The sequence below is a fragment of the Scomber japonicus genome, chromosome 7, assembly GCF_027409825.1.
Source record: "Scomber japonicus isolate fScoJap1 chromosome 7, fScoJap1.pri, whole genome shotgun sequence".
Taxonomy (NCBI): Eukaryota; Metazoa; Chordata; class Actinopteri; order Scombriformes; family Scombridae; genus Scomber; species Scomber japonicus.
In genome coordinates, this window is record NC_070584.1 from 35242471 (window position 1) to 35386649 (window position 144179).

At 40.6% G+C, this 144179-nt stretch overlaps 6 protein-coding genes across 6 annotated transcripts in view; 1 reads left to right on the forward strand and 5 right to left on the reverse strand.

The window, feature by feature from the left end:
- apc2 (APC regulator of WNT signaling pathway 2) overlaps positions 1-2410 on the reverse strand; it is a 28590-nt gene extending 26180 nt beyond the window's left edge. The window contains exons 1-2 of the mRNA XM_053322679.1: positions 2270-2410; positions 1300-1390 (exon numbers count right to left, since the gene is read on the reverse strand). Of these exons, the coding sequence (XP_053178654.1) occupies positions 1300-1390; positions 2270-2410 (232 nt within the window). The remainder of the gene's footprint in view (positions 1-1299; positions 1391-2269) is intronic.
- Positions 2411-40218: 37808 nt separating this feature from the next.
- Positions 40219-41724, forward strand: diras1a (DIRAS family, GTP-binding RAS-like 1a). The gene is made up of 3 exons (XM_053322712.1): positions 40219-40356; positions 40447-40617; positions 41434-41724. The coding sequence occupies exons 1-3, from the start codon at positions 40219-40221 to the stop codon at positions 41722-41724; spliced, it is 600 nt and encodes a 199-aa protein (XP_053178687.1).
- A 5960-nt stretch (positions 41725-47684) lies between these two features.
- LOC128362359 (NLR family CARD domain-containing protein 3-like) lies at positions 47685-65173 on the reverse strand (the record flags this gene model as incomplete). Its single annotated transcript, XM_053323099.1, has 12 exons — positions 65139-65173; positions 64619-64723; positions 63531-63635; positions 62991-63069; positions 62602-62830; positions 60651-62436; positions 59734-59907; positions 56739-56912; positions 55346-55519; positions 54981-55027; positions 52726-53259; positions 47685-47695 (listed from the first exon to the last, which is right to left on the reverse strand). Coding segments are annotated over exons 1-12 (3453 nt in total), but the record flags the coding sequence as incomplete, so codon positions are not given.
- A 6961-nt stretch (positions 65174-72134) lies between these two features.
- LOC128362360 (NLR family CARD domain-containing protein 3-like) lies at positions 72135-82250 on the reverse strand. The gene is made up of 9 exons (XM_053323100.1): positions 82201-82250; positions 82051-82114; positions 81661-81726; positions 81271-81499; positions 79345-81115; positions 78863-79036; positions 78424-78597; positions 76659-76705; positions 72135-73274 (listed from the first exon to the last, which is right to left on the reverse strand). Exons 1-9 carry the CDS (start codon positions 82248-82250, stop codon positions 72697-72699), a joined length of 3153 nt encoding a protein of 1050 aa, XP_053179075.1. The 3' UTR covers positions 72135-72696.
- Positions 82251-94896: 12646 nt separating this feature from the next.
- Positions 94897-126695, reverse strand: LOC128362361 (NACHT, LRR and PYD domains-containing protein 12-like; the record flags this gene model as incomplete). The annotated part of the gene is made up of 14 exons (XM_053323102.1): positions 124615-126695; positions 123970-124140; positions 123308-123481; positions 122681-122854; positions 121896-122069; positions 113716-113820; positions 113176-113254; positions 112786-113014; positions 110889-112644; positions 110406-110579; positions 109970-110143; positions 105673-105846; positions 97602-97775; positions 94897-95056 (listed from the first exon to the last, which is right to left on the reverse strand). Coding segments are annotated over exons 1-14 (5799 nt in total), but the record flags the coding sequence as incomplete, so codon positions are not given.
- A 16207-nt stretch (positions 126696-142902) lies between these two features.
- Positions 142903-144179, reverse strand: part of LOC128362063 (NLR family CARD domain-containing protein 3-like) — a gene marked incomplete at its 5' end in the record, with an annotated part of 2000 nt that continues 723 nt past the window's right edge. Inside the window, one exon of the mRNA XM_053322702.1 lies at positions 142903-144179. This exon is cut by the window's right edge and continues 483 nt beyond it. Within this exon, the coding sequence (XP_053178677.1) occupies positions 142903-144179 (1277 nt within the window).

Genomic DNA, 144179 nt, shown 5'->3' on the forward strand with positions numbered 1-144179 from the left:
TATAATAATAAGAGTAGTTTTAGTGTAACAGTGGAGCTGTGAATGTTCCTGCTGTTAGAATCATTTTAACTTCATTTCATTTCAGACCAGACGATCAAATTAATTAACGTGTTTGTGATTGGATTAGACTCATAACGAGGCTCGGCCGCCTGCAGCCAATCAGGTTAGCCGATTGAGCCCGTTTATGGTGATTGGTCCCAGCAGACCGTCTGATTGGTCTGTTTCTACTCAGCCAGCTCATAAAGGAACATTACAACAGTTTAAAGCTTCGTCACCTTAGAGCAGGAGAGTTAAACTCATCTTCATTCAAGGGTCACAAACAGACCAATCTGATCTCATGTGGGCCGGATCATTAAAAAGATGGAAGGAAGGAAGGAAGGAAGGAAATATGAAGGGAAGGAAGGAAGGAAGGAAAGAAGGAAGGAAATATGAAGGGAAGGAAGGAAGGAAAGAAAGACAGGCAAAAGGAAGGAGGGAAGAAAGGTAGGAAAGACAGATGGAAGGAATGAAGGAAGGAAGAAAGGTAGGAAGGACAGATGGAAGGAAGGACAGAAGGAAGAAAGGGAGGAAGGACAGATGGATGGAAGGACAGAAGGAAGAAAGGTAGGAAGGACGGATGGAAGGAAAGATGGAAGGAAGAAAGGTAGGAAGGACAGATGGATGGAAGGACAGAAGGAAGAAAGGGAGGAAGGACAGAAGGAAGGAAGAAAGGGAGGCAGGACAGATGGAAGAAAGGGAGGAAGGACAGATGGAAGGAAAGAAGGAAGGAAGAAAGAGAGGAAGGACAGATGGATGGAAGGACAGAAGGAAGAAAGGGAGGAAGGACAGATGGAAGGAAAGAAGGAAGGAAGAAAGAGAGGAAGAACAGATGGATGGAAGGACAGATGGAAGAAAGGTAGGAAGGACAGATGGAAGGAAGAAAGGTAGGAAGGACAGATGGAAGAAAGGTAGGAAGGACAGATGGAAGGAAGAAAGGGAGGAAGGACAGATGGAAGAAAGGTAGGAAGGACAGATGGAAGGAAGAAAGGTAGGAAGGACAGATGGAAGAAAGGTAGGAAGGAAGGAAGGAAGGAAGAAAGGAAAATAGGAAGGTAGGAAGGACAGAAGGAAGAAAGGGAGGAAGGACAGATGGAAGAAAGGAAGGAACAAAGAAAGGATAAAGGAAGGTAGGAAGGAAAAGAACACAGGAAGGAAAGTGGGCCAGATTGGACCCCTTGGCGGGCCGGATCTGGCCCACGGGCCGCATGTTTGACCCCCTCTGCCTTAAAGGAGCATTACAACAGTTTAAAGCTACGTCACCTTTGAGCTGGTGCAGCACGTCGCTCCGGCCGGATGACGCCAGCGTTCCCGCCTCCTGCTCCAGTTTACTCTGCAGCTGCTTCAGCACCTCCTGCATCACACACACAGGAAGTAGGAGCACCGCCACAATAAGAGAAGAAAACTCAAACAACTCTCCAGCTTCTGTCACAAAAACACCAAAGAGTGAAAAGAAGAGTCTGAAGATGAGCTCTGAAATCCACCAGCTGACGACCCTAACCTAGCCCTAACCCTTCCTCCTGATGCTCCGACTCTGTGGACGCTGAAGATGAAGATGATGAAGACGATGAAGATGATGATGAAGAGGACTGCAGACTCACCTGCTGCAGGAGGAACATGTCTCTCTCTGTCTCGCTCTCTGTCTCTCTCTCTGTGTCTGTGTATCGAGGACGAGTGAACGTCCTGATTCTGATGAAACCAGCTGAGCTCTGCCTGATAATCCAGCTGCACTCAGCATCTGGACACGTGTGTGTGTGTGTGTGTGTGTGTGTGTGTGTGTGTGTGTGTGTGTGTGTGTGTGTGTGTGTGTGTGTGTGTGTGGTCACGTGTGTGTGTGTGTGTGAACCGCTGATAGGATTAATGTGCTGCAGCTTTGGGTCTTAACCTGATTTTTCAGCTTCAGAGTATTTATTGATTATTTATAGAGAAGATTTCACAGTTTGAGGTTTTTACTTAAAACTCTCTCTTTATTCTGTATTTACTCTAAAATAATGAAATTGAATGTTCCCGTCAGCTGAAGGAGGGGAGAGAGAGGACATCCGCTTCTACACTATAATATACTACACTACACTACTATATAATACAACACTGTAATATCATACTATACTATTTTATATTATACTATTATATACTAGAACCCTAGGAGAACCCTAACCCACACTATACTATAATAGTATATGGACTTGAAGGGAACATTAGAGGAACGTGAGGAGAACGTGGAGGTGGAACGTACCTTCATGCCGGTGGTCTCCGTCTCCAGCTTGGACAGGTGGTTGGAGTTGTCCTCCAGTTCCCTCCTCAGGTGCGAGTTCTCCTTGCGGAGCGCCTCCACCTGGTGGGCCAGCTGGTCGTAGGAAGCCACAGCGTTGGCCATCTTCACACTCTGCAGCGCCCCCTGCAGGAGGAAGAGGAGGAGGAGGGAGAGGAAGAGGAGGAGGAGGGAGAAGAGGAAGAGGAGGAGGAGGAGGAGGAGGGAGAGGAAGAGGAAGAGGAAGAGAAGGAGGAAGAGGAAGAGTCATTTTATTAACTTTACATTCATGAAAGGTTCAAACCATAGACTGTATAGAAGAAACAGACGTAACATCCGTGACGTCACCCATTGGTTTGTGGACTGCTGCTCGGAAGCCAATAGTTTCTAATCTAGGCAGCGCCATCTTGAAAATGTCAGGTGCATGCTGGGAAAAATAAAACCACGGATTCTACATGAGGCGGAGCTAACGGCGGAGCGGAGAAGCTGCGATTGGTTGCGAGGGCTGGATCTCGAGGACATTGGTCAATCAACCTGTCAATCAGGACGTAGCCACGCCCTAATGCATACCCTGCTTTATCGTCACATATAAAATCAGGGAGGCCAAAATGTCCCAAATGAACATCATACTGCATTGAAGAAGGCTTTAAACTAGCGATTGAGACCATAAACACATTTTGAAAACGTTTACTGAGGTTAGAAATCAAGTGAGAAGTTGGTGAATTCTCCATTGACTTGTATAGAGACGGTCGCCCCCTGGTGGCCTTTTGATAGAATGCAGCTCTAAGTTACTTCTCCATTGACTTGTATAGAGACGGTCGCCCCCTGGTGGCCTTTTGATAGAATGCAGCTCTAAGTTACTTCCTGGTTGGCCTCATTTCAGAGGACCGGAACTCCCCACCTGGTTCAAACGTCTGAAGCAACATCGACCTCCATCTTTGTTTCTGAGAGGAAACAGTCGACTAATCTCATCAATAAAATACTTCAAAATAAAGTACCAAACTCTTCAAAATAAAAGGACCAAACTCTTCAAAATAAAGGAACAAACGCTTCAAAGTAAAAAGGACCAAACTTTTCAAAATAAAGGACCAAACTCTTCAAAGTAAAAAGGACCAAACTCTTCAAAATAAAGGACCAAACTCTTTTATACAACAGGCATGCTGGAGTTAACTCTTCTAGTTTTACTCTCTCTTGCATGCTCATTTATTTCCTGCTCGTCAGTGTTCAGGAGGCGAACTTTGACTTTCAGATGTCACCACCTGTCTCTCACATTACCCAATAACCCAACGACACACTTCCATCGTTATCCTCATCATCATCATCATCATCTTCATCATCATTATCATCTGGTCTCAGTCTTTTAAAAAAAACATTAAATACCAAATAAAAACCATCGTCATGGAGTTCAAGCCAAAACACTTTGTCCTATCTCATTGTATTTATTTCTTATTCTCTCGTCTGTTCTGATTGAAATAAACAGGAAACAGGTGTTAACTAAAAAATGAGGTAGAGTTTCTTTAAATGAGGCCTATTGACCATAATTTCCAAAACAGTAAAACCTGAGGCAACAAGTTGGAAAGAAGTTGGCTAAAAAGGTCAAACTGAATTAAAGTTATGTTTTATAAACAGTCAAACCAAAGCAGTGATCGATGGGAAGACAACAGGAAGGTTAATAAACTAAAGTCAGGTGTGATGTTTGTCTTTGTTTCTAATCTCTGATCATTAACAGTAACTTCCCGGCAGCAGAAGGATCAGACTGACTCCGGCTCCTCTGATCAGACTGACTCCAGCTCCTCTGATCAGACTGACTCCAGCTCCTCTGATCAGACTGACTCCAGCTCCTCTGATCAGACTGACTCCAGCTCTTCTGGGTCGATGTGACAGGAAGCTGTGTGTCAGTCTGTTAGATAACATGTTATCTAAGTTTGTCCCCCGGCTGTTTCCGTCCTCGACTCGCTCTGATCCTGAATCACAGCGACACTCGTTTACGGCTCTTTTCATGTTTTCATTTCCTCGGCAGGCAAAAAAACTCTAAAGTGAATCTTAATGACCGATATATTCAGACTGTTAACCCTTTAAACCAGAGGAGTCAAACTCAGCTTCATTCAAGGGACACATACAGACCAATGTGATCTCATGTGGGCCGGATCATTAAAAAGATGGAGGGGAGGAAGGAAGGAAGGAAAAGAAGGGTAGATGGAAGGAAGGACAGAAAAGAAGGGTAGATGGAAGGAAGGAAGGAAGAGAAGAAAATAAGGAGGAGAAGGAAAAGAATGAAGGAAGGAAGGAAGGAAAAGAAGGGTAGATGGAAGGAAGGACGGAAAAGAAGGGTAGATGGAAGGAAGGAAGGGAAGAAAATAAGGAGGAGAAGGAAAAGAATGAAGGAAGGAAGGAAGGAAAAGAAGGGTAGATGGAAGCAAGGACGGAAAAGAAGGGTAGATGGAAGGAAGGAAGGGAAGAAAATAAGGAGGAGAAGGAAAAGAATGAAGGAAGGAAGGAAGGAAAAGAAGGGTAGATGGAAGGAAGGAAGGGAAGAAAATAAGGAGGAGAAGGAAAAGAATGAAGGAAGGAAGGAAGGAAAAGAAGGGTAGATGGAAGGAAGGACGGAAAAGAAGGGTAGATGGAAGGAAGGAAGGGAAGAAAATAAGGAGGAGAAGGAAAAGAATGAAGGAAGGAAGGAAGGAAAAGAAGGGTAGATGGAAGCAAGGACGGAAAAGAAGGGTAGATGGAAGGAAGGACGGAAAAGAAGGGTAGATGGAAGGAAGGAAGGGAAGAAAATAAGGAGGAGAAGGAAAAGAATGAAGGAAGGAAGGAAGGAAGGAAAAGAAGGGTAGATAGAAGGAAGGACGGAAAAGAAGGGTAGATGGAAGGAAGGAAGGGAAGAAAATAAGGAGGAGAAGGAAAAGAATGAAGGAAGGAAGGAAGGAAAAGAAGGGTAGATGGAAGGAAGGACAGAAAAGAAGGGTAGATGGAAGGAAGGAAGGAAGGGAAGAAAATAAGGAGGAGAAGGAAAAGAATGAAGGAAGGAAGGAAGGAAAAGAAGGGTAGATGGAAGGAAGGAAGGAAGGGAAGAAAATAAGGAGGAGAAGGAAAAGAATGAAGGAAGGAAGGAAGGAAAAGAAGGGTAGATGGAAGGAAGGACGGGAAGAATAAATAAAACAGAAATATGATAAAATACTAGAGAGAGACAGTAAACTGGATCTCTGAGACTATAAGAGAATAAAGCTTCATACAGATAATAATAAATGTGAAATGTTCCTGAGGTTAATGAACAGACTCATTCATACTGTTGAACATGTGTGTAAATGTGACACTGACACATTTCTCTCCTCTGTGGTTGAACAGTAAAGCTTCACTGAGCTCATCGTTATAATTCATAGCCTCACAGTCTGTTCATAAAGTTATAGTTACATCACATCGAGTCTGTTCATAACGAGCTGCGTTACATAAATAAAAGAGCAGATCTCAGACGGAGCGTGAGGATGGTGATGACTCGGCGAGGTCGTTGGTTTGGGGTCAGTTCTGCACATGCTCAGTGTGATCCGCTGCTGCTGCTCAATCAGTGAGTGACCTTCACTGCAGAGACGCAGGAAGCCCGAGCTGCAGCAGCAATCACATCAGCCGTTAGCTTAGCATAGCTTAGCCTAGCTTAGCTTAGCTTAGCAGTGACTGTGACTGTGACTGTGTGTGTTCAGTGTGTTTGTCTCTGTGTGTGTGTGTGTGTGTGTGTGTGTGTGTGTGTTCAGTGTGTTTGCCTCTGTGTGTGTGTGTGTGTGTGTGTGTGTGTGTGTGTTCAGTGTGTTTGTCTCTGTGTGTGTGTGTGTGTGTGTGTGTGTGTGTGTGTGTGTGTTCAGTGTGTGTGTGTTTGTCTCTGTGTGTGTTCAGTGTGTTTGTCTGTGTGTGTCTGTGTGTGTGTGTGTGTGTGTGTGTGTGTGTGTGTGTGTGTGTGTGTGTGTGTGTGTGTGTGTGTGTTCAGTGTGTGTGTGTGTGTGTGTGTGTGTGTGTGTGTTCAGTGTGTTTGTCTGTGTGTGTGTGTGTGTGTGTGTGTTCAGTGTGTGTGTGTGTGTGTGTTCAGTGTGTTTGTCTGTGTGTGTGTGTGTGTGTGTGTTCAGTGTGTTTGTCTCTGTGTGTGTGTGTGTGTGTGTGTGTGTGTGTTCAGTGTGTTTGTCTCTCTCTGTGTGTGTGTGTGTGTGTATGTGTGTGTGTGTGTGTGTGTGTGTGTGTGTGTGTGTGTGTTCAGTGTGTTTGTCTCTGCAGCAGATGAAGCATCAGACTGCTGCATTCATGATGAGGCTCTGAGCCCTGAGGGGATTGTAGGTCAGATCAGCTTCAGACTGCAGAGCTGTGACTCACTGCTCTGAACCAGCTGACCCTAACCCAGCTGATCCTAACCCTAACCCAGCTGACCCTAACCCTAACCCAGCTGACCCTAACCCAGCTGACCCTAACCCAGCTGATCCTAACCCTAACCCAGCTGACCCTAACCCAGCTGACCCTAACCCTAACCCAGCTGACCCTAACCCAGCTGATCCTAACCCTAACCCAGCTGACCCTAACCCAGCTGATCCTAACCCTAACCCAGCTGACCCTAACCCTAACCCAGCTGACCCTAACCCAGCTGATCCTAACCCTAACCCAGCTGACCCTAACCCTAACCCAGCTGACTCTAACCCAGCTGACCCTAACCCTAACCCAGCTGACCCTAACCCTAACCCAGCTGATCCTAACCCAGCTGACCCTAACCCTAACCCAGCTGACCCTAACCCAGCTGATCCTAACCCTAACCCAGCTGACCCTAACCCAGCTGATCCTAACCCTAACCCAGCTGACCTTAACCCTAACCCAGCTGACCCTAACCCAGCTGACCCTAACCCAGCTGACCCTAACCCAGCTGACCCTAACCCTAACCCAGCTGACCCTAACCCAGCTGACCCTAACCCTAACCCAGCTGACCCTAACCCTAACCCAGCTGACCCTAACCCTAACCCAGCTGACCCTAACCCAGCTGACCCTAACCCAGCTGATGTGAAGAGAGAGGAAAACAAACAGCCCATCAGAGGAAATCAGTTTGTTACGAAACAGCCGGAAAAATCAATTTAAACTGAGAAAAACCCGATGTGACCACAATCAATACACACACACACACACACACACACACACAGACACAGACACAGACACACACACACATACACTCACACAGACAGACACACATATACACACACACACAGACACAGACACACACACACACACACAGACAGACACACACACACACAGACACAGACACAGACACACACACACACACACAGACAGACACACATATATACACACACACACAGACACACACACACACACACACAGACACACACACATACACTCACACAGACAGACACACATATACACACACACACAGACACAGACACACACACACACACACACACACACACACACACACACACACACACACACACACACACACACACACACACACACACACATACACACACACACACACAGAGAGAGAGAGAGCTGCTGTGGATATACCAGATTCAGTTGCTGCTGTAATATTTACTGTTTAATGTTAATGTTAAAGATGTAGAAGAAGGTTTGTCACTTTCATATAAATGAATATAACTTTCATTAGATGATATATATTGTCTCAGAATATAAACTATAAATTATATTTTTGTCTCAAATTAGGAAAAAAAATCCTTCAAAAAGAGCTTTGAGAGAGAAGAATGGAAGACAGTGAAGATAATTTTATATCTAAGCTATAAAATGCATCAGATAAAAATACTGATGGTGACTCACTGAACCTCCGTAGATGAAACTGTAGCTGAGATGTGATATGATACAGTATGAGGCCTGAGTTTAAACAGCAGAGCATCATCTTCATCATCTTCATCACCTCCTCTGCTGCCCAAACCCTGATTCATGCTTTTATAACATCCAGACTAGACTACTGCAACAGCATCTTATACGGCTCATCATCCAAACTCCTCAATAAACTGCAATACATTCAGAACTCCGCTGCCAGCCTGCTCACCCACTACACCCCCCCCCCCCCCCCACACCCACTCCCACTCCCCAGAACACATCACCCCTGTCCTCCAAAAACTGCACTGGTTCCCCATCTCACACCGTCCTCCTGCTGACCCACAAATCACTTAACAACCTCCATTACAACCCCTCCCGTGCCCCCACCTACCTCACAGACCTGCTCCACCATTACATTACAACCCCTCCCGTGCCCCCACCTACCTCACAGACCTGCTCCGCCATTACAACCCCCCCCGGCCCCCACCTACCTCACAGACCTGCTCCACCATTACAACCCCTCCCGTGCCCTCACCTACCTCACAGACCTGCTCCACCATTACAACCCCTCCCGTGCCCCCACCTACCTCACAGACCTGCTCCACCATTACAACCCCTCCCGTGCCCTCTGATCCTCACAGACCTGCTCCACCATTACAACCCCTCCCGTGCCGCCACCTACCTCACGGACCTGCTCCACCATTACAACCCCTCCCGTGTCCCCAACTACCTCACAGACCTGCTCCACCATTACAACCCCTCCCGTGCCCCCACCTACCTCACAGACCTGCTCCACCATTACAACCCCTCCCGTGCCCCCACCTACCTCACAGACCTGCTCCACCATTACATTACAACCCCTCCCGTGCCCCCACCTACCTCACAGACCTGCTCCGCCATTACAACCCCCCCCGGCCCCCACCTACCTCACAGACCTGCTCCACCATTACAACCCCTCCCGTGCCCTCACCTACCTCACAGACCTGCTCCACCATTACAACCCCTCCCGTGCCCCCACCTACCTCACAGACCTGCTCCACCATTACAACCCCTCCCGTGCCCTCTGATCCTCACAGACCTGCTCCACCATTACAACCCCTCCCGTGCCGCCACCTACCTCACGGACCTGCTCCACCATTACAACCCCTCCCGTGTCCCCAACTACCTCACAGACCTGCTCCACCATTACAACCCCTCCCGTGCCCCCACCTACCTCACAGACCTGCTCCACCATTACAACCCCTCCCTTGCCGCCACCTACCTCACGGACCTGCTCCACCATTACAACCCCTCCCGTGTCCCCAACTACCTCACGGACCTGCTCCACCATTACAACCCCTCCCGTGTCCCCAACTACCTCACAGACCTGCTCCACCATTACAATCCCCCCCCCTCCCTGGCCCCCACCTACCTCACAGACCTGCTCCACCATTACACCCCCCCCCTGGCCCCCACCTACCTCACAGACCTGCTCCACCATGCACACCCCATCCCTCCGGCCCCCACCTACCTCACAGACCTGCTCCACCATGCACACCCCCTCCCTCCGGCCCCCACCTACCTCACAGACCTGCTCCACCATGCACACCCCCTCCCTCCGGCCCCCACCTACCTCACAGACCTGCTCCACCATGCACACCCCCTCCCTCCGGCCCCCACCTACCTCACAGACCTGCTCCACCATTACACCCCCCCCCCGGCCCCACCTACCTCACAGACCTGCCCCACCACTACAACGCCCCCCCCTTCCGTGCCCCCACCTACCTCACAGACCTGCTCCACCATTACAACCCCTCCCATGCCCCCACCTACCTCACAGACCTGCTCCACCATTACATTACAACCCCTCCCGTGCCCCCACCTACCTCACAGACCTGCTCCACCATTACACCCCCCCTCCCGGCCCCCACCTACCTCACAGACCTGCTCCACCATTACATTACAACCCCTCCCGTGCCCCCAACTACCTCACAGACCTGCTCCACCATTACATTACAACCCCCCCCCCCGGCCCCCACCTACCTCACAGACCTGCTCCACCATTACAACCCCTCCCTTGCCCCCACCTACCTCACAGACCTGCTCCACCATTACAACCCCTCCCTTGCCCCCACCTACCTCACAGACCTGCTCCACCACTACAACGCCCCCCCCTCCCGTGCCCCCACCTACCTCACAGACCTGCTCCACCATTACAACCCCCCCCCTCCCGTGCCCCCACCTACCTCACAGACCTGCTCCACCATTACGCCCCCCCGGCCCCCACCTACCTCACAGACCTGCTCCACCATTACATTACAACCCCTTCCGTGCCCTCCTCCTTGCCCTACCCCCTCGGACCAAGCACCAAACTTTGGGGGACAGAGCCTTGTCCACTGCCGCCCCCCCCCCCCCCCCATCCCCCCCACCCTCTGGAATTCACTCCCCAAACCCATCAGAGACTGTACAGACCCCCATACCTTCAAATCACTCTTAAAAACACCTTTTTAAACTGGCTTTTAACCTGTAAACTGTTTTTTATCCTCTTTCTATTTTATGTCTTTTTAACCTTCTACATTGTTTGTTCTTTTCATTTTATGTTTTTACTTGTAAGCGTCTTTGAACACCTGTAAAAGCGCGTTATAAATAAAATGTATTATTATTATTATTATTATCATATCATGTCTCTGTTCATGTCTGGATGATGTTAATGTTCCTCTTAACTCTCAGCAGGACAATAATAAAGTTCCTGTCCTGTGAGTTTGGGGACAGATGGACCATGAACCCTAACGTCTGCTATCAGTAATAAATGATACAGAAAAGGAAAAGCTGTTTATGTGTCTGATCCTCCTGAGGAACAGTTTTTATATCACATGATGTTTCAGATTAGATTTATTTTAGGTTCAAACGTCCTCACAATACACAAGGACAAGAACGTGTGTGTGAAGGTCCTCAGATACTGCAGACCTCAGCTGGTGTGTGTGTGTGTGTGTGTGTTTTATTATCGGTGTGACTCCATCAAAGACATCTAACATATTGATGTTCTCCGTTGCCATGGTGACACACTTCCCCCACCGTCACCGTGGCACTGAGACATTTACATCCGAGTGATGTCTCTCTCTCTCTCTGTGTGCCTCGCTTGTCATCTGATACACACACACACACACACACACACACACACACACACACACACACACACACACACACACACACACATACACACACACACACACACGCAGAGTGAGCCAACTGCTGCAGCCGCTGCAAGGCATGCTGGGAAGGAAATGTGCAGCTTCCCAAGAGGATAACGAATCAGACGGAGCCTTAACAAGCGACAACGGAGCCAGTTAACGGTGCAGTTGCCATGGAAACGACCGATCGGATGCCTGTGACCCCGATATGAGACGACGGCATGAAGAGAAACAGAGTGAATCTTAAAGAGGACATTACCTGCTCACATTCATACTGCTAACCCTAACCCGGCCTCTGACTCTGGAAGACTGCTATAAGATTATTTGGTTACACCACTTAGACATTTTTGCCATAATCCTTTAATATATTCTCCTTCCTTCCTTCCTTCCTTCCTTCCTTCCTTCCTCCCTCCCTCCCTTCCTTCCTTCCAAAGTGTTTATGGTTACACCACTTAGACATTTTTGCCATAATCCTCTAATATATTCTCCTTCCTTCCTTCCTTCCTCCTTCCTTCCAACGTTTTTATGGTTACACCACTTAGACATTTTTACCATAATCCTCTAATATATTCTCTCTAAATGGATTAAAAGCAGAAATTTGATGCTGAATGTGTGAACACATGATGTCATATTGTGTTGTAGAAAAAGTTGAACGATGAGTTTGAGGTGATGATGATGATGATGTTTTTGTTTTTTTAATGACGTCATTGTGTTTCTTCTTCTGCAACTTTATCAACTGATCTTCACACTACGCTGAGCTTCATGATGCTGTGTGTATTTGAGTGTTTTAAAGTATATTTTTTGTAGAGGTTAGTAGAGAGAGACAGGAAACAGGAGGGGGGAATGACATGCAGCATAGGACCGCTTGGTGCAGGATTCGAACCGGGGTCACCTACACATGGGGCGGGTGCTTAACCCACTGAGCTATGCTCAACTGTTTATAAAAAGTAGTTTACTAGTTTAAGTTTCTGTTCTGATCTCATTAAAACGTCAGCTGGTCGAGTAAAGATCATAGTTTCAGTCTCCAGTTTGATTCAGAGTTCATGTTCACATACTAAACTGTTGTGTGTCTGAACAAAGAGAAGGTCGATCATCCTCCCTCCTCTCTCTCTCTCTTTACTCCTCTGAGACTGCTGTCTGGTTACCGCGGCAACCGCATCCTCCAGGCAAAGAAGGAGGAGGAGGAGGAGGAGGAGGAGAAAATGGCGGTCGGCGAGAATCAACTGTCTCATCAAACACGAGGAAACGTTTATGAAACTAGTTTTAATCCTTAAATCAGGGGGGTCAAACATGCGGCCCGTGGGCCAGAACCGGCCCACCAAGAGGTCCAATCTGGCCCAGTTTCCTATCCTTCCTTTCTGCCTGTCTTCTTTTCCTTCCTTACTTCCTTCTGGTCTTCTCTTCTCTTTCTTCAATCTGTCTTCTCTTCCTTCCTTCCTTCCTTCCTTCCGGGCCTTCTCTTCCTTCCTTCCTTCCGGTCTTCTCTTTCTTCCATCTGTCTTCTCTTCCCTCCCTTCCTTCCTTCCTTCCTTCCTTCCCTCCTGTCTTCTCTTCCGTTCCTTCCTTCCTTCCGGTCTTCCCTTCTTTCCTTCCATCTGTCTTCTCTTCCTTTCTTCTTTCCTTCCTTCCGGTCTTCTCTTCCTTCTATCTTTCCTTCCTGTATTCTCTTCCTTCTCATCCCTCTTTTCCTTCTTTCTCTCCTTCTTTTTAATGATCCGGCCCACATGAGATTAAATTGGTCTGTATGTGGCCCTTGAATGAAAGAGTTCAATTTGACTCATTTTTATATTCGATAGCTTTAAAATCAGCTGGTCTGACCCTGAATATACAAACATGGAAATAAAATGCATCTGTTATTAAATTATTGTGCAGCTGGATTAAATCAACATGTATTAATAACTGATGGGAGAGTTTATGAATGTGAGTTAACCCTTTATTGGGCAAATAATTATATTTGGTAACTTCTGTAAATATCCCAAAATATCCTTCCTTCTTTCCTTCCTTCCTTCCTCCCTCCCTCCCTGCCGTCTTTCTTCCCTTCCTCTTTTCCTTTCTCCCTCCCTCGTTCCTTATTTCCTCCCTTCCTCTTTTCCTTTCTCCCTCCCTCGTTCCTTATTTCCTCCGTCCTTCCTTCCTTTCCTTCCTTCCATCTGTCCTTCCTCCCTCCCTCCTTCTCTCCTCCCTTCCTTCTTTCCTTCCTCCCTTTCCTTACTTCCATCTGTCCTTCCTCCCTCCCTCCTTCTCTCCTCCCTTCCTTCTTTCCTTCCTCCATCCCCCTTTCTTCTTCCTTCCTTCCTTCTTTCTTCCCTTCCTCCCTCCCTACTTCTCTCTTTCTTTCCTCCCCCTAACTTCCTTCCTTCCTTCCTCCCCTTCCTCCCTCCTTCCTTCCCTTCCTTCCTTCCATCCTTCCTTCCTTCCTTCCTTCCATCCTTCCTTCCTTCCTTCCTTACTCCCTTCCTTTCAATGAGTGTCCTATAAAGGGTTAATGTAGAGACTAATTATGAGTCAGAATATGATCAGCATGTAAAGGGTTAAAACTTGACTGATGATTTAAGAGATGATTTGATGACAGCAGATTAAAACTTGATCTTTTTAGTTTCCTCAGAGAATAAATGAGCTGCTGACTCTGTTACAGATTGTAGATTATTTGATTTCTGTTGTAATATTTCTTCCAGGAGAGAATAATGATAAAACACAGGAGACAGTGAACGCCTCGTAGAGATAACTCTACAGGTGAAAGCTCTGGAACAAGATCATCAATGGACCACCTGGACTTATATTTACAAAGTCAGCAACTAAAAGAACTAAAACTAAAAAAACTTAAATTCAACACTTCATCTTTAAACTGACATAATCAAGTGTCTTTATCAGAAACAATCCATGAACTCAACTCTGACATATCATCATCATCATCATCATCATCATCATCATCATCATCATCATATTTAAGTTACTAAGCAACATTATCATTGATTTATAATGTCATTAATCAGTCCCTCCAGGAATTCACGATGTCGCGATCGCAACAATTAACGCAAATTCAACCAATCCACGCGATTATGTGCAGGCTTTGCAATTTTGTCCAATCACCGAAACTTTACCGCAAATTGGAGGCAAAAAATACCGTCTGCCGCGACGGTAAACTCAACTAATTCTGTGTGTCTGTGAGGGAGATAAATATTGTCAAATAAAATGTTAACGGTGTGAAAACTATCGTCAAAATATAAAGTTGAATGTGTAATGAGATCAGAGATGGTGTGTGTGTCTCCCGCATTTTAATTGCAACTAAAGTGTTTAAAACATCGCAACATTTACCGCATTTTTTTTAAAATGCTGCCGCAAAATCAGACATTTTAGGCAACAATCAGAAAAAAATCCTGTGAAATCCTGGAGGGCCTGATTAAATTACTCGTGACAGCTAAAAAATCAGCTGAAGCTCACTCTGAAACTATAAAGCTCCGTACAGCAGAGGAGGAGTTTTATAGTTGAGCTTCAGAAGCATCTGAGCAGCTGGTTCTGATTCTTTCATCAGTTCTTAAAAACAGTCACAGATTATTATTATTATTTCTCTTGTTTTTTACTTTAGGAACGACCCGCAGGAGGAAGCTCAGAGGTCAGAGGTCAGAGGTGAAAGCTCTGACATCACAGAGACTCTAAAAAAGATGCAGATTGAGACGATCAGCTGTTTGTCTCGTTACGTAACGTTACATCACAGACGCCGCTAGCTGTTTCCTGTTCAGAGAAGAACTGAGTCATACAAACCCTCATCTGATCATAAAGACTCATTTATTCTACTTTATGGATCCTTGTGGGGAATCTGATCCTTCCTCCACACAGAGCTCCAACATTAACCCTCACATACGTATCACATGCAAACACAGACAACATGAAACCTCTCAGACCTAAGAAAGGCTCTGAACTCAGTTTAACATAGCTGGCTCACAGGTCAGATGTCTATGAGTTGTTAACAGCTCCACCAAATACTGATTCTTCCCTCTAAACTTCTCACATGCTTTCATTTCAATAAATGTTCAAATGATCCAATATTTCAGCAAAAATCAAAGATTAGAGAAAAAGTCCAAACACTGAAAACACATTTGTGAATCAGAACTTTGTTTTTTCTTCTTTCCCGTTAATCATCTCAGCAGCCCTCACATTTATCTGCTGACCCTTTGGAGGGGCCCCACCCCTAGGTTGGGAACCACTGGACTCATATTACTGCAGTACTTTTACTGTAATACTGCATACTACATCACTATAATACTGCAGTACTTTACTGTAATACTGCATACTACATCACTATAATACTGCAGTACTTTACTGTAATACTGCATACTACATCACTATAATACTGCAGTACTCTTACTGTAATACTGCATACTACATCACTATAATACTGCAGTAACAAACATTTTAAGGTGAATTTTGTTTTCTTGAACAAAAGAACAGGAAGTTTCACGTCTCTGCAGATTGATTTTCAAAATAAAACACGTCTCCTGTCTGTCTCTGTAATAAAATCTCTTCCTGTGTGATTTCTGGATGTTTCCTTCATGTAGAGACGGTGAGCTCAGACAGCAGCTGCAGCCACACCCAGCAGGACTCTCTGCTTCTTATTCATACTCTCACTTTATATTTGATCTGTTTCCTCTCAGGCTCCTTAAAAAATAAAAACACCCAGGAGCCAAAACAAAGGATCCTCTCTACAGCAGGATTGAGTTTCTGGTTTCTCTCTGGCTTTGGGTCGTCTGTATTTTACCTTTTTGTTCCACCTGCTGTCCTGATCTGCCCCAAAACCAACACAACTGAACCTCAACCTGCAGATTCACCAGTAAAATGACAAATATGGGTAAAAGTAGAACGTGTGTGCATCTTTTATTTTATTGCATATCTCACTTATTGATGACTTCTAATGTTTTTTTATGTCTTAAACTGTTTTTAATTGTCTTAAATGTATTTATGCTTCATGGAGAGATTTCTAAATGTCATTATATTGTTGTCTGAGCCTCAATATAATGATAATATTACTACTATGTATGCTGCATTAATGAGACTCAACATGTTTATTTAAGAAACTGCTGAATAATAAAAGTTCAGATTTAACACAGAACAACCAAAAAACACCAGATTATATATTTAAACCAGGCGGGGAGTTCTGGTCCTCTGAAATGAGGCCAACCAGGAAGTAACTTAGAGCTGCATTCTATCAAAAGGCCACCAGGGGGCGACCGTCTCTATACAAGTCAATGGAGAAGTAACTTAGAGCTGCATTCTATCAAAAGGCCACCAGGGGGCGACCGTCTCTATACAAGTCAATGGAGAAGTAACTTAGAGCTGCATTCTATCAAAAGGCCACCAGGGGGCGACCGTCTCTATACAAGTCAATGGAGAATTCACCAACTTCTCACTTGATTTCTAACCTCAGTAAACGTTTTCAAAATGTGTTTATGGTCTCAATCGCTAGTTTAAAGCCTTCTTCAATGCAGTATGATGTTCATTTGGGACATTTTGGCCTCCCTGATTTTATATGTGACGATAAAGCAGGGTATGCATTAGGGCGGGGCTACGTCCTGATTGACAGGTTGATTGACCAATGTCCTCGAGATCCAGCCCTCGTAACCATAGCAACCTCCCAGCTCCGCCCACGGCCCCGCCTCATGCTCATATAAGTAGAATTTGTGTTTTTATTTTTCCCAGCATGCACCTGAAATTTTCAAGATGGCGCTGCCTAGATTAGAAACTATTGGCTTCCGAGCAGCAGTCCACAAACCAATGGGTGACGTCACGGATGTTACGTCCATTTCTTTTATACGGTCTGTGATTTAAACATATTAAAGTCTGCTCACATCATCGCTTCCTAACCTCACCTCCACCTTCAGGTCTGAGGTTTGATCATGTGACTCGTTCTCTAGTTTCTGAAATGTGAATATTTTGTTTCTTTCGTCTCTGTGAAGATAAACTGAAGATCTTTGAGACGTTTGAGGAACACTCATCCAGATTTCTCCTTATTTTAAATCATTATCTGACTTTTTATAATAATAACTAGTTATGTCATTTGCTAAAAGTAAGGAAGGAAGGAAGGAAAGAAGGGAGGAAGGAAGGAAGGGAAGGAGGGAAGAAGGAAGGAAAGGAGGAAGGAAGGGAAGCAAGGGAGGAAGAAGGAAGGAAAGGAAGGAAGGAAGGTAGGAAGGAAAGGAGGGAAGAAGGAAGGAAAGGAGGAAGGAAGGGAGGAAGGAGAGAGGAAAGGGAGGAGGGAGGAAGGGAGGAAGGAAGGAAGAAAGAAAGGAAGGACAGAGGAAGAAAGGAAGGACAGATGAAGGAAGGAAGAAAGGACAGAAGTAGGGAACATTTACCCTAACAGCTGAACTTAGATCTGAAGAAGGAAGGAAGGAAGGAAGGACGGACAGATGAAGGAAGGAAGGAAGGAAGGAAGGAAGGATGGAAGGAAGGACAAAGGAAGGAAGGAAGGACAACACGAAGCTTAAAGAGTCTGTATCTCCTGGTGCACGTCGTCTGTTTAAGGGTTAATAGACGATGTAATGAATCATCGCTGCAGCTCAGTTTACTGTCAAAGACTAAAGGAACATCAACCAGACGCTGTTTGCTTCTTATTAACATTAAACTGAAATTAGCTGCAGTTCACCTAGGGGGCGCTGTGATGCTCGTAGTCATTAATGAATGTGAGTGAAAGGAGCTTAAACACTAAAATACTGATTTAAAACACTTTAAGACTAAAAAAGGACACATTTTATTTCAGTTTTTGCAAATTTAGTTTAGATTTTATATCAGAAGTGAAATGAAACAATGAAGTCTGGAGAAGTTCATGTAACTGGCTAAGGTAACGTAACAGCTGCTAACTTTCCTTCTTTCCTTCCTCCCTTCCTTCTTTCCTTCCTCCGTTTCTTCCATCTGTCCTTCCTACCTTCCTTTCTTCATTCGTTCATTCCTTCCTTCCTTCCTTCCTTCCTCTGTTTCTTCCATCTGTCCTTCCTTCTTTCCTTCCTCCCTTCCATCTGTCCTTCCTTCCTTCCTTCCATCTGTCCTTCCTTCCTTCCTTCCATCTGTCCTTCCTTTCTTCAATCTGTCCTTCTTTCTGTCCTTCCTTCTTTCCTTCCTCCCTTCCTTCTGTCCTTCCTTCTTTCCTTCCTCCATTTCTTCCATCTGTCCTTCCTTCTTTTCTTCCTTCCTACCCTCTTTCTTTTTGTCTGTCTGTCTTTCCTTCATTCCTTCCTTCCTTCCTTCCATCTTTTTAATGATCCGGCCCACATGAGATCATATTGGTGTGTATGTGGCCCTTGAATGAAGATGAGTTTGACTCCTCTGGTTTAAGGTGACGCCACAAACTCACAGGAAGGTTTTTATCTACAAGAAAAACTGTAAAACCTCATTTAATGGAACTAACTCGTGTCTCTGCTCACTGCTAACTCACACTGGAAACCAAACATCATTCAAACTGGAAGATTTTTACATTTTGGGGAAACAGCTGATCATTCTGGTTCCTCATGAGTCTGGATACTTCACGCAGAGCTTCTCCTGAAACCGTCTTCCTTCTCTGAGCTCATTAAAAACCAGCTGATTAATATAAAGATCATGTTTAACCCTTTATAGGACACTCATTGAAAGGAAGGGAGGGAGGAAGGAAGGAAGGATGGAAGGAAGGAGGGAGGATGGAAGGAAGGAAGGAAGGGAAGGAAGGAGGGAGGATGGAAGGAAGGAAGGAGGGAGGAAGGGAAGGAAGGAGGGAGGGAGGGAGGGAAGAAAGAAGGAAGGAAGGAAAAAGAAAGGGGGATGGAGGAAGGAAAGAAGGAAGGGAGGAGAGAAGGAGAGAGGGAGGAAGGACAGATGGAAGTAAGGAAAGGAAGGAAGGAAGGACGGAGGAAGGAAAGAAGGAAGGGAGGAGAGAAGGAGGGAGGGAGGAAGGACAGATGGAAGGAAGGAAAGGAAGGAAGGACGGAGGAAATAAGGAACGAGAGAGGTAGAAAGGAAAAGAGGAAGGGAAGAAAGAAGGCAGGGAGGAAGGAAAGGAAGGAAGGAAGGAAGGAAAGGAAGGAAGGAAGGATATTTTGGGATATTTACAGAAGTTACCAAATATAATTATTTGCCCAATAAAGGGTTAATACGGGACTATTTCCAGCAGCGGATGAATCCACGTTTAGTGCTGGACTATAAAAGCAGCATTTCTGTGACTGAGTAATAATACTACTAATAATAATAAACTGAGTAATCAAACATACAGACGAGGCATGGGATGATAACCGTGTTCGAGGTTCACCGCGATTTGAAAAAGTCACGATAACCGAAACCGCCAAATGTTCTGTTATACCGTTCCTGAGGTATGAGACCTTTCTAGTCTAGTCTAGTCATATAAATCCTTCCTTCCTTCCTTCCTTTTGTCTGTCCTTCCCTCCTTCCTTCCCTTCATTCCTTCCTTTCTTCCTTCCTTTTGTCTGTCTTTCCCTCCTTCCTTCCTTCCTTCCGTCTTTACTTCCTTTTGTCTGTCCTTCCCTCCTTCCTTCCTTTTGTCTTTCCTTCCTTTTGTCTGTCCTTCCTTTCTTCCTTCCTTCCTTCCTTCCTTTTGTCTTCCCTTCCCTCCCTTCTTTCCTTCCTCCTACCGTTCCTAAGGTATGAGCTGTTTTTAGTCTGGTCAAAGACAGGAAGTGCTGGTCAAAGACAGGAAGTGCTGGTCAAAGACAGGAAGTGCTGGTCAAAGACAGGAAGTGCTGAGGTATGAGACCTTTTTAGTCTGGTCTAGTCATATAAATCCTTCCTTCCTTTTGTCTTTCCTTCCTTTTGTCTGTCCTTCCCTCCTTCCTTCCTTCCTTCCTTCCTTTTGTCTTTCCTTCCTTTTGTCTGTCCTTCCTTCCTTCCTTCCTTCCTTTTGTCTTTCCTTCCCCCCTTCCTTTCCTTCCTCCTACCGTTCCTAAGGTATGAGCTGTTTTTAGTCTGGTCAAAGACAGGAAGTGCTGGTCAAAGACAGGAAGTGCTAGTCAAAGACAGGAAGTGCTGGTCAAAGACAGGAAGTGCTGGTCAAAGACAGGAAGTGCTGGTCAAAGACAGGAAGTGCTGGTCAAAGACAGGAAGTGCTGGTCAAAGACAGGAAGTGCTGGTCAAAGACAGGAAGTGCTGGTCAAAGACAGGAAGTGCTGGTCAGAAACCCCTCAGGTGGAGCAGCTGCAGCGTAGAGTATCAGGACCTCTCACACTGTCATTACAGATTCAGGTTAAATTAACATGTTCGTCTTTATTTTTCTTCCTTTTAGGAACATTTTAGATCTGGAATCACAATACCGCCATACCATGAAACTATGAAACCATGAAACCATGATATTGTTGCTTATGGTTATCAAACCACCAGAATCTCATACCGACCCATGGCTAATACAGAATAAGATCAGAGTTCAGCTTTAAACACATCAACAGACTCTACAGCATCTTTATATTATTATATCTCATAAATATATATTCATGCTTTAAATCCAACAAAGCATCAATAAGCAGCAGCAGAATCTATAATATCTGATTAAACCAAATTAAATCTGATTTAACGTTTGACTTCCAGCTCAGAGACAAACAGGCTGGAATATAAAAACAGGTCAAACTGAAAATATGAATATTTAAACACCAGCAAAGATTCTTCATGCAGAAGAATCAAGAGTTCAATGAACCAGTGAAACCAGCACACACTGGGAGGGACTGGGATAGACTGGGACAGACTGGGACAGACCAGGATAGACTAAAACAGACTGGAACTGGGAGAGACTGGGACAGACTGGTACAGACTGGGACAGACTGGGACAGACTGGGACAGACTGGGACAGACTGGAACAGACTGGGACAGACTGGTACAGACTGGAACAGACTGGGAGAGACTGGGAAACAGGAACAGACTGGGAGAGACTGGGAAACAGGAACAGACTGGGAGAGACTGGGACAGACTGGGAGAGACCAGGATAGACTGGTACAGACTGGGAGAGACTGGGACAGACTGGGAGAGACTGGAACAGACCAGGATAGACTGGGAGAGACTGCAGGGCTCTCAGGGCTGAACATCAACCAACCGGAAACAAACCAACAAATGTTCACATGTTTGATCCACTGTATGAACAATACACACCAACCAGCTCAGACCTCCTTAAAAAAACAACAAAAAAACACCCAGCTGATATGATGCATTCCGCACATGCATGCGCACACGCACGAGCGCACAGATTCCCCCATTTTAAACCAGAAACCTGGATTTTATATCTGACTTCTGATTATTTGATGTTTTAGCTGCTGTTTTTTTTTTCTGACGACATTTATGATTCATCAGCTCCATCCTGCATCCATCAGCCTGCATGGAGGAGGAGGAGGAGGAAGAGGAGGAAGAGGAGAGGGAGAGGGGGGGTGCATCCTCCCATCCCCCCAAAACCCGCATGAAGGATGAGATGAACACGCACCTTTATGACGCCAATTAAAACAAATCTGAATTAAATCTTAAAAATCTGACCTGCAGACTCACATCAGTCTCCTCCCGTCTGATCCTCCATCAATCACTCCCTTTGTTTCTGGGTTTAATGTCAGAACCGAGCCGAGCCGGGCCGAACCGGACCGAGCCGAGCCGAGCCGGGCTCACCGAGGTCGGGTTATTTAATCCGGGTTTAAATGAAGTATTAAAAATAAATAAAAATGATGTGAATGTGTGTTTAGAGGCAGAGGAGAGAAGGAGAGAAGGAGAGAAGGAGCGGTCCTTACCTCATGACTCCGCGCAGAGCTGCAGATCTGTGAGGGAGGGAGACGCAGGGAGGGGGGGGGGGGGGGCATCTAACGCCCTTTATCTGCTGCAGCCAATCAGCATCCAGCTCACACACCCAACCAGCTCACTGCTCATTTAACCCTCCTGTTGTTCTCTAGGAAAGGAAGGAAGGGAGGGAAGGCGGGAAGGGAGGAAAGGAGGGAGGAAAAAGGAAGGAAAGCAGGGAGGAAGAAAATAAGGAAAGGAGGAAAGAAGTAAGGGAGGAAGAAAGGAAGGACGGATGGAGGAAAGAAGGAAGGAAGGAAGGTAGGAGGGAAGGAAGGGAGGAAAGGAGGGAGGAAGATGGAAGGAAAGGGGAAGGAACGAAGGAAGGAAGGAAGGAAGGGAGGGAAGGAAGCAAGAAGGAAGGGAGGAAAGGAGGGAGGAAGAAGGAAGGAAGGGGGGGGGGGAAGGAAGGAAAGGAGGGAGGAAGATGGAAGGAAAGGGGAAGGAAGGAAGGGAGGGAAGGAAGCAAGAAGGAAGGGAGGAAAGGAGGGAGGAAGAAGGAAGGAAGGAGGGGGGAAAGAAAGGAAAGGAAAGGAAGGTAGGAGGGAAGGAGGGAGGAAGGACGGAAGGAAGGAAGGAAGGAAGGAAGGGAGAGGAAAAGAAGGAAGGAAGGAGGGAGGAAAGGAAAAAAGGAGGGAGGAAGGAAAGGAAAGGAAAGGAAAGGAAAGGAAGGTAGGAGGGAAGGAAGGGAGGAAAGGAAGGAAGCAAGGAGGGAGGAAGAAAGGAAGGAAAGGAGGGAGGAAGAAGGAAGGAAGGAAGGAAGGAAGGAAGGAACAGTAAAAACAGACGGGGTCAGTTTGACCCGGGAGGACGACAGGAAGTTAAACATCTTTCTATTAATATATAAAAACTGCTGCTCGAATAAATTAAGTTTAATTAATTCAAAATGAAATGACTCCTCGTCTTCATCATCATCATCATCATCATCATCATCATCATCATCATCATCATCCTCAGTGTTAATGGATCCTTTACTCTGATATAAACTGTAATGACTAAACTGAATATAATTTATTAGATTCTGTAAATTATATATAAGATCAGATATTTCTTTATTAGTCCCACAATGGGGACATTTATATTATTACAACAGGAAGTGGACAATAAAAAAATAGAATATAAAAATAGAATAAAATAAAATTAAATATAATAAAATAAGAACTTAAGAACATCAATAAGAAAAAGAATAAAGAACAATAATAGGAAAAATATATATAATGAAAAATTAAACTTGTTTTTATGTTAACCTGTTAATCCTGTTGTGTTCGAGTCAAGGAAGGAAGGGAGGAAGAAGGAAGGAAAGGATGGAGGGAGGGAGGGAGGAAGGAAGGAAGGAAGGAAGGGAGTAATTGAAAGAAGGCAGGGAGGAAGGAAGGATGGAGGAAAGAAGGAAAGAACAAAGAGAGGAATGTAGGGGGGAGGAAGGACAGAAGGAAGGAAGAAAAGGGGATGGAGGAAGGAAAGAAGGAAGGGAGGAAAGAGAGAAGAAGGAAAGAAAGAGAGAAGGAGAGAGGAAGAACAGATGGAAGGAAGGATCTATATAACCTTAACCCTAAACTTCTGCGTAATATACCTTTAAATGCTTTAATCTGAAACTCCAACTTGACTTCCTGGATCGTCAGTAAGACTCACAAACAGCAGCTGTGGAAATAAAATTAAAGTATTTATTCACTACTTCATTTCTACTTAACTAATTAACTAATTACCTTTTCAAAATAAAAGCATAAGGACATGAGGGAAACGTCCTTTCAAAATAAAGTCCTTTAACTTAAATGTAGGTCAGCTAAACAAACCGAACAAGCTGAACTGAACAAACTGACCCAATAACACAGACGGAGGATTTACACACACACACACACAGACACACACACACACACACACACACACACACACACACACACACACAGACACACACACACACACACACACACACACACACACACACACACACACAGACACACACACACACACACACACACACACACAGACACACACACACACACACACACACACACACACACACACACACACACACACAGACACACAGACACAGACACACACACACACACACACACACACACACACACACACACACTAACCTTAATATCAACAGAGATTTAAATCCATTCAATCTTTTAACAACCAAAGAAGTGTCAAATGTCAGGGGGGTCAAACATGCGGCCCGTGGGCCAGAACGGGCCCGCCGAGGGGTCCAATCTGGCCCACTTTCCTTTCTGTGTTCTTTTCCTTCCTTCCTTCTGTCCATCCTTCCTACCTTCCTTTTTTCCTTTCTTCTTTCCTTCATTCCTTTCTTCCTTCCATCTGTCCTTCCTCTCTTTCTTCCTTCTGTCCTTCCTTCCTTCCTTTTTTCCTTTCTTCGTTCCTTTCTTCCTTTTATCTGTCCTTCCTCCATTTCTTCCATCTGTCCTTCCTTCTTTCATTCCTTCCTGGCATCTGTCCTTCCTACCTTCCTGTTTTCCTTTCTTCCTTCCTTCCTTCCTTCCTTCCTTCCTTCCTTCCTTCCTTCCTTCCTTCATTTCTTCCATCTGTCCTTCTGTCTCTCTTTCCTACCTTTCGTCCCTCTTTCCTTTTGACTGTCTTTCCTTACTTCCTTCCCTTCTTTCTTCCTTCCTTCCTTCCTTCCTTCCATAGAGATTTAATAAGAGTTCACTGACAGTCTGTTCTGTGTAAGTTTTCTTTTTCATGATTATTTTTCTCTTTCAAACATTAAAAATACAATTTTCAAATCAAATGAAATCACCTGCTTGTCTCCTCCATGTACTTCCTGTCCCAGTATAGAGACATCTTTACTGGTCCTGATCCATGAAACACTAAAATGAGCTCAATATAATATTAATGTTAACTAAGATGTGTCAAATTAACACACTGTCAGTAATAAAGTGATGTATGTATGAACACTAAAGCTTATGTTTGCTGTTCTTACTTCAAATGTTTTTCAAAATAAAAGTCCTCTGCTGAACAAACACACACAATGTTAACTTCAGTATGTGAGTTAATCATATAAAATAACAGTAAACAGTAAAGTGTGTAACTGCTGTTTGTTATTCACACACATCAGATTTAAAACCTCTCTGAAAAACCGGAAATCCGTCTGCACACGTCACTGATGACGCTGACTGGAAATCTGTGTGATCAACAGTCCACCAATCAGAGAGCAGCCTCAGATCACCTGCTTACCGGATGTTAAAGGACAGACACTCAGCTGGTGGTTTACTGCTCATCTGCTCCAGTTAATAAAGCACATGTTTAATATCTGCTGGCATAACTGAGCTTTACTTCATAGTTAATATTTATATTGAACATGTTTAAACAGCCTGCATATATATATATATTTATATATTTATATATTGAGTCCAGTCTTTTGTTCTCTTGGTATCAGGTCAGGTTTGGTCCAGCAGGGGGCGCCAGAGGACTCGCTTTGTCTGCTGCTGCTCAGCTCTGTGACGTTTATAGAGAAACAGGAAACATTTCAGTCAGGTTGTTTTTTTTATTGTAAAAGAATCATACATACAGTATACAATGAACAGTATACAAGAAAGACATAAGATAACAGATGAGCCAGGGGTAGTTACATTAAATATAAAGGTTGTAATAGGTTCAGATATTTAGCGTTTTAAAGCCTTTTGATGAGTCAAATTATCAAGTAACTTAAAATAATGCTCAATTTCTTTCTAAAAAACAACAAAACAAGGTTCTTTCTTATTAAATTTACTCTTATGGATATAAAACTTTGCCAGAAATAAAATCAAATTTATTAAGAAATAACATTTTTCTTCCTGCTTGGGATAATTATGGAAGCCAAACACAACATTTTCCCAGAGTAGAAGGAAATCTTTGAAGAGATGATCACTAACAAATCTGCTGAGGTCTGCCCATAATCAGTCAGGTTGTTTTTATCCACACTTACCTGAAGCATAAAATGAAAGAAGTATCTTTTAAGATAATTCACAGATTTTACCCATCAAAAGTTTTAATTTTTTTTTATTACAACGATTCAAAAAGGATATAAATGTAAGTTGCTCCTTTTGTGAAGTTGTTTTTAATTTATCTTTGTCTTGCCCCTCTTCTACCAAATTATGGAAAGATATTTGCTACTTGATTTCTTTTTATATTGAACCACAGTTCTCCTTCTGTTCTGAACATATATTGTTTGACTTCATCAATTATCCATCTGCAAAATAAAACAAACTATTTTATATCATTAATCTTATTATACATTTAGCCAAATGGCATATCCACAAATGTTGATACACTGATCAGAAACCTCTCTTTTCCATCTTTGAAAATGAAGCCAAACAATATATTAAAACTATTAAACATAATAAACACTAATATAAAAACCATTAAGACTTTTAATGTATGTTCTCTCTTTAACCTTCCTGTCGTCCTCCCAGGTCAAACTGACCCCGTCTGTTTTGACTGTTCCTTCTTTCCTCCCTTCCTTCGTTCCTTCTCTCCTTCTTCCTCCTTTCCTTCCTGCTTCTTTCCTTCCTTCCCTCCTCCCTTCCTTCCTCATTCCTTTCCTCCCTTCCCTCCCTCCTTCTTTCCTTCCTTCCTCCCTCCCTCCTTTCTTCTTTCCTCCCTCCCTCGTCCCTTTCTTCCTTTCTCCCTCCTTCCTTCCTCCCTTCCTTCCTCCCTCCCTCCTTCCTTCCTTCTTCCTCCCTTCCTCAATCCCTCCTTTCCTTCCTTCTTCCTCCCTTCCTCCCTCCCTCCCTCCTTTCCTTCCTTCTTCCTCCCTCCTTTCCTTCCTTGACTTGAGGACAACAGAAGGGTTAATGTATTTGTATAATTGTAATATGATATTCTGAAATATTGCCTTTGAATGTATCCCCTTGTCGTTGCACTGCATTGTATTACTTAATAAAGTTTATTTTAAAAATTAAAAAATCTTACCTGAAGCATCACGTGATCAACAATCAATCAGTTATCGATCAGTCAGTCCTGTTACAGATTCCTCCACTGATCCAGAGAAGACTTGAACCTGCAGTCAATGAGCAGCAGGTGGCGCTGAAACACAGTCTGACTCTCAAACTACTGGAAGGTTTTCTGGTTTCTGGAAGTCTGCTGTTTGCTTTAGATACCAAACAAACTCAGTATTCATAAATAAATAAATATAAAAAGCAGAAATAATGAGATTTTAAGAGAAATGTGGGCTTGAAGTTTTTCTACCTCTTACTTTGGTGTTAATAATAATAATACATTTTATTAACAACGCGCTTTTACAGGTGCTCAAAGACTCTTACAAGTAGAAACATAAAATGAATAGAACAAATATTGTTGAAGGTTAAAAAGACATGAAATAGAAAGAGGATAAAAAACAGTTTACAGGTTAAAAGCCAGTTTAAAGAAGGTGTTTTTAAGAGTGATTTGAAGGTATGGGAGTCTGTACAGTCTCTGATGGGTTTGGGGAGTGGATTCCAGAGGGTGGGGAGGGGGGAGCCGCAGCGGAGAAGGCTCTGTCCCCCCAAGTTCGGTGCTTGGTCCGAGGGGGTAGGGCAAGGAGATTTCCCTCTGAGGATCGGAGGGCACGGGAGGGGTTGTAATGTAATGGTGGAGCAGGTCTGTGAGGTAGGTGGGACCGGGGGGGGGGGGGGGGTTGTAATGGTGGAGCAGGTGTGTGAGGTAGGTGGGGGCCGGGGGGGGGGGGTTGTAATGGTGGAGCAGGTCTGTGAGGTAGGTGGGGGCACGGGAGGGGTTGTAATGGTGGAGCAGGTCTCTGAGGTAGGTGGGGGCCGGAGGGAGGGGGGTTGTAATGGTGGAGCAGGTCTGTATGGTAGGTGGGGGCCGGGAGGGGTTGTAATGGTGGAGCAGGTCTGTGAGGTAGGTGGGGGCACGGGAGGGGTTGTAATGGTGGAGCAGGTCTGTGAGGTAGGTGGGGGCACGGGAGGGGGTTGTAATGGTGGAGCAGGTCTGTGAGGTAGGTGGGGGCACGGGAGGGGTTGTAATGGTGGAGCAGGTCTGTGAGGTAGGTGGGGGCCGGGGAGGGGGTTGTAATGGTGGAGCAGTTGTAGTGGTGGGGGTGTAGTGGTGGAGCAGGTCTGTGAGGTAGGTGGGGGCACGGGAGGGGTTGTAGTGGTGAAGCAGGTCTGTGAGGTAGGTGGGGGCCGGGGAGGGGGTTGTAATGGTGGAGAAGGTCTGTGAGGTAGGTGGGGGCCGGGGAGGGGGTTGTAATGGTGGAGAAGGTCTGTGAGGTAGGTGGGGGCACGGGAGGGGGTTGTAATGGTGGAGCAGGTCTGTGAGGTAGGTGGGGGCACGGGAGGGGTTGTAATGGTGGAGCAGGTCTGTGAGGTAGGTGGGGGCCGGGGAGGGGGTTGTAATGGTGGAGAAGGTCTGTGAGGTAGGTGGGGGCACGGGGGGGTGTAATGGTGGAGCAGGTCTGTGAGGTAGGTGGGGGCACGGGAGGGGTTGTAATGGTGGAGCAGGTCTGTGAGGTAGGTGGGGGCCGGGGAGGGGGTTGTAATGGTGGAGAAGGTCTGTGAGGTAGGTGGGGGCACGGGGGGGTGTAATGGTGGAGCAGGTCTGTGAGGTAGGTGGGGGCACGGGAGGGGTTGTAATGGTGGAGCAGGTCTGTGAGGTAGGTGGGGGCCGGGGGGGGTGTAATGGTGGAGCACGTCTGTGAGGTAGGTGGGGGCCGGGGGGGTGTAATGGTGGAGCAGGTCTGTGAGGTAGGTGGGGGCACGGGAGGGGTTGTAATGGTGGAGCAGGTCTGTGAGGTAGGTGGGGGCACGGGAGGGGTTGTAATGGTGGAGCAGGTCTGTGAGGTAGGTGGGGGCACGGGAGGGGTTGTAATGGTGAAGCAGGTCTGTGAGGTAGGTGGGGGCACGGGAGGGGTTATGGTGGAGCAGGTCTGTGAGGTAGGTGGGGGCAAGGGAGGGGTTGTAACGGTGGAACAGGTCTGTGAGGTAGGTGGGGGCACGGGAGGGGTTGTAATGGTGGAGCAGGTCTGTGAGGTAGGTGGAGGTGGGGGGGGGTGTAATGGTGGAGCAGGTCTGTGAGGTAGGTGAGGGCACGGGAGGGGTTGTAATGGTGGAGCAGGTCTGTGAGGTAGGTGGGGGCCAGGGGGTGGGAGGGTGTAATGGTGGAGCAGGTCTGTGAGGTAGGTGGGGGCACGGGAGGGGTTGTAATGGTGGAGCAGGTCTGTGAGGTAGGTGGGGGCACGGGAGGGGTTGTAGCGGTGGAGCAGTTCTGTGAGGTAGGTGGGGGCACGGGAGGGGTTGTAATGTAATGGTGGAGCAGGTCTGTGAGGTAGGTGGGGGCACGGGAGGGGTTGTAATGGTGGAGCAGGTCTGTGAGGTAGGTGGGGGCACGGGAGGGGTTGTAATGGAGGTTATTAAGTGATTTGTGTTGTTTAAATGCTACTAGTGGTACCTCTGTCTCACACTATGTATTCATATTCATATTATTTTATTAATCTGTTCTCAAATTATATGAACTTCCACGTTAATGTTTGCTGATTTTATTATGTGTGATGTACTGTTGTTGTTGTTTTATGTGTCTTGTAAAACGTCCGTCAGTGCTTTAAAATGCTTATTACTATAATTGTTGTTGTTACTCATCACATACCTTTTGATCCTGCAGAAATGGTTGTACACTGGTCATGCATCAATAATTAAACATGAAGCTAAAACAAACAGTAGGTTACATTAATAGATGTGATGCTCCTCTGTGCATTATTTCACCAGAAGACAAGTTTATAACATCATGGCACAAAATGAGGATGTTTTATTTAGAAGATGTTCAGCTTTAAACAGACAGACAGACAGCAGTAATAATAATAATAATAAAAACTAGGGCTGTCAGCGTTAATCGCGATTAGATTAATGCAATCCATAACACGTTAATTTTTTAATCACATTTTAATGTTGCAAGCCTTTTTGTCCCTTCTACTCCCCCGTAGACGGCTCCTCTAGCTGTAGCGCTATGCTTTGAAGTGGCCTCCTGCAGTAAACCTACCGCGCTGATGGAAAGTAAGAGAGCTACTGGACTTTTGAACGGCTTGTTTAACTTTAAAACACTTCCAGACGCTTCAGTTGACAAGTCAAAAGTAAAATGCAACCTGTGTCAAACGGAGTTTAACTACCACCGGAGTACGTGGAGTTTGAGTTAGCACCTCCACGCTAAACACCCAGGTGCAGCCAAGCCAGCCTCAGCTCCACCAAAGGACCATTTTGGAGTGTGGGAGTCGCAGCAGAGCCGTGATTGATTCCCAGTTAAGACACTCTGGTAAGAAATGCTTTACATTATGGGCTTAAAACTGCCTTCAAATGGAAAATAACAGGATTTTAAAACATGCAATTCAAAACGCCATTAATCATGATTAACTATGGAAACTCTGCGATTAATCTCGATTAAAAAAATGAATCGTTTGACAGCCCTAATAGCAATAAAAAGATATTTCCTGTCTTCTCTGTAACTTCAAGTCAAACTAGAACATGAGGAGTTCTTCAGGGAAGCATTTCAGCTCCTCGGATGGTTTTCATTCATTCATGAAGGACTCAACGATCAGAAGTGATGCTCTGTGGTGACGGAGGTGATGACGTCATCATAGTCATCATCCAATCCCTGCTCAGCCTGGGTGGGATGGGGCATTGCCATGGAGACAGGTGGGTCATTTCCTGCAGTCAGAGGAAGTCAGAAAGAAAATGTAGATGATTAATCACCTGTTAGAGACAACTGTCAATCATCCACAGCAGAATGAACCTGATTGATTGATTGATTGATAGTTGCTGAGTGTCTGTAAGGTGAGTGAATGATGTTACCTGTGGGTCTGTGTCGATATAAAGACAGCATGAGGAGAGTGGAGATGACGTACGGACAGAACACCACTAGGTGGCGGACCAGTGTGAAACCAAGATGGGGGGCTTCACGGCCAGGGGGCGGGGCCTCTGGGTCAGGGGGAGGTTTACATGCAGAGAGAATCTCACCTGGTCAGGTAAACATGTGGATGAAATAAGTGGTGAAATCAAAGGTAACTTCCTCACCTGTGACAGAGATCCAGCTGGATGGAGACTCTCCATGACTGCTGCTGTGACACTTGTAGAGGCCTTCATCAGACTTGGAAACCTGGTGGATGGTCATGTGACCTGCAGACTCAGTCCTGATGAGGGAGCCATCTTTATAGAAACCAGCTGGGAGGTTGGAGGTCTCACAGTGCAGAGTGACATCATCTCCCTCCATCACAGGGAGGACAGGACTCTGCAGGATCACTGGTCCACCTCAACACAGAGACAAACTACAGCATTTCATCATTTACACTCAGCTTCATCAATACTAACTCCACAGTCTGATCTTACCAGGGACAGTGATGTTGATGCTGTTACTGGTTGCTCCCTCTCTGGACTCACACCAGTAAACTCCACTGTCCCAGAAGACGATGAAGCTGATGTTACAGGAGGAATCGGTTAATTCTCCCCAGTCTTCACACTCAGTCCTGGTTCCTCTGGTTGTGTTCCTCCTCAGCTTCCATCCAGCAGAGCTGTCGTCCTCCTCGCAGCTCAGAGAGACAGACTTTCCTTTAAACATCTGAGATCTGCTGGGACTCACAGTCAGAGAGGCTGAGAGGAGGAAACAACATGAGGATTTAATGTAACAGAGAAACATTGGGACAGAGGCAAGAAACTCTCCTTAACTCATATGTATGAGTTATTTACAAAACGTCTAAGTGGGGCAGACCTGTCGTACCATCACGTCCAACCAACCTGCCGTTCTACAAAGTAATAAAACATGACTTGTTGCTGTCTTACTGTCTAATGGCAGTCTGTGAACGGTATCAGATATATCAGTCATTTAAATTGAGAACTGTATATAATGCAAACTTATAATATAAATATAATTAGCAGCTACAAAGTGACTTGTCCACAGCTACTTCTCAACAATGCAAACTGACTATTTATTAATTACTTTTAATCATTTAATTGAAATATTGATGATTGAAGTCATGATTTGGTTTTTTGGCATCTAATTTATGTCAAATCATTAATTTTCCTGTGATATAAATGTTTGGGGAATCCATTGTAAAGGTCCACCTCACAAAAAAAATATGAACATGTTCTTGCATCGGCCCAATCACAGTTATAGAGTTAATGTTTGTCAGTGCTGCAGCCAGAAGGTGTCACCAAATTTACATTTGACTACTTTATGTGTCAGATAGTTGTTTAATGTTAATGAATAAAGATTAAAATCCTCCATGAAGACTTTAAGATGGAGATAAAAAATTAACACAGTTTTCCAGATATTGAAGAAATTAGTATTTATAACCTTTACTCAACAACCACTGATCAGTGAGAACATTAATGGATGCGGATCATTGACACCTTTTACTTCCAGATCTTTCTACACATAAAAGACATTACCCAGCTGTTTCCACAGGAAGGAGGACTAATAACTGTTATTCATCAGCTTGAGATCATCACACGTGAAGTTTACTAACCTTGGTTTGTTGTGCAGAACAGCAGAGAGCTCACAACTAAAGAGAAACACATCATCACTATACTTACACAGATGTCATATATTCATAGATCATTAAATAATATAGTCAATAAACAGTAAGATAAATTAATATCAATAATAGTTCAGTTTGAGTTCAGCTTCATCTACAAAATGTTCATATTAATGTCATTAAACAAATGTTTCTTGTTGCATGTTAAATATTAAAGATGGTTTCTAGTTGACTGACAGCTGATGCTCTGCTCGGAGGGAAAAATCAGCATTTAAACATCTGCAATAATCCTCCTTAAACCAACAGGAGCAGATCATCTCTATAATCTGAAGGTTTTAGTACAAACTGTGACTGTCTCTTCCTGTCTGCTGCGTCATGCTAATTAATAACTTATTATTTTAAATAGAGAAGATGTTTAAATGAATTTAAAACCATATATCAGCATGTATATATAACTCTGCTGACATGCTGTGAGACTAATTACTGTAATTTATAAAATATTATAATAAAGACTCACAGAGCAGTAGAGGTGTTTGCACCATTCTTTGTTAACAGCAGTGAAACTTCACTTATTTCCTTTCTGCGTATGTAGGTGTGAACAGGAAACTCTCCACTGCTATATATTATTTTTAGTCACATGCAGTTTTACTTCACTTTTTATATATGAAACCAAGATGCTGAATTAGAGAAGAGAAACACATCAACTTACACAGATGTCATATATTCATAGATCATTATATAGACCAACACCAGTCAATAAACAGTAAGATACATTAATATATCAATAATAGTTCAGATAGTAATAATCTAGGAATCGCTGCTTTACAGGCTTTTATTCTGAAAATAAACACACACAAAAACAGAGCGGAAGTCTTGTTCGGAGCAGAGTAAGGAGGTGATGGTGATGGAGAGAGGAGGAGGAAGAGGAGGAGGAAGAGGAGGGCTGATGCGTGCTGATCAGCTGTAGGTCTGATGATGATGATGATGATGATGGTGATGATGATGGTGATGCTGTGAGTCAGAGAGCGGAGGGTTCAGGATGTTCACAGCCGCTCCGGAGTAGACAAACCCGGCACACTGAGACTGAGAGGATCCGCGGAGACACGGTGAGTCCACACCGGCACATCACCGACACACACGCCGACATTCAGGCTCCATCAGCGGGGAGCAGAGAGGCAGCTGTCCGGCCTCTGCCCCTCCACCGGCGGTCCGATCTGTGGGAACGGCTCGGGCTATTTCCATCAGTGTGTGTGTGTATGTGTGTGTGTGTGTGTGTGTGTGCGTGTGTGCATTCTTTTATTTATGCTTCTGATAGCGCGTGCCCGTCTGTGCGCGTGCTCGCCCCATCCTTACTATGAAGCGGAGTCAGACAGATTAACATGATGTGAGGAGGTAATGAGTCTGCAGCTGATTGAAAGAAGAACAAAGCAGCAGGTCAGCTGAGTGTGTGTGTGTGTGTGTGTGTGTGTGTGTGTGTGTGTGTGTGTGTGTGTGTTGTGTATTAGGATGTTGAGTGTCGTGACGCCAAAGAGCACGACAGTCTGTTACTGCCGTCAGATTTCATCATCATCTCAGAATACGGGAAGATTATTATAAAGATTTTTAGAAATGAGAGTAAAATACATAAAGTCATAATATTATAGTAATATTAATTTATATTTATCTACAATAAGAAATAAGAAAAAGCTATAATATAAAAGGAAAATACAAAAAACAGTCAGTATAAAAGCTTTATAATAAAGAAAGGAACATTTATTATGTTTACTGGTGAAGAGAAGCATTAACCCTTCTGTTGTGTTCGAGTCAAGGAAGGAAGGGAGGGAGAGGAGGAGGAGGGAAAGGAAGGAAGGAAGGAAGGAAGGAAGGATGGAAGGGAGGGAAGGAGGGAGGAAGAAAAGGAGGGATGGAGGAAGGAAGGAAGGGAGGAAGTGAGGGAGGAGGGAAGGAAGGAAGGAGGAATAAAGGAAGGATGGAAGGGAGGAAGAAGGAAGTAAAAGAAGGAAGGAGGGAGGAAGGAAGGAAGGAAGGAAGGAAGAAAGGGGGATGAGGAAGGAAAGAAGGAAGGGTCCTCCCTTCCTTCTTTCCTCACACGAACAAACACACACACACACACACAGAGCTCATGTAGCCTGTGAGTGTGTGTTTATTATCTATTAGAATGAATGTGATGTTTAATAGTTTAGTTATTGATCAGCTGGAGCAGGTGTGTGTGGTTCGGTCACATGACTCCAGCAGCGACTGTCAGTTCAGCAGCAGGTGAAACAACACTTTTTCTCCACTCGATGCTCATCTTATGTTACTTTAGTTATTATTAGGGCTGTCAAACGATTCCATAGTTAATCACGATTAATGGCGTTTTTGAATAGCATGTTTAAAATCCTGTTATTTTCCATTTGAAGGCAGTTTTAAGCCCATAATGTAAAGCATTTCTTACCAGAGTGTCTTAACTGGGAATCAATCACGGCTCTGCTGCGACTCCCACACTCCAAAATGGTCCTTTGGTGGAGCTGAGGCTGGCTTGGCTGCACCTGGGTGTTTAGCGTGGAGGTGCTAACTCAAACTCCACGTACTCCGGTGGTAGTTAAACTCCGTTTGACACAGGTTGCATTTTACTTTTGACTTGTCAACTGAAGCGTCTGGAAGTGTTTTAAAGTTAAACAAGCCGTTCAGAAGTCCAGTAGCTCTCTTACTTTCCATCAGCGCGGTAGGTTTACTGCAGGAGGCCACTTCAAAGCATAGCGCTACAGCTAGAGGAGCCGTCTACGGGGGGGTAGAAGGGACAAAAAGGCTTCAACATTAAAATGCCATTAAAACAAATTAACACGTTAACGCAGCGTCTCCTGATGCTTCAACAGATGAACGATTATTCAGCTCTTCACATGTTAACCCTCCTGTCGTCCTCCCGGGTCAAATTGACCCTGTGTGTTCTTTCCTTCCTTCTTTCCTTTCGTCCTTCTTTCCTTCCTCCATCCCCCTTTCTTCCTTCTGTCCACCCTTCCTCCCTCCCTCCTTCCTTCCCCCTTTCCCTCTGTCCTTCCTTCCTCTTTTCCTCTCTCCCTCCCTCCTTCCTTCCTTCCTTCCTTCCTTCCTCCCTTCCTTCCTTGACTGAAGGACAGCAGGAGGGTTGACATGATGACAGTAAACTGAATTTGGACATGATGGCAGATTAACAGGAACAGTGATGATGATTATAATCTTCTCAGTTTGGGTTCAATTACCTTTTTTTTCCTTCCGTGCTTGTGGTGTGTGTGTGTGTGTGTGTGTGTGTGTGTGTGTGTGTGTGTGTGTGTGTGTGTGTGTGTGTGTGTGTGTGTGTTTTCCCCGCCGCCTGCCTCCGCACAGGAAGTGACTTCAGATGATGTGGGCAGGAAGGTAACCATGACGACGGCCCTGCTGATGATGACATGTTTGCACTCCCCTCCGAGCGCGTATATAAATCTCTGCTGTCTGTCTCTGTCACACCGGCGCTCCTCCGGGGGCCTGTCGTCACGGCAACCGGACCACACACACACACACACACACACACACACACGCGCACACACACACACACACAGACACACACACACACACACACACACACACACGAAGAACATTCAGATGCTTCCATGGTTACATCAAGAAACACAAAGGATGCTATCAGGAGGCAGGTGTGTGTGTGTGTGTGTGTGTGTGTGTGTGTGTGTGTGTGTGTGTGTGTGTGTGTGTGTGTGTGTGTGTGTGTGTGCGTGTGCATGTGTGTGTGTTGGACAGATTGATTAAGGAGCAGCTGATTAGTCACTGCTCTAAATGAGTGGATGAGATAAGAAGCGGTGTCGTCAGCAGGGAGACGCAGCTCCGCTCTGTCAGCAGCAGCTTCATGTTTCTACCCAGCAGGGTTATTATAGGTCACTAAAAATATAATTTAGTTAACTTAAATTAAAATAAAAACTACAATGAACAAAGTAAAACTAACTAAAACTAAACTGAACTGCAGATAAATTCAGTACTTCCTGTCCTGACTTCTTTCATCCTTTTCAGCTTCTACAAGTCAAGACTTTCTCTGAATACCTGAAAAACTAAAACTGGTCAATTCCTTCAAAATAAAACCAAGCTAAAACTAGTCATCTGTCCTTCCTTCCTCCTTCCTTCCTACCTACCTTCCTTCCTTCCTTCCTTCTTTTCTTGTTCCTTCCTTCTCCCTTCCTTCCTTACTTCTTCCTTCCTTCCTTCCCTCCATCTGTCCTTCCTTCCTCCCCTCCATCTGTCCTTCCTTCCTAAGATCTAAGTTCTTCTTCCTTCTTCCTTCCCTCCTTCCTTCCTCCTTCCCTTCCTCCCTCCATCTGTCCTTCCTTCCTTCTTCCTTCCTCCCTTCCTTCCCTCCATCTGTCCTTCCTTCCTAAGATCTAAGTTCTTCTTCTTTCCTTCCTTCCTTTTTCCTTCCTTCTTCCCTTCATTCCTTCCTAAGATCTAAGCTCAGTTCAGTTTTTCATGGATAGTAATATGCTATCATGCTAGATCATTGTATTCATTAGTTCATGTAGATTTTAGAAAATACAATAAAGATATTTGATGAAACGCTGAGGATGAATAAAGAATCCCATCCAGACACGTTTTAAAAGAATATAAAAAAACATCCTGCTATGTAAAAAAACCCTCCAAAAATAAATTCATAAATAAATCTCTTAATATGAGTCATTGGTGTTCTGCTCAGGAAATGAATCATCTTGATGCCTGAATACTTTATTTATATATACAAAAAGTGTTTTCTGTTTTATAACTCTGATTCCCAGCTGGTGTGTGTGAGTTATTCAGGCTGTTCTTCCTTGCTTCCTTCTTTCCTTCCTCCCTCCCTCCTTCCTCCTGTCCTTCCTTCCTTCCTCCTTCCTTTCCTTCCTTCCTTCCTCCCCCTCCCTCCCTCCTTACTATATATACGAAGTGTTTTCTGTTTTAACTCATGCTCTGACTCCCAGCCGGTTGTGCGAGTTATTCAGGCTCAAATATTAAAGCTGTGTCGTCCTCCCGGGTCAAATTGACCCCATCTCTTTTGACTGCTCTTCCTTGCTTCCTTCTTTCCTTCCTCTCTCTCTCTCCTTACTCCTTTCCTTCCTCCCTCCTCTCCTAAATTCCTTCCTCTTTTTGTCCTTACTCCTTTTCTATTCCTTCCTTCCCTCCCTCCTCCCTTACTTCTTTCCTTCCTTCCTCCTGTCCTTCCTTCCTTCTTTCCTTTCTTCCTTCCGTCCTTCCTTCCTTACTCATTTCCTTCCTTCCTCCCCCTCCCTCCCTCCTTTCCTTCCTTCCTCCCTTCTCTCCTAAATTCCTTCCTCTTTTTTGTCCTTACTCCTTTCCTTCCTTCCTCCCTCCCTCCCTCCTTCCTTCCTTCCCCTCCCTCCCTCCTTCCTCCTTTTCTCTTAATTTCCTTCCTCGTTTTGTTTTTACTCCTTTCCTTCCTTCCTTTCTTCCTTCCGTCCTTCCTTCCTCCTTTCCTTCCTTGCTCTCCCTCCCTCCCTCCTTACTCCTTTCTTCCTTCCTTCTCTCGTTCCTCTTTTTCTCTTTCCTCTTTTCCTTCCTTCTATCCTTCCTTAACCTGAGGACAACAGGAGGGTTAAATGAAGAGAAACTAAATATATAACAGCGTGCGTCAGTGTTGGTGTGAAACTCCTCAGCCTCTCTGGGTTTTATCAGCTCTCCTCGTTAATGAGATGCAAAGCTCTAAGCAATGCTCGTTAGTCATCCTCGGGGGGGCTCGGAGAGGGGGGGGGGGGTGCAGGAAAACTCCCCGAGGTCTTCGTTATATCTTTTTTTGATTCTTTCCCTTTCATCACGTTATCTGTGAGCACGCTCAGAGAGTTCAGAGAGGACGGCTGCAGCGTTCACGTGTTTTACATCTAAATGTCACAGCAGGAAACATTTCTGATTATATTTACAGTAGGGCTGTCAAATGATTAATTTTTTAAAATTGAGATTAATCGCAGACTTTCCATAGTTAATCACGATTAATCACTTTTTGAATTGCATGTTTAAAATCCTGTTATTTTCCATTTGAAGGCAGTTTTAAGCCCATAATGTAAAGCATTTCTTACCAGAGTGTCTTAACTGGGAATCAATCACGGCTCTGCTGCGACTCCCACACTCCAAAATGGTCCTTTGGTGGAGCTGAGGCTGGCTTGGCTGCACCTGGGTGTTTAGCGTGGAGGTGCTAACTCAAACTCCACGTACTCCGGTGGTAGTTAAACTCCGTTTGACACAGGTTGCATTTTACTTTTGACTTGTCAACTGAAGCGTCTGGAAGTGTTTTAAAGTTAAACAAGCCGTTCAAAAGTCCAGTAGCTCTCTTACTTTCCATCAGCGCGGTAGGTTTACTGCAGGAGGCCACTTCAAAGCATAGCGCTACAGCTAGAGGAGCCGTCTACGGGGGAGTAGAAGAGACAAAAAGGCTTGCAACATTAAAATGTGATTAAAAAAAATTAACGGGTTATGGATTGCATTAATCTAATCGCGATTAATCGCAATAAACTGGAACATTATACAGAAGCATGAAGCAGTTTGTGATGGAAAGTAATCTCACCCAGTGATTTATACTGGGAGGAACGTTTCATTAATAGAACCTGAATCACATCTGCCAGATAATCAATGAACCAAGCTGCTACATGGAGCCATGACACTCATCTGAACTGTTAGCTGACCTAAAAAACAGAATGAAATGAAAGCATGTGAGAAGTTTAGAGGGAAGAATCAGTATTTGGTGGAGCTGTTAACAACTCAGACATCTGAAATGTGAGCCGACTACACACTGCTGACTGCAAGACGTCAAAAGACTAAAAGGTTGGAAACCACTGGTTTCATCTTTAACAATGTGTTACAGACTGATCTATAGACTGGACTACAGACTGATCTATTGACTGGACTACAGACTGATCTATTGACTGGACTACAGACTGGACTACAGACTGGGCAATAGACTGGACTACAGACTGACTACAGACTGATCTATAGACTGGACTACAGACTGACTACAGACTGACTACAGACTGATCTATAGACTGGACTATAGACTGGACTACAGACTTATCTATAGACTGGACTACAGACTTATCTATAGACTGGACTACAGACTGAACTATAGACTGGACTACAGACTGATCTATTGACTGGACAACAGACTAGACTACAGACTGATCTATAGACTGGATTACAGACTGATCTATAGACTGGACTACTGACTGGACTACAGACTGATCTATAGACTGGACTACAGACTGGACTACAGGCTGGACTACAGACTGATCTATAGACTGGACCACAGACTGGACTACAGGCTGAATTATAGACTGGACCACAGACTGAATTACAGATTGGATTACTGACTCAACTACAGACTGATCTACAGACTGGACTACAGACTGGGATACAGACTGGAGAGCTGACTCAGTAATGTCACTTCCTGCTCATTGATCTTGAAGCAGGCCGAGTGTCTTTGAGTGGTTTCACTCAGCAGTTACTGTTGACAGACTTATTACAGTCACATCGTTTGCTTCTGCCTGAACATGTGATCAGATCTACTCAATGACTTCATCTCCTTTCACTCTGGTTTTAAAGGATCGGTAGATATTTACTATATTTTGTTCTTGGACTCCACATTTACTGATTTTATCTTTAATTCAGCGTTTCCTCCTCTCGTCTCCTCCTCAGTGTACAGGTGATCTTCTGAGAATAGCAGCTAAACTCCAACTCCCAGAATGCCGGAGCAAAGTAACGATTACCGGGTGGTGGTGTTTGGAGCCGGCGGCGTGGGGAAGAGCTCGCTGGTTCTTCGTTTTGTTAAAGGCACCTTCAGAGACACCTACATCCCCACCGTGGAGGATACCTACAGACAGGTGAGAGAAGCTACACCTGAACACTTAACAGACAGAATAACTGACAGGCTAAATATTGATGATGTGGTTGAACACCTGTTGTCTCTGCAGGTGATCAGCTGTGATAAGAGCGTCTGCACACTGCAGATTACAGACACAACAGGAAGTCATCAGTTTCCCGCCATGCAGCGTCTGTCCATCTCCAAAGGTCACGCCTTCATCTTGGTCTACTCCATTACCAGCCGCCAATCACTGGAGGAGCTCAAACCCATCTACCAACAGGTCAGAGTCTTTGTTTAGCAGGAAGAACTGATTTATTCTGAAACTGTGGAGGACATTAATGAGCAAATATATGACTCCTCCTAACTGATTGATTGATTGATTTTATGTACAGATAACTCTTTTTTCCAACATGGTAAAGAATCAGATATTCAATAAAAAACATTTTGATAGAAACCTGATTCTCCCCGTCATAAACAACGCTGAGCATTTCCTTTACCATCATGTTAGCAATGAGAGACGTAACGTTTTCTCTCTGAGACATTTGTTCCAGATGTTGACGTACTAGTTTGGTGATTAGCGTCAGGTCCGTCTCCCTCAGTAACCGTCACAGCAGACAGCAGCTTTTTGTCCACGTGAAGCCACCGTAGCTCAACTCTGCTCCACATATTTCACACCTGACAACATTATCCTTTACTTTCTGGAAGCTTTTAAACCACGCTGGACTTTAGTGTGTCTTCGTCTGCATTATGTTCCCTCCAGTCAGCTAGCTAGCAGGCTAACTTACTACCGAGTCAGCTAGCTAGCAGGCTAACTTACTACCAGTCAGCTAGCTAGCAGGCTAACTTACTACTGAGTCAAAGTAGCCAAGAGCAGCAGGAAAAAGTCACTCTGTGTTTCAGGTTCTACTTCAACACAAGAAGCTTAGAGCTCCTCCTAGTGGCAGAAAGTAGCTGTTAATGAACCTGAATACTAGACTACAGAGCTCAGTGACTCATTACAGCAAGACATCATGGAGGTCAAAGTTAGTCCCTGTGAATGGTGACTGGCTTTTAATGACCCGTCCCTAATTTACCGACTTGATCTCATGTCTCCCAGGTTGTAGCCATCAAGGGCAACATGGAGTCCATTCCCATCATGCTCGTGGGCAACAAGAGTGACGAGACAGCCCAGCGTGAGGTGGACTCGAAGGAGGGCGAGGCTCAGGCCGGTGCCTGGAAATGTGCCTTCATGGAGACGTCCGCCAAGATGAACTCCAATGTGAAGGAACTGTTCCAGGAGCTGCTGGCTCTGGAGAAGAAGAGGGACATGAGCCTGAGCATCGACGGGAAGCGCTCGGGAAAACAGAAACGAGCTGACAAGCTGAAGGGGAAGTGCAGCATCATGTAGAGCGAGCAAGCGGCAGCAGAGGACTCGCTGTAGAGGAGGAAGGAGGAGGGACGTCATACAGGCTCCTCCTCTCGTCTTTCCTCAGGTTTCCATCACAAAGGAGGCTTCCTCTTCTTCTTCGGTAGCTCTCCTCTTTCGTCTGTCTGAACACTGAAGCCAAGAGGAACAAAATGAGGAGGACAACTGAATATTTATGTCAGGGCCTCAGGCTCCTCGTGGCCCTGAACTGGATTGTATTTGTGGCCCCAAAATACTGTTTTACACACCCGACCACTGCCACCATTAACAACCATACCAACAACAAAGAAATGCTTCACTGATTTCATTGTGAATTTTAGGCCAAAACCTGAATGTAATCCAGATTTATAGAGGCAAGGTTAGCTCTGATATGAACCATCCCACCCAGCAGTCTTTATCTGTGTCTTTAAGACCTGACCGAACCTGACCCAAAGCTTTATTTTATTCTTTACTGCTTGTCTGCTTGTAACAGCATGGAGTTACACGGATCCACCGGGTGGCATGGCAGTACTTCTTCTTGACTCAATCAATAAATCCAAAGAAAACCAACCAACAGCAGCAGAGAGATCTGTTTGAGGAACGTGACGCACTATGACACAAAAGCATCAACTTTACATTAATTTACTCCCTTGACCCAAATCCCCTAAAGCACCTTAATTCGCTTTTAATTATTAAATGAAGTTGATTGTAAGGAGTACACAACTTATTTCGAAGAGGTAAAAACCTTAAATAATATGAAACGCACCTTTTAAAAAGGACCTTAATTTGTCCAATCAAGGGATTCACACCAAGCATGAGAATAATTAATGGATAACTTTATGATATGTAATACAAAAAACATTATAATTTCAAGGTGTAAATTACATTTTTTATGGTTTTTGGCCCATTTTAATCTGATGGTTCATGCATATAACCCATTAAAAATACATTACATCCATTAACTGTTCTATTAAATGTCTATTTAAATTATATTTTTCAAAGGAAATTAGCCCATAAATTCGACTTCATGTCCACCCACAGTTCCCATATGTGGAGAGTTGATCATAAAGGAAACTGATAATGCAGATTAGTCAGACGAACAGTGAAGTATTCCTTTATTTAACAGCATAGTAACACCTATACATGAACACTCTCCTGTCGACAATCTGATGAGCTGATGGACTGCAGACGCTCTCACGTTAATGCACCAGGAAACTTTAAAAAGGCTTTGATGGTATCCACAAAAACAGGCCGCCTTTTCTTTCATCTGTCAGAGCCTCCGGAGAAAACATCCGTTAGCATAAAGGAGCAGCTGCTGAGAGGAAGCACGCAGCCCAAACTGGAACTGTACATATGTTCCTCTTGTTTTCTGTCTTCTCCCGAGTTGGATATCAGCTGATCTCTTTGCCAACATTTCTCCATCAAAGCATCTGGTCTATGCTGCGTTTAGCTGTAGCCTCAGTTTGTGCCACTGAGGTAACATCAGTTTCTCTAAAAGATAATTCATTCAGTCTGCTGTTGTATGAGAAAGATTTTGAACTCGTTTCCCGAATTATGTCTCAATTAGGGCTGTCAAACGATTAATTTTTTTAATCGAGATTAATCGCAGAATTTCCATATTTAATCACGATTAATGGCGTTTTGAATTGCATGTTTAAAATACTGTTATTTTCCATTTGAAGGCAGTTTTAAGCCCATAATGTAAAGCATTTCTTACCAGAGTGTCTTAACTGGGAATCAATCACGGCTCTGCTGCGACTCCCACACTCCAAAATGGTCCTTTGGTGGAGCTGAGGCTCGCTTGGCTGCACCTGGGTGTTTAGCGTGGAGGTGCTAACTCAAACTCCACGTACTCCGGTAGTAGTTAAACTCCGTTTGACACAGGTTGCATTTTACTTTTGACTTGTCAACTGAAGCGTCTGGAAGTGTTTTAAAGTTAAACAAGCCGTTCAAAAGTCCAGTAGCTCTCTTACTTTCCATCAGCGCGGTAGGTTTACTGCAGGAGGCCACTTCAAAGCATAGCGCTACAGCTAGAGGAGCCGTCTACGGGGGAGTAGAAGGGACAAAAAGGCTTGCAACATTAAAATGCGATTTAAAAAAACTAAAACGTTATGGATTGCATTAATCTAATTTAACGCTGACAGCCCTAGTCTCAATCAATCTTTGCTTAGGTGAAGGAAGAGAAGATCAGCTGATACATGAGAAGCACAAACTGAGGCTACGTCTAGCCTAGCTCTACTTAACATTGCTCCACTTAAAGATTTGGTCCAAGCTGCGTTAAGATGTTAATCTTCTTCTGGTGCTGCTCGGCTGAGCTAAACATCAACTGGACCCGTTCCCATTGTGGCTGCAAAGAGATGAAATTGATATCCAACTTTTCGACTTTTTGACTCTGGAGAACAGATTTAAGATTCATTAGTAGATGTTTTTACTGACGAGAGAATTTCCCAAATGTCCGACTATTGAACCTGTGCATTGTTTAAGCAGTCAGTGTACATTTGAAATGCCTTTCCTACCACCTTACTTGACAGTTTTGTATATTATCCAAACATAAGTGAGCTTAAAACTTTACGAAGCACAAACACAACAAACCAAGCTGATAAGCACACATGCATCCTGTGTCCTGTTTAAAACTACTCAGATGAACTTCTGTTACGTCAGTGAGTACATGCTGATCACAATTTATGCACTTTTGAAAAATGTTCCTTGTGTTTCTTTTCACTGTAAAAAAGCTTTCTAACATGTTTTGTGTCTGAGATGTCGCCATAGAGAGCCGGAGTCATGACATCACTTCCTGTCCAGCCTCTGTTCCACCAGCTTCTGTAACTCAACACAATCTGACTTTCGACCTTAACCCTCTTCATCTTTCTAGTACCTCAGTTTGAGGTACTAGTACTTTACTGTAGTATTTCCATGTGATGCTACATACATCTACATCTCAGAGGGAAATATTGTACTTTCTACTCCACTACATTTATTTAACAGTTTTAGTTACTCTAAAGATGAAGATTTGACACAATGGATAATATAACAAGCTTTTAAAATACAACACATTGTTAAAGATGAAACCAGTCAGCAGTGTATAGTCGGCTCACATTTCAGATGTCTATGAGTTATTAACAGCTCCACCAAATACTGATTCTTCCCTCTAAACTTCTCACATGCTTTCATTTCAATAAATGTTCAAATGATCCAATATTTCAGCAAAAATCAAAGATTAGAGAAAAAGTCCAAAAACTGAAAACACATTTGTGAATCAGAACTTTGTTTTTTTTTCTTTCCTCTCCCATTAATCATCTCAGCAGCCCTCACATTTATCTGCTGACCCTTTGGAGGGGCCCCGCCCCTAGGTTGTGAACCACTGGACTAAACTAGCTAACCATATATAAAGTAGTGTAAACTAGCTAACCGTATATAAAGTAGTGTAAACTAGCTAACCGTATATAAAGTAGTATAAACTAGCTAACTGTATATAAAGTAGTGTAAACTAGCTAACTGTATATAAAGTAGTATAAACTAGCTAACTGTATATAAAGTAGTGTAAACTAGCTTACTGTATATAAAGTAGTATAAACTAGCTAACCGTATATATAGTGTAAACTAGCTAACCGTATATAAAGTAGTATAAACTAGTTAACTGTATATAAAGTAGTGTAAACTAGCTAACTGTATATAAAGTAGTATAAACTAGCTAACTGTATATAAAGTAGTGTAAACTAGCTAACTGTATATAAAGTAGTATAAACTAGCTAACTGTATATAAAGTAGTGTAAACTAGCTAACTGTATATAAAGTAGTATAAACTAGCTAACTGTATATAAAGTAGTGTAAACTAGCTAACTGTATATAAAGTAGTGTAAACTAGCTAACCGTATATAAAGTAGTATAAACTAGTTAACTGTATATAAAGTAGTGTAAACTAGCTAACCGTATATAAAGTAGTATAAACTAGCTAACTGTATATAAAGTAGTGTAAACTAGCTAACTGTATATAAAGTAGTATAAACTAGCTAACTGTATATAAAGTAGTGTAAACTAGCTAACTGTATATAAAGTAGTATAAACTAGCTAACTGTATATAAAGTAGTGTAAACTAGCTAACTGTATATAAAGTAGTATAAACTAGCTAACTGTATATAAAGTAGTATAAACTAGCTAACTATATATAAAGTAGTGTAAACTAGCTCCACCTCCAGCAGCTACAACAGTAACATGCTGCTCTAACACTGATGCTTCACTATTAATAATCTAAAGATGTCATATATAATAATATATCAGTCAGAGGGACCAAACCACTACTTTTACTTATAATGGAGTATTTTTACATTGTTGTATTGGTACTTTCACTGCAGTAAAGGTTTCGGTATCTTTTTACATCTCTTTAACATCCATTAACCTTCCTGTGCTTTCTTCTACAGTCAGTGTTGCTGTGTGCAGTTATGATCTAAGGTTGCTAAAAACATAAATACTGAATGAACAAAGTTAGTAGATGATTTTTCAGAAAACGCCTGTCCTTCACTAAACATGAAGTTACAAAACATTTTTACAAATGTCAGTGAGATTTTTAATGAGCTTTCTTTTGTCCACTCCTGGAACAGAACCTGGAAGTTGTGGTTTGACTCCGGCTCTCTACGCCTCCCTGTTGTATCACTCTGGCTTCAGCAATATTAAAAATGGCCGCACTTTGTCTTTTGGGAGCGCTGGAACTGCCGGAAGGGAAATTTCAACATGATGTAATTAATGTAGCTAAGTTTTCATTGTTATGAGATTAAAAGAGTCTGCACCATACAAATACTGCAGTTCTACTACTCTGGTTTCATTGTTACTAACTGTGGTGAAATAAGAGGATTTAATTTTGAGTGTGTCCTCAACAGCATTGGTTGTTTGTGCAAATGTGTTTTCAGCTCCCTCTAGAGGATGGATGGACGACCCATGAGTAGGGCTGGGTATCGTTAAAAAATGACAATACCTGTATCAATCCAAGAACCCTTAAAGTGATACTGATACCAACTTCATTAGATCCCATCATGTGAATAGAAGCTTTAACTCCTGCACATCTAATTGATTTGATTTGACGATGCTTTTTACATTTTTACACAAATACAACCTGTAGCTGCTGTGGCAGTGGGCCAATCATATGTCGCATTAAATCAAAGAACACTTGTGCTGATTGGCTGCGCGTAAGTCCATACATATAGTCATGTATTCTATCTCTGGGAGCAAAAAGGATCGATTACAGGTTTCAGGACTGGAGACATTTTGATACTACTTGTGTAGTGGAGACCCTCGGTGAATGTAGCTGGTTCAGGGGTATCACTGAGTTCACTTCGGTGTGTCGGCCAGGACACCACTTTCAGCCGAGTCTCCACCCAGCTGACACCTGACGTTAATGCAGCATTAGAACAATGCTGTACTCCAACATTGGATTACCATTGGATTATGATATGGATTTGAAAATTGGGTTAACGTTGTTTACATAAACAGGTGAGGTTGACTAGACGTTGGATATCAGTTGCTTGCCAACACAACTTAAAACCAACTAAATAACAACATCAGCTTGACGTTGATATTTTTATTTGAAACTGACGTCAGCTTTAGACGTTGTCTCAACGTTGGCTTTTAGTTGTCTGACGTTGCAACCGATATTCAACCAAGAACCAACGTTAATACAACGTCCTGTGTCAGCTGAGCAGAGACTCAATAAAGAGGAGGCCCGTAATGTGCCTGATCCTGTTTATTTTCTCCTTACAAGCAATTGTTCTGTGCTTCTAAACACAAAAAAATAACAAATGCATAAATTAATAAATAATCAATAAATCAAACCACTTAGCTCAGATTCAGTAACCTAAAGAACATGCGCACTGACACAATTAACCACTTAACACACGCCCCTGTTTTTATGTTGTTAGCCTAAACGACATGCCCAAGTTGTGAGCAGCACAGATCCCACATAGTTTGAGACTCAGAGATGTGTCTGGTATCATTGGAAAGGAAACACTCTCAGGATTCTTGTAAAAGTGTCTGTGTGATTCTGTGACTTACTGACAAAGAGTGGCAGAGGTTACAATGATGGGGTTGTTTACTCGCCCATAGGTTTGCCTTTACAATGACATGTGTACAGACATTCAGGGACCTCTCAGCAGGATATAGACACAATGAGGCCACAGCCACAGGTCTTGGCTTCATGCAGTCCAAATTTGGAGTCAAAAGACCAAAAGATGAATTTTTCTGAATTATTTTTCAACAGGTATGTCCATGCGTTTTCCTCAGGTCCTTTTTGGAGACTCCAAATGGACACTCGGTTACCATGGTTACCAAAGCTGTATAACCACAATCAAACACCTATAACTTCACAACCCCTTTGTCTACAATCAAAATCTTGGTCTCTAATGAAAGCTGACACCATATTATTATTATTAATATTATTATTATTACATATAACCATATTTTTTTGTTTGGCCATATCTATCTATCTATCTATCTATCTATCTATCTGTTTATTTTGGTATAAGTCATATGTCAAGTCGAAGAAGAACCAACCGTGTACCAAAATGCCGAGTGCGTAATGATATATGGTTCAACTCTTTTACGCACCGGGCACACGCCGGTTACGCTTGGAGTTTGTTTATGGACAGCCAAACTTAATAGCTTAGTGTCAAACACCGTTGGAAACCTCTGACTATTGGCTAAAAGGTTATCAACTTCATTTCACCGAATATTTCCATAGGCTAGAACAGCAGTCAATCAAAGCCATGTCGTCATTGTTGTTGGTCACATGTCCTGCCTAATCCTAAACACCGATTGGCTTGTGTGTGGTGTCGTCAGAAGCAGGAGAGGCTCACGGTCGTAAACATCTAGTCACGTGTACTCTGAGATGGACGTGCAGGTCAGGAAATTACGTAAATGGACCGTATATGGTTTGTTATTTGTGTTATTACGTTACGTGTTGGACTAAATACATGTTGACATATTGAGGAAAGTATTTCGGTTTTATGGAAACGGATTTCATATTTCGGCAGAATGGATATTTGGCGAGCTGTACAGAAAGTCCTGAGTCATAAGATGATCGTTGTGGATAAAGGGAAGACTTTGAAGGTATGTAGCATTATAGCTTTTCTCACTTAGCTGAGGGGCTAGCCGAGCTAATCGCTAATACCATTACGGCTGTGAGCAACCATATAAGTCGTGAGTGGTCTTGAATGAATCAGGAGAATCTAAGCTTTCTAACAATGTACGGCATGAATATATATGTTTAAGGGTTGGTGTTTAAAACATTCAGAAGAACGTGTAGCTACCTCTTAACATCCGTCCCGTCCCGTAGACGGAACAGCGTGCGTTAAGAGGTTAAAGCTCTGAAAATATCTTAGCTAACCAGCACCATCAGAGAAACATATATGAACACAGTCATAAATCCCTCTTATAACTAACACAATACTCTACAGCGTGTTGAATAACCGGCATGATAACGATCGATATAAACACGGCGGGCATATCACGTGACACTTAATACACTCGGAGAATAAGCTAGCGGACATAACTATCATAAACGGCTACTGCAAGGTGAGCACTAAAGTTACACATCATACGGCCCAAACGTTCCCCAATGCACCAGCATACATCCAACCCTCTCTCTACCCACCGAGACATACTTACAGGCTTCATTCACGCACAGACAGTCGCCATGACCTGACAATTACTTCTTGTTCCCGTCATTCACTGCGGCCAAAACACTGCTGCCCGACCAAGTGCGGTCAATTACGATATAACCCCAGCAGGGGGCTCTGCACACATCAATCATCTAGTGCTATATCTAACACATCTAACAGCAACACATATACAGTAACTTTGGAGCCTTTTCTACAACTTGATATTGATTTATTTCGGTCGATAGCTTAAAGGTGTTGAGTACTGGTTCCCAGCCCTACCAGTGAGACTGTTCTACAATATAAAGATGTTTTGTGGTGTGACAGCACTGTGGTTAAGGTCTGGTGAGGTTTGCCAAACCAGTGTCATCATCAAACACTCAATTAAATCATTATTATGATGGTCAGATGCATTTTGAAAGACACTCATGTCACCTGATGAGTGGGTAGCGATTTCAATGGAAGTAAATGAGTTTTTAGTTTTGCTCATTTCTTCATAAGTTTCATTTGGTGCTAATTATAGAATACAGTTTAATTATGTTGAGTTTACAAGCAGCTGTATCCCTAAGAATTTCCTTCAGGATACCATTTAATAATTCATTAATCATTTTGACTAATTTTTTGAGATAAAACAACATGAATACAGATAATACCTTAATGTATAAATTAATGGATAGAGCTTAAATAGCTTAAGTTTAAAAATTTAAAAAAAAAAAAACCTTTTCTTGAAAACCCAATATTTACCTCAATAACACCTTTAATTGACAATTATTGTGTGAATGCAGCTTAATTTGTAAACCAAGGGCTTTTCAAATTAAGGAGTGTATTTAAGTGATTTAGTTTTTGCCTCGTCACATTAATGGATAAATGGATGAAATCTCTGGCTATCAAACACATTTAGTTTTTAAGGGTGGATTAGGATCTATTGATGGCATTTTAAGGATTTTTATTTCATTCTGTAGCTTTGTGGTGACAGTTTGAGAAAGATCTAAGAGAATAAACATAGTAAAGTAGAACAAATAAATTGCTCTGTTAGAGAAGAATATAAATGCTGCTGCAAACTGCTTTCTTTTTTAGTCTGATAATATCAAAAACACGTGCTGCCACCTGCTGGCTGAAGTGTGTCATTACAGCTCTGTGTTAAATCACTGCTGGGTGTGGTGAGCTGAGAGCAGAGTCCTGTTTTACATCAAACAATAAAGAATAACATCATCATCATAAAGCTTCATGAAAAATACTTACCTACTCTAACCCTAACCACTAATAAATTACACATCATTCTCACTTTTCCTTTTTTCCTTTTCAGACCTCCTCCATCTCTGTTGAGTGTTGCATTGTGGGACACCACACTCCAAAATGCATCACTGTTGTCTTGATATTGGTATAAGATATCTTAAAGGAGTTCTGTTTCCATCTATTCATCATACTCAGTTGTTGATTGATATTGATCAGAGCTGATATCCACAGAGAAACTCTAAACTTCAATATATACATATAATAAATAAATATAGAGATGGATACCTGAGGAGCATTCAATCAACGCAGTTAAAGAAATCTGAGTTTACTTGAAAAAGCTTGGCTTGAATTAATCAGTCAGTTTTCACTTAACCCTCCTGTTGTCCTCAGGTCAAGGACGGACAGGAGGACGGAGGAAGGGAGGAAGGAAGTAAAGGAGGAAGGAAGGAAGGAAGGAAGGAGGGCGGAGGGAGGAAAGGAGGAATGAAGGAAGGAAGGAAGGAAAGGAGGAAGGACACAAAAAGGAAGGATTTAAGTAGAGGAGGAAGGACGGAAGGAAGGAAGAAAGGGAGAGAGAAGGAATGAAGGGAGGAAGGAAGTAAGGAAGGAAGGAAAGGAGGAAGGAGGAAGGAAGTAAGGAAGGAAGGAAAGGAGTAAGGAGGGATGGAGGGAGGGAAAGAGGAAGGAAGTAAGGAGAGAAGGAAGAGGGGAAGGAAGGAAGGAAAGAAGGAAGGAACAGTCAAAAGAGAGACAGGGTCAATTTGACCCGGAGGACGACATGAGGGTTAAAGATCAAATCGTTCCACTAACATGATTTATCTTTTTCTAATCAAAGCTAAATCGAGCCAGACTTAAATAATCCTGCATTGTGTGTATTCATGGAGAAGTTAAGCAGCACTGAACTGTTGACAGATCAAATTAAAGCTTCTATTATTATTGATCATCCTTTTTTTATTGGACATAACAGGTGATACAGCAGTTACATTTATTTCTGCCTGAGTAACACAAACATACAAATGATCAACTTTACTTGGTAAAAACACAAAAACAGCAAATAAGAAACATGTGAAAAGATTAGAAACAGATGAATGATGGTGTAAATGAGCTTTTTATTGTGGATATTTCTGTTTGTCCTCTAATATTCTGTTCACATACAGCTAGAGCTGCAAGTATTAGTCCATTCATTGATTATCCATCAACACTAAATCAGCACTTCATCATCATTTTAGTCCTTTTGAAGCTTTTCTTTGTCTGACATGATAATAAATTGAATATTTGATGTTCTGGACTTTAGTTCAGACTAAATGAGACATTTAAAGATGCTGCCTTTGACTCTGTGAGATTATAACCAGCGTTTTAGGAAGACAGCTTTATTTATATAGCGCATTTCATACACTGGGTCAATTCAATGTGATTTACATAAAAACTAAATATTAAACTGTAAAAAGAAGTTAAAAACAATATTTACACTATTTCCTGATATTTAATAGACAAAACTATGAATAGATGAATGGATGAATCATCATGTTGATTGACAGCTGTACATGCACATCCAGTAGAGACACATAAAAACATGTTGGTTTCTGATTCCACTATATGATTAAAAAAACAAGTCATTGAACAAGAAGTCAAAAAACCAAATAAGAGGAGAAAGAACAAAGTTTCTCTATAGGCCAGCAGATACTTCCTGTCATTGTGTGTGTTATAGTTAGTGGCTAAACTCTTCCAACATGTTTAAAAAGCTCGCTCACAACTTGACGTTTCAGTAAACTTTGAGCCGCTGGTGGTTTTCTCTCTGAGAGCTTCTGAGTTTCTCTTTGGGTGTTGGACTTGAACATTGACTGAGACTCATAAGGATCAAAGCCACCACCTCCCAACCTCCAAACAGTCCTCTAACAGACTGAGATATCTGCTCTGAGAAAATCAGCTTCTGTTTTACAGCTTTTTAAATGTGGATATATGTGACTGACTAACTAACTGTCAGTCATGTGGAAACCATGTTGGCTTTAGAAACTCTATTTACAACCAGTGAGAGATCAGGTTGGTACTAAATAACATGAGAACGTTTCTCTGACAGGAGGAGACTCTCCTTCCTACAGATCACACAGAGCCACTGAACCAAAACCAGACCAGAACCCAAACCCAGCATACAGAGGTTCAGTGAATGTGGTGTTAAAGGTGTGGAGGTGGATCAGTGTGTCAGAGGAGACTCTGTAGAAGGACAGAGTGCCAGCAGGACAGTCCACATACACTGCTACTCTGTTAGAGACAGAGGAGGAGGAGGAGGGGGAGGAGGAGGAGGAGGAGATGGATGTTTGTCTGCTATTGTGACAGACATAGTAACGGACAGAGTAACCATCATCACAGCACTCCAGTCTCCAGGACTGATCGTTCAATCCAAACCAACAGTCTTTACTTTCTCCTTTCCTGCTGATTCTTCTGTAACTCACTGATATATAAACGTATCCTCTCCACTCGACCTCCCAGTAACAGCGACCAGTCAGAACATTTCTACTCAGCAGCTGAGGATAGACATCATGTCTGTCTGGATGATCAGGATATGACTGATCCTCCTTCACACGCGTCACCTTCCTGTTGTTATCAGACAGTTTGAGTTTTCTGTTTGCTGTGTTTGGATCCAGTGTGAGTTCACAGAAATCTGATGGAGAGAACGAGACACAATACAGTTATTGATCAGTTATTGATCGATCTTCTGTTTTTAACCCGATGTGAGTCACATATGTGCAGTTGAGTCAGCCATCTTGGACAGTAATGTACGGCAACACCACTTGGACAAACTACTGTTATAGGTTGGATAGATGTATTTCATTCATGTTTCAGCAGTTGGATGTGAGTCCACACAAAGTATAGAAACAATAGAAGTTCAACACCAGATTTTACATCTGTATGTAACCAGAGAAGTAGTAATACACCCCATGTTTGTTTATTAAACCATAGAACAGTACAAATAATGACAAACTCAAACTTTTTCATATGTACCATTCAATTGATCTATAACATCACACCTCCTGTATTGTAACTGCAGAACTTACTGCCACAGTGTGTGTAATACACAATAAGGGAGAAAATACAAGGTAAACAAATACGATTTAAATATTATATTAAAAGAAAAAGAAGAGAAAAATAATATTACTAATGAACAAATAAAATGATAAAAAGAAAAAGCAAGGGGTTTAGCAGAGCTGAAATGTAACCATAAGTGAATACAATGTGTTAGCATGAGCATTATCTATCTTCTTAAGGCTCCTTTGAAAAAGAGAGAGTTCATTTTTAAGTGTAGACCATGAGGGGGAGGACTTAGCTAATCCACATTTATCTACATCATTTGGGCCACAAAAATAACACTTTTCTAATTTAAACCTTTTTCTTATGAATTCACTTTATTGTTTTAAAATGTATTTCTTTCTCTATATTTCAACCTTGTCATAACGGTGATAAATAAGTGTATTCCTTGTTCTACCAGGATAGAGGCTATTTACAAGGGATTGTCTCAAAAATGTATTATTATTGTTTAGAAAGATTGTTGCATCGTCAGCTGACTTACGATTCATTTGTGGTTGTTAATGTCTAATCCTTCTATATTCTCATTTGTAACCGTTATAGCTAGTAATTCTGTGACTGCAATAAATAGAAGAGGGGAAATACTGCATAAGTCTAAAAATAAAATAAAAGCATGAACATTAATGAAGTTACTATAATCAATAAGATCCAGAAGCAGGCGGATATTGTTATGGATAGATCTTCCTTTAAGGAATCCTGATTGTGTTGAGCTAATTATGTCGGATATGTCTGCTTTTAATCTGGTTTTGTAGTCTGTGTTTAACCCTTCACTCTGGAATACTTTCACATATACAGCTTGTTCTTCTAATAGTGTGTTATGATGTTACAGTAAATCAGAGACAAGCTGAACATTTAATAAATATTTATTTACACTAAAGCAGACAGACTCTGCAAACACCAGAAGGAAGAAGACAAAAGAGGAAGAGCTGAGACAAAAACAATGATGTGGTAGTTATGTTTGATCTCAATAATAAAAAATGACTAAAAGTTATTTATGTTTTAAAATGATAGTATGTACGGTTGTATAGCATAAATGTCACGCTATTACTTGTTGGTTGATCTTTATTAACTTCAGTTTTCGTCGTCACATGTAGAAAGCAGGTCGGGTGAATAAAGTGTTTTGTCCAAGCGGAGTTGCCGTACATAACTGTCCAAGATGGCGGAGGCAACTCAAATCGGGTTCTATCATCTGTTTTATACTTCTTGTCCCACCCGTTTGTTTTGTTCAGGTTTTTCTGTTTTTAATTCTATTTTTTTTTCCCACAATAAAATAAAGAATAAAAATAAAAGCAGACTTACACTTCCTCAGACCTGGTGTCAACCATCGGACTCCAGCAGGCTGCAGGCTGAAAGGAGGAGGGGGGTCAGAGCAGCACGTTCTCTTTCAGCATGCTAACATGGACGTTACATGGCTCTAGTCTACTGTTTTATTATTCTCTTCTAATGTGGGGTTGGGCTTTCATACACTTTGATCCAATCTGAATCCACTATCCCAATCCTTCTGAAACCCTGATTGAATCTAATCAGGTTTAACTTTCAACATTTACAGGAAACTTCAGTTAGAAAGAAGAAAAAGTCAAAGATTCAGTTGAGATCTGTGATCAGCTCTGACAGAGAAAATGTTTCCAGCTCTTCCTCCTCTATCACACATTGTCTGTCCATACCTGAGAGTGTCCAGTCTCCACTGTGGATCCTCCAGTCCAGCAGACAGAAGCTTCTCTCCTGAGTCTCCTGGATGATTGTAGCTCAGGTCCAGCTCTCTCAGATGGGAGGGGTTGGCCCTCAGAGCTGAGGCCAGAGAAGCACAGCCTTCCTCTGTGATCAGACATCCTGACAGGCTGCAAACACACAAAACAACACACATGTCACACAGTGTGAGAGTACTGGGGGGTTTTCCAGAAAGCTGGTTATGTGAAAACTGAGACGGGTTTTCCGTTTCTTCGCAATCCAGTAGATATCGAGGCTGAATTAATTTACAATACCTTACTTTGGGAGATGATCTTCAGGACTCAATTGGATGTGCTTTCATTTATGAGATGAATATGTGTTAGATATTATATATATATGTGTGTGTGTGTATATATCTCAAGTGTGTGATGGGAGAAAGAACATTATAAATAAAATACAACTAGGAATAAGTAAGGAACTCATTATTGTAGTTGCAGTATTCTTAAGGATGTTCTACTTTATCTAGTTCACTTAAATTCTTTTTTAGTAATTTTGAGGCTCAAACTCTAAAACTTTTACAGATTGTTTACATCCATTATCAAGTCAACCATCAGAGACACTTTGAGCATCTACAGACAGCGTCTCATACACAATGAGAGAGCCTGGCGTACTTATAAGGAGAACAGATACGGCTCCAGAGGGAACTGAACACCCACAGCTCTGAAGATGAAGCTCAGATTCATCGAGTGGAACCACTGGTTGGCCAAAAACACTGTGATGGACCTAACCCTAACCCTTTATAAAAGTATCACTGTGTTACTGAAGGTGTAAAAGTAGGACATAAGCAGGCAAGAAATTAGACTTTCAAAATGTTCAACTAGTATCTTGATTCTTGATTACTGTGATGTATAAGACAGAAATTACATGGAAATTATCCTGCAACAGCTCACTTAAATGCCATGATATGTGAGGTCAATTTAGGGGCAATTTCTAAGAAATTTCAAATAAGTTATCTGCTAATTATTACATGACTGTTCAATTTAAAGACCGGTCCAATGAGATGTTAGCCAAATCTGAAGTTTAGAAAAAACTGGTTTGACAAATCACATCAGCAGAGACAATCCTACACAGGTTTAATGTTTATCCTCTGAAGGTTATCAATGTTTTGTGTTTGTTATGTACATTGGGATCTACTCTAAAGACTCATGTAAAAAGGGTCGGTGTTATGAGCAAATGCTTCAGCCTTCACCTTTTTGGTCAGAAACTGCTTCATTTGTTTATTTCTTTATATTTTTCACGTTTTGGTTGACAGATGAAGAAAACAAGAACGTATGATTATTTACTTTATTATACGTGTATTCTAAACTAAAAAGGTTGATGAATCCTGACCTGAGAGTCTTCAGTTCACAGTGTGGACTCTCCAGTCCAGCAGAAAGCTGCTTCACTCCTGAATCCTGCAGGTTGTTGTTACTCAGGTCCAGATCTCTCAGACTAGAGGACTGGGAGCTGAGAACTGAGGACAGAGCTGCACAGCTTCTCTCTGAGAGGTTACAGCCATTCAGCCTGGAGAGACAAGTGAAATACATCAGAATCTGTGATAAACAGACATAAATATCTCAATCACATGATATAAAAGTAAAGGTCAGTTTCTTTACTTTATGAAGCTGAGTCAATGAAAGATAAACTGGAAAATCCAAACATTTTATTTCCTGTGAAAATAAAATCTTGGTGAATCCGAAATCGTGAGATTAGAAAAGCTGAACTTCATAGTTGAGAAAAATACTTCAAAGACAAAGTAAAACTTGATCTGACCTGAGAGTCTTCAGTCCACAGTGTGGACTCTCCAGTCCAGCAGAAAGCTGCTTCACTCCTGAATCCTGCAGGTTGTTGCTACTCAGGTCTAGATCTCTCAGACTAGAGGACTGGGAGCTGAGAACTGAGGACAGAGCTGCACAGCTTCTCTCTGAGAGGTTACAGACAGTCAGCCTGGAGATACAAGTGAAATACATCAGAATCTGTGATAAACAGACGTAAATATCTCAATCACATGATATAAAAGTAAAAATCAGTTTCTTTACTTCATAAAGCTGTGTCAATGAAAGATAAACTGGAAAATACAAACATTTTATTTCCTGTGAAAATAAAATCTTGGTGAAAAACTTCTGTGAATCAGAAATCCTGACATTAGAAAAGCTGAACTTCATAGTTGAGAAAAATACTTCAAAGACAAAGTATAACTTGATCTGACCTGACAGCTTTCAGTCCAAAGTGTGGACTCTCCAGTCCAGCAGAAAGCTGCTTCTGAAGCTCTGAGTCAGTCACCATGGTAACCGAAAATCTGAGTCAGTCTCCATGGTAACTGAAACTCACAGTCAGTCACCATGGTAACTGAAACTCACAGTCAGTCACCATGGTAACTGAAACTCTGTGAACATAACCTGCTCACTGGCAGGTTTTCTTAAAGAAACCCTGAGTTTCTACCTGTCAGACAGGTTTTCTGTTTTTTAATTCACAATACTTTACGTTGGGAGATTCATTCAGGGCTCAATTGGATGTGCTTTCATTGATGAGATGAATATCTGCTAGAACGGTATCACTTTTCATTACATCATTACACACACACACACACACACACAAACACACACACACACACACACACACACACACACACACACACACACACGCGCACGCGCACACAGTCTTCTGCCTTCTTTTAATCTTATGTTTAGGAAGTATTTTATTGAGTATTATATCGTCACATTTTAGTCTTAAAATTAATGACTCAAATATGTATAATATATGTAAAATTGTGTTAAATAAAAGTGTTAAAATAGTGTAAAATGTTAATCTACTAAGCAGGATATTAGATGAGAGGACATATGTGTTAAACAGCTTTCTGTTGGAGGTTTAAATTACATGTTGAAATAGACACTGTGTGAATATCATAGCCAGTAAAATGTGCCTTACTTTTCTGAATTATTTTTTCTTATTTCATTTTTAGCTGCTTCCAATTACGTTACAAGACCTTTCCACCTGTATGCTACAATTTTAAGTGAGGACTGTTAAGTCAGTGGAGTGGTTTATTAAAACTGAAGCATTGACTTGGGCAGCAGTTTTCTCCCATGATGCTTCTCTCTCCTTTGCGTCTACAGCAGTGTTACTTTTAGTGAAATATATGTCATGTTCATCACAGGCCTGCAGGGGGAGCTCCAGCTCCAGTTACAGTTACACTGAAGTGACATAACTTGATCTTTTTTTCTAAGTAGTAATACTTCTTCAGGAAAATGTGAAGTAGAAACACAAAGATGTGTGATTTAAGAATCATCAGTATGTGTGATGGGAGAAAGAACATTTTATATTAGAAATCATATAAAATACAAATAGGAATAAGTAAAGAACTCATTATTGTAGTTGCATGATTCTTAAGGATGTTCTACTTTATCTGGGTCACTTAAATTCTTTTTTAGTCATTTTGAGGCTCAAAATCTAAAACTTTTGCAGGTTGTTTACATCTATTATCAAGTCAACCATCAGAGACATTTTGAGCATCTACAGACAGCGTCTCATACACACTGAGAGAGCCTGGCGTACTTATAAGGAGAACAGATACGGCTCCAGAGGGAACCGAACACCCACAGCTCTGAAGATGAAGCTCAGATTCATCGAGTGGAACCACAGGTTGGCCAAAAACACTGTGATGGACCCAACCCTAACCCTTTAAAAAAACATCACTGTGTTACTGAAGGTGTAAAAGTAGGACATAAGCAGGAAAGAAATTAGACTAGACTAATCAACTAGTATCTTGATTCTTGATTACTGTGGTGTATAAGACAGAAACTACATGGAAATGATCCTGCAACAGCTCACTTAAATGCCATGATATGTGAGGTCAATTTAGGGGCAATTTCTTTCAAATAAGTTATCTGCTAATTATCACATGACTGTTCAATCTACAGACCGGTCCAATGAGATGTTAGCCAAATCTGTAATCATCAGTGGTGTTTAATAATTCAACAACAAAAACAAAAGAAAACAATAAAAATCTGCATAGAAAGTAATTCTCTGCTGCTGAAGTTTAGAAAAAACTGGTTTGACAAATCACATCATCAGAGACAATCCTACACAGGTTTAATGTTTATCCTCTGAAGGTTATAAATGTTTTGTGTTTGTTATGTACATTGGGATCTACTCTAAAGACTCATGTAAAAAGGGTCGGTGTTATGAGCAAATGCTTCAGCCTTCACCTTTTTGGTCAGAAACTGCTTCATTTGTTTATTTCTTTATATTTTTCGCCTTTTGGTTGACAGATGAAGAAAACAAGAACGTATGATTATTTACTTTGTTATACGTGTATTCTAAACTAAACAGATTGATGAATTCTGACCTGAGAGTCTTCAGTGTACAGTGTGGACTCTCCAGTCCAGCAGAAAGCTGCTTCACTCCTGAATCCTGCAGGTTGTTGTTCCTCAGGTCCAGATCTCTCAGACTAGAGGACTGGGAGCTGAGAACTGAGGACAGAGCTGCACAGCTTCTCTCTGAGAGGTTACAGTCAGTCAGCCTGGAGATACAAGTGAAATACATCAGAATCTGTGATAAACAGACATAAATATCTCAATCACATGATATAAAAGTAAAGATCAGTTTCTTTACTTTATAAAGCTGTGTCAATGAAAGATAAACTGGAAAATCCAAACATCTTATTTCTTGTGAAAATAAAATATTGGTGAAAAACTTTTGTGAATCAGAAATCGTGACATTAGAAAAGCTGAACTTCACAGTTGAGAAAAATACTTCAAAGATAAAGTATAACTTGGTCTGACCTGAGAGTTTCTAGTCCACAGTGTGGACTCTCCAGTCCAGCAGAAAGCTGCTTCACTCCTGAATCCTGCAGGTCGTGGTTACTCAGGTCCAGATCTCTCAGACTAGAGGACTGGGAGCTGAGAACTGAGGACAGAGCTTCACAGCTTCTCTCTGAGAGGTTACAGCCAGTCAACCTGGAAATGAAATATAAAGAAACAGAAAACAAGCAAGAAGTTACTTTTTCTTTCAAGACAGCACAGTATTTAAATAATGATGAATAAGTCTAACTATCTGCGTACTTATGATAGAAAAACATTGTGTGACTTGATCTGTCGTTTCATTAGTGATATTTGTTACAAAAGAACCCTTGAAGAGATAACTGCTGTGTGCTGTCTGTGTAAGATTTGTGTATTGTTGAATTAAAGAGACGCTGACTTCAAAATTCATTGAATGGTGACTATTATTTCAATATAGTTCACATTTTTATTTCCTACAACTTACAGAGCTTTTTTGGAGGCTTTGACCACTGGCAGCAGCCTCAGAAGAGCCTCCTCTGAAGAATACTCTGAAGCAGAGTATTTCTTCAGGTCAAACACGTCCAGATCTTTTTCTGATGTCAGTAAGATGAAGACCAGAGCTGACCACTGAGCAGGAGACAGTTTATCTGTGGAGAGACTTCCTGATCTCAGGGACTGTTGGATCTTCTCCACTAGAGAACGATCATTCAGTTCATTCAGACAGTGGAACAGATTGATGCTTCTCTCTGCAGACAGATTCTCACTGATCTTCTTCTTGATGTACTCAACTGTTTCCTGATTGGTCTGTGAGCTACTTCCTGTCTGTGTCAGCAGGCCTCGTAGGAGAGTCTGATTGGTCTGCAGTGAAAGACCCAGGAGGAAGCGGAGGAACAAGTCCAGGTGTCCATTTGGACTCTTTAAGGCCTCGTCCACAGCACTCTGGTAGAAAAGTGACCACCAGGGTGTTGTTTGTTCTTCTGCCAGCAGATTGACTCTAGACTTGATGAATGTCAGATGGACATGAAGAGCAGCCAGAAACTCCTGAACACTCATATGGACGAAGCAGAACACCTTGTCCTGGTACAGCCCTCTCTCCTCTTTAAAGACCTGTGTGAACACTCCTGAGTACACTGAGGCTGCTCTGATATCGATGCCACACTCTGTCAGGTCTGATTCATAGAAGATCAGGTTGCCTTTCTGCAGCTGCTCAAAAGCCAGTTTTCCCAGAGACTCAATCATCTTCCTGCTCTCTGGACTCCAGTGTGGATCTGTCTCAGCTCCTCCATCATACTTGACCTTCTTCAGTTTGGACTGCACCCCCAGGAAGTGGATGTACATTTCAGTCAGGGTCTTGGGCAGCTCTCCTCCCTCTCTTCTTTTCAACACATCCTCCAGAACTGTAGCTGTGATCCAGCAGAAGACTGGGATGTGGCACATGATGTGGAGGCTTCGTGATGTCTTGATGTGGGAGATGATGGTGCTGGCCTGCTCCTCATCTCTGAATCTCTTCCTGAAGTACTCCTCCTTCTGTGGGTCACTGAACCCTCTGACCTCTGTCACCATGTCGACACACTCAGGAGGGATCTGATTGGCTGCTGCAGGTCGTGTGGTTATCCAGAGGCGAGCAGAGGGAAGCAGTTTCCCCCTGATGAGGTTTGTCAGCAGCACATCCACTGAGGTGGACTTTGTAACATCAGTCAGGTTCTTATTGTTGTGGAAGTCCAGAGGAAGTCGACACTCATCCAGACCGTCAAAGATGAACACAACCTGGAACTCCTCAAACCTGCAGATTCCTGCTTCTTTGGTTTCAGTAAAGAAGTGATGAACAAGTTCCACCAAGCTGTACTTTTTCTCTTTCAGCACATTCAGCTCTCTGAAAGTGAATGGAAATGTGAAGTGTATGTCCTGGTTGGCTTTGTCTTCAGCCCAGTCCAGAGTGAACTTCTGTGTTAAGACTGTTTTCCCAATGCCAGCCACTCCCTTTGTCATCACTGTTCTGATTGGTTCATCTCTTCCAGGTGAGGCTTTAAAGATGTCTTCTTGTCTGATTGTTGTTTCTGGTCTGTCTGGTTTCCTGGATGCTGTTTCAATCTGTCTGACCTCATGTTCATCATTGACCTCTGCAGTCCCTCCCTCTGTGATGTAGAGCGGTGTGTAGATCTGATTCAGAAGGGTTGGGTTTCCTGCTTTAGCGACCCCCTCAAACAGACACTGGAACTTCTTCTGCAGGTTAGTCTTGAGTTTAAGTCGACACCTGCCAGCAGGAGTTCCTGAATGAACACAATAAATAAGATTAATAACTGAATAATAAAGAAAAAATGAAAATATTGCCTTAAAGAATACATACTGTATATAAACATTATCTTCCATCTCTTGAGACTTCAGTAAATGTCTCATTTATCCATCATATTAAATTTTTATAGAAATCCTCTTACTGCTCTGCAGATGCTCAGCCAGCTCCTCCTGCTTCATCCTCCTCAGGAAGTGTAGTGCGATCTTTAGAAAAGCCTCTCTGCTGTTCCTCCTCTGCTCTTCCTCCTCACCGTCCAACACCTCCTCATCCTCCCTCTGACTCTCTAAGCATTCTGGGTCATCTGGACTCAGAACCTTCTGCATCTTCTTCAGCTCGTTCTTCACAAAAGTGACGATGTTCTCCTCCAGCAGCTGGAACAGAATAATATATGAATGACACAATCAAACTAACATCATGAAGCAAACATCAGATCCGTGTTGACACACTGACAATCCACTGGTCTACAAAGTGCAGCATGGAGATGATTGTGAACACAATAGATGTAAAAGTAGTTGTTGTGCATGTTCAGACCATAAATATGGAGTCCAGCTGTGTTTGATGCTGCTGGGCAGACTGACCACTGGGAACCTCTGAGCTCTCCTGGTCCACTCTGTGGAGGAATCATGAAGAATGAGCTCACATTATGTCCGTCCACACAGAGACAAACACAAGCTAAAGGTCCATCAAGTGATATTTGGATGTGAACAGAGAATCAGATGACTCCCTGTAGTGGTAAAGCTTTACTAGTCCTGTTGATCCCACTGAGAATCAACAGCTCAGTCTGTTTGTAGCTTTCAGCTCAGAGTCACTTTGGTTTAGTCCCAACAGCTCTCACCAACCCTCCATGAAGCTCTGCCTCCCTCACTGCACACTGCTGAAGGCAGCTACAACCAGTGTGTGGTTGTATGAGACTGGTTGTACTGGGCAGCTCCCAGTGTCAATGTGTCTGACTGTGTGAGTGTGAACGCTGCTCAGAGAACTTTGTCTGAGTCAATAAAGGTTTAAAAACAGGAGACTTGATAAGAGTCTGATGAAAACATCATTATGTTTTTATCTGTTTGAAATCCTCACCTGTGATCATCAGAGTGGCGTCCATCTTTGAAGTTATAAGGAAGCTCCATAGACCAATCACTTTTCATGGACACACAGCTGGGTTCAGGTTGGTCCAGCTTCCCCCTAATAGAAACACAAGATAAATTCAGTTTGCCTATCAGGCCTCCAGGGGGGGTCGAGGATGCAATCTTAACATTACTGCACTTACTGCACACTCACCTTGAGAAACCAAACCATGCTAAGATTTTATATGTTGACTTTTCATCTGCTTTTAATACTATTCAACCAGCATTTTAGCAGATATACTATCTACAGAAGCCGGACTGATCTTATAGATTGTTAGTTTCAGAATCCAGCAGGTTGGAGTGGGCTCGTCACTCTCTGACAGAATGATCACCTGTACAGGCTCACCTCAGGGCTGTGTTTTATCATCTCTTTGTTCTTTTTATAAACCAACTCCTGCACCAGTACTTTCACTAACAGGCCCGTTGTTTTTGTATGTATGCGTATTGGTAGGAAATTGTAGATTTTGTGAATTGGTGATTGGATTGGGAGCTGGCAAGCACTGATTTGAGAGGTGGGGGTGGGATTCAATAAGTTTTGACTTCTTCCCACTCCCTTTCGAATGTGGTTGACAGTGCATTATATTTTCTGTCGGGTGTACGTTCGCTATTTTCGATGAGAACACTGTGCTTTCATTTTTTTATGTGCTGTTTTTGTTTTGTTTTTTGTTTCTTCTTCTCTCACGCATTCGAAATAAAAATAATCTAATCTAATCTAAACTTTATTAAGTATTCTGCCGACACAGCATTGCTGAGCCTCTTACAAGATGAGGAGGAAGCGCATGGGCCAGTTTTAGACTTCTTTCTAAACTGGTTTGAGAAGTACCTTGGTATTGTTCTTGACAATAAGCTAAAATGGGACACTTGGACTGATCACGTGAACACCAAAGAAATTGTAATGTTGTAATCTGTGCTTTTATTGAAAATGTTGTAACCTTTTGTATCATCTGCAGGTTTGGTAACACTACTGAGGCACAGAAACAGAAAAACTGTATTAATGGTAAGTTAACTGCAGCAGGTATTTTATCTGTTTGAAATCCTCACCTGTGATCATCAGAGTGGCGTCCATCTTTGAAGGTAATAGGATGCTCCATAGACCAATCACTGTTCATAGACACACAGCTGGGCTCAGGTTGGTCCAGCTTCCTCCTGATAGAAACACAAGATAAATTCTGCTCAGCACCCAGAACACACTGACACTAAATCTGTCAGTGATTTAATACACCTACTGTACACAACACAGTAGTATCCAGGTAGTTTCATATGAATTCACTGTTAAACTTAAACATGATTAACTGTATGAGTAGAGCTGTATTCAGTGCAGTGTGCAGCACCTGGAGGCGTGAAGCTGACACTCAGCCGAGGACACAGATGCATGAACTCCTTAAATCTCAGCTGGTGGTAAATGAGTGTTGGGTTCTTATTGTCTAAGGCTTCTCCTTCATCTACTGTCTTGGATTGAACCTCATTTGGACGTCTCTTTGGATAAAAGCATCTGCCAAATGAATTCATGTCAATAAAATGTTTGTTTGGTCTTATATATGAGGGGCCCCGGCCCTCGTACCCACTCTGACATTCACACTGATCTGCTCTGTCCATCATCACTATAAAATGATCATCAATCAATAGAAATTATAGTTTTAATAAAAACAGCAACAAACTGAAATGATATAATTACCAACATTATGGATTATTATGGATCAGAAATATCAATAAATGATCCAAATGTCAAATAATTCAACTGAGAACTATTTATCCTGATTGAGGTTTGAACTCATATTGTCCAATAACCTGATTTTAATACTGAGAACTATTTACTTTTAATCAGATGAACGTTGTTGTTTAAAATCAATAATAATATTTGGTCGCTCTGAAGGACTCACAGCTGAGTTCAGGTTCAATCACCAACACTTCCCTCCAGGAGAGATTCTGGATTATTGCAGTAAAATGTTTGATTTTGCAGCAGTTTTTCTAAATTATGATCAAATCTGAAAAGAGAAGTTTGATAAAAACCTTCAATAAAAACAAACTGAGTCAGTTACATTTAATATTTAGTGACAGTTTACCTTGTTGCCGCCGGACGTTGTTCTTTAAAATTAATGAAGCCATCCTTTGACTGATCACTCTTCATAGACACACAGCTGGGTCCAGGTCCAGGTCCAGGTCCAGGTCCAGGTCCAGGTCCAGGTCCAGGTCCAGGTCCAGCAGAGTCTGGTCTGTGCTGCCTCCTTGTTCTTCTACACAACACACACAGAGCTTTGAGTGTGAATAATGATGGTGGAGAACAGTGATGGACAGTTAGAGATCCTCATCTCACCTCTGAGCTTTGGTCTGGCTGTCATGTTCCCCACACAGAGAGCTTTTAGAGGGAGGGACTCCCTCCTCTCTGTCCTCACTCTGATCCATGCTGCTGAAGTCACATCCACATCAGTCACACACACTTTCTACCTTCATCTGGAGAGGAAACACAGATCATCCTTTACATCATTTCTCCTGTCACATCCTAAATATCAGCTGCTCCTCCTGTGATTGGCTGTTATTCTCTGTTATATATCAGTGTGAATGCAGCCAGACAGCAGTGTGAGGCAGAGAAAGCTGCCATCAGCTGCTGTACTTCTACTATCAGTCCACTAGATGGCGTCATGAAGCTGCAGTGAAGTGAAGAGCAGCACACATGATGCATGGAGGAGGATTTACATTCACTGACAGGCAGAAGGACTGAGAGCGACTACAGAGTCTCTGCACAAAATGACTTTATGCAACAAACAGCAGCAGATTATTTGAGATGAAACAACTGTGATGGAATTTATTTCACCTCAAGCCTTCAATATAACATTTATCATTTCCCCTCTATCAACATTTAAACATGATTTAATTAACTAACATCTTATATTTACTCTATATGTAACATATAGGCTGTTATACTCATATTCTTGTGCTAATGAATCTCACTGAAATCAGATTGTTTCAGTGTCTCGTTAATTGAGACCAAATGGATCAATTCTGTCCAGAAAACAACAGAAATAACTGACTTGTAAATAATTGTTGTTGCATTTTAGTCACTGATCTACTGAAAGTTGTAATTCAAACCTTTAAAGTCATCAAACTGGTTAAAAACTTTTTAACAGCATCTAGACGTCAAACATGCAACAAAGATTAAATATTACAGTTTGTACTTTGTTCTTTAAATGCAGCGTGAGGGACTGTCAACATTTCTAAAGTTCCCACTTGTCTTGAATGCAGCATGAAAACATTTTTACAACTTAGTCAAATATTTTACTGTGTGATCACTGACTTCATTGTGTTATAAAATAACTGAAAACATGGTTACTGATTAACTTTGACCTCAATAAACATGAATTATAATCTTTCATGAACAACCTGAGTATCTGCTTTTATAGTTTTATGAGTTCATGTTTAACAGTATCAACTGTAATATATCAAAAGTTCCCACTTGTCTTGAATGCAGCATGAAAACATTTTTACAGCAATAAGTCTGAATAATAATCATATCAGCAACACACTGAACCAACCAGAATAACAGCAAATAACACAGATAAAGTAAAGTCAGAGCTCATGTTTCCTGATCTCTATGATTCTCCAGATGAAATGTAATATTTAGAACAATAGTATTCCATTAGCTTTATTTAATATAAAAGTTATAATGTAAGATCATGCCAAACTAGTTGATATGGTGTTAGGTAGGAAGGAAGGAAGGAAGGAAGGAAGGAAGGAAGGTGTTTTATTGACTATTTACTGTTTTTAAGCAAGTTGAATTATTTGGTACAAAGTTTTTATGGTTACACCACTTAGACATTTTTACCATAATCCTCTAATATATTCTCTCTAAATGGATTAAAAGCAGAAATTTGATGCTGGGTCCACCAAAAAAAGAATGTGTGAAGTTATTCATACGTTTATTTTCATATTTCAAATAAAAAGACAGATAAAGCTGGATAAGCACACATATAAACAAAAAATGGAAGCAAATATGGCATCTGGTAACTCCAGAGAAGCATGGCAAGGAATTAAAACCATGACAAATGTTCCACACAAGGGCCGAGGAATATCTACAGCAGTGTTCCTCAAATACAAATCTTTAAGGTCCATAAAAAATGTTTTCAATGAGTCAAAGGTCTGTTTATTAGTCGGTCAAGCCAACAAATCAATGTATCCACCACCACCCAACTTAATACAGTGTTGTCTAGTAGAAAAATAGAATATATGACTTAACTATAACATGTATTTTTAATTTTAACAACAAAATAAAATGTCCTCTTCATAAAAGCAATAAAATCTAATAAATACTCAAAAACAAAACTTATTTTTCGTTTTAACATAAATTCAAATAAATACTTATATAAAATAAAACAAAATACATTCACAACCCCTGCAAATAACCCAAAACTAATATAAACACCTTTCTTTTAAAATACAGACACAAAGGACACAAGAAAGGAGGAAATAACTGTAGTTTCAAAAGCGAAAGTATAAATGGGTCAGAGGGGGAGGGGGGAGCCAATAAAAGCTAAATAAATTGTGCTTTTATTGAAAATGTTGTAACCTTTTGTATCATCTGCAGGTTTGGTAACACTACTGAGGCACAGAAACAGATAAACTGTATTAATGGCAAGTTAACTGGTCGGGATCACCTACCTGCCGACCTTTGAACACATTTACAGGAAGAGAACTGTGAGTCTTGTTCTGTTCAGGAAGTCAACACAGTAACAAACACAGAGCAGCTTGTTTGTGATGAAGAGGAAACATTAGAGATCCTAATGAAGACAATTCAAAGCAAACAAAGGTCCACTTACTCAACTTCTTCCTATGAAGGTTTTCTCTGTGCAGCTCTCTGCTGTCTGGACCAGGTCTACTTTAAAAAGGGCGTCACCAGGACCCGGAAGCGCCGCGCTTGGAAGTTCTCGCGCGTGCCACAACCCTTCAGTTCACAGAGTGGGCTATATATATATATATATATATATATATATATATATATATGGGGCTCATCACTCTGACAGAATGATCACATGTACAGGCTCACCTCAGGCCTGTGTTTTATCATCTCTTTTGTTCTTTTTATATATCAACCTTCAGTTCACAGCAGAGGCGTATTTCTCCGGTCGGCAAGCGGCTCTGCTCCTCTGTTGTCACACTTGTCACACTCTGATGGGTGTGTATGACACCCCTTCCCTTAAAGCCAGCCCACTCTGTGTCCCTGCTCTGACACACACACACACACACACACTCCAATGAACGCCAATCAGCTCAGAGCTCAAAGATCAGCTGCTCCCTGCTCATTTCACAATATCCCCTCATATCTCTATACATGAGAGCAGAAAGAGTCAATTCTTCAGTTTTTACACTTTTTGTTGGAGAAAAAACAAAACAGTCCCATTATATATTGGTCCAATGTTACATCATCTCAATTCATTATATAAACAGTATTTTTAAAGGTGTTTTTTTGATTTTTTGAATAGATGGGTCAAACATTCAACACAAAGACAAAAATGCTGCAATCTGCAAAAAATCAAAATATTTCCATGTTTGTATATTATGGGTCATTTAAGTAAAGGTCATCAAGTTTCTGCCTAAAGAAAAGTTTGGAGGTTGTGTTTTCTTCTCTCAAATGTAAAAGTGTGTGGACCCTGAACAGTAAGGGTTAATATAACACATATGTGACCTACAGCCGCCTTCCTGCTGCCACTCTAACATGCTGTAAAAACCTCCTGATCACTGACAACAAACATCAACCTTTCTTTATGTTCAACATGTGAGTTCAGACTGTAGATGTGATGGAGGCGCTCAGGAATCACTTCCTGAAGTTAATCTGTGCCATCTGCTTTTGAATTAGAATTTTTAGCACTGAATTTTTTTGCATCGAATTTCAAACACTGATTTTTTTTTTCATTGAAATCAGACTTTGAGTTTTAAAAGCTGTTGAATTTCAAGAATTGAATTTTTTTTCCTCTGAATTTTTTCTAATGTCACAAACATCCGGGTCACTAAAGAGAAGCAATCGATCCCTGAATCAAATCGTTCACCATCCAGCCAATCAAGTTACGCTCCGTTTGTCCTGTGACCCCCGACACAGGAAGGCGGTTAAGCCCACTCAGCTATGTCAGCTACCAGTGAGTATTTACCATTTTATTTACCATTTCTATTGGTAAATAAAATGGTAAATACTCTGTGAACGATTTGATTCAGGGATCGAATTGCTTCTGTCTGGTTACTCGGATGTTGACTCTGAATTTTTGACACTGAATTTTTTGCGACATTGAATTTTTTTAAACATTAGAAAAAATTCAGAGGAAAATTCAACGGCATCTAAAATTCAAAGTCTGATTTCAATGGGGGGAAAAATTCAGTGTTTGAAATTCAATGAAAAAAAAAATCAGTGCCAAAAATTCAAAAGCAGATGGCACAGATTTACTTCCATACTTCCTCTATTTACACTCTGCTATAACAAGTCAGAGCAGGAAGCAGCAGCCCGTCCAATAATCCAAAATGAATCATGTTACACATTCACATCAGCTCACAGACACTTTCTACCTTCATCTGTGGAGGAAACACTGTGAGCACAGCTGAAAGCATCACTCATATCAGCTGCTTCTCCACAATCTCAACCATCTTGTGCTTCATAGAAATGAGCTGCTGTATATTCACATGTACACCTGTAGTGAGTTAGAGCTGAAAATCACTTTGTTTCCATCTGCATCAAACAGCTGATTCAGCAAACGGTTCATGGACACAATGAGTCAAAACCTGAACAAACATCAGCCCACAGCTAACTCACTGAATCCATGGCAGCGCTACACTTCCTGTGACATCACCCAGAGCATCATGGGAACTGTAGTTTCAGATCAGATCAAATCAGATGAAGACCAGGAACAAAGAATAATAACAGGAGTAATGTTGACTGCAGGGGCGGTGCCAGACATCGTAGACATCCGGGGCTTAAGCCTGGTCTTGCTAGGGGGGTCCGGGGGTTTGAAAAACAACCCCTTAAGTCTATCAGACCATCAAAATCAGATGAGGAGTTAATAGAAGATAAGAGTCAGCGCTCTGCTGCCATCTAGTGGACAGACTCAGTGTGAGTGATCTGCTGCAGACTGAGCCGGGAACAGAAAGTGAGAAAGTTGATGCAAATGATGAGGACACTCATTGAAAGGAAGGAAGGAAGGAAGGAAGGATGGAAGAACGGAAGGAAGGAAGGAAGGAAGGAAGGAAGGAAGGAAGGAAGGAAGGAAGGGAAGGAAGGACGGAGGAAAGAAGGAAGGAAGGAAGGAGGGAAGGTAGGGGGGAGGAAAGAAAGAGAGGAGGGAGGGAGGAAGGGAAGAAAGAAGGAAGGAAGGAAGGAAGGAAGGAAGGAAGGAAGGAAGGAAGAAGAAAGGGAGATGGAGGAAGGAAAGAAGGAAGGGAGGAGAGAAGGAGGGAGGTAGGAAGGACAGATTGAAGTAAGGAAAGGAAGGAAGGAAGGACAGAGGAAGGAAAGAAGGAAGGGAGGAGAAGGAGGGAGGTAGGAAGGACAGATGGAAGTAAGGAAAGGAAGGAAGGAAGGACAGAGGAAGGAAAGAAGGAAGGGAGGAGAAGGAGGGAGGTAGGAAGGACAGATGGAAGTAAGGAAAGGAAGGAAGGATGGAAGGACAGAAGAAAGGAAGGATGGAAGGAAGGAAAGGAAGGAAGGACGGAGGAAATAAGGAACGAGGGAGGGAGAAAGGAAAAGAGCAAGGGAAGAAAGAAGGCAGGGAGGAAGGAAAGGAAGGAAGGAAGGAAGGATATTTTTTTATATTAAAGGGTTAAGGATGTGTGAAATGTGTGCACTCTGTCTTGGATTGCTTTTTTCTTCTTCTTTCTTTATTGTGTGTGAAGTTTTGGACACACACTCATTTCCATCTTTATCTCAGATTGTCTCTATTTTTTAAGACTGACTCTCTGCTCTCCCACTTCTTTTTTTAAATCTCTTTTTCCATGTTTATTTCTCCTTGTTGTGTGTGTTCAGTCTGTATGCATTGCTATTGCTCGCTGTTTCTCTGTTATTTGTATTTTGATTTCAGCCGTAAAGTCAAAGAAGAAAGAAAACACAACATCAACTCATCAAACCAAATCCTTTATCACTAATTTACAGGTCAAATAAATGAATGAATTCCAGTCTTTCAGTCAGTTCACAGCAGCTCAGACAAACATGCAAACATACAATTGAACATATATGAGAATAAAGTTTCCAGTAATAAATGACTGATGGATAAATATGAACTCAGGTGGAAATGGAGATCTATAAATATCACAAAATTACAAACACAATTCTTTCCTGAAACTGAAGAAATTAATAAGAAATCATTAAAAATAATGTAGTTTTAAAATAAAGAGTGACATAAACTAACAGATCCACAGAAATACAAAACTAACAACACAGATTCAATCAGATATGAGTCATTTATACACAAAGACAGAAAAAGAACTACAATAAAAATAGATGTTATAGTTAGTGGCAAAACTCTTACAGCATGTTTAAAAAGCTCGCTCACAACTTGACGTTTCAGTAAAACATCATCATGTTGATTGACAGCTGTACATGCACATCCAGTAGAGACACATAAAAACATGTTGGTTTCTGAATCCACTATATGATTAAAAAAACAAGTCATTGAACAAGAAGCCCAAAAAACCAAATAAGAGGAGAAAGAACAAAGTTCCTCTATAGGCCAGCAGATACTTCCTGTCATTATGTGTGTTATAGTTAGTGGCTAAACTCTTCCAACATGTTTAAAAAGCTCGCTCACAACTTGACGTTTCAGTAAACTTTGAGCCGCTGGTGGTTTTCTCTCTGAGAGCTTCTGAGTTTCACTTTGGGTGTTGGACTTGAACATTGACTGAGACTCATAAGGATCAAAGCCACGACCTCCGAACCTCCAAACAGTCCTCTAACAGACTGAGATATCTGCTCTGAGAAAATCAGCTTCTGTTTTACAGCTTTTTAAATGTGGATATATGTGACTGACTAACTAACTGTCAGTCATGTGGAAACCATGTTGGCTTTACAAACTCTATTTACAACCAGTGAGAGATCAGGTTGGTACTAAATAACATGAGAACGTTTCTCTGACAGGAGGAGACTCTCCTTCCTACAAACCACACAGAGACACTGAACCAGACCAGACCCAGAACCCAGCATACAGAGGTTCAGTGAATGTGGTGTTGAAGGTGTGGAGGTGGATCAGTGTGTCAGAGGAGACTCTGTAGAAGGACAGAGTGCGAGCAGGACAGTCCACATACACTGCTACTCTGTTAGAGACAGAGGAGGAGGAGGAGGAGGAGGAGGAGGAGGAGGAGGAGGAGGAGGAGGAGGAGGAGGAGGAGATGGATGTTCCTCTCTTATTGTGACAGACAGAGAAACCATCAAAATCAGAGCATCTCAGACTCCAGGACTGATCGTTCCTTCCAAACACACAGTCATCACTGTTTCCTTTCCTTCTGATTCTTCTGTAACTCACTGATATAGAAACGTATCCTCTCCACTCGACCTCCCAGTAACAGCGACCAGTCAGATCATTTCTACACAGCAGCTGATGATAGGAGTCAAATCTGTCTGGATGATCAGGATATGACTGATCCTCCTCCACATGTGTCACCTTCCTGTTGTTATTAGACAGTTTGAGTTTTCTGTTCGCTGTGTTTGGATCCAGTGTGAGTTCACAGAAATCTGATGGAGAGAACGAGACACAATACAGTTATTGATCAGTTATTGATCGATCATCTGTTTCTAACCTGATGTGAGTTGCACATGCGCAGTTGAGTCGGCCATCTTGGACAGTGATGTACGGCAACACCACTTGGACAAAGTACAGTTATAGGTTGGATAGATGTATTTCATTCATGTTTCAGCAGTTGGATGTGAGTCCGCACAAAGTATAGAAACAATAGAAGTTCAACACCAGATTTTACATCTGTATGTAAGCAGAGAAGTAGTAATACACCTGATGTTTGTTTATTAAACCATAGAACAGTACAAATATTGACAAACCCAAACTTTTTCATATGTACCATTCAGTTGATCTATAACATCACACCTCCTGTATTGTAACTGCAGAACTTACTGCCACAGTGTGTGTAATACACAATAAGGGAGAAAATACAAAGTAAACAAATATGTTTTAAATACTATATTAAAAGAAAAAGAAGAGAAAAGTAATATTACTAATGAACAAATAAAATAATACAAAGAGAAAGCAAGGGGTTTAGCACAGCTGAAATGTAACCATAAGTGAATACAATGTGTTAGCATGAGCATTATCTATCTTCTTAAGGCTCCTTTGAAAAAGAGAGAGTTCATTTTTAGGTGCAGACCACGAGGGGGAGGACTTAGCAAATCCACATTTATCTACATCATATTTTGTTACTATAATTAGGTTATTTATTAAAAATTCAGTCTCTTTATTTTTGAGGATTGCTCCCATCTGAATATTTTGGAAGGACAGGAAATCCACATGTATGGATTTGGAAGACATCAGATCCTGGAGAGATTTCCATCATTTCTGAACAGCCTCACACTCAGAAAACAGCTGCTCTGTTGTTTCTACATTTGGGCCACAAAAATAACACTTTTCTAATTTAAACCTTTTTCTTATGAATTCACTTTATTGTTTTAAAATGTATTTCTTTCTCTATATTTCAACCTTGTCATAACGGTGATAAATAACTGTATTCCTTGTTCTACCGGGATAGAGGCTATTTACAAGGGATTGTCTCAAAAAACATATTATTACACTTTTCGTTCACATAATGGATTTTAATCTTACGTAAACTCGGTGTCGGCATGTTCAGTATATTGTTCTTAATCGACTGAAAAAGGATTCTTGGAAAGTTCTGTGTCACTTTCTTATAAACCTCAATAGAGCCATCAATATTATATTTAGTATTGAATTCATTCAAATCAAGTATATTTCCATTTTCGTCCAGTAAATGTGTAATTGACCATATTTGTTTTTCCATAAATATAGATTTCCTTCTGCTCAATATGACTCTATTATTCCATAGTGGGACATTATGAGGGCTGAAGTTATGTTTGAATCATTTAGAGAGTTTAATAGGTCATTTACATATTTCAAAGTGGCACGCTAATAAAAACTGAATCCCTCCCACTTTACTGAATACAAAGTTGGGTAATGAGAACCATATCTCTTCACCACTCTTTAGAAACCATTGGAGCCATTTCATTTTTAATATTCCATTCATTATTTCAAACACAATTGCCTTTATTCCTCCTTCCTCATGATCCTTTTCTCATATTATCATGTTTATTTTTACAAATGAAATTAACATTTATTCTATTAATATCTTTAATAATCCTTGGAGGAATTACTAGAGAGTAAGCAGGATAGATTATTCTAGATATACATCGTTCTCCCAAAAAGAGTCAGATCCCTTTGCAAACACTTATTTCATGTTCGTCTACATTTGTCAACATTATCTCAGCTAGTATCTGAACATTTAGTTATCCACATTTCTAGGAACCTGATATTGTTTTTGACTGGTATATAATACATTGAAGATTGGCAGCAACTATGGATATTCATGATTTCACATTTGTTCAGATTCAAATGTAGACCTGAAGCTCGGGAAAACAACTCTATGGTTTCTAAGGCCAATGGAATTTGTTCTTTATTGTTTAGAAAGATTGTTGTATCGTCAGCTGACTTATGATTCATTTGTGGTTGTTAATGTCTAATCCTTCTATATTCTCATTTGTAACCGTTATAGCTAGTAATTCTGTGACTGCAATAAATAGAAGAGGGGAAATACTGCAGAAGTCTAAAAATAAAATAAAACCATGATCATTAATGAAGTGACTATAATCAATAAGATCCAGAAGCAGGCAGATATTGTTATGGATAGATCTTCCTTTAAGGAATCCTGATTGTGTTGAGCTAATTATGTCGGATATGTCTGCTTTTAATCTCATTTTGTAGTCTGTGTTTAACCTTTCACTCTGGAATACTTTCACATGTACAGCTTGTTCTTCTAATAGTGTGTTATGGTGTTACAGTAAATCAGAGACAAGCTGAACATTTAATAAATATGTATGTAGGAGCCAATATTATGTTTTATTATGTTATAGAAAGTTGAAAGTTTTAATGTAGATTACAGTGTTTTTATAGTGGTTTGATTGTGTTATGACATATTGCCTTTTATCGCATAGATGTCAAATTTACTACAGCACCTGAAGTAGGCGCTGCTGATGCTTTCTGCGTTAGGCGCTGCGCATGCGCATGGTGTTGTTTTTTTGAAGGACTTGTAAAAAGTACAAGACGTGGATTAGCAGAGTGCTAATAGGTACAGAAAAAGAAGGTTTTTTGACCGTCACTTCAGATGTTACTGTTACGTTAAGATTTTGTGGACCGTTGTAAAACCCAAGAGAAGTATTAATGGAAATACATGGATTCTGCAACAAGAAAAATAAACAACAAAACTACAACCTAACTCTCCGGTGGTTTGTGAGTAGTTAAGGAAGACAGTAACATACGAGTCGAGCCAGCTGTACCTTCACACTGCTAATTAATATAGTGGCTTTGGTGTTGAAATATAAGTTTGCCACTACAATGTATTTACACTAAAGCAGACAGACTCTGCAAACACCAGGAAGAAGAAGACAAAAGAGGAAGAGCTGAGACAAAAACAATGATGTGGTAGTTATGTTTGATCTCAATAATAATAAAAAATGACTAAAAGTTACTTGTGTATTAAAATGATAGTAAGTACGGTTGTATAGCATAAATGTTACGCTGTTACTTAGGGGTTCATCTTTTTTTAATTCAGTTTTCGTCGTCACATGTAGAAAGCGGGTCGGGGGAATGAAGTGTTTTGTCCAAGCAGAGTTGCCATACATAACTGTCCAAGATGGCGGACGCGACTCAAATCAGGTTATTGATCTACCAACTGTTTGATGATGACATCATCAACCTCAGTAGGATGTCTCACACACACACACACACACACACACACACACACACACACACACACACACACAGTGTTTGATTCTTGTTTTTTTCCACAATGAAATAAAGAATTAAAATAAAAGCAGACTTACACTTCCTCAGACCTGGTGTCAACCATCGGACTCCAGCAGGCTGCAGGCTGAAAGGAGGAGGGGGGTCAGAGCAGCACGTTCTCTTTCAGCATGCTAACATGGACGTTACATGGCTCTAGTCTACTGTTTTATTATTCTCTTCTAATGTGGGGTTGGGCTTTCATACACTTTGATCCAATCTGAATCCACTATCCCAATCCTTCTGAAACCCTGATTGAATCTAATCAGGTTTAACTTTCAACATTTACAGGAAACTTCAGTTAGAAAGAAGAAAAAGTCAAAGATTCAGGTGAGATCTGTGATCAGCTCTGACAGAGAAAATGTTTCCAGCTCTTCCTCCTCTATCACACATTGTCTGTCCATACCTGAGAGTGTCCAGTCTCCAGTGTGGATCCTCCAGTCCAGCAGACAGAAGTTTCCCTCCTGAGTCTCCTGGATGATTGTAGCTCAGGTCCAGCTCTCTCAGATGGGAGGGGTTGGTCCTCAGAGCTGAGGCCAGAGAAGCACAGCCTTCCTCTGTGATCAGACATCCTGACAGGCTGCAAACACACAAAACAACACACAGTGTGAGAGTACTGGGGGGTTTCGAGAAAGCGGGTTATGTGAAAACTCAGAGTAAGTTAACCCTGAGATGAGGAAAACTCTGTTATCTGTTCCAGAAAGAGAGGTAACTGAATCTCTGAGTCAGTCACCATGGTAACTGAAACTCTGAGTCAGTCACCATGGTAACCGACACTCTGAGTCAGTCACCATTCTACCTGTCAGACAGGTTTTCCGTTCCTAACGTTAATTTATGAGATGAATATCTGATATAATGGTATCACTTTTCATTAAACTCAATATATATATCTATAAAACCCTCCCCCAAAAACTTTTGCAGGTTGTTTAGATCCATTATCAAGTCAACCATCAGAGACACTTTGAGCATCTACAGACAGCGTCTCATACACACTGAGAGAGCCTGGCGTACTTATAAGGAGAACAGATACGGCTCCAGAGGGAACCGATCACCCACAGCTCTGAAGATGAAGCTCAGATTAATCGAGTGGAACCACTGGTTGGCCAAAAAACACTGGACCTACCCTAACCCTTTAAAAAAGCATCACTGTGTTACTGAAGGTGTAACAGTAGGACATAAGCAGGCAAGAAATTAGACTTTCAAAATGTTCAACTAGTATCTTGATTCTTGATTACTGTGGTGTATAAGACAGAAACTACATGGAAATTATCCTGCAACAGCTCACTTAAATGCCATGATATGTGAGGTCAATTTAGGGGCAATTTCTAAGAACTTTCAAATAATATTATCTGCTAATTATCACATGACTGTTCAATTTACAGACCGGTCCAATGAGATGTTAGCCAAATCTGTAAACTCATCAGTGGTGTTTAATAATTCAACAACAAAAACAAAAGAAAACAATAAAAATCTGCATAGAAAGTAATTCTCTGCTGCTGAAGTTTAGAAAAAACTGGTTTGACAAATCACATCAGCAGAGACAATCCTACACAGGTTTAATGTTTATCCTCTGAAGGTTATAAATGTTTTGTGTTTGTTATGTACATTGGGATCTACTCTAAAGACTCATGTAAAAAGGGTCGGTGTTAAGAGCAAATGCTTTAGCCTTCACCTTTTTGGTCAGAAACTGCTTCATTTGTTTATTTCTTTATATTTTTCACCTTTTGGTTGACAGAAAACAAGAACATATGATTATTTACTTTATTATACGTGTATTCTAAACTAAAAAGGTTGATGAATCCTGACCTGAGAGTCTTCAGTTCACAGTGTGGACTCTCCAGTCCAGCAGAAAGCTGCTTCACTCCTGAATCCTGCAGGTTGTTGTTACTCAGGTCCAGATCTCTCAGACTAGAGGACTGGGAGCTGAGAACTGAGGACAGAGCTGCACAGCTTCTCTCTGAGAGATTACAGTCAGTCAGCCTGGAGATACAAATGAAATACATCAGAATCTGTGATAAACAGACGTAAATATCTCAATCACATGATATAAAAGAAGTAAAGATCAGTTTCTTTAGTTTATAAAGCTGAGTCAATGAAAGATAAACTGGAAAATACAAACATTTTATTTCCTGTGAAAATAAAATCTTGGTGAAAAACTTTTGTGAATCAGAAATCGTGACATTAGAAAAGCCGAACTTCAAAGTTGAGAAAAATACTTCAAAGACAAAGTATAACTTGATCTGACCTGAGAGCTTCCAGTCCACAGTGTGGACTCTCCAGTCCAGCAGAAAGCTGCTTCACTCCTGAATCCTGCAGGTTGTTGTGACTCAGGTCCAGATCTCTCAGACTAGAGGACTGGGAGCTGAGAACTGAGGACAGAGCTGCACAGCTTCTCTCTGAGAGGTTACAGCCACTCAACCTGGAAAGGAAATATAAAGAAACAGAAAACAAGTAAGAAGTTACTTTTTCTTTAAAGACAGCACAATATTTAAATAATGATGAATAAATCAAACTATCTGTGTACTGATGATAGAAAAATATTGTGTGACTTGATCTGCTGTTTCATTAGTGATATTTGTTACAAAAGAACCCTTGAAGAGATAACTGCTGTGTGCTGTCTGTGTAAGATTTGTGTGTCTGAATTAAAGAGATGCTGACTTCAAAAGACCTCATTGAATGGTGACTATTATTTCAATATAGTTCACATTTTTATTTCCTACAACTTACAGAGCTTTGTTGGAGGCTTTGACCACTGGCAGCAGCCTCAGAAGAGCCTCCTCTGAAGCAGAGTATTTCTTCAGGTCAAACACATCCAGATCTTTTTCTGATGACAGTAAGATGAAGACTAGAGCTGACCACTGAGCAGGAGACAGTTTATCTGTAGAGAGACTTCCTGATCTCAGGGACTGTTGGATCTTCTCCACTAGAGAACGATCATTCAGTTCATTCAGACAGTGGAACAGATTGATGCTTCTCTCTGCAGACACATTCTCACTGAGCTTCTTCTTGATGTACTGGACTGTTTCCTGATTGGTCTGTGAGCTACTTCCTGTCTGTGTCAGCAGACCTCTTAGGAGAGTCTGATTGGTCGGCAGTGAAAGACCCAGGAGGAAGCGGAGGAGCAAGTCCAGGTGTCCATTTGGACTCTTTAAGGCCTCGTACACAGCTCTCTGGTAGAAATTTGTCTGGGATTTTCTTGGTTTTCCTGCCAGCAGATTGACTCCAGACTTGATGAATGTCAGATGGACATGAAGAGCAGCCAGAAACTCCTGAAGGCTCAGATGGACGAAGCAGAACACCTTGTCCTGGTACAGCCCTCTCTCCTCTTTAAAGACCTGTGTGAACACTCCTGAGTACACTGAGGCTGCTCTGATATCGATGCCACACTCTGTCAGGTCTGATTCATAGAAGATCAGGTTGCCTTTCTGCAGCTGCCCAAAAGCCAGTTTTCCCAGAGACTCAATCATCTTCCTGCTCTTTGGACTCCAGTGTGGATCTGTCTCAGCTCCTCCATCATACTTGACCTTCTTCAGTTTGGACTGAACCACCAGGAAGTGGATGTACATCTCAGTCAGGGTCTTGGGCAGCTCTCCTCCCTCTCTGCTTTTCAACACATCCTCCAGAACTGTAGCAGTGATCCAGCAGAAGACTGGGATGTGGCACATGATGTGGAGGCTTCGTGATGTCTTGATGTGGGAGATGATGGTGCTGGCCTGCTCCTCATCTCTGATTCTCTTCCTGAAGTACTCCTCCTTCTGTGGGTCAGTGAACCCTCTGACCTCTGTCACCATGCCGACACACTCAGGAGGGATCTGATTGGCTGCTGCAGGTCGTGTGGTTATCCAGAGGCGAGCAGAAGGAAGCAGTTTCCCCCTGATGACGTTTGTCAGCAGCACATCCACTGAGGTGGACTCTGTAACATCAGTCAGGATCTCATTGTTGTGGAAGTCCAGAGGAAGTCGACACTCATCCAGACCGTCAAAGATGAACACAACCTGGAACTCTTCAAACCTGCAGATTCCTGCTTCTTTGGTTTCAGTAAAGAAGTGATGAACAAGTTCCACCAAGCTGTACTTTTTCTTTTTCAGCACATTCAGCTCTCTGAAAGTGAATGGAAATGTGAAGTGTATGTCCTGGTTGGCTTTGTCTTCAGCCCAGTCCAGAGTGAACTTCTGTGTTAAGACTGTTTTCCCAATGCCAGCCACTCCCTTTGTCATCACTGTTCTGATTGGTTCATGTCTTCCAGGTGAGGCTTTAAAGAAGTCTTCTTGTCTGATTGTTGTTTCTGGTCTGTCTGGTTTCCTGGATGCTGTTTCAATCTGTCTGACCTCATGTTCATCATTGACCTCTGCAGTCCCTCCCTCTGTGATGTAGAGCGGTGTGTAGATCTCATTCAGAAGGGTTGGGTTTCCTGCTTTAGCGATCCCCTCAAACAGACACTGGAACTTCTTGTGCAGGTTAGACTTTAGTTCACGTCGACACTCTGGAGCATGAGTTCCTGAATGAACACAATAAATATGATTAATAATTTAATACAAAATAAAAAATGACTTCCCTAAAGAGTACATATATGAACATTATCTTCCATCTCTTGAGACTTCAGTAAATGTCTCATTTATCCATCATATTAAATCTTAATAGAAATCCTCTTACTGCTCTGCAGACAGTCAGCCAGCTCCTCCTGCTTCATTCTCCTCAGGAAGTGCAGTGTGATCTTCAGAAATGCATCTCTGCTTCTCCTCCTCTGCTCTTTCTCCTCACCGTCCAACACCTCCTCATCCTCCGTCTGACTCTCTAAGCATCCTGGGTAATCTGGACTCAGAACCTTCTGCATCTTCTTCAGTTCGTTCTTCACAAAAGTGACGATGTTCTCCTCCAGCAGCTGGAACAGAATAATATATGAATGACACAATCAAACTAACATCATGAAGTAAACATCAGATCCATGTTGGACACACTGACAATCCACTGGTCTACAAAGTGCAGCATGGAGATGGTTGTGAACACAATAAATGTAAAAGTAGTTGTTGTACATGTACAGACCATAAATATGGAGTCCAGGTGTGTTTGATGCTGCTGGGCAGACTGACCACTGGGAACCTCTGAGCTCTCCTGGTCCACTCTGTGGAGGAATCATGAAGAATGAGCTCACATTATGTCTGTCCACACAGAGACAAACACAAGCTAAAGGTCCATCAAGTGATATTTGGATGTGAACAGAGAATCAGATGACTCCCTGTAGTGGTAAAGCTTTACTAGTCCTGCTGATCCCACTGAGAATCAACAGCTCAGTCTGTTTGTAGCTTTCAGCTCAGAGTCAGTTTGGTTTAGTCCCAACAGCTCTCAGCAACCCTCCATGAAGCTCTGCCTCCCTCGCTGCACACTGCTGAAGGCAGCAACAACCAGTGTGTGGTTGTATGAGACTGGTTGTACTGGGCAGCTCCCAGTATCAATGTGTCTGACTGTATGAGTGTGAACGCTGCTCAGAGAACTTTGTCTGAGTCAATAAAGGTTTAAAAACAGGAGACTTGATAAGAGTCTGATGAAAACATCATTATGTTTTTATCTGTTTGAAATCCTCACCTGTGATCATCAGAGTGGCGTCCATCTTTGAACTTATAAGGAAGCTCCATAGACCAATCACTGTTCAAAGACACACAGCTGGGTTCAGGTTGGTCCAGCTTCCTCCTGATAGAAACACAACATAAATTCTGCTCAGCACCCAGAACACACTGACACTAAATCTGTCAGTGATTTAATACACCTACTGTACGCAACACAGTAGTATCCAGGTAGTTTCATATGAGTTCACTGTTAAATTTGAACACGATTAACTGTATGAGTAGAGCTGTATTCAGTGCAGTGTGCAACACCTGGAGGGGTGAAGCTGACACTCAGCCGAGGACACAGATGCATGAACTCCTTAAATCTCAGCTGGTGGTAAATGAGTGTTGGGTTCTTATTGTCTAAGGCTTCTCCTTCATCTACTGTCTTGGATTGAACCTCATTTGGACGTCTCTTTGGATAAAAGCATCTGCCAAATGAATTATTGTCAATAAAATGTTTGTTTGGTCTTTATTAAAGATGCTGTGATGATGAGCAGCTGTCTGGATAATTCTCTGTTCTGCAGACATTTCTGTTGACAGTCCTTCAGCCTGTTAGTGATACTATTGCTTCTCCTGCAGTTGTTTGATGTGGTTAACACACTGCTTCCTTTAGCTCATCCTGTCAGACTAATATTAACAGTGTACTCTGAAACTGACAAGAACCCAAGCTGACCACAGCTGCTGGTCTCTGAGAAGGAAACTACCAACTTTTAATGAGCTTACAGGAGCTGAGTGATACTCAGAGACACATTTTGGGTGGAGGCTCATTTTAATACAGTATAGTAAATAAAAGGTTGTGGGTGTGTTTGTTTTGGGTCAGTCAGCGTGCTCGCTGGGTGGTGAAACCAGTGGCTGCAACATATTTAATAAATATCATAGAATAATGATGCAATCATTAAACACAACCAATGAAGTTTCATCTTAAATGTCCTGATGTTTTAAAGACATTTCTTGTAAACTGTGATGAGGGGCCCCGGCCCTCGTACCCACTCTAACATTCACACTGATCTGCTCTGTCCATCATCACTAGAAAATGATCATCAATCAATAGAAATTATAGTTTTAATAAAAACAGCAACAAACTGAAATGATCTAATTACCAACATTATGGATCATTATGGATCAGAAATATCAATAAATGATCCAAATGTCAAATAATTCAACTGAGAACTATTTATCCTGATTGAGGTTTGAACTCATATTGTCCAATAACCTGATTTTAATACTGAGAACTATTTACTTTTAATCAGATGAACGTTGTTGTTTAAAATCAATAATAATATTTGGAGCGGTCAATCTGAAGGACTCACAGCTGAGTTCAGGTTCAATCACCAACACTTCCCTCCAGGAGAGATTCTGGATTATTGCAGTAAAATGTTTGATTTTGCAGCAGTTTTTCTAAATTATGATCAAATCTGAAAAAAGAAGTTTGATAAAAACCTTCAATAAAAACAAACTGAGTCAGTTACATTTAATATTTAGTGACAGTTTACCTTTTTGCAGCCGGACGTTGTTCTTTAAAATCAATGAAGCCATCCTTTGACTGATCACTCTTCATAGACACACAGCTGGGTCCAGGTCCAGGTCTGGGTCCAGGTCCGGGTCCAGATCCAGGTCCAGCAGAGTCTGGTCTGTGCTGCCTCCTTGTTCTTCTACACAACACACACAGAACTTTGAGTGTGAATAATGATGGTGGAGAACAGTGATGGACAGTTAGAGATCCTCATCTCACCTCTGAGCTTTGGTCTGGCTGTCATGTTCCCCACACAGAGAGCTTTTAGAGGGAGGGACTCCCTCCTCTCTGTCCTCACTCTGATCCATGCTGCTGAAGTCACATCCACATCAGTCACACACACTTTCTATCTTCATCTGGAGAGGAAACACAGATCATCCTTTACATCATTTCTCCTGTCACATCCTAAATACCAGCTGCTCCTCCTGTGATTGGCTGTTATTCTCTGTTATATATCAGTGTGAATGCAGCCAGACAGCAGTGTGAGGCAGAGAAAGCTGCCATCAGCTGCTGTACTTCTACTATCAGTCCACTAGATGGCGCCATGAAGCTGCAGTGAAGTGAAGAGCAGCACACATGATGCATGGAGGAGGATTTACATTCACTGACAGGCAGAAGGACTGAGAGCGACTACAGAGTCTCTGCACAAAATGACTTTATGCAACAAACAGCAGCAGATTATTTGAGATGAAACAACTGTGATGGAATTTATTTCACCTCAAGCCTTCAATATAACATTTATCATTTCCCCTCTATCAACATTTAAACATGATTTAATTAACTAACATCTAATATTTACTCTATATGTAACATAGAGGCTGTTATACTCATATTCTTGTGCTACAGAATCTCACTGAAATCAGATTGTTTCAGTGTCTCGTTAATTGAGACCAAATGGATCAATTCTGTCCAGAAAACAACAGAAATAACTGACTTGTAAATAATTGTTGTTGCATTTTAGTCACTGATCTACTGAAAGTTTATAATTCAAACCTTTAAAGTCATCAAACTGGTTAAAAACTTTTTAACAGCATCTAGACGTCAAACATGCAACAAAGATTAAATATTACAGTTTGTACTTTGTTCTTTAAATGCAGCGTGAGGGACTGTCAACATTTCAAAAGTTCCCACTTGTCTTGAATGCAGCATGAAAACATTTTTACAGCAATAAGTCTGAATAATAATCATATCAGCAACACACTGAACCAACCAGAATAACAGCAAACAACACAGATAAAGTAAAGTCAGAGCTCATGTTTCCTGATCTCCATGATTCTCCAGATGAAATGTAATATTTAGAACAATAGTATTCCATTAGCTTTATTTAATATAAAAGTTATAATGTACCATCATGCCAAACTAGTTGATATGGTGTTTTATTGACTATTTACTGTTTTTAAGCAAGTTGAATAATTTGGTACAAAGTTTTTATGGTTACACCACTTAGACATGTTTGCCATAATCCTCTAATATATTCTCTCTAAATGGATTAAAAGCAGAAATTTGATGCTGGGTCCACAAAAAAAGAATGTGAAGTTATTCATACGTTTGTAGAGACAAATAAAAAGACAGATAAATATGGCAAATATGGGCAAATATGGCATCTGGTAACGCCAGAGAAGCATGGCAAGGAATTAAAACCATGACAAATGTTCCACACAAGGGCCGAGGAATATCTACAGCAGTGTTCCTCAAATACAAATCTTAAAGGTCCATAAAAAATGTTTTCAATGAGTCAAAGGTCCGTTTATTAGTTGGTCAAGCCAACAAATCAATGTATCCACCACCAACCAACTTAACAATACAGTGGTGTCTAGTAGAAAAATAGAATATATGACTCAACTATAACATGTATTTTTAATTTTAAAATATAAAAAAATATAAATATAATATTTTCTTAAAAACAAAAAACACTAATAAATACTCAAAAACAAAACTTATTTTTCGTTTTAACAAAACAAAACAAAATACATTCACAACCCCTGCAAATAACCCAAAAAATATCAACACTTTTCTTTTAAAATACAGACACACAGGATACAAGAAACGAGGAAAAACTGTAGTGCTGTTCTTAGTGCTGTGCAAGTATAAAGTAAACATCATGTTTCAAAAGCGAAAGTAAAAAAGTGAGTCATCAGAGGGGGAGGGGGGAGCCAATAAAAGCTGTTGCGGAATGCAAATACTTTGGTGGGCTAAATTGGGACACTGTATTAATGGAAAGTCGCTGCCGACCTTTGAACACATTTACAGGAAGAGAACTGTGAGTCTTGTTCTATTCAGGAAGTCAACACAGTAACAAACACAGAGCAGCTTGTTTGTGATGAAGAGGAAACATTAGAGATCCTAATGAAGACAATTCAAAGCAAACAAAGGTCCACTTACTCAATTTCTTCCTATGAAGAAGGCAGAGGTGTATTTCTCCGGTCGGCAAGCGGCTCTGCTCCTCTGTTGTCACACTTGGACCTGTTTCTGATACGTGTGTATGAGACTCCACCCCTTAAAGCCAGCCCATTCTGTGCCCCTCTCTCTCTCTTGTGTGTGTGTGTGTGTGTGTGTTCATCTCGTGCTCTGATTACACACACACCCACACACACATCGCATTCGTCAAACGGGGTCTTTAATTATTGAGAAATAGTTTTATTTATTTTTAAACCAGGGGTCTTCTATCCTATTATCATAGATTGTTACAGGGACTGTACTCTGAATTATCTCTCCAGGGGACTGAAGCTTGATATTAACATGTCTTTTATAACATGACATATACTAATTATCTCAGAACCACCTAGAATGAGTGTCATCTATGAATAATTAAAGGATTGAGTCCTTATTATGTTTAAAAGAGCTCTGTACAGTACATGTCACATGCACATCTCACAGCCCAAAGATGCTGTGTATAAAAAAAAAGTTTTTATAATAAATGATACAAAAAATAATGACAAATTACTTTCACATTGTAAAAAGTGAACTTAAAATCACTTTACTCGGTTTGACCAACAGACAAAGCAGACAAACTTAAAGGTCCACAAAGTAATATATGATTTTTTTCAATATTACAAAACGACAGATCACCCAGAGCATCATGGGAACTGTAGTCCATCACTGAGAGCATGATTCCCCAAATCAGATGAAGACCAGGAACAAAGAATAATAACAGGAGTAATGTTGACTGCAGGGGCGGTGCCAGACATCGTACACATCCGGGGCTTAAGCCTGGTCTCACTAGGGGGGTCCGGGGGTTTGAAAAACAACCCCTTAAGTCTATCAGACCATCAAAATCAGATGAGGAGTTAATAGAAGATAAGAGTCAGCGCTCTGCTGCCATCTAGTGGACAGACTCAGTGTGAGCGATCTGCTGCAGACTGAGCCGAGAACAGAAAGTGAGAAAGTTGATGCAAATGATGAAGAATTCTGTTTTATAGTTAAATATAATATGAGGAGAAACTAACTAACTATATATATTTATATTCATACACATAAACACATACTGTACACTGTGACATGTCCATACTACATGTGTGAATGTTATAACATTTTGACAGTCTTTGTTTGATTTCTTTCTACTAAAACAATAACTACATCTTATTATTATTATTATTATTATTATTATTATTATATGTTATGTTAATTATTTTCTGATGCTGTCAAACATTTACTAACATCAGTGGTGTTTGTGCCGAACAGATAACGAACAAAACCAGCAAAACATTCACTACAAAGTTCTCACACACAGTTTTATTGACATAAACTGACAAAGAAAAAACAATGAATTTAAGCTGAGGAAGGACTGAGGTGAAGTGAGAACAGCTGATCCATACTTTGCTGTAGTTTTTAAAATTATTTCACAAAAGTCACAATTGAATTCAGTTTTTACAGATTGACAGAGCTGTCAGACTCATCAAAACTAATTAAAGTTGAACGAAACTAACCCAAAAACCTGAAACTGTTTTATGATTTTATAGTTGAATTGTCACATTAACCCTCCTGTTGTCCTCGAGTCAAGGAAGGAAGGGAGGTAGAAGGAAGGATGGAACGGAGGTAGAAGGAAGGAAGGCAGGGAGGGAAGAAGGAAGGATGAGAGAGAAGAAGGAAGGGACGAAGGAAGGATGGAACGGAGGAAGAAGGAAGGAAAGGAGGGCGGGAGGAAGGGAGGGAGGAGGGAAGAGAGGAAACGAAAGGAAAGAAGGAAGGAAAATAGGAGGGAGGGAGGAAAGAAGGACAGACGAAAGAAGGAAAGAAGGAAGGGAGGAAGGTAGGAGGGAGGGAGGGAAGAAGGAAAAGAGGAAAGGAAGGAACAATCAAAACTGACGGGGTCAATTTGACCCGGGAGGACGACACAAAGGTTAAATAACAGACAGTGTACTATGATGTGTGTCAGGGAGAGGGGAGCAGGTGGTTTATCATCCAGATGTTGATAACATGTGGTTTTGTGGTGTGACAGCACTGTGGTTAAGGTCTGGTTAGTCTCCAGTCTGCAGCCTGAACTCGCCTGAAGATCAAACAGCTGCTTCACGTCTGAATCCTTTAGGTCGTTGAGTCTCAGATCCAGCGATTTCAGGTGGGAGGGGTTGTGCTTCAGAGCTGAAGCCAGAGAAGCACAGCTGATCTCTGTCAAACTGCAGTTATTCAACCTGGATGAATAAATTATGTCATTTTGTAGGACGACGTTCATGTTTGAGATCAGATTAGAATGTAAGTGTAGAAAATAGAAACATCCCAACGTTTGCAAAGATGCCAAATATGTCAGGATGGATTTTAGGAAAACGGGAGGAAAATGATTTTCAACATATCTACATTATTTACATTTGCTGGAATGGAGTTGCTATGAATAAATCACAGCATCTTGTGTTTAAATATTTCAGTTAGTATAAACACTACACAGCTTCATTAAAGTAGTGGAACAAGTAAATACTGAATATCATATTTGTTGCTCTCTGATTGAGCTTCTAGGTGCTTTTTACACATTTTTAAGAAATACATTTATGGCCTATTTAATGGGTTTAGAAGAAAATGTCTGAGTTCACTTTACACAGTCTTTAAAGTGATCCTGATACCAACTTCATTAGATACCCATCATGTGAATAGAAGCATTAACTCCTGCACATCTAATTGATTTGATTTGATGATGATTTTTAAATTTTTACACAAATACAACCTGTAGCTGCTGTGGCAGTGGGCCAATCATGTCGCATTAAATCAAAGAACGCTTGTGCTGATTGGCTGCTAGTAAGTCCATACAAATAGTCATATGTTCTATCTCTGAGAGCAAAAAGGATCGATTACAGGAATCAGGACTGGACACATTTTGATACTACTTGATATTGATTTATTTTGGTCGATAGCTTAAAGGTATTGAGTACTGGTTCCCAGCCCTGCCAGTGAGACTGTTCTACAATATAAAGATGTTTTGTGGTGTGACAGCACTGTGGTCAAGGTCTGGTTAGGTTTGCCAAACCAGTGTCATCATCAAACACTAAATTAAATCATTATTATGATGGTCAGATGCATTTTGAAAGACACTCATGTCACATGATGAGTGGGTAGTGATTTCAATGGAAGTAAATGAGTTTTTTAGTTTTCCTCATTTCTTCATAAGTTTCATTTGGTGCTAATTATAGATACAGTTTAATTATGTTAAGCTTACAAACAGCTGTATCCTTAAGAATTTCCTTTAGTATACCATTTACCCAAATAAATATGAATTCATTTGTCATTCATGAATTGGTAATAATATTCTTTGTAGCTGCAATGACTAGTCAGTTAAATTTAATGCAAACTATTTATTCATTAATCATTTTGACTAATTTTTGAGATAAAACAACATGAATACAGATAATACCTTTATGTATAAATTAATGGATAGAGCTAAAATAGCTTAAGTTTAAAAATAAAAGCTTTTCTTGAAAACCCAATATTTACCTCAATAACACATTTAATTGACAATTAATGTGTAAATGCAGCTTAATTTGTAAACCAAGGCTTTTCAAATTAAGGAGTGTATTTAAGTGGTTTAGTCTTTGCCTCGTCACATTAATGGATAAATGGATGGATGGAATCTCTGGCTACCAAACACATCTAGTTTTTAAGGGTGGATTAAGATTTATTGATGGAATTTTAAGGATTTTTATTTCATTCTGTAGCTTTGTGGTGACAGTTTGAGGAAGATTTAATAGAATAAACATAGTAAAGTAGAAAAAATAAATTGCTTTGTTAGAGAAGAATATAAATGCTGCTGCAAACTGATTTCTTTTTTAGTCTGATAATATCAAAAACACGTGTGCTACCACCTGCTGGCTGAAGTCTGTCATTACAGCTCTGTGTTACATCACTGCTGGGTGTGGTGAGCTGAGAGCAGAGAGTCCTGTTTTACATCACAAACAATAAAGAATAAAATCATCATCATAAAGCTTCATGAAAAATACTTACCTACTCTAACCCTAACCACTAATACATTACACATCATTCTCACTTTTCCTTTTTTCCTTTTCAGAGCTCCTCCATCTCTGTTGAGTGTTGCATTGTGGGACACCACACTCCAAAACGCATTACTCTTGTCTTGATATTGGTATAAGATATCTTAAAGGAGTTCTGTTTCCATCTATTCATCATACTCAGTTATTGGTTGATATTGATCAGAGCTGATATCCACAGAGAAACTCTAAACTTCAATATATACATATAATAAATAAATATAGAGATGGATATCTGAGGAGCATTCAATCAACTCAGTTAAAGAAATCTGAGTTTACTTGAAAAAGCTTGGCTTGAATTAAACCTCCTGTCACTTAAACCTCCTGTTGTCCTCAGGTCAAGGACGGACAGGAGGACGGAGGAAGGGAGGAAGGAAGGAAGGAAGGAAGGAAGGAAGGAAGGAAGGAAGGAAGGAATGAAGGAGTAAGGAGGGAGGAAAGGAGGAATGAAGGAAGGAAGGAAAGGAGGAAGGACACAAAAAGGAAGGATTTAAGGAGAGGAGGAAGGAAGGAAGGAAGGAAGGAAGGAAGGAAGGAAAGGAAAGGAAAGGAAAGGAGTAAGGAGGGATGGATGGAGGGAAAGAGGAAGGAAGTAAGGAGAGAAGGAAGGAAGGAAGCAAGGAAGGATGGAAGGAAGTGAGGAAAGAAAGAGAGAAGGAGGGGAAGAACAAAGGAAAAATGAAAGAAAGAGGAAGGAAGGAAGGAAAGAAGGAAGGAACAGTCAAAGGAGAGACAGGGTCAATTTGACCCGGAGGACGACATGAGGGTTAAAGATCAAATCGTTCCACTAACATGATTTATCTTTTTCTAATCAAAGCTAAATCGAGCCAGATTTAAATAATCCTGCATTGTGTGTATTCATGGAGAAGTTAAGCAGCACTGAACTGTTGACAGATCAAATTAAAGCTTCTATTATTATTGATCATCCTTTTTTTATTGGACATAACAGGTGATACAGCAGTTACATTTATTTCTGCCTGAGTAACACAAACATACAAATGATCAACTTTACTTGGTAAAAAGACAAAAACAGCAAATAAGAAACATGTGAAAAGATTAGAAACAGATGAATGATCCTGTAAATGAGCTTTTTATTGTGGATATTTAGTAAGGTGCTAAACTGTCAGCTGTTTGTCCTCTAATATTCTGTTCACATACAGCCAGAGCTGCAACTATTAGTCCATTCATTGATTATCCATCAACACTAAATCAGCACTTCATCATCATTTTAGTCCTTTTGAAGCTTTTCTTTGTCTCACATGTTAATAAACTGAATATTTGATGTTGTGGACTTTAGTTCAGACTAAATGAGACATTTAAAGACGCTGCCTTTGACTCTCTGAGATTATAACCAGCGTTTTAGGAAGACAGCTTTATTTATATAGCGCATTTCATACACTGGGTCAATTCAATGTGATTTACATACAAACTAAATAATAGTATATACAAAACTATGAATAGATGAATGGATGAATCATCATGCTGATTGACAGCTGTACATGCACATCCAGTAGAGACACATAAAAACATGTTGGTTTCTGAATCCATTATATGATTAAAAAAACAAGTCATTGAACAAGAAGCTAAAAAAGCAAATAAGAGGAGAAAGAACAAAGTTCCTCTATAGGCCAGCAGATACTTCCTGTCATTATGTGTGTTATAGTTAATGGCTAAACTCTTCCAACATGTTTAAAAAGCTCGCTCACAACTTGACGTTTCAGTAAACTTTGAGCCGCTGGTGGTTTTCTCTCTGAGAGCTTCTGAGTTTCACTTTGGGTGTTGGACTTGAACATTGACTGAGACTCATAAGGATCAAAGCCACGACCTCCCAACCTCCAAACAGTCCTCTAACAGACTGAGATATCTGCTCTGAGAAAATCAGCTTCTGTTTTACAGCTTTTTAAATGTGGATATATGTGACTGACTAACTAACTGTCAGTCATGTGGAAACCATGTTGGCTTTACAAACTCTATTTACAACCAGTGAGAGATCAGGTTGCTACTAAATAACATGAGAACGTTTCTCTGACAGGAGGAGACTCTCCTTCCTACAGACCACACACAGACACTGAGGAACCAGAACCAGACCAGAACCCAAACCCAGCATACAGAGGTTCAGTGAATGTGGTGTTGAAGGTGTGGAGGTGGATCAGTGTGTCAGAGGAGACTCTGTAGAAGGACAGAGTGCCAGCAGGACAGTCCACATACACTGCTACTCTGTTAGAGACAGAGGAGGAGATGGGTGTTGGTCTGTTATTGTGCCAGACAGAGGATCGCCCATCATCAGAGCATCTCAGACTCCAGGACTGATCGTTCATTCCAAACCAACAGTCATCACTGCGTCCTTTCCTGCTGATTCTTCTGTAACTCACTGATATATAAACTCTTCCTCTCCACTCGACCTCCAAGTAACAGCGACCAGTCAGACCATTACTACACAGCAGCTGATCCCTGTAGTCAAATCTGTCTGGATGATCAGGATATGACTGATCCTCCTTCACAGGTGTCACCTTCCTGTTGTTATCAGACAGTTTGAGTTTTCTGTGCACTGTGTTTGGATCCAGTGTGAGTTCACAGAAATCTGATGGAGAGAACGAGACACAATACAGTTATTGATCAGTTATTGATCGATCATCTGTTTCTAACCCGATGTGACTCACACGTGTGCAGTTGAGTCGGCCATCTTGGACAGTGATGTACGGCAACACCACTACAACAAACTACAGTTATAGGTTGGATAGATGTATTTCATTCATGTTTCAGCAGTTGGATGTGAGTCCACACAAAGTATAGAAACAATAGAAGTTCAACACCAGATTTTACATCTGTATGTAACCAGAGAAGTAGTAATACACCCGATGTTTGTTTATTAAACCATAGAACAGTACAAATAATGACAAACTTAAACTTTTTCATATGTACCATTCAGTTGATCTATAACATCACACCTCCTGTATTGTAACTGCAGAACTTACTGCCACAGTGTGTGTAATACACAATAAGGGAGAAAATACAAAGTAAACAAATATGATTTAAATATTATATCAAAAGAAAAAGAAGAGAAAAATAATAAAACTAATGAACAAATAAAATAATACAAAGAGAAAGCAAGGGGTTTAGCACAGCTGAAATGTAACCATAAGTGAATACAATGTGTTAGCATGAGCATTATCTATCTTCTTAAGGCACCTTTGAAAAAGAGAGAGTTCATTTTTAAGTGCAGACCATGAGGGGGAGGACTTAGCAAATCCACATTTATCTACATCATATTTTGTTACTATAATTAGGTTATTTATTAAAAATTAAGTCTTTATATTTTTGAGGATTGCTCCCATCTGAATATTTTGGAAGGACAGGAAATCCACATGTATGGATTTGGAAGACATCAGATCCTGGAGAGATTTCCATCATTTCTGAACAGCCTCACGCTCAGAAAACAGCTGCTCTGTTGTTTCTACATTTGGGCCACAAAAAAACCCGTTTTCTAATTTAAACCTTTTTCTCATGAATTCACTTTATTGTTTTAAAATGTATTTCTTTCTCTATATTTCAACCTAACCTTTCATAACAGTGATAAATAAGTGTATTCCTTGTTCTACCAGGTTAGAGGCTATTTACAAGGGATTGTCTCAAAACGTATTATTACACTTGTCGTTCACATAATGGATTTTAATCTTACGTAAACTCGGTGTCGGCATGTTCAGTATAATGTTCTTAATCGACTGAATAAGGATTCTTGGAAAGTTCTGTGTCACTTTCTTATAAACCTCAATAGAGCAATCAATATTATATTTAGTATTGAATTCATTCAAATCAAGTATATTTCCATTTTCGTCCAGTAAATGTGTAATTGACCATATTTGTTTTTCCATAAATATAGATTTCCTTCTGCTCAATATGACTCTATTATTCCATAGTGGGACATTATGAGGGCTGAAGTTATGTCTGAATCATTTAGAGAGTTTAATCGGTCATTTACATATTTCAAAGTGGCACGCTAATAAAAACTGAAAACCTCCCACTTTACTGAATACAAAGTTGGGTAATGAGAACCATATCTCTTCACCACTCTTTAGAAACCATTGGAGTCATTTCATTTTTAATATTACATTCATTTTTTCTTTAAAATATTTTTGGGGGCTTTTTTGCCTTGTACAAGTTTAGTAGTATTTAATGCTTTTGTTGTTCTGTTGTGGTTGTTAGTCTGAATGTTGACTTTATGCTTCTTGTTTGATTTGTTCAGTTTTCTCAGGTTTTCTAATTCTTGTTTTTTTTCCACAATAAAATAAAGAATAAAAATAAAAGCAGACTTACACTTCCTCAGACCTGGTGTCAACCATCGGACTCCAGCAGGCTGCAGGCTGAAAGGAGGAGGGGGGTCAGAGCAGCACGTTCTCTTTCAGCATGCTAACATGAACGTTACATGGCTCTAGTCTACTGTTTTATTATTCTCTTCTAATGTGGGGTTGGGCTTTCATACACTTTGATCCAATCTGAATCCACTATCCCAATCCTTCTGAAACCCTGATCGAATCTAATCAGGTTTAACTTTCAACATTTACAGGAAACTTCAGTTAGAAAGAAGAAAAAGTCAAAGATTCAGTTGAGATCTGTGATCAGCTCTGACAGAGAAAATGTTTCCAGCTCTTACTCCTCTATCACACATTGTCTGTCCATACCCGAGAGTGTCCAGTCTCCAGTGTGGATCCTCCAGTCCAGCAGACAGAAGTTTCTCTCCTGAGTCTCCTGGATGATTGTAGCTCAGGTCCAGCTCTCTCAGATGGGAGGGGTTGCACCTCAGAGCTGAGGCCAGAGAAGCACAGCCTTCCTCTGTGATCAGACATCCTGACAGGCTGCAAACACACAAAACAACACACATGTCACACAGTGTGAGAGTACTGGGGGGTTTTCCAGAAAGCGGGTTATGTGAAATCTCAGAGTAAGTTTTCAGTAACAGTAACAGTAAAATTCTGTTATCTGTTCCAGAAAGAGAAGTAACTGAAACTCTGAGTCAGTTACCATGGTAACCGACTATGTGAACATAACCTGTTCACTGGCAGATTTTCTTTAAGAAACTCTGAGTTTCTACCTGTCAGACGAGTTTTCTGTTTCTTTGCATCCGATATATATTGAGGCAGAATTAATTCGCAATACCTTACGTTGGGGATGATCTTCAGGGCTCAATTGGATGTGCTTTCATTTATGAGATGAATATCTGTTATCAATCATTATATATATATATATATATATATATATATATACACAGTCTTCTGCCTTCGTGTTAATCTTACTTTTAGGAAGTATTTTATTGAGTATTATATCGTCACATTTTTAGTCTTAAAATCAATAACTCCAGTATGTATAATATATGTAAAATTGTGTTAAATAAAAGTGTTAAAATAGTGTAAAATGTTAAGCAGGATGTTAGATGAGAGGACATATGTGTGAAACAGCTTTCTGTTGGAGGTTTAAATTACTACATGTTGAAATAGACACTGAATTAATATTTACTTTGTTTCATAGCCTACGTTAACTATGAATAAAATCAAAGGTTCAATCATAGCCCAGCAAAATGTGCCTTACTTTTCTGAATTATGTTTTTCTTATTTCATTTTTAGCTGCTTCCAATTACGTTACACCACTTTTTCACCTGTATGCTACAATTTCCAGTGAGGTAAGTTAAGTCAGTGGAGTGCATTGACTTAAGCATTGACTCGGGCAGCAGTTTTCTCCCATGATGCTTCTCTCTCCTTTGCGTCTGCAGCGGTGTTACTTTTAGTAAAATATATGTCATGTTAGCCACAGGCCTGCAGGGGGAGCTCCAGCTCCAGTTAAAGTGAGGTGACGTAACTCGATCTTTTTTTCTCAGTAGTAATTCTTCTTCAGGAAAATGTGAAGTAGAAACACAAAGATGTGTGTTTTAAGAATCATCAGTATGTGTGATGGGAGAAAGAACATTTTAAATTAGAAATCATATAAAATACAAATATGAATAAGTAAAGAACTCATTATTGTAGTTGCATGATTCTTAAGGATGTTCTACTTTATCTAGTTCACTTAAATTCTTTTTTAGTCATTTTGAGGCTCAAAATCTAAAACTTTTGCAGGTTGTTTACATCCATTATCAAGTCAACCATCAGAGACACTTTGAGCATCTACAGACAGCGTCTCATACACACTGAGAGAGCCTGGCGTACTAAAAGGAGAACAGATACGGCTCCAGAGGGAACCAAAAACCCACAGCTCTGAAGATGAAGCTCAGATTCATCGAGTGGAGCCACTGGTTGGCCAAAAAACACTGTGATGGACCTAACCCTAACCCTTTATAAAAGCATCATTGTGTTATTGAAGGTGTAAAAGTAGGACATAAGCAGGCAAGAAATTAGACTTTCAGAATGTTCAACTAGTATCTTGATTCTTGATTACTGTGGTGTATAAGACAGAAACTACATGGTAATGATCCTGCAACAGCTCCCATGATATGTGAGGTCAATTTTCAAATAAGTTATCTGCTAATTATCACATGACTGTTCAATTTACAGACCGGTCCAATGAGATGTTAGCCAAATCTGTAAACTCATCATTGGTTTTAATAATTCAACAACAAAAACAAAAGAAAACAATAAAAATCTGCATAGAAAGTAATTCTCTGGTGCTGAAGTTCAGAAAAAAAACTGGTTTGACAAATCACATCAGCAGAGACAATCCTACACAGGTTTAATGTTTATCCTCTGAAGGTTATAAATGTTTTGTGTTTGTTATGTACATTGGGATCTACTCTAAAGACTCGGGTAGGGTCAGTGTTATGAGCAAATGCTTCAGCCTTCACCTTTTTGGTCAGAAACTGCTTCATTTGTTTAGTTATTTCCCCTTTTGGTTGACAGATGAAGAAACCAAAAACATATGATTATTTACTTTATTATACGTGTATTTTAAACTAAACAGGTTGATGAATCCTGACCTGAGAGTCTTCAGTCCACAGTGTGGACTCTCCAGTCCACCAGAAAACTGCTTCACTCCTGAATCCTGCAGGTTGTTGTTACTCAGGTCCAGATCTCTCAGACTAGAGGACTGGGAGCTGAGAACTGAGGACAGAGCTGCACAGCTTCTCTCTGAGAGGTTACAGTCAGTCATCCTGGAGATACAAGTGAAATACATCAGAATCTGTGATAAACAAACGTAAATATCTCAATCACATGATATAAAAATAAAGATCAGTTTCTTTAGTTTATAAAGCTGAGTCAATGAAAGGTAAACTGGAAAATCCAAACATTTTATTTCCTGTGAAAATAAAATCTTGGTGAAAAACTTCTGTGAATCAGAAATCCTGACATTAGAAAAAGCTGAACTTCATAGTTGAGAAAAATACTTCAAAGACAAAGTATAACTTGATCTGACCTGAGAGTCTTCAGTCCACAGTGTGGACTCTTCAGTCCAGCAGAAAGCTGCTTCACTCCTGAATCCTGCAGGTTGTTGTGACTCAGGTCCAGATCTCTCAGACTAGAGGACTGGGAGCTGAGAACTGAGGACAGAGCTGCACAGCTTCTCTTTGAGAGGTTACAGCCACTCAACCTGGAAAGGAAATATAAAGAAACAGAAAACAAGCAAGAAGTTACTTTTCTTTAAAGACAGCACAATATTTAAATAATGATGAATAAATCAAACTATCTGTGTACTGATGATAGAAAAATATTGTGTGACTTGATCTGTTGTTTCATTAGTGATATTTGTTACAAAAGAACCCTTGAAGAGATAACTGCTGTGTGCTGTCTGTGTAAGATTTGTGTATTGCTGAATTAAAGAGACGCTGACTTCAAAAGACCTCATTGAATGGTGACTATTATTTAATATAGTTCACATTTTTATTTCCTACAACTTACAGAGCTTTGTTGGAGGCTTTGACCACTGGCAGCAGCCTCAGAAGAGCCTCCTCTGAAGCAGAGTATTTCTTCAGGTCAAACACGTCCAGATCTTCTTCTGATGACAGTAAGATGAAGACCAGAGCTGACCACTGAGCAGGAGACAGTTTATCTGTGGAAAGACTTCCTGATCTCAGGGACTGTTGGATCTCCTCCACTAGAGAACGATCATTCAGTTCATTCAGACAGTGGAACAGATTGATGCTTCTCTCTGCAGACACATTCTCACTGATCTTCTTCTTGATGTACTCAACTGTTTCCTGATTGGTCTGTGAGCTTCTTCCTGTCTGTGTCAGCAGACCTCGTAGGAGAATCTGATTGGTCTGCAGTGAAAGACCCAAGAGGAAGCGGAGGAACAAGTCCAGGTGTCCATTTGGACTCTTTAAGGCCTCGTCCACAGCACTCTGGTAGAAACGTGTCTGGGATGTTGTTTGTTCCTCTTCCAGCAGATTGACTCCAGACTTGATGAATGTCAGATGGACATGAAGAGCAGCCAGAAACTCCTGAACACTCAGATGGACGAAGCAGAACACCTTGTCCTGGTACAGCCCTCTCTCCTCTTTAAAGACCTGTGTGAACACTCCTGAGCAAACTGAGGCTGCTCCGATATCGATGCCACACTCTGTCAGGTCTGATTCATAGAAGATCAGGTTGCCTTTCTGCAGCTGCTCAAAAGCCAGTTTTCCCAGAGACTCAATCATCTTCCTGCTCTCTGGACTCCAGTGTGGATCTGTCTCAGCTCCCCCATCATACTTGACCTTTTTCAGTTTGGCCTGAACCACCAGGAAGTGGATGTACATCTCAGTCAGGGTCTTGGGCAGCTCTCCTCCCACTCTGCTTTTCAACACATCCTCCAGAACTGTAGCAGTGATCCAGCAGAAGACTGGGATGTGGCACATGATGTGGAGGCTTCGTGATGTCTTGATGTGGGAGATGATGGTTCTGGCCTGCTCCTCATCTCTGAATCTCTTCCTGAAGTACTCTTCCTTCTGTGGGTCAGTGAACCCTCTGACCTCTGTCACCATGCCGACACACTCAGGAGGGATCTGATTATCATATTTGTTGCTCTCTGATTGAGCTTCTAGGTGCTTTTTACACATTTTTAAGAAATACATTTATGGCCTATTTAATGGGTTTAGAAGAAAATGTCTGAGTTCACTTTACACAGTCTTTAAAGTGATCCTGATACCAACTTCATTAGATACCCATCATGTGAATAGAAGCATTAACTCCTGCACATCTAATTGATTTGATTTGATGATGATTTTTAAATTTTTACACAAATACAACCTGTAGCTGCTGTGGCAGTGGGCCAATCATGTCGCATTAAATCAAAGAACGCTTGTGCTGATTGGCTGCTAGTAAGTCCATACAAATAGTCATATGTTCTATCTCTGAGAGCAAAAAGGATCGATTACAGGAATCAGGACTGGACACATTTTGATACTACTTGATATTGATTTATTTTGGTCGATAGCTTAAAGGTATTGAGTACTGGTTCCCAGCCCTGCTGGTGAGACTGTTCTACAATATAAAGATGTTTTGTGGTGTGACAGCACTGTGGTCAAGGTCTGGTTAGGTTTGCCAAACCAGTGTCATCATCAAACACTAAATTAAATCATTATTATGATGGTCAGATGCATTTTGAAAGACACTCATGTCACATGATGAGTGGGTAGTGATTTCAATGGAAGTAAATGAGTTTTTTAGTTTTCCTCATTTCTTCATAAGTTTCATTTGGTGCTAATTATAGATACAGTTTAATTATGTTAAGCTTACAAACAGCTGTATCCTTAAGAATTTCCTTTAGTATACCATTTACCCAAATAAATATGAATTCATTTGTCATTCATGAATTGGTAATAATATTCTTTGTAGCTGCAATGACTAGTCAGTTAAATTTAATGCAAACTATTTATTCATTAATCATTTTGACTAATTTTTGAGATAAAACAACATGAATACAGATAATACCTTTATGTATAAATTAATGGATAGAGCTAAAATAGCTTAAGTTTAAAAATAAAAGCTTTTCTTGAAAACCCAATATTTACCTCAATAACACATTTAATTGACAATTAATGTGTAAATGCAGCTTAATTTGTAAACCAAGGCTTTTCAAATTAAGGAGTGTATTTAAGTGGTTTAGTCTTTGCCTCGTCACATTAATGGATAAATGGATGGATGGAATCTCTGGCTACCAAACACATCTAGTTTTTAAGGGTGGATTAAGATTTATTGATGGAATTTTAAGGATTTTTATTTCATTCTGTAGCTTTGTGGTGACAGTTTGAGGAAGATTTAATAGAATAAACATAGTAAAGTAGAAAAAATAAATTGCTTTGTTAGAGAAGAATATAAATGCTGCTGCAAACTGATTTCTTTTTTAGTCTGATAATATCAAAAACACGTGTGCTACCACCTGCTGGCTGAAGTCTGTCATTACAGCTCTGTGTTACATCACTGCTGGGTGTGGTGAGCTGAGAGCAGAGAGTCCTGTTTTACATCACAAACAATAAAGAATAAAATCATCATCATAAAGCTTCATGAAAAATACTTACCTACTCTAACCCTAACCACTAATACATTACACATCATTCTCACTTTTCCTTTTTTCCTTTTCAGAGCTCCTCCATCTCTGTTGAGTGTTGCATTGTGGGACACCACACTCCAAAACGCATTACTCTTGTCTTGATATTGGTATAAGATATCTTAAAGGAGTTCTGTTTCCATCTATTCATCATACTCAGTTATTGGTTGATATTGATCAGAGCTGATATCCACAGAGAAACTCTAAACTTCAATATATACATATAATAAATAAATATAGAGATGGATATCTGAGGAGCATTCAATCAACTCAGTTAAAGAAATCTGAGTTTACTTGAAAAAGCTTGGCTTGAATTAATGTCAGTTTTCCTGTCACTTAAACCTCCTGTTGTCCTCAGGTCAAGGACGGACAGGAGGACGGAGGAAGGGAGGAAGGAAGGAAGGAAGGAAGGAAGGAAGGAAGGAAGGAAGGAAGGAATGAAGGAGTAAGGAGGGAGGAAAGGAGGAATGAAGGAAGGAAGGAAAGGAGGAAGGACACAAAAAGGAAGGATTTAAGGAGAGGAGGAAGGAAGGAAGGAAGGAAGGAAGGAAGGAAGGAAAGGAAAGGAAAGGAAAGGAGTAAGGAGGGATGGATGGAGGGAAAGAGGAAGGAAGTAAGGAGAGAAGGAAGGAAGGAAGCAAGGAAGGATGGAAGGAAGTGAGGAAAGAAAGAGAGAAGGAGGGGAAGAACAAAGGAAAAATGAAAGAAAGAGGAAGGAAGGAAGGAAAGAAGGAAGGAACAGTCAAAGGAGAGACAGGGTCAATTTGACCCGGAGGACGACATGAGGGTTAAAGATCAAATCGTTCCACTAACATGATTTATCTTTTTCTAATCAAAGCTAAATCGAGCCAGATTTAAATAATCCTGCATTGTGTGTATTCATGGAGAAGTTAAGCAGCACTGAACTGTTGACAGATCAAATTAAAGCTTCTATTATTATTGATCATCCTTTTTTTATTGGACATAACAGGTGATACAGCAGTTACATTTATTTCTGCCTGAGTAACACAAACATACAAATGATCAACTTTACTTGGTAAAAACACAAAACCAGCAAATAAGAAACATGTGAAAAGATTAGAAACAGATGAATGATCGTGTAAATGAGCTTTTTATTGTGGATATTTAGTAAGGCGCTAAACTGTCAGCTGTTTGTCCTCTAATATTCTGTTCACATACAGCCAGAGCTGCAACTATTAGTCCATTCATTGATTATCCATCAACACTAAATCAGCACTTCATCATCATTTTAGTCCTTTTGAAGCTTTTCTTTGTCTGACATGATAATAAACTGAATATTTGATGTTGTGGACTTTAGTTCAGACTAAATGAGACATTTAAAGATGCTGTCTTTGACTCTGTGAGATTATAACCAGCGTTTTAGGAAGACAGCTTTATTTATATAGCGCATTTCATACACTGGGTCAATTCAATGTGATTTACATAAAAACTAAATAAACTGTAAAAAGAAGTTAAAAACAATATTTTCACTATTTCCTGACATTTTATAGACAGAACTAAGAAAGGATGAATCATCATGTTGATTGACAGCTGTACATGCACATCCAGTAGAGACACATAAAAACATGTTGGTTTCTGAATCCACTATATGATTAAAAAAACAAGTCATTGAACAAAAAGCCAAAAAAAACAAATAAGAGGAGAAAGAACAAAGTTCCTCTATAGGCCAGCAGATACTTCCTGTCATTATGTGTGTTGTAGTTAGTGGCAAAACTCTTCCAACATGTTTAAAAAGCTCACTCACAACTTGACGTTTCAGTAAACTTTGAGTCGCTGGTGTTTTTCTCTCTGAGAGCTTCTGAGTTTCACTTTGGGTGTTGGACTTGAACATTGACTGAGACTCATAAGGATCAAAGCCACGACCTCCCAACCTCCAAACAGTCCTCTAACAGACTGAGATATCTGCTCTGAGAAAATCAGCTTCTGTTTTACAGCTTTTTAAATGTGGATATATGTGACTGACTAACTAACTGTCAGTCATGTGGAAACCATGTTGGCTTTACAAACTCTATTTACAACCAGTGAGAGATCATGTTGGTACTAAATAACATGAGAACGTTTCTCTGACAGGAGGAGACTCTCCTTCCTACGGACCACACAGAGACAACGAGGAACCAGAACCAGAACCAGACCCAGAACCAGAACCCAACCACACCCAGAACCCAGCATACAGAGGTTCAGTGAATGTGGTGTTGAAGGTGTGGAGGTGGATCAGTGTGTCAGAGGAGACTCTGTAGAAGGACAGAGTGCCAGCAGGACAGTCCACATACACTGCTACTCTGTTAGAGACAGAGGAGGAGGAGGAGGAGGAAGAGATGGGTGTTGGTCTGTTATTGTGCCAGACATAGTAACCATCATCACAGCACCTCAGACTCCAGGACTGATCGTTATGTCCAAACAAACAGTCATTACTGTTTCCTTTCCTGCTGATTCTTCTGTAACTCACTGATATAGAAACGTTTCTGCTCCACTCGACCTCCCAGTAACAGCGACCAGTCAGAACATTTCTACACAGCAGCTGAGGACAGAAATCAAATCTGTCTGGATGATCAGGATATAACTGAACCTCCTTCACATGTGTCACCTTCCTGTTGTTATCAGACAGTTTGAGTTTTGTGTACACTGTGTTTGGATCCAGTTTGAGTTCACAGAAATCTGATGGAGAGAACGAGACACAATACAGTTATTGATCAGTTATTGATCGATCATCTGTTTCTAACCCGATGTGAGTCGCACATGTGCAGTTGTGTCGGCCATCTTGGACAGTTATGTACGGCAACACCACTTAGACAAACTACAGTTATAGGTTGGATAGATGTATTTCATTCATGTTTCAGCAGTTGGATGTGAGTCTGCACAAAGTATAGAAACAATAGAAGTTCAACACCAGATTTTACATCTGTATGTAACCAGAGAAGTAGTAATACACCCCATGTTTGTTTATTAAACCATAGAACAGTACAAATAATGACAAACTCAAACTTTTTCATATGTACCGTTCAGTTGATCTACAACATCACACCTCCTGTATTGTAACTGCAGAACTTACTGCCACAGTGTGTGTAATACACAATAAGGGAGAAAATACAAGATAAACAAATATGATTTAAATATTATATTAAAAGAAAAAGAAGAGAAAAAATAATAATACTAATGAACAAATAAAATAATAAAAAGAGAAAGCAAGGGGTTTAGCACAGCTGAAATGTAACCATAAGTGAATACAATGTGTTAGCATGAGCATTATCTATCTTCTTAAGGCTCCTTTGAAAAAGAGAGAGTTCATTTTTAAGTGCAGAGCATGAGGGGGAGGACTTAGCTAATCCACATTTATCTACATCATATTTTGTTACTATAATTAGGTTATTTATTAAAAATTCAGTCTTTTTATTTTTGAGGATTGCTCCCATCTGAATATTTTGGAAGGACAGGAAATCCACCTGTATGGATTTGGAAGACATCAGATCCTGGAGAGATTTCCATCATTTCTGAACAGCCTCACACTCAGAAAACAGCTGCTCTGTTGTTTCTACATTTGGGCCACAAAAATAACACTTTTCTAATTTAAACCATTTTCTTATGAATTCACTTTATGGTTTTAAAATGTATTTCTTTCTCTATATTTCAACCTTGTCATAACGGTGATAAATAAGTGTATTCATTGTTCTACCAGGATAGAGGCTCTTTACAAGGGATTGTCTCAAAAATGTATTATTATTGTTTAGAAAGATTGTTGTATCATCAGCTGACTTACGATTCATTTGTGGTTGTTAATGTCTAATCCTTCTATATTCTCATTTTAACCGTTATAGCTAGTAATTCTGTGACTGCAATAAATAGAAGAGGGGAAATACTGCAGAAGTCTAAAAATAAAATAAAACCATGATCATTAATGAAGTGACTATAATCAATAAGATCCAGAAGCAGGCGGATATTGTTATGGATAGATCTTCCTTTAAGGAATCCTGATTGTGTTGAGCTAATTATGTCGGATATGTCTGCTTTTAATCTCGTTTTGTAGTCTGTGTTTAACCCTTCACTCTGGAATACTTTCACATATACAGCTTGTTCTTCTAATAGTGTGTTATGGTGTTACAGTAAATCAGAGACAAGCTGAACATTTAATAAATATGTATTTACACTAAAGCAGACAGACTCTGCAAACACCAGAAGGAAGAAGACAAAAGAGGAAAAGCTGAGACAAAAACAATGATGTGGTAGTTATGTTTGATCTCAATAATAAAAAATGACTAAAAGTTATTTATGTTTTAAAATGATAGTAAGTACGGTTGTATAGCATAAATGTCACGCTATTACTTGTTGGTTGATCTTTATTAACTTCAGTTTTCGTCGTCACATGTAGAAAGCAGGTCGGGTGAATAAAGTGTTTTGTCCAAGCGGAGTTGCCATACATAACTGTCCAAGATGGCGGACGCAACTCAAATCGGGTTCTATCATCTGTTTTATACTTCTTGTCCCCCCGTTTGTTTTGTTCAGGTTTTTCTGTTTTTAATTCTTGTTTTTTTCCCACAATAAAATAAAGAATAAAAATAAAAGCAGACTTACACTTCCTCAGACCTGGTGTCAACCATCGGACTCCAGCAGGCTGCAGGCTGAAAGGAGGAGGGGGGGGGGGGGGTCAGAGCAGCACGTTCTCTTTCAGCATGCTAACATGGACGTTACATGGCTCTAGTCTACTGTTTTATTATTCTCTTCTAATGTGGGGTTGGGCTTTCATACACTTTGATCCAATCTGAATCCACTATCCCAATCCTTCTGAAACCCTGATTGAATCTAATCAGGTTTAACTTTCAACATTTACAGGAAACTTTAGTTAGAAAGAAGAAACAGTCAAAGATTCAGTTGAGATCTGTGATCAGCTCTGACAGAGAAAATGTTTCCAGCTCTTCCTCCTCTATCACACATGGTCTGTCCATACCTGAGAGTGTCCAGTCTCCAGTGTGGATCCTCCAGTCCAGCAGACAGGATCCTCTCTCCTGAGTCTCCTGGATGATTGTAGCTCAGGTCCAGCTCTCTCAGATGGGAGGGGTTGGACCTCAGAGCTGAGGCCAGAGAAGCACAGCCTTCCTCTGTGATCAGACATCCTGACAGGCTGCAAACACACAAAACAACACACATGTCACACAGTGTGAGAGTACTGGGGGGTTTTCCAGAAAGCTGGTTATGTGAAAACTGAGACGGGTTTTCCGTTTCTTCGCAATCCAGTAGATATCGAGGCTGAATTAATTTACAATACCTTACTTTGGGAGATGATCTTCAGGACTCAATTGATGTGCTTTCTTTTATGAGATGAATATGTGTTAGATATTTTATATATATATATGTGTGTGTGTGTATATATCTCAAGTGTGTGATGGGAGAAAGAACATTATAAATAAAATACAACTAGGAATAAGTAAGGAACTCATTATTGTAGTTGCAGTATTCTTAAGGATGTTCTACTTTATCTGGTTCACTTAAATTCTTTTTTAGTCATTTTGAGGCTCAAACTCTAAAACTTTTACAGATTGTTTACATCCATTATCAAGTCAACCATCAGAGACACTTTGAGCATCTACAGACAGCGTCTCATACACACTGAGAGAGCCTGGCATACTTATAAAGAGAACAGATACGGCTCCAGAGGGAACCAAACACCCACAGCTCTGAAGATGATGCTCAGATTCATCGAGTGGAACCACTGGTTGGCCAAAAAACACTGTGATGGACCTAACCCTAACCCTTTATAAAAGCATCACTGTGTTACTGAAGGTGTAAAAGTAGGACATAAGCAGGCAAGAAATTAGACTTTCAAAATGTTCAACTAGTATCTTGATTCTTGATTACTGTGGTGTATAAGACAGAAACTACATGGAAATGATCCTGCAACAGCTCACTTAAATGCCATGATATGTGAGGTCAATTTAGGGGCAATTTCTAAGAAATTTCAAATAAGTTATCTGTTAATTATCACATGACTGTTCAATTTACAGACTGGTCCAATGAAATGTTAGCCAAATCTGAAGTTTAGAAAAAACTGGTTTGACAAATCACATCAGCAGAGACAATCCTACACAGGTTTAATGTTTATCCTCTGAAGGTTAGAAATGTTTTGTGTTTGTTATGTACATTGGGATCTACTCTAAAGACTCATGTAAAAAGGGCCGGTGTTATGAGCAAATGCTTCAGCCTTCACCTTTTTGGTCAGAAACTGCTTCATTTGATTATTTCTTTATATTTTTCCCCTTTTGGTTTCTTGAAAACAAGAACATATGATTATTTACTTTATTATACGTTTATTCTAAACTAAAAAGGTTGATGAATTCTGACCTGAGAGTCTTCAGTCCACAGTGTGGACTCTCCAGTCCAGCAGAAAGCTGCTCCACTCCTGAATCCTGCAGGTTGTTGTTACTCAGGTCCAGATCTCTCAGACTAGAGGACTGGGAGCTGAGAACTGAGGACAGAGCTGCACAGCTTCTCTCTGAGAGGTTACAGTCAGTCAACCTGGAGATAAAAGTGAAATACATCAGAATCTGTGATAAACAGACGTAAATATCTCAATCACATGATATAAAAGCAAAGATCAGTTCCTTTACTTTATGAAGCTGAGTCAATGAAAGATAAACTGGAAAATCCAAACATTTTATTTCCTGTGAAAATAAAATCTTGGTGAATCCGAAATCGTGAGATTAGAAAAGCTGAACTTCACAGTTGAGAAAAATACTTCAAAGACAAAGTAAAACTTGATCTGACCTGAGAGTCTTCAGTCCACAGTGTGGACTCTCCAGTCCAGCAGAAAGCTGCTTCACTCCTGAATCCTGCAGGTTGTTGTTACTCAGGTCCAGATCTCTCAGACTAGAGGACTGGGAGCTGAGAACTGAGGACAGAGCTGCACAGCTTCTCTCTGAGAGGTTACAGTCAGTCAACCTGGAGATAAAAGTGAAATACATCAGAATCTGTGATAAACAGACGTAAATATCTCAATCACATGATATAAAAGTAAAGATTAGTTTCTTTACTTTATAAAGCTGAGTCAATGAAAGATAAACTGGAAAATACACGCATTTTATTTCCTGTGAAAATAAAATCTTGGTGAAAAACTTCTGTGAATCAGAAATCGTGACATTAGAAAAGCTGAACTTCATAGTTGAGAAAAATACTTCAAAAGACAAAGTAAAACTTGATCTGACCTGAGAGCTTCCAGTCCACAGTGTGGACTCTCCAGTCCAGCAGAAAGCTGCTTCTGAAGCTCTGAGTCAGTCACCATGGTAACCGAAACTCTGAGTCAGTCACCATGGTAACTGAAACTCAGAGTCAGTCACCATGGTAACTGAAACTCTGTGAACATAACCTGCTCATTGGCAGGTTTTCTTAAAGAAACCCTGAGTTTCTACCTGTCAGACAGGTTTTCTGTTTTTTAATTCACAATACTTTACGTTGGGAGATTCATTCAGGGCTCAATTGGATGTGCTTTCATTGATGAGATGAATATCTGCTAGAACGGTATCACTTTTCATTACATCATTACACACACACACACACACACACACACACACACACACACACAGTCTTCTGCCTTCTTTTAATCTTATGTTTAGGAAGTATTTTATTGAGTATTATATCGTCACATTTTAGTCTTAAAATTAATGACTCCAATATGTATAATATATGTGAAATTGTGTTAAATAAAAGTGTTAAAATAGTGTAAAATGTTAATCTACTAAGCAGGATATTAGATGAGAGGACATATGTGTTAAACAGCTTTCTGTTGGAGGTTTAAATTACATGTTGAAATAGACACTGTGTGAATATCATAGCCAGTAAAATGTGCCTTACTTTTCTGAATTATGTTTTTCTTATTTCATTTTTAGCTGCTTCCAATTACGTTACACCACTTTTTCACCTGTATGCTACAATTTTAAGTGAGGAATGTTAAGTCAGTGGAGTAGGGTATTAAAACGTAAGCATTGACTCGGGCAGCAGTTTTATCCCATGATGCTTCTCTCTCCTGAGCATCTGCAGCGGTGTTACTTTTAGTAAAATATATGTCATGTTCGCCACAGGCCTGCAGGGGGAGCTCCAGCTCCAGTTACAGTGAGGTGACTAACTCTTTTTTTCTCAGTAGTAATTCTTCTTCAGGAAAATGTGAAGTAGAAACACAAAGATGTGTGATTTAAGAATCATCAGTATGTGTGATGGGAGAAAGAACATTTTATATTAGAATTCATATAAAATACAAATAGGAATAAGAAATAACTCATTATTGTAGTTGCAGTATTCTTAAGGATATTCTACTTTATCTGGTTCACTTAAATTATTGTCATTTTGAGGCTCAAAATCTAAAACTTTTGCAGGTTGTTTACATCTATTATCAAGTGAACCATCAGAGACACTTTGAGCATCTACAGACAGCGTCTCATACACACTGAGAGAGCATACTTATACTACTTATAAGGAGAACAGATACAGCTCCAAAGGGAACCGAACACCCACAGTTCTGAAGATGAAGCTCAGATTCATCGAGTGGAACCACTGGTTGGCCAAAAACACTGTGATGGACCTAACCCTAACCCTTTATAAAAGCATCACTGTCTTACTGAAGGTGTAAAAGTAGGACATAAGCAGGTAAGAAATTAGACTTTCAAAATGTTCAACTAGTATCTTGATTCTTGATTACTGTGGTGTATAAGACAGAAACTACATGGAAATTATCCTGCAACAGCTCACTAAATGCCATGATATGTGAGGTACATTTAGGGGCAATTTCTAAGAACTTTCAAATAAGTTATCTGCTAATTATCACATGATGTTCAATTTACAGACTGTTCCAATGAGATGTTAGAAATCTGTAAACTCATCAGTGGTGTTTAATAATTCAACAACAAAAACAAAAAAAACCCAATAAAAATCTGCATTGAAAGTAATTCTCTGCTGCTGAAGTTTAGAAAAAGCTACAAATCACATCAGCAGAAACAATCCTACACAGGTTTAATGTTTATCCTCTGAAGGTTATAAATGTTTTGTGATTGTTATGTACATTGGGATCTACTCTAAAGACTCATGTAAAAAGGGTCGGTGTTATGAGCAAATGCTTCAGCCTTCACCTTTTTGGTCAGAAACTGCTTCATTTGTTTAGTTATTTCACCTTTTGGTTGAAATATGAAGAAAACAAGAATGTGTGATTATTTACTTTATTATACGTGTATTCTAAACTAAAAAGGTTGATGAATCCTGACCTGAGAGTCTTTAGTGTACAGTGTGGACTCTCCAGTCCAGCAGAAAGCTGCTTCACTCCTGAATCCTGCAGGTTGTTGTTACTCAGGTCCAGATCTCTCAGACTAGAGGACTGGGAGCTGAGAACTGAGGACAGAGCTGCACTGCTTCTGTCTGAGAGGTTACAGTCACTCAACCTGGAGATACAAGTGAAATACATCAGAATCTGTGATAAACAGATGTAAATATCTCAATCACATGATATAAAAGTAAAGATCAGTTTCTTTACTTTATAAAACTGAGTCAATGAAAAATAAACTGGAAAATACAAACATTTTATTTCCTGTGAAAATAAAATATTGGTGAAAAACTTTTGTGAATCAGACATCGTGACATTAGAAAAGCTGAACTTCATAGTTGAGAAAAATACTTCAAAGACAAAGTATAACTTGATCTGACCTGAGAGTTTCCAGTCCACAGTGTGGACTCTCCAGTCCAGCAGAAAGCTGCTTCACTCCTGAATCCTGCAGGTTGTTGTTACTCAGGTCCAGATCTCTCAGACTAGAGGACTGGGAGCTGAGAACTGAGGACAGAGCTGCACAGCTTCTCTCTGAGAGGTTACAGCCATTCAGCCTGGAAAGGAAATACAAAGAAACAAAAACAAGCAAGAAGTTACTTTTTCTTTAAAGACAGCACAATATTTAAATAATGATGAATAAATCAAACTTTCTGTGTACTGATGATAGAAAAATATTGTGTGACTTGATCTGCTGTTTCATTAGTGATATTGGTTACAAAAGAACCCTTGAAGAGATAACTGCTGTGTGCTGTCTGTGTAAGATTTGTGTATTGCTGAATTAAAGAGACGCTGACTTCAAAAGACCTCATTGAATGGTGACTATTATTTCAATATAGTTCACATTTTTATTTCCTACAACTTACAGAGCTTTGTTGGAGGCTTTGACCACTGGCAGCAGCCTCAGAAGAGCCTCCTCTGAAGCAGAGTATTTCTTCAGGTCAAACACATCCAGATCTTTTTCTGATGACAGTAAGATGAAGACCAGAGCTGACCACTGAGCAGGAGACAGTTTCTCTGTGGAGAGACTTCCGGATCTCAGGTACAGTTGGATCTCCTCCACTAGAGAACGATCATTCAGTTCATTCAGAGAGTGGAACAGATTGATGCTTCTCTCTGCAGACAGATTCCCACTGATCTTCTTCTTGATGTACTCGACTGTTTTCTGATTGGTCTGTGAGCTACTTCCTGTCTGTGTCAGCAGACCTCGTAGGAGAGTCTGATTGGTCTGCAGTGAAAGACCCAGGAGGAAGCGGAGGAACAAGTCCAGGTGTCCATTTGGACTCTTTAAGGCCTCGTCCACAGCACTCTGGTAGACACGTGTCTGTGATGTTTGTTTTCCTGCCAGCAGATTGACTCCAGACTTTATGAATGTCAGATGGACATGAAGAGCAGCCAGAAACTCCTGAACACTCAGATGGACGAAGCAGAACACCTTGTCCTGGTACAGCCCTCTCTCCTCTTTAAAGACCTGTGTGAACACTCCTGAGTACACCGAGGCTGCTCTGATATCGATGCCACACTCTGTCAGGTCTGATTCATAGAAGATCAGGTTGCCTTTCTGCAGCTGCTCAAAAGCCAGTTTTCCCAGAGACTCAATCATCTTCCTGTTCTCTGGACTCCAGTGTGGATCTGTCTCAGCTCCTCCATGATACTTGATGTTCTTCAGTTTGGACTGAACCACCAGGAAGTGGATGTACATCTCAGTCAGGGTCTTGGGCAGCTCTCCTCCCTCTCTGCTTTTCAACACATCCTCCAGAACTGTAGCAGTGATCCAGCAGAAGACTGGGATGTGGCACATGATGTGGAGGCTTCGTGATGTCTTGATGTGGGAGATGATGGTTCTGGCCTGCTCCTCCTCTCTGAATCTCTTCCTGAAGTACTCCTCCTTCTGTGGGTCAGTGAACCCTCTGACCTCTGTCACCATGCTGACACCCTCAGGAGGGATCTGATTGGCTGCTGCAGGTCGTGTGGTTATCCAGAGGCGAGCAGAGGGAAGCAGTTTCCCCCTGATGAGGTTTGTCAGCAGCACATCCACTGAGGTGGACTCTGTAACATCAGTCAGGATCTCAGTGTTGTGGAAGTCCAGAGGAAGTCGACACTCATCCAGACCGTCAAAGATGAACACAACCTGGAACTCTTCAAACCTGCAGATTCCTGCTTCTTTGGTTTCAGTAAAGAAGTGATGAACAAGTTCCACCAAGCTGTACTTTTTCTCTTTCAGCACATTCAGCTCTCTGAAAGTGAATGGAAATGTGAAGTCTATGTCCTGGTTGGCTTTGTCTTCAGCCCAGTCCAGAGTGAACTTCTGTGTTAAGACTGTTTTCCCAATGCCAGCCACTCCCTTTGTCATCACTGTTCTGATTGGTTCACCTCTTCCAGGTGAGGCTTTAAAGAAGTCTTCTTGTCTGATCGTTGTTTCTGGTCTGTCTGGTTTCCTGGATGCTGTTTCAATCTGTCTGACCTCATGTTCATCATTTACCTCTGCAGTCCCTCCCTCTGTGATGTAGAGTGGTGTGTAGATCTGATTCAGAAGGGTTGGGTTTCCTGCTTTAGCGATCCCCTCAAACAGACACTGGAACTTCTTCTGCAAGTTAGACTTGAGTTTACGTCGACACCTGCCTCAATAATTGAATACAAAAGAAAAAATGACAGTTTAATTTCGCTACAGAATACATATATGAACATTATCTTCCATCTCTTGAGACTTCAGTAAATGTCTCATTTATACATCACATTAAATCTTTATAGAAATCCTCTTACTGCTCTGCAGACAGTCAGCCAGCTCCTCCTGCTTCATTCTCCTCAGGAAGTGCAGTGTGATCTTCAGAAATGCATCTCTGCTTCTCCTCCTCTGCTCTTCCTCCTCACCGTCCAACACCTCCTCATCCTCCCTCTGACTCTCTAAGCATTCTGGGTCATCTGGACTCAGACTCTTCTGCATCTTCTTCAGCTCGTTCTTCACAAAAGTGACGATGTTCTCCTCCAGCAGCTGGAACAGAATAATATATGAATGACACAATCAAACTAACATCATGAAGCAAACATCAGATCCATGTTGGACACACTGACAATCCAGTGGTCTACAAAGTGCAGCATGGAGATGATTGTGAACACAATAGATGTAAAAGTAGTTGTTGTACATGTACAGACCATAAATATGGAGTCCAGCTGTGTTTGATGCTGCTGGGCAGACTGACCACTGGGAACCTCTGAGCTCTCCTGGTCCACTCTGTGGAGGAATCATGAAGAATGAGCTCACATTATGTCTGTCCACACAGAGACAAACACAAGCTAAAGGTCCATCAAGTGATATTTGGATGTGAACAGAGAATCAGATGACTCCCTGTAGTGGTAAAGCTTTACTAGTCCTGCTGATCCCACTGAGAATCAATAGCTCAGTCTGTTTGTAGCTTTCAGCTCAGAGTCACTTTGGTTTAGTACCAACAGCTCTCACCAACCCTCCATGAAGCTCTGCCTCCCTAACTGCACACTGCTGAAGGCAGCTACAACCAGTGTGTGGTTGTATGAGACTGGTTGTACTGGGCAGCTCCCAGTGTCAATGTGTCTGACTGTGTGAGTGTGAACGCTGCTCAGAGAACTTTGTCTGAGTCAATAAAGATTTAAAAACAGGAGACTTGATAAGAGTCTGATGAAAACATCATTATGTTTTTATCTGTTTGAAATCCTCACTTGTGATCATCAGAGTGGCGTCCATCTTTGAAGTTATAAGGATGATCCATAGACCAATCACTGTTCATAGACACACAGCTGGGTTCAGGTTGGTCCAGCTTCCTCCTGATAGAAACACAAGATAAATTCTGCTCAGCACCCAGAACACACTGACACTAAATCTGTCAGTGATTTAATACACCTACTGTACACAACACAGTAGTATCCAGGTAGTTTTATATGAATTCACTGTTAAACTTAAACATGATTAACTGTATGAGTAGAGCTGTATTCAGTGCAGTGTGCAGCACCTGGAGGGGTGAAGCTGACACACAGCCGAGGGCACAGATGCATGAACTCCTTAAATCTCAGCTGGTGGTCAATGAGTGTTGGGTTCTTATTGTCTAAGGCTTCTCCTTCATCTAATGTCTTGGATTGAACCTCATTTGGACGTCTCTTTGGATAAAAGTATCTGCCAAATGAATTAATGTCAATAAAATGTTTGTTTGGTCTTTATTAAAGATGCTGTGATGATGAGCAGCTGTCTGGATAATTCTCTGTTCTGCAGACATTTCTGTTGACAGTCCTTCAGCCTGTTAGTGATACTATTGCTTCTCCTGCAGTTGTTTGATGTGGTTAACACACTGCTTCCTTTAGCTCATCCTGTCACAGACTAATATTAACAGTGTACTCTGAAACTGACAAGAACCCAAGCTGACCACAGCTGCTGGTCTCTGAGAAGGAAACTACCAACTTTTAATGAGCTTACAGGAGCTGAGTGATACTCAGAGACACATTTTGGGTGGAGGCTCATTTTAATACAGTATAGTAAATAAAAGGTTGTGGGTGTGTTTGTTTTGGGTCAGTCAGCGTGCTCGCTGGGTGGTGAAACCAGGGGCTGCAACATATTTAATAAATATCATAGAATAATGATGCAATCATTAAACACAACCAATGAAGTTTCATCTTTAATTTCCTGATGTTTTAAAGACATTTCTTGTAAACTGTGATGAGGGGCCCCGGCCCTCGTACCTACTCTAACATTCACACTGATCTGCTCTGTCCATCATCACTATAAAATGATCATCAATCAATAGAAATTATAGTTTTAATAAAAACAGCAACAAACTGAAATGATCTAATTACCAACATTATGGATCATTATGGATCAGAAATATCAATAAATGATCCAAATGTCAAATAATTCATCTGAGAATTATTTATCCTGATTGAGGTTTGAACTCATATTGTCCAATAACCTGATTTTAATACTGAGAACTATTTACTTTTAATCAGATGAACGTTGTTGTTTAAAATCAATAATAATATTTGGAGCGGTCGCTCTGAAGGACTCACAGCTGAGTTCAGGTTCAATCACCAACACTTCCCTCCAGGAGAGATTCTGGATTATTGCAGTAAAATGTTTGATTTTGCAGCAGTTTTTCTAAATTATGATCAAATCTGAAAAAAAGAAGTTTGATAAAAACCTTCAATAAAAACAAACTGAGTCAGTTACACTTAATATTTAGTGACAGTTTACCTTGTTGCAGCCGGACGTTGTTCTTTAAAATCAATGAAGCCATCCTTTGACTGATCACTCTTCATAGACACACAGCTCGGTCCGGGTCCAGGTTCAGGTTCAGGTCCAGGTCCAGGTCCAGGTCCAGGTCCAGGTCCAGGTCCAACCGAGTCTAGTCTGTGCTCCCTCCATGATCTTCTACACAACACACACAGAGCTTCGAGTGTGAATAATGATGGTGGAGAACAGTGATGGACAGTTAGAGATCCTCATCTCACCTCTGAGCTTTGGTCTGGCTGTCATGTTCCCCACACAGAGAGCTTTTAGAGGGAGGGACTCCCTCCTCTCTGTCCTCACTCTGATCCATGCTGCTGAAGTCACATCCACATCAGTCACACACACTTTCTACCTTCATCTGGAGAGGAAACACAGATCATCCTTTACATCATTTCTCCTGTCACATCCTAAATATCAGCTGCTCCTCCTGTGATTGGCCGTTATATAAGGGGCCAAGGGCCGAGGAATATCTACAGCAGTGTTCCTCAAATACAAATCTTAAAGATCCATTAAAAATATTTGTCAATGAATCCAAGGTCCGTTTATTAGTCGGTCAAGCCAACAAATCAATGTATCCACCAGCAACCAACTTAACAATACAGTAGAATATATGACTCAACTATAACATGTATTTTTAATTTTAACAAAACAAAATGTCCTTTTCATAAAAATAAAAATATCAAATAAATACTCAAAAACAAAACTTATTTTTCGTTTTAACATAAATTCAAATAAATACTTATATAAAACAAAACAAAACAAAATACATTCACAACCCCTGCAAATAACCCAAAACTAATATCAACACCTTTCTTTTAAAACACAGACACAAAGGACACAAGAAAGGAGGGAAGAATATGAAGGTATTATTGGTGCAAAAGGTTTGAGAACCTGTAACAGTGGAATTTGTAGTTGTGTACAGTGATTGTGTATGTGTGTCAGTAAATTTGAGGTCACATACTCTATGAGTTGTGTACTTGTAGATTTTTTTTCTCTCCACAAATACAACACAACACTTACACATTCACAAATTCTTAATTACGGGTTCACAAATCCTATTTTATAAGTCACAGATTAAAAAACTGACACGCTCACATTTTTGCTCCTATTGTTGTAGTATATTATTTTTATATTTGGTGCAAAACATATTTGTGTACCTGTATCAAACAATGTGAAGTTGTGGATCAAATTTGAATATATGCAAATCTGAATGGGAACTTCCTTTTGCTCCATAGACTGAATGCACAGATAGTTCTGCACCACATATCTCAGTGGAGGCTGTGGAGGCTGATTTGTGTAATTGAAGGAAACAGAATCTGTGACTCGTGGGGAAGATTGGAGCAGTTGTACTTATCTATTTGTGTTTGTGTTTTAAAAGAACACTTTTATATTTTCATGAGAAATTATTTGACATACATTGACTATTTATTACACAAGTTCACATTCAGATTTCCACCAAATATAAAAATAATATACTACAACAATAGGAGCAAAAATGTGAGCGTGTCAGTTTTTTAATCTGTGACTTGTAAAATAGGATTTGTGAACCCGTAATTAAGAATTTGTGAATGTGTATGTTTTGTGTTGTATTTGTGGAGAGAAAAAAAATCTACAAGTACACAACTCATAGAGTATGTGACCTCAAATTTACTGACACACATACACAATCACTGAACGCAACTACAAATTCCACTGTTACAGGTTCTCAAACCTTTTGCGCCAATAATACCTTCATACACTTGGACTGATGACGTGAACGCCAAAGAAAATGCTGTCATTAAATTTGCATAACAATATTCTGAAAATATTTTACTGTACTTTTATTGAAAATGTTGTAACCTTTTGTATCATCTGTAGGTTTGGTAACACTACTGAGGCACAGAAACAGATAAACTGTATTAATGGTAAGTTAACTGGTCGGGATCACCTACCTGCCGACCTTTGAACACATTTACAGGAAGAGAACTGTGAGTCTTGTTCTGTTCAGGAAGTCAACACAGTAACAAACACAGAGCAGCTTGTTTGTGATGAAGAGGAAACATTAGAGATCCTAATGAAGACAATTCAAAGCAAACAAAGGTCCACTTACTCAACTTCTTCCTATGAAGGTTTTCTCTGTGCAGCTCTCTGCTGTCTGGATCAGGTGTGTTTTAAAAAGGGCGTGGCCAGGACCCGGAAGCGCCGCGCTTGGAAATTCTCGCGCGTGCCACAACCCTTCAGTTCACAGAGTGGGCTCGTCACTCTGACAGAATGATCACCTGTACAGGCTCACCTCAGGACTGTGTTTTATCATCTCTTTTGTTCTTTTTATATACCAACCTTCAGTTCACAGCAGCGTATTTCTCCGGTCAACAAGCGGCTCTGCTCCTCTGTTGTCACACTTGGACCTGTTTATTCACACTGTTTCTGATGCTTGTGTATGACACACATCGCAGTCGTCAAACGGGGTGTTTAATTATTGAAAACTACTTTTATTTTGAAATGTTTTATTTAGAAAACTGGATTCTCTCGTTGTTGCGTTGTTTGACTTCCTGTCCGGCTTGACACATTAATCTGAACACAAAAAAACCTTTAAATTAACCCAAACCCCTTGGTTGTTAAGTGTCGAGCTGATGGTTGACTCCATTGTTATGCTTTTTATTCTGAGTTTGACGGCTGCTATAGACTAAAAATCCTTCTGGATAGTAATAAAGTTGAAGCTCAAGTGGAAAACATTAAGGTTATGCATGTACTGATTTAAATTTAGCCTTTTTCTTAGTTCTCCTGTTGTCCTCGAGCCAAGGAAGGAAGGAAGGAAGGAAGGAATTAGACAAAACACATTAAATATAATATAATATAATCTTACCTCATGGTCATAGTCACAACAAGTAAATACACCTATGTGAACATTAAACTCTGCAAACTCTGAACATCAGCACACACATATTAGCTGCTGCTGTCAGTATAACTATGTACAAACTTCACCAAAAAAAGCCCAAAACTCAACAAAGAGAGACACAGAGCAAAATATTTTGGAGTCAATTATAACCGACAGGGACAGACGGGGACTAGAGCTGGAGAGAAAAAAAGAGAAAAGGAAAGCCGAGCAGATCGAAAAGGAAAAAAAAGAAAATCGAAGAAAGAGGACAAACAACAGAATACGTGAAAGAATCTGTGTTACCCTGAGGAACTGATAGAGACAGATGGACATCTTATAGCCAGCCCACTCTGTGTCCCCCTCTCTCTTTTGTGTGTGTGTATGTGTGTTAATCTCGTGCTCTAATTAAACGTGGTGTTTAATTATTGAAAAATAGTTAGTTCTCTGCTGCCATCTAGTGGACAGACTCAGTGTGAGCGATCTGCTGCAGACTGAGCTGGGAACAGAAAGTGAGAAAGTTGATGCAAATGATGAAGAATTCTGTTATATAGTTAAATATAATATGAGGAGAAACTAACTAACTATATATATTTATATTCATACACATAAACACATACTGTACACTGTGACATGTCCATACTACATATGTGAATGTTATAACATTTTGACAGTCTTTGTTTGATTTCTTTCTACTAAAACAATAACTACATATTATTATTATTATTATTATTATTATTATTATTATATGTTATGTTAAGTATTTTCTGATGCTGTCAAACATTTACTAACATCAGTGGTGTTTGTGCCGAACAGATAACGAACAAAACGAGCAAAACATTCACTACAAAGTTCTCACACACAGTTTTATTGACATAAACTGACAAAGAAAAAACAATGAATTTAAGCTGAGGAAGGACTGAGGTGAAGTGAGAACAGCTGATCCATACTTTGCTGTAGTTTTTAAATTATTTCACAAAAGTCACAATTGAATTCAGTTTTTACAGATTGACAGAGCTGTCAGACTCATCAAAACTAATTAAACTTGAACTAAACTAACCCAAAAACCTGAAACTGTTTTATGATCTTATAGTTGAATTGTCACATTAACCCTCCGGAGAACGGATGGTTACATGTAACCTAGGTTCTCTGAGTGGAGAGACTATCTCTCCAGCTATTAGCTGCTCTGAAACACGTTCCAATCAAGGTCAATCAGAGTGGCCACACAGGTGATGTGTCTTAAAGAGTAATCCACAACAGCTGCCCCTGTGGGGTCATTCCCGTACATATGGAATATGTAGGGTGGAGAGATAGTCTCTCCACTCAGAGAACCTAGGTTACCATGTAACCATCCGATGTGTTTAAACTGCTGATGGCACAGATAGATTTCAAAGAGCTGTAAGGACACATAAGTCAACAGGAGATGAGTTGGACAGTGGAGAAGATACATGAGGAAACCATGAGGCTGAACCAAGAGAATTTCACCAGCTCAGTCAGATTACCTGTTATCTTAATGAACATAGAGGCTGCATTTACTTCTCAGGCTTTCTTTACACTTTGTAAATATAGTCTTATAATGAATGTTGGCTTCATAGTTTAGTTCCATAACCTTGGTAAGTTACCTGCCTGGTTACCTGTCTATACACATAATATACCAAATGACCACTGTTTAATATTTCCAGCTGAGACTGTGAGAAAACTACAACACGTCATCATTATTTCTACTCTGCTGCTCTGACTGTGGTAAAACAGCCATGTCTCACTCTCTCCCAGCAGTAATCCTTCTCCTGCTGAAAGTCACAGTCAATTCTCTTCTGCTTCATTCATTAGTTTTAGTCCTTGTTAACTCTCAGTGTGATTCTGAGACGCTTGATAAGTCACAGTCTGACTTATAACACCTGGTTTTATCTTTTCTGCATCAAACAGCTCATGTAGAACTAATCTGTAAAGTGCTGACTTCAGCTAAATCCAGAGATAACTGTTCAGTTTGTAGTCAGTTAAGAGACTTAAGTGAAGACGATAAAATCCAGATCCAGATTCCAGATGGATCATCAGGATCCAGCTGATCCTCCCTCAACACTCCTGGATGTTCACTCTCACTCTGATGGAGATCACTGCCACCACTTCCATCTGATGAGAGAAGAAGAAAGAACAGAGGAGATAAATGAGTGTTTAGTGAGACTCACTTCATCAGCTGTCAGTCAGTGATGCAGCACACATAATTCATGCTCCTAATATTTTCAATGTTGTTTGTTACTGTGCCTCTCTCTCTCCCTCAACCCCAACTGGTCGAAGCAGATGGCCTCCTACCCATAGACTGTATATAAGAAATGGACGTAACATCCGTGACGTCACCCATTGGTTTGTGGACTGCTGTTCGGAAGCCAATAGTTTCTAATCTAGGCAGCGGCATCTTGAACATTTCAGGTGCATGCCGAGAAAAAAAGAACACGGACTCTACTTATATGGGCATGAGGCGGAGTCATGGACGGAAGTATGGGCGGGGCCAACGGCGGAGCAGGGAGACTGCGATTGGTTGCGAGGGCTGGATCTCAAGGACATTGGTCAATCAACCTGTCAATCACAACTTAGCCACATAGCCTGCTTTATCGTCACATATAAAATCAGGGAGGCCAAAATTTCACAAATGAACATCATACTGCAATGAAGAAGGCTTTAAACTGGCGATTGAGACCATAAACACATTTTGAAAACGTTTACTGAGGTTAGAAATCAAATGAGAAATTGGTGAATTCTCCTTTGACTTGTGTAGAGATGGTCGCCCCCTGGTGGCCTTTTGATAGAATGCAGCTCTAAGTTACTTCTGGATTGGCTTCTTTTCAGAGGACTGGAACTTCCCGCCTGCTCCCACCTAGACTCCGGTTCTGCTTGAGGTTTCTTCCTGTTGAAGGGGAGTTTTTCTTTGCTGCTTGTCATCAAGTGCTGCTAATGTGGGAATGTTGGGTCTCTTTGAATGAAATTAAATAGTACGGTCTAGAGCTGCTCTATGTGAAAAGTGTTTTGAGATTACTTTTCTTTTGATTTGGTGCTACATAAATAAAGATTGATTAATTGATTGACCAGTCATCTCATAAAGTAATTATTTAGTCATTAATTCAAGACATTCTTTCAACTGCTGCTTTTTTTGAAGGTGAACTACAAAATAGCTGAAGATAACGTCAGTGTGTCACGCTGTAGACCGTCTGGAGGCTGCACTGCTCTCACAGATGAGTTCCACCTTTTCCGTTCCATCAACACCAAACACTTGAGCACTGATAAGCTTGTAGGCATACAATCCCAATGGACTAGACAATTGGAGACGGCTCTAAACTGGAACCGGTTCCCGACTCCCACCCCTACACATCATTACTGCAGAAACAGAGACATTCACTCATCAGTTTACTGATGGATTTACTGCTGATACATGTCAATTCTTATCAAAGTTTAAAGCTACAGAGTCTCTGTGGGATTTGAAGATGTTTCCTGCTGTTAAATCATCACACGACAATCAGTCAGAGCTCTCAGCTAAACAGCTGCTGTGATTCCTGGACTTCAGCAGAGGTTCTGGTCTGTATAAAGACCACATGGTTACTAAACGTAATGATGCTTGTGTGAAATCAGAGCCAGTGATTTGCAGGCTGCAGTCAGACTGATCTTAGAGCTCTGCCAAAGATGAACTGATCAATAGTTTAGTGTTGAAACGAGAGACAAAAACACTTTGAATACTAAACTGCTGAAACCTGCATAGACTGACTCCAACTCTCTACTGACCTCAGAGTCTCCAGTTTGCAGCCTGAACTCGCCTGAAGATCAAACAGCTGCTTCACATCTGAATCCTTCAGGTCGTTGAGTCTCAGATCCAGCAATTTCAGGTGGGAGGGGTTGTGCTTCAGAGCTGAGGCCAGAGAAGCACAGCTGATCTCCGTCAAACTGCAGTTATTCAACCTGGATGAATAAATTATGTCATTTTAGAGGACAAAGTTCATGTTTGAGATCAGATTAGAATGTAAGTGTAGAAAATAGAAACATCCCAACGTTTGCAAAGATACCAAATATGTCAGGATGGATTTGGGAAAACAGGAGGAAAATGATGTTCAACATATTTACAATATTTACATTTGCTGGAATGGTGTTGCTATAAATACATCTTGTGTTTAAATATTTCAGTTAGTATAAACACTGCACAGCTTCATTAAAGTAGTGGAACAAGTAAATACTGAATATTATAATAATATTATAATAATATTTGTTGCTCTCTGATTGAGCTTCTAGGTTTAAAGTTAAAGAACGAAATTGAAAGTGAAGGTTAAATCTAAAGTAAAAATATATCCAGTGTAGATTTTTCTCATCTTATGAGGGTTTTAAATGTGCAGCTCAACATTGCTCTGACACAGTCAATGAACTAAAAAATGAAGAAGAAAAAAGCAGACTTTCCCATTTACCTACTTAGTGTGGAACTGCAAATATCAACATTATGTCTTAAGTTTAGTGTTTCCACAACTGTCACAGCATATTACTCTAAGCACAGAAGTGAAAGAACAAAACAAACAAACAACCTCAGCTTCTCCAGTCTACAGTCTGGATTCTTCAGAAGACCACATAGCAGATTCACTCCTGAATCCTGTATCTTGTTTCTTCGCAGATCCAGCTTTCTCAGATGGGAGGGGTTGTCCTTCAGAGCTGAGACCAGAGAAGCACAGCTGATCTCTGACAAACTGCAGTGCCTCAATCTGAATAAAGAAACACAACATATGGATTAATTAGTAATTAGAGGATCAATATTACATAAATTATGTAAATTAAAATTAATTTATAATCCATTCAGATGTGTTGATCTGTCAATGAACTTTCTGTCATTGTGTAATAGTGGTTCCACATAATGTCAGCATTCATCATCCAAATCACCACAACATTCAGGCTCATATTCATGTCAACACTGAGTCATAACAATCACCCAAATTGATTTATGTGTGTTCTAAAGGATCAATATAAATCATTATTGATTATGACATTGATTAAATCACACATTTTCTACGTTTCTTTAAGAATCAGTCATCTTTTATAACTGACTAAACTTTGTACAGTATTACGAATTAAATATGGAAAACAGAAAATGTAAATAAATTAGGTTTGGTTGTTGAAGATAAAGATCAAGTTTAAAAACAGACAGTCAGTGAACTGACCTCAGAGTCTCCAGTGTACAGTCTGGACTCTCCAGAAAACCACAGAGCAGCTTCATTCCTGAATCCTGCAGCTTGTTTCCACTCAGATCCAGGTCTCTCAGATGGGAGGGGTTGGACTTCAGAGCGGAGACCAGAGAAGCACAGCTGATCTCTGACAAACTGCAGAGACTCAATCTGAACAAAGAACACAACATATGGATTAATTAGTTAAATGATCAATATTACATCAGACACATTGAACTAAAAACCTGTTCATTATTTTTTACATGACCTCTTCTTCCTGTATTTGGTAGTTTTTTGTTTGTAGATTTGTGTAATTAAAGCATGTTATTGGTGGTAGTAATCATTCCTCATGTCCATACTGACTGTGAAGTGGTCTCTTCCTACCACAGCTATACTGTAGGAAAAGGCTTCATAAATTCAGCTGAAGTGAATATGAGGCTTTGACAGTCTGGTAGACTCCCACTTGATTTGTCTGACTATTCACTACAAAATTTCCTCTGTGTGTTACAATCCCTCCACTGCAACCTAGGGAGGAAAGTTTACACTTTGGAAGTCATTTTTACACAAATCCTGAAAATTATGAACCAAACATTTGAAATTTTAGTGAAAGACTTAAATGGAATATATGGAAAAAACAACCAAAGCTACAGTGAACTGACCCCAGAGTCTCTAGCCTACAGTTTGGATTCTCCAGTCCAGCAGACAGATGCTTCACCCCTGAATCCTGCAGCTGGTTTTCACTCAGGTTCAGATCTGTCAGATGAGGGTTGGACTTCAGAGCTGCGGCCACAACTTCACAGTGAGTCTCTGAGAGTCCACAGTTACAAAGTCTGTCATGACACATACAGGACATATTTTATCATAAAAGAGGACACTTTATATTTACTTCATGCATTTGATGATGAAAGAGTTTAATGTTCCCTTTTATGATCAACATTTGTTCTTTATCATCAGTGTTAAATATCAGTGGTTCAGCTAATCTTTTATTTTTTCTGAGGCATTTTATTCCTTTAATGGAAAACAACAGTTGAGATAATATAAAGCAACAATAACAACAATACAATAAGTAAAAAAACAAAGAGGAACTGAGGACCAGACTGTGACACAGTCTACATTATTTACTCTCACCACATTTAAAACAAGAACATCTGTGACTAAATATAACTGACATATCATTAAACAAGTAGAGCACTAGTTTAACAATGGTAAGAATTTGATTAATTAGAAGGGTTAGGGTTAGGGTTAAAGAACGAATAACCTAATAATCTGCAGTGATTTATAATGTTAATCACATCTGGACTTACCGAGCCTTTCTGCAGTTCCTCACAGCTGGGATCAGTCTTCGTCGACCCTCCTTCGATGTGTTGTACTTCCTCATGTCCAACTCATCCAGAACCTCCTCTGACATCTGCAGCATGTAGGCCAGAGCTGAGCAGTGGATATCAGAGAGTTCCTTCTCTGATCTGTTCTCTGACTTCAGGAACTCTTGGATCTCCTGATGTACTGAGCGGTCGTTGATCTCTATCAGACAGTGGAAGATGTTGATGCTTCTGTCAGGAGAGACAGACCAAGTGTTCATCTCCTTCAGGTTGTTGATGACTCTCTGGATGGTTTCTGGACTGTTGTCTGTCTGACCCAGCAGGCCTCCTAAGAGACTCTGGTTGGACTCCAGAGAGAGGCCATGAAGGAAGCGGACAAGCAGGTCCAGGTGGCCATTTTTACTTTTCAAGGATTTCCTCATGGCTCCCATAAGGAAGACATCCAGAGATGAGTCACTGTAGTCTTTTCCTAGGAAGTCCTCCAGTACCTCTGTCTTCCTGCTGGTGTAACAGTGGTACATGTAGACTGCAGCCAGAAACTCCTGAACGCTCAGATGAACAAAGCTGTAGACTTTTTTCTGGTAGATCCCATTCTCTCTTCTGAGGATTTCTCTACAAACTCCAGAGGACACAGAGACCTCTGTCACATCAAGACCACACTGCTCCAGGTCTTTTTCGTAGAACACAATGCTTCCTTTCTCCAGATGCTCATATGCCAGTCTCCCCAGCTTCAGAAGAACTTCCTTGTCAGCCTCCGTCAGCTCCTGTGGACTCGTCTCATGTCCCTCATCACACTTGTTCTTCTTCCTCTTTGTCCAGCAAAGAACCAGCAGGAAGTGTGAGTACATGTCAGTCAGGGTCTTGGGCAGCTCTCTCTGATCTGAAGTCAACATTGGCTTCAGAACTGTAGCAGTGATCCAGCAGAAGACTGGGATGTGACACATGATGTGGAGGCTCCTGGATGTCTTGATGTGTGAGATGATTTTACTGGACTGCTCTTCATCACTGAATCTCCTCCTGAAGTACTCCTCCTTCTGGGGGTCAGTGAAGCCTCGTACTTCTGTTACCCTGTCCACACATGTGCGAGGGATCTGATTGGCTGCTGCAGGTCGAGAAGTTATCCAGATGAGAGCCAAGGGAAGCAAATTCCCCTTGATAAGGTTTGTCAACAGCACACTGACTGATGACTTCTGTGTGACATCAGTCACGACTTCACTGTTGTTGAAATCCAGTGAAAGCCTGCTTTCATCCAGGCCGTCAAAGATGAACAGAACTTTACAGCCAGCGAGCTTCTCTGCTGTGAGCTTCTGTAATGTTGGATAGAAAACACGGATCAGCATGAGCAGACTGTACTGGTCATCTTTGATCACGTTCAGCTCCTTGAACGAGAACAGAATCAGCAGACTGATATCTTGGTTGTTGGAGCGCTGTGCCCAGTCCAGAGTGAACTTCTGCACTGAGAAGGTTTTTCCAACGCCAGCGACGCCGTTCATCAGAACCACTCTGATGTATTTCTGGTGGTTGGGTAAGGGTTTAAAGATGTCCTGACACTTGATGGGAGTGTCCTGGAGGGTCTCCATCTTGGAAGCTGTTTCAAGCTGCCACACCTCATGTTGAGTATTGACATCTTCACTCTTTCCCTCTGAAATGTAGACCTCAGTGTAGATCTCGTTGAGGAGGGTTTCACTTCCTGCTTCATCAGTTCCTTCAGTCACATGTTGACAACTCCTCGTCAAACAGATCTGATGTATATGTAAAACCTGTGATGTGATGTTTATCCCTTCCTGTGACTGACCTTCTGCTCCTGAGCTGATGGTTGACAACTCGCTCACCAGATCATTCCTGCTGATCTTCTTTAAAATGCTCTCCAAAACCTCCACAGCTCCAGCAAGTTCATATTTCTGCACCATCAGGTCCACCACATCCCGCCTCTCTGCCTTTGACAGCAGGTTCACTTTGATGGGCTTGATGTCGTCCACCTTTTCATGCTTCAGGTGCCACTTGAAGTTCTTGAATTCATCGTTTCTTAAATCATCCAGAATGTTGAGGAGATCCACCTCTGACATCTTGGCTCTCTGGTCAAATCAGAAAACATTAATAAGAGAACGGTTGTGTTTCTGTCTGCCAGTAGAAACTCATTCTGTGTTTGTACTGCATCTGATTGATTTGCCAGACAGAGCAGTTTGGCTGCAGTTGTTTCCGTGTCAGAAAAACAATAAAAACGTCTCAACACAAGGCTACTCAGAAGATGTTCCATCGAAAATGTATTGATCAATTTTTCTAGCTTAAATGTTGAGAATAAAAGTTCAATCTATAACAATATTTAACAAAGCGTTCTCACCAAAATGTTTAGTTTTGTGTTAGTCTTCTGTTTTCATAACTCACCTGTTTATCTTGGTATCTTAACATATTTTGGTTCATTCATTTAAACTGGTGTGAAAACTGTCAACTGAGAGGACCTGAAAATGAGTCCAGTCACCTGATAAAAAGTTACTTATTTTGGTCTAATTAAAACAATTAAGACTTGACGCCTGCACAAATGTAACCCCCACATCTCATTAAATTATTGGTCATAAAGTGCACCTTGACTCATTGATTTCCATAAAATTATGAGAAAATAGTCTGCATCACAAATTATTCTAAACTGTTAAGTCTCTGTCATCATCACTCACCTCAACGATGGATCTCCGTCCTCTGTCGCTGCATCCTGCTCCTCCCTCAGAGTCAGTGTTACGCACCTAGATGTCAACAGAGGTGGTTCAGTGATAACTATTAAATGAGCAATATATATTCTTTCACTTTCATAATCAGAGCAAGTTAGACTGAATATAAATACAATCGTTGCCATAAAATAACAGTCGGTGACACTGGAAATGTTCCCAGTCGTATCAGTATTAGTCCAAAGCAGTAGGCTGAACTCTGCTCCTCACAAAGTAGGATCATATGTGGTTAGCTGATAGTTGGTTTAAGTTAACTGATTAGTACAAGTGAGGACTTACTTTCTTCTTCATTGAAAAACACCTCCACATGATGCAGTCTACTCCACAGTAATCCCCAAAAAGAAGCACAGAGTCTAAAGTAAAAGTAATTATCATGTCAGTTATGTATTATATTATGGCTGATTCAGATTGAGATCACTTTGACTACTTTTTGAATTATGTTCATTTATAGTAATCTATTTATAAATGAATGATGATATAAATGATGATATAAACAATTTTGTTAGTAAAATCTTAATCTGCAAATTGCTTTTACAATAAAGAAACTATAACTATTGAGTTACACATGGTTTTTATTCACACACAAAAGAAAGCAAGGTTTCCTCTCAACTCAATGAAACATATAAATCATCTCTTTGTCATAATTTGGCACCTTGCAGATAACTGAACCTGAACTGCAACATTTTGCACTCCTACGCTGTTAAAAAGAAATTTCTGTGAACATTTTCAAAAATAGAGCGAAACTTACTCAACGTCTTCCCGTCTTATCTTTAGTCCGTCAGCAAAGCAACGCTCTCTTCTTATCTGAAAAAGACGGAAAAAAAGAAACATGTTAGGTGTTTGTGTTCTTCGTGTCCTTTCTTTAAATGTTCTAACTTCTCTTACTGAACCTTAAAGCCTTCAGCTTATCAGATGATATTGTACTTTTATGACATTTTCACAAACAAGTGTTATATAGGTATATTATTACACATCCTGAACATTTAACTAATTCACAGTTAGTTTGGAGAGTCTGATGTATGAATGTGGTTTGGTTGATTTACAGTCAAATTGACCCTCCCTCCCTTCCTTCCGTCTGTACTTCCTCCATCCCCCTGTCTTCCCTCCTTCTTTCCCTCCTTCCTCCCTCCTTCCCTACCTTCTTCCTTCCTTCCCTCCTTCCTTTGCTCCCTTCCTTCCTCCCTCCTTCCTTCCTTCCTCCCTCCCTCCTTCTTTTCCTTTCTTCTTCCTTCCTCCCTTCCTCCCTCCTTTCCTTCCTTCTTTCCTTTCCTCCTTTCCTCCCTCCTTTCCTCCCTTCCTTCCTCCCTCCCTCCCTCCCTCCCTTCCTTCCTTGACTCGAGGACAACAGGAGGCTTAAGCAGCTGATAGAGTTGTGAAGTGGGAAGAGTGATTTTGAGCACCACTGGTTCAATGTAATGGGAATAATAGTTTTAGCACTTCTAGAGCTGGATTGGTCCGGAAGTCTCTTGTTTAAACACAAAAGATGAACAGCTGCATTATAAAATATCTTGTTTACATTTCACTCTGTGACTTCCTTCCTTCCCTCCCTTTCTTCATTATTCGTTCCTCCCTTCCTTCTGTCCTCCCTCCCTCCTTCTCTCTTTCTTTCATCTGCCCTTCTTTCCTACCTTCCTTCCTTCCTTCTTTCCTTTCCTACCTTCTTCCTTCCCTCCTTCCTTCCTGCCTCCCTCTTTTCCTTTCTTCTTCCTTCCTCCCTCCTTTCCTTCCTTCTTTCCTTTCCTCCTTTCCTCCCCTCCTTCCTTTGCTTCCTTCTTTCCTTTGCTCCCTTCCTTCCTCCTACTTCCTTCCTTCCTCCCTTCCTCTTTTCCTTTCTTCTTCCTTCCTCCCTTCTTTCCTTCCTTCTTTCCTTTCCTTCTCTCCTCCCTTCCGTCTTTCCTTCATCCGTCCTTCCTTCCTTCCTTTCCTTACATCCATATGTTCTTCCTCCCTCTCTCCTTCTCTCCTTCCTTCCTTCCATCCATCCATCCTTCCTTCCTTCCTCCCTTCCTTTCAATGAGTGTCCTATAAAGGGTTAAACACAAAAGATGAACAGCTGCATTATAAAATATCTTGTTTACATTTCACTCTGTGACTTACTGATGTGTTTATATGTTTTTGGACATTGACATCATGTACTGCAGTGCTGTGGTATTTCAGTGTCTAATAAACCTTTAACCCTCCTGTCGTCCTCCTGGGTCATATTGAACCCGTCTGTTTTGACTGTTCCTTCCTTCATTCCTTCATTCCCTCCTCTTTCTTAAATGTTTCCTTCATTCTTCTCCCTTCCTCTTTCTTTGCTTCTTCCATACTTCTTTCCTCTCTTCCTTCCTTCCTCCTTTCCTTCCTTCCTTCCTTCCCCATTACTTCCATCCTTCTTTCCTACATTCCTCCCTTTCTTCTCTCCTTACTTCCTTCCTCTTTTCCTCCCTACTTACTCCTTTCCTTCCTCCCTTCCTTCCTTCTTTCCTTCCTTCCTTCCATCCTTCTTTCCTCCATTCCTACCTTGACTAACTATATTATATAATAGCAATGGTTCTACTGCTGATAACTGGCTGTGAACTCAAAGTTAATCTGTGCCACACCCAACAATAAGAGAACAGGAAACTCTCTCTGGCTCTTTTAAACTCCTCTTTTACCTTCACATAGATCTGCTTATCGGCTCAAACATGACGCATACATAGATTTTTTTGTTATTAATGCATGAGCCAAAAGAAAAATGTACCTTCTCTCAAGTAGTTTGGCAAATTGTGAAAATGTAGTTTGAATCACAGACGTTTTACAATAAGTAGTAATGTTTTTTTCTGATTGACACTATCTTTTTAACTTTGAGGCTATTCTTGCAAAACTCTACACACAAACCACAAAACCCTTACGACAAACCAGTAAAACATTACACATCTCTTGCAAAACTGTGTTTTTACATCAATGCAGTCACACAAAGCACCAACTACACACTGACAGTACACATGAAGAACTTGTGGCAGAGCAGCAGTTTTAAAGTTTAATATCCAGATGTTTAAAGTACGAAACGTTTAAAGAAAAAAAAAGACCAAAAACAAAGAGGCTAAATCTCGATTTCTTTTTGGGGTCTGATCATAAGACTTCATCACATCACAGCAGAGAGCTCAAACTCTGATTTATAAGTTATCTAAAAGTGTTTTACATGTGTCAGTGTGGTAAAATAATGCAGCATGTATGTTACAGTTTTACAGTTTTACTAGAATTATTATTAAATACAAACTGAGTGTAAAGCAGAGTTAGTTTTTAAGCATTTGGGGAAAACTGGAGCACTCACCCGGCCTTATACGTCCTGTTTCTGCTCTTCTTGCCCCGCTGAATGTAAAATGGGGCCTGAAATAAACGATTGTGTAATTTTGTCTTCAGGGCTTCCTGCACTCAGAGATGCTCCTCCTCTCTACAGGCCTGTACAGAAGATTTAAAATGCCTCAATGAAAGAAATTCAATGAACAAATGATGTCAGCATTTATACGATTTTTGACATTTCATTTTAAAATCAAATTGGACACCTGTGGAAAAACATGGCTTTGGTCTCAATATTTGAAATGTATGTATAATTTAACTTTCTAGGGTTACACCATGGGACATATCAACTGAGCAAACCTGACTACGTCCAAAAAAAGTCAGTTTATGATTAATTGTTAATAGCTTAAATTTGACTAATCCACATGGAAACAAAAAAAGTAGCGTCACATCATTGACCCAGATACACGTTACAACCCGCAGTACTGCTTCCTGTTTTTGCATTCAGTTCCCCACAATCACTACACACATGCAATTCCTCTTCCCTAACAGTCAACACACACATCTGACTTCATTAACAGGCTGTTTTAACTGTACAGAACAAATTCACCTTCAGGTTCATTCCACTTAAACGTAGACTCATAGGTCCATACATCACATAAGCAATTCTTAACCTAGGTAGAGAATAACAGATGTTCATCTCCTTATAAAGGTTTGTGTAGCAGTAGGAGGGCAGTCATATGTTCCATCACATAGACATGGCTGACTTTTTGTCAGACATTTCTTCCTGTTAAAAGGGAGTTTTTTTTTTTTTTATTGAAGAAGGCTTTAAACTAGTGACTGAGACCATAAACACATTTTGAAAACGTTTACTGAGGTTAGAAATCAAGTGAGAAGTTGGTGAATTCTCCATTGACTTGTATAGAGACGGTCGCCCCCTGGTAGCCTTTTGATAGAATTCAGTTCTAAGTTACTTCCTGGTTGGCCTCATTTCAAAGGACCAGAACTCCCCGCCTGGCTGAAACCCCCTACCAAGTGTCACCTGTCAATCAAGGTCACCACCTCTACCCGAAACATGGACCCTAGGTCTGACAGCACAGCTGCTAGCTCGGCTACTAACTCAGTGGCTAGCTCGGCGGCTAACTCGGCTACTAGCACATCGGTTAGCTCGGCGGCTAACTCAGCTAACTGTAGACTAAACAGATCATACAACATAAAGCATACAAGCTGCTGCTGGGAGAGAGAGAGAGAGAGAGAGAGAGAGAGAGAGAGAGAGAGAGAGAGAGAGAGAGAGAGAGAGAGAGAGAGAGAGAGAGAGAGAGAGGTTCCTCATCTCTTTATCGATCCTGCAACAATCAGAGTGAATCACAGCAGAGAAACATGTGAAGAGCGTGTAATGCTACCTTTAGCCAGCAGGGGGCGGTTTGTTATTTGTGTTATTACGTTACGTGTTGGACTAAATACATGTTGACATATTGAGGAAAGTATTCCGGTTTTATGGAAACGGATTTCATATTTCAGCAGAATGGATACTTGGCGAGCTGTACATAAAGTCCTGAGTCATTAGATGATCGTTGTGGATAAAGGGAAGACTTTGAAGGTATGTAGGCATTATAGCTTTTCTTACTTAGCTAAGTGGCTAGCCGAGCTAACCGCTAATACTATTACGGCTGTGAGCAACCATATAAGTCGTGAGTGGTCTTGAATGAATCAGAACAATCTAAGCTTTCTAACAATGTACGGCATGAATATATATGTTTAAGGGTTGGTGTTTAAAACATTCAGAAGAACGTGTAGCTACCTCCTAACATCCGTCCCGTCCCGTAGACGGAACAGCGTACGTTAAGAGGTTAAAGCTCTGAAAATATCTTAGCTAACCAGCACCATCAGAGAAACATATATGAACACAGTCATAAATCCCGCTTGTAACTAACACAATACTCTACAGCGTGTTGAATAACCGGCATGATAACGATCGATATAAACACGGCGGGCATATCACGTGACACTTAATACACTCGGAGAACAAGCTAGCGGACATAACTATCATAAACGGCTACTGCAAGGTGAGCACTAAAGTTACACATCATACGGCCCAAACGTTCCCTAATGCACCAGCATACATCCAACCCTCTCTCAACCCACCGAGACATACTTACAGGCTTCATTCAGACACAGACAGTCGCCATCACCCGACAATTACTTCTAACTCCCGTTATTCACTGCGGCCAAAACACTGCTGCCCGACCAAGTGCGGTCAATTACGATATAACCCCAGCAGGGGGCTCTGCTCACACATCAATCATCTAGTCAAGTGCTATATCTAACACATCTAACAGCAACACATATACAGTAACTTTGGAGCCTTTTCTACAACTTGATATTGATTTATTTCAGTCGATAGCTTAAAAGGTATTGAGTACTGGTTCCCAGCCCTACCAGTGAGACTGTTCTACAATATAAAGATGTTTTGTGGTGTGACAGCACTGTGGTTAAGGTCTGGTTAGGTTTGCCAAACCAGTGTCATCATCTAACACTAAATTAAATCATTATTATGATGGTCAGATGCATTTTGAAAGACACTCATGTCACCTGATGAGTGGGTAGTGATTTCAATGGAAGTAAATTAGTTTTTAGTTTTGCTAATTTCTTCATAAGTTTCATTTGGTGATAATTATAGATACAGTTTAATTATGTTGAGTTTACAAGCAGTTGTATCCCTAATAATTTCTGTTGGAGCCATAATATAATTTTTTGTTTCCTCTTTTATTTTTGTTTCTATTTTTTGTTTCTTTATTATACTAAGGGTCATATGTGACGTTTCTGTATGTGAGTGGTTGGTGCAGCACCGGAAACGCATAAAGGGAACCCTACAGGAATCCCTAAGGGGATGATCACGGTGTGTGTGAAGGGGAGGGCACACAGTTTTTTGACCGTGTCAGTGCGGTAGCATGACGTGTCTTTTCCTGGATGAATGAATGAATGAGAAGACACTGATGAATGGAAACTTACCTGTGCTATGATGTCATGGACTCAAAAGTTGTACCTGTGCTCAAAAGATAAGAAAAATAATGAATGAAAATAAATGGGTCACCGCACTCAAAAGATAGACCCCGTATTGGACATGGTTTTTATTGTTACCCAGAACACGCGTCTGAACAAGTTCTCCCCGTTCACCCCTCAGAGGCCAAATGTATTTCATTCAGGATACCATTTAGCCAAATAAATATTAATTGATTTGACTAGTCAGTTAAATTTAATGCAAACTATTTTGATAATTCATTAATCATTTTGACTAATTTTTTAGATAAAACAACATGAATACAGAAAATAACTTTATGTATAAATTAATGGATAGAGCTAAAATAGCTTAAGTTTAAAAAGAAAAAGAGCTTTTCTTGAAAACCCAATATTTACCTCAATAACACCTTTAATTGACAATTAATGTGTAAATGCAGCTTAATTTGTAAACCAAGGGCTTTTCAAATTAAGGAGTGTATTTAAGTGATTTAGTTTTTGCCTCGTCACATTAATGGATAAATGGATGGATGAAATCTCTGGCTACCAAACACATTTAGTTTTTAAAGGTGTATTAGGATCTATTGATGGCATTTTAAGGATTTTTATTTCATTCTGTAGCTTTGTGGTGACAGTTTGAGGAAGATCTAAGAGAATAAACATAGTTAAGTAGAAAAAATAAATAGCTTTGTTAGAGAAGAATATAAATGCTGCTGCAAACTGATTTCTTTTTTAGCCTGATAATATCAAAAACACGTGTGCTGCCACCTGCTGGCTGAAGTGTGTCATTACAGCTCTGTGTTACATCACTGCTGGGTGTGGTGAGCTGAGAGCAGAGTCCTGTTTTACATCACAAACAATAAAGAATAACATCATCATCATAAAGCTTCATGAAAAATACTTACCTACTCTAACCCTAACCACTAATACATTACACATCATTCTCACTTTTACTTTTTTACTTTTTCAGAGTTCCTCCATCTCTGTTGAGTGTTGCATTGTGGGACACCACACTCCAAAATGCATCACTTTTGTCTTGATATTGGTATAAGATATCTTAAAGGAGTTCTGTTCCCATCTATTCATCATACTCAGTTATTGATTGACATTGATCAGAGCTGATATCCACAAAGAAACTCTAAACTTCAATATATACATATAATAAATAAATATAGAGATGGATACCTGAGGAGCATTCAATCAACGCAGTTAAAGAAATCTGAGTTTACTTGAAAAAGCTTGGCTTGAATTAATGTCAGTTTTCACTTAAAGATCAAATCGTTCCACTAACATGATTTATCTTTTTCTAATCAAAGCTAAGTCGAGCCAGACTTAAATAATCCTGCATTGTGTGTATTCATGGAGAAGTTAAGCAGCACAGAACTGTTGACAGATCAAATTAAAGCTTCTATTATTATTGATCATCCTTTTTTTATTGGACATAACAGGTGATACAGCAGTTCCATTTTATTTCTGCCTGAGTAACACAAACATACAAATGATCAACTTTACTTGGTAAAAAGACAAAACCAGCAAATAAGAAACATGTGAAAAGATTAGAAACAGATGAATGATCGTGTAAATGAGCTTTTTATTGTGGATATTTAGTAAGGCGCTAAACTGTCAGCTGTTTGTCCTCTAATATTCTGTTCACATACAGCCAGAGCTGCAACTATTAGTCCATTCATTGATTATCCATCAACACTAAATCAGCACTTCATCATCATTTTAGTCCTTTTGAAGCTTTTCTTTGTCTGACATGATAATAAACTGAATATTTGATGTTGTGGACTTTAGTTCAGACTAAATGAGACATTTAAAGACGCTGCCTTTGACTCTGTGAGATTATAACCAGCGTTTTAGGAAGACAGCTTTATTTATATAGCGCATTTCATACACTGGGTCAATTCAATGTGATTTACATAAAAACTAAATATTAAACTGTAAAAAGAAGTTAAAAACAATATTTACACTATTTCCTGACATTTTTTAGACAAAACTATGAATTGATGAATCATCATGTTGATTGACAGCTGTACATGCACATCCAGTAGAGACACACATAAAAACATGTTGGTTTCTGAATCCACTATATGATTAAAAAAACAAGTCATTGAACAAGAAGCCAAAAAAGCAAATAAGAGGAGAAAGAACAAAGTTCCTCTATAGGCCAGCAGATACTTCCTGTCATTATGTGTGTTATAGTTAGTGGCTAAACTCTTCCAACATGTTTAAAAAGCTCGCTCACAACTTGACGTTTCAGTAAACATTGAGCCGCTGGTGGTTTTCTCTCTGAGAGCTTCTGAGTTTCACTTTGGGTGTTGGACTTGAACATTGACTGAGACTCATAAGGATCAAAGCCACCTGTATGAGGCAAGGTTAAGTTTGCTGATTTTCTTATTTCTCCTTATATTATTCTTATATATACATTTGATATTGAAGCTTTGAGTTTGGAAGTTTTGTAATGGCCTAAATGTTATGTATAAGTATGTTTTATTGAATTTGATTATTTGTTAATCCTTTCTAGAATAAGCTATTTCAGTGAGTTTGAAATTTGGGTACTGTAGCTTTAAGAGACAGCAGCCTCACGCACAGGTTACACAGTAGCGGTGGACCTGGGTTAATTAGTGGACCTTAGAGTAGCTGTGGAGACACACGGTTTTCATACCGTGTCCTGTCCTATATTGTTTTAAGTAAGAAAGGCCAAGTCTGTGGATATTTTTGTGACACTTGTGGAATAAACACCTTTTGTATTTTTCAACGTTACATGGACTTGGAGTGGATTATTAAAAGCTACATCGGCTGGACATGTGTATGTCAAGACACACAGCTACCTGACATCTTGCAGCTACACCACCACCTCCCAACCTCCAAACAGTCCTCTAACAGACTGAGATATCTGCTCTGAGAAAATCAGCTTCTGTTTTACAGCTTTTTAAATGTGGATATATGTGACTGACTAACTAACTGTCAGTCATGTGGAAATCATGTTGGCTTTAGAAACTCTATTTACAACCAGTGAGAGATCAGGTTGGTACTAAATAACATGAGAACGTTTCTCTGACAGGAGGAGACTCTCCTTCCTACAAACCACACAGAGAAGCTGAACCAGACCAGACCCAGAACCCAGCACACAGGGGTTCAGTGAATGTGGTGTTGAAGGTGTGGAGGTGGATCAGTGTGTCAGAGGAGACTCTGTAGAAGGACAGAGTGCCAGCAGGACAATCCACATACACTGCTACTCTGTTAGAGACAGAGGAGGAGGAGGAGGAGATGGATGTTCCTCTCTTATTGTGACAGACAGAGAAACCATCAAAATCAGAGCATCTCAGACTCCAGGACTGATCGTTCCTTCCAAACACACAGTCATCACTGTTTCCTTTCCTGCTGATTATTCTGTAACTCACTGATATAGAAATGTATCCTCTCCACTCGACCTCCCAGTAACAGCGACCAGTCAGATCATTTCTACTCAGCAGCTGAGGATAGTAATCAAATCTGTCTGGATGATCAGGATATGATTGATCCTCCTCCACATGTGTCACCTTCCTGTTGTTATCAGACAGTTTGAGTTTTCTGTTCGCTGTGTTTGGATCCAGTGTGAGTTCACAGAAATCTGATGGAGAGAACGAGACACAATACAGTTATTGATCAGTTATTGATCAGTTATTGATCGATCATCTGTTTCTAACCCGATGTGATTCTGACATTCGCAGTTGAGTCGGCCATCTTGGAAAGTTATGTACGGCAACACCACTTGCACAAACTACAGTTATAGGTTGGATAGATGTATTTCATTCATGTTTCAGCAGTTGGATGTGAGTCCGCACAAAGTATAGAAACAATAGAAGTTCAACACCAGATTTTACATCTGTATGTAACCAGAGAAGTAGTAATACACCCCATGTTTGTTTATTAAACCATAGAACAGTATAAATAATGACAAACTTAAACTTTTTCATATGTACCATTCAGTTGATCTATAACATCACACCTCCTGTATTGTAACTGCAGAACTTACTGCCACAGTGTGTGTAATACACAATAAGGGAGAAAATACAAGGTAAACAAATACGTTTTAAATATTATATTAAAAGAAAAAGAAGAGAAAAGTAATAATACTAATGAACAAATAAAATAATAAAAGAGAAAGCAAGGGGTTTAGCACAGCTGAAATGTAACCATAAGTGAATACAATGTGTTAGCATGAGCATTATCTATCTTCTTAAGGCTCTTCTTAAGGGGGGGGGGGGGGGGGGGGGGGCCTTAGCAAATCCACATTTATCTACATCATATTTTGTTACTATAATTAAGTTATTTATTAAAAATTCAGTCTTTTTATTTTTGAGGATTGCTCCCATCTGAATATTTTGGAAGGACAGGAAATCCAAATGTATGGATTTGGAAGACATCCGATCCTGGATCAATGTTATATTTAGTGTTGAATTCATTCAAATCAAGTATATTTCCATTTTCGTCCAGTAAATGTGTAATTGACCATATTTGTTTTTCCATAAATATAGATTTCCTTTTGCTCAATATGACTCTATTATTCCATAGTGGGACATTATGAGGGCTGAAGTTATGTTTGAATCATTTAGAGAGTTTAATAGGTCATTTACATATTTCAAAGTGGCACGCTAATAAAAACTGAATCCCTCCCACTTTACTGAATACAAAGTTGGGTAATGAGAACCATATCTCTTCACCACTCTTTAGAAACCATTGGAGCATTTCATTTTTAATATTACATTCATTATTTCAAACACAATTGCCTTTATTCCTCCTTCCTCATGATCCTTTTCTCATATTATCATGTTTATTTTTACAAATGAAATTAACATTTATTCTATTAATGTCTTTAACAATCCTTGGAGGAATTACTAGAGAGTAAGCAGGATAGATTATTCTAGATATACATCGTTCTCCCAAACAGTGTCAGATCCAAACACTTATTTCATGTTCATCTACATTTGTCAACATTATCTTAGCTAGTATCTGAACATTTAGTTATCCACATTTCTAGGTATCTGATATTGTCTTTGACTGGTATATTATACGTTGAAGATTCGCAGCAACTATGGATATTCATGATTTCACATTTGTTCAGATTCAAGCGTAGACCTGAAGCTCGGGAAAACAACTCTATTGTTTCTAAGGCCAATGGAATTTGTTCTTTATTGTTTAGAAAGATTGTTGTATCGTCAGCTGACTTATGATTCATTTGTGGTTGTTAATGTCTAATCCTTCTATATTCTCATTTGTAACCGTTATAGCTAGTAATTCTGTGACTGCAATAAATAGAAGAGGGGAAATACTGCAGAAGTCTAAAAATAAAATAAAACCATGATCATTAATGAAGTGACTATAATCAATAAGATCCAGAAGCAGGCAGATATTGTTATGGATAGATCTTCCTTTAAGGAATCCTGATTGTGTTGAGCTAATCATGTCGGATATGTCTGCTTTTAATCTGGTTTTGTAGTCTGTGTTTAACCCTTCACTCTGGAATACTTTCACATGTACAGCTTGTTCTTCTAATAGTGTGTTATGGTGTTACAGTAAATCAGAGACAAGCTGAACATTTAATAAATATGTATGTAGGAGCCAATATTATGTTTTATTATGTTATAGAAAGTTGAAAGTTTTAATGTAGATTACAGTGTTTTTATAGTGGTTTGATTGTGTTATGACATATTGCCTTTTATCGCATAGATGTCAAATTTACTACAGCACCTGAAGTAGGCGCTGCTGATGCTTTCTGCGTTAGGCGCTGCGCATGCGCATGGTGTTGTTTTTTTGAAGGACTTGTAAAAAGTACAAGACGTGGATTAGCAGAGTGCTAATAGGTACAGAAAAAGAAGGTTTTTTGACCGTCACTTCAGATGTTACTGTTACGTTAAGATTTTGTGGACCGTTGTAAAACCCAAGAGAAGTATTAATGGAAATACATGGATTCTGCAACAAGAAAAATAAACAACAAAACTACAACCTAACTCTCCGGTGGTTTGTGAGTAGTTAAGGAAGACAGTAACATACGAGTCGAGCCAGCTGTACCTTCACACTGCTAATTAATATAGTGGCTTTGGTGTTGAAATATAAGTTTGCCACTACAATGTATTTACACTAAAGCAGACAGACTCTGCAAACACCAGGAAGAAGAAGACAAAAGAGGAAGAGCTGAGACAAAAACAATGATGTGGTAGTTATGTTTGATCTCAATAATAATAAAAAATGACTAAAAGTTACTTGTGTATTAAAATGATAGTAAGTACGGTTGTATAGCATAAATGTTACGCTGTTACTTAGGGGTTCATCTTTTTTTACTTCAGTTTTCGTCGTCACATGTAGAAAGCGGGTCGGGGGAATGAAGTGTTTTGTCCAAGCAGAGTTGCCATACATAACTGTCCAAGATGGCGGACGCGACTCAAATCAGGTTATTGATCTACCAACTGTTTGATGATGACATCATCAACCTCAGTAGGATGTCTCACACACACACACACACACACACACACACACACACACACACAGTGTTTGATTCTTGTTTTTTTCCACAATGAAATAAAGAATTAAAATAAAAGCAGACTTACACTTCCTCAGACCTGGTGTCAACCATCGGACTCCAGCAGGCTGCAGGCTGAAAGGAGGAGGGGGGTCAGAGCAGCACGTTCTCTTTCAGCATGCTAACATGGACGTTACATGGCTCTAGTCTACTGTTTTATTATTCTCTTCTAATGTGGGGTTGGGCTTTCATACACTTTGATCCAATCTGAATCCACTATCCCAATCCTTCTGAAACCCTGATTGAATCTAATCAGGTTTAACTTTCAACATTTACAGGAAACTTCAGTTAGAAAGAAGAAAAAGTCAAAGATTCAGTTGAGATCTGTGATCAGCTCTGACAGAGAAAATGTTTCCAGCTCTTCCTCCTCTATCACACATTGTCTGTCCATACCTGAGAGTGTCCAGTCTCCAGTGTGGATCCTCCAGTCCAGCAGACAGAAGTTTCCCTCCTGAGTCTCCTGGATGATTGTAGCTCAGGTCCAGCTCTCTCAGATGGGAGGGGTTGGTCCTCAGAGCTGAGGCCAGAGAAGCACAGCCTTCCTCTGTGATCAGACATCCTGACAGGCTGCAAACACACAAAACAACACACAGTGTGAGAGTACTGGGGGGTTTCGAGAAAGCGGGTTATGTGAAAACTCAGAGTAAGTTAACCCTGAGATGAGGAAAACTCTGTTATCTGTTCCAGAAAGAGAGGTAACTGAATCTCTGAGTCAGTCACCATGGTAACTGAAACTCTGAGTCAGTCACCATGGTAACCGACACTCTGAGTCAGTCACCATTCTACCTGTCAGACAGGTTTTCCGTTCCTAACGTTAATTTATGAGATGAATATCTGATATAATGGTATCACTTTTCATTAAACTCAATATATATATCTATAAAACCCTCCCCCAAAAACTTTTGCAGGTTGTTTAGATCCATTATCAAGTCAACCATCAGAGACACTTTGAGCATCTACAGACAGCGTCTCATACACACTGAGAGAGCCTGGCGTACTTATAAGGAGAACAGATACGGCTCCAGAGGGAACCGATCACCCACAGCTCTGAAGATGAAGCTCAGATTAATCGAGTGGAACCACTGGTTGGCCAAAAAACACTGGACCTACCCTAACCCTTTAAAAAAGCATCACTGTGTTACTGAAGGTGTAACAGTAGGACATAAGCAGGCAAGAAATTAGACTTTCAAAATGTTCAACTAGTATCTTGATTCTTGATTACTGTGGTGTATAAGACAGAAACTACATGGAAATTATCCTGCAACAGCTCACTTAAATGCCATGATATGTGAGGTCAATTTAGGGGCAATTTCTAAGAACTTTCAAATAGGTTATCTGCTAATTATCACATGACTGTTCAATTTACAGACCGGTCCAATGAGATGTTAGCCAAATCTGTAAACTCATCAGTGGTGTTTAATAATTCAACAACAAAAACAAAAGAAAACAATAAAAATCTGCATAGAAAGTAATTCTCTGCTGCTGAAGTTTAGAAAAAACTGGTTTGACAAATCACATCAGCAGAGACAATCCTACACAGGTTTAATGTTTATCCTCTGAAGGTTATAAATGTTTTGTGTTTGTTATGTACATTGGGATCTACTCTAAAGACTCATGTAAAAAGGGTCGGTGTTATGAGCAAATGCTTTAGCCTTCACCTTTTTGGTCAGAAACTGCTTCATTTGTTTATTTCTTTATATTTTTCACCTTTTGGTTGACAGAAAACAAGAACATATGATTATTTACTTTATTATACGTGTATTCTAAACTAAAAAGGTTGATGAATCCTGACCTGAGAGTCTTCAGTTCACAGTGTGGACTCTCCAGTCCAGCAGAAAGCTGCTTCACTCCTGAATCCTGCAGGTTGTTGTTACTCAGGTCTAGATCTCTCAGACTAGAGGACTGGGACCTGAGAACTGAGGACAGAGCTGCACAGCTTCTCTCTGAGAGCTTACAGTCAGTCAGCCTGGAGATACAAATGAAATACATCAGAATCTGTGATAAACAGACGTAAATATCTCAATCACATGATATAAAAGAAGTAAAGATCAGTTTCTTTAGTTTATAAAGCTGAGTCAATGAAAGATAAACTGGAAAATACAAACATTTTATTTCCTGTGAAAATAAAATCTTGGTGAAAAACTTTTGTGAATCAGAAATCGTGACATTAGAAAAGCCGAACTTCAAAGTTGAGAAAAATACTTCAAAGACAAAGTATAACTTGATCTGACCTGAGAGCTTCCAGTCCACAGTGTGGACTCTCCAGTCCATCAGAAAGCTGCTTCACTCCTGAATCCTGCAGGTTGTTGTGACTCAGGTCCAGATCTCTCAGACTAGAGGACTGGGAGCTGAGAACTGAGGACAGAGCTGCACAGCTTCTCTCTGAGAGGTTACAGCCACTCAACCTGGAAAGGAAATATAAAGAAACAGAAAACAAGTAAGAAGTTACTTTTTCTTTAAAGACAGCACAATATTTAAATAATGATGAATAAATCAAACTATCTGTGTACTGATGATAGAAAAATATTGTGTGACTTGATCTGCTGTTTCATTAGTGATATTTGTTACAAAAGAACCCTTGAAGAGATAACTGCTGTGTGCTGTCTGTGTAAGATTTGTGTGTCTGAATTAAAGAGATGCTGACTTCAAAAGACCTCATTGAATGGTGACTATTATTTCAATATAGTTCACATTTTTATTTCCTACAACTTACAGAGCTTTGTTGGAGGCTTTGACCACTGGCAGCAGCCTCAGAAGAGCCTCCTCTGAAGCAGAGTATTTCTTCAGGTCAAACATGTCCAGATCTTTTTCTGATGACAGTAAGATGAAGACTAGAGCTGACCACTGAGCAGGAGACAGTTTATCTGTAGAGAGACTTCCTGATCTCAGGGACTGTTGGATCTTCTCCACTAGAGAACGATCATTCAGTTCATTCAGACAGTGGAACAGATTGATGCTTCTCTCTGCAGACACATTCTCACTGAGCTTCTTCTTGATGTACTGGACTGTTTCCTGATTGGTCTGTGAGCTACTTCCTGTCTGAGTCAGCAGACCATGAAGGAGAGTCTGATTGGTCGGCAGTGAAAGACCCAGGAGGAAGCGGAGGAGCAAGTCCAGGTGTCCATTTGGACTCATTAAGGCCTCGTACACAGCTCTCTGGTAGAAATTTGTCTGGGATTTTCTTGGTTTTCCTGCCAGCAGATTGACTCCAGACTTGATGAATGTCAGATGGACATGAAGAGCAGCCAGAAACTCCTGAAGGCTCAGATGGACGAAGCAGAACACCTTGTCCTGGTACAGCCCTCTCTCCTCTTTAAAGACCTGTGTGAACACTCCTGAGTACACTGAGGCTGCTCTGATATCGATGCCACACTCTGTCAGGTCTGATTCATAGAAGATCAGGTTGCCTTTCTGCAGCTGCTTAAAAGCCAGTTTTCCCAGAGACTCAATCATCTTCCTGCTCTTTGGACTCCAGTGTGGATCTGTCTCAGCTCCTCCATCATACTTGACCTTCTTCAGTTTGGACTGAACCACCAGGAAGTGGATGTACATCTCAGTCAGGGTCTTGGGCAGATCTCCTCCCTCTCTGCTTTTCAACACATCCTCCAGAACTGTAGCAGTGATCCAGCAGAAGACTGGGATGTGGCACATGATGTGGAGGCTTCGTGATGTCTTGATGTGGGAGATGATGGTGCTGGCCTGCTCCTCATCTCTGATTCTCTTCCTGAAGTACTCCTCCTTCTGTGGGTCAGTGAACCCTCTGACCTCTGTCACCATGCCGACACACTCAGGAGGGATCTGATTGGCTGCTGCAGGTCGTGTGGTTATCCAGAGGCGAGCAGAAGGAAGCAGTTTCCCCCTGATGAGGTTTGTCAGCAGCACATCCACTGAGGTGGACTCTGTAACATCAGTCAGGATCTCATTGTTGTGGAAGTCCAGAGGAAGTCGACACTCATCCAGACCGTCAAAGATGAACACAACCTGGA

Bases quoted from the DNA above. Each gene is read 5' to 3' on its own strand.
- diras1a (XM_053322712.1), top strand. From the start codon at position 40,219: ATGCCGGAGCAAAGTAACGATTACCGGGTGGTGGTGTTTGGAGCCGGC. The intron at 40,357-40,446 runs GTGAGAGAAGCT...TTGTCTCTGCAG, and splicing joins TGGAGGATACCTACAGACAG to GTGATCAGCTGTGATAAGAG. The intron at 40,618-41,433 runs GTCAGAGTCTTT...CATGTCTCCCAG, and splicing joins TCAAACCCATCTACCAACAG to GTTGTAGCCATCAAGGGCAA.
- LOC128362360 (XM_053323100.1), bottom strand. From the start codon at position 82,250: ATGGAGCTTCCTTATAAGTTCAAAGATGGACGCCACTCTGATGATCAC. The intron at 82,115-82,200 runs GTGAGGATTTCA...TTATTGACTCAG, and splicing joins CGCCACTCTGATGATCACAG to ACAAAGTTCTCTGAGCAGCG. The intron at 78,598-78,862 runs GTCAGATCAAGT...TTGTATCTCCAG, and splicing joins TGTGGACTGGAAGCTCTCAG to GCTGACTGACTGTAATCTCT.